The sequence below is a fragment of the Hemitrygon akajei genome, chromosome 30 (assembly GCF_048418815.1).
Source record: "Hemitrygon akajei chromosome 30, sHemAka1.3, whole genome shotgun sequence".
NCBI classification, from domain to species: domain Eukaryota; kingdom Metazoa; phylum Chordata; class Chondrichthyes; order Myliobatiformes; family Dasyatidae; genus Hemitrygon; species Hemitrygon akajei.
The window spans coordinates 35,948,885-36,093,063 of record NC_133153.1 but is presented as its reverse complement, the minus strand read 5'-3'; the positions used below and the strand labels follow the sequence as shown (position 1 = coordinate 36,093,063).

Below are 144,179 nucleotides of genomic sequence, written 5' to 3'. Positions count from 1 at the left end.
CTCCCAATTTATTTCTCATTTAACTTTTCTGATTATTTGTAAAGCAGAACTCAAATGCCTGAAGCTTCCCTGTGGCTTAACTGCTAATTGAACTGTCTAGAGTGGTGCTGAACGATATAATGTAGGAAGATCTCTCATTTGTGCTGTATTAGCTGAACTGATGGGATATGAAAAAAACAACTTTAAATTAAGCAGAACTGGGAAAAAAAAATATCTTTTTCTGCTGATGCATATGCAATTGGGTGTGTGCAGTGTGGACATGAAGTGTCAACATGGAGCAGAGAGTGTAAATTTGGCAGGAGCAAAGTATGTTGGCAATGGCGAGGGTGGAGTGCTGCTGGAGGGGTGTTGGACAGGTGGCGGAGAAGGAGGGGTGGTAGGGCAGGTGCAGGTGCAGAGACACTCAGCCCTGAGGCACCAGAAAGGGTTATTTGATTCCAAACAAATAGTTTATTGATCATTGTAGAATGTCCCTCTGGTGCTTCCCACTCCCTCCCCTCTCCCTTTCCCTTTTCCCAACCATGATTCCCCTCTCCCTGCCCCCTTCCACAATAGAGACCCATATCAGAATCAGGTTTATCATCACTCACATATGTCATGAAATTTGTTTTTTTTGGTGGCAGTAACACAGTGCAATACATAAAATTACTACAGCACTGTGCAAGAGACTTAAGTACCCTAGTTATATATGTGCTTAAGACTTTTGCACGGTACTGTATATGACAATACTTGACTAATGAGATTTAGATATCCTTGCTTATGGAGGATTACAAATCAGTTCTCATAGATTCTAAAGACTAGTTTCACTCCCATGAGTTCATTGGAGAAGATTAAAGATTAGCTTTATTTGTCCTATGTACATCAAAACATACAGTGAAATGTGTCGTTTGTGTCACGACCAACACTGTCCAAGGATGTGCCCTAGGCAGCCCTCAAATGTTGCCATGCTTCCAGTGCCAACAGAGCATGCCCACAACTAATTCTAACCCATACGTTATTGGAATGTGGGTGGAAGCTGAAGCACCCAAAGGGAACCCATATGGGGATTGGTATCAGACTGCTCTGCACCAGAAAATAAAGTCCTGGTTTATGCAATCTCTCCCTGAAACTCAGGCCCCCAAGTCCAGGCAATACCCATGTTTGGCAGTTTATGGAATCGATGACCAAAGGTCAAACCCATGATTGGACGTTCCAGGGGTTAAGCCCAAAGGTCAAACCCATGATTGGAGGGTCCTAAGGTCAATACCCAGAGGCTGGCAAAATTTGAAGGGCAAAGATGAAGGCTGAAGTCCAGAGGTAGAAAGCCTGAGAGATCGAAGATGGAAGCTGGCGGAGTCAATTAATTAGTTGCTTGGAGACCTTTGATGTGCTTTATTTCACTGCACTATCCCATCTGATAAAATAATTTATGTGATGATCAAATAATCTACCTACTTTATCAACAGTGAGATAGAGAAAAATTGTGTCACTTTGGAAAAGTCTGGAAGAACTCAACAGGTCAGGCAGCATCTATAGAGAGCAATAACCAGTCAACATTTCTGGCAGCGACCCTTCATCAGCTCAGATGAAGGGTTTTAGACCAAATTATCAACTGTTTATTCCTCTCCATATATGCTGCCTGATTTGCTGAATTCCTCCAGCAGTTTATGTGTGTTACTCTGGATTTCCAGCATCTGCAGAATCTCATGTGTACACGTGTAGCTTTTCAACTCCATATGGGGATGCCTTTGAAGTTGTCCTTGCAGACAAAGAGCAGTTTGAGACTTTTTTTATTGAGGGCTTTAAGCACCATAATGTTAGAAAACATCAATGCTGTGAAATTGATTAGTAAAAATATTAATCCACTTCGGACATTAATAATAACTTAGAAAATTTCTGCAGGCAGACTTATAGTCTAGGTGCAACAGTTAGCCAGAGAGCAACCTTGTTTATTGTTTCCAATATAAGACATCCTTGCGAATGTTCAATTTTTGTTAGTGGTTAGTTTGTGGTACGGTAATGTAGCAGTTAGAGTATCCCTGTTACTGAGTCAGCGACCCGGGTTCAATTCTGCCCTCTTTGTAAGTAGATTGTACAATCTCCCCGTGTTTCTTTTTTCTTTTTAAGATGGCTGGGGTCCTGTCGGAGTCCATGATCCACTGCTACAGTTCAAATTCTGGTTCTTCACGGGCGGTGGGTTTTCACTCTCGGACTTGCCGAACGGCCTGGCATTTTGATATCTCCAGGTGCAGCCTGGAAGACGTGCGCCTTTAGGGTGCGGCCCCATGGATGACCCAATTCCTCACAGATGTCTCCAACTGAGGTGTTGTGGGAGACTGAAACGTTAAGACAGCAAGCAGTGTACGCTGCTGTTGAAAGAAGGTCCGTGCACTCTCCCTCTCCTAGATGGGTTAGAGTTTGTAAAATGTGTTCAGGAAAGTTTTCTAAATCAATATATAGAGGTACCGACTAGAGAGGATGCAATATTAGATCTCCTAATAGGAAACGAGTTAGGACAGGTGACGGAAGTGTATGTAGGGAAACACTTTGGTTCCAGTGATCTTGACACCATTAGTTTCAACTTGATCCTGGATAAAGATAGATCTGGTCATCGGGTTGAGGTTCCCAAACTTGAAAAAGGCCAAATTTGAAGAAATGAGAAAGGATCTAAAAAGTGTGGATTGGGACAGGTTGCTCTCTGGCAAGGATGTCGTTGGTAAGTGGGAGGTCTTCAAAGGAGAAATTTTGAGAGTGCAGAGTTTGTATGTTCAGACAAGCGTCGTGGCAGATTGTAACATCGAAACAGCGAGCTGTTGGCCTTCCTTCTCACAGTTGCTGGAGTGATATCTCTGTCTACAGCCTGTCTGAGGTGATGAAGTGTTGGAATGGACAGTAGTTTTTGATGAACTCTAGATCATGGTCTCTGGGGTCTTTGCTGTTGCTTGCATGGTGGGTGGTGGGAGGCTGAGGTTTTTGCTGAGCAAGTGGGGGGAGAGGAAGGGGGGGAGAGTTGATGCTTTCACTGCTGCCTGTGTGTGGAAGGAGGGGGGCATTTGGGGTTCTAACATTCTTTATTGTTCATTCTTTGGGGTTTTTTCTGTTTCGTGGATGTCTGCAAAGAGTAAGAATTTCAGGTTGTATACTGTATACATTCTCTGATAGTAAATAGAACCATTTGAACCATTAAAGCATGGGCTCCCTCTGAGTACTCCAGTTTCCCCTCAAATTCTAAAGACGTGTGGGTTAGTAGGTTAATTGGTCACTTGGGTTTAATTGGGTGGTGCAGGGTTGCCGGGCTGGGAGGGCCTGTTTTTGTGCTGTATCTCTAAATAAATAGGTAGATAGATGGATTGATTGATAGATAAATAGATAAACAGACAGACATTCAAATGAATGCATAAATAAATAAATAAACAAAGAAGGAAAGAAAATTTAGATGTAAAATAAATTGTTTGCTAGTTCTGACCAGTAATAAAATTGTAAAAATATTCACACAGCAACTCATCAATCACAGTTTTATAAATTTCGTTTGATTTTCAGAGACTTTCTTGAAGCTTATTCCAGCTTGAAATGTTGTTACATGCCAGAACCCTGACTGGACCTTCCTTAAGCCATCTGCCTTTGCAACAACTCTCCAAGATCAGCTTCAGGATTCTATTGTTGATGTTGCCTTCCTGCAGATGTTGTTTTTCATCTCTGAGGTCCTGTTTCTAACCCAAGCTACACTGGGGAGATGCAATTCCTTTCTGGTTGTAGCAGAATATGTTTCGGATAAACTGACTGCAGTTCACTGTGGGACTTTCCCATATAGCCAACATAACACCTTTGATATGATAACCCGGCAATATCAATTGAAAAGATGATAGAGAGACACCAGAGACTGCAGATGTTGGAATCTGGAGCTACAAACAATCTGATGGTTAAGCAGCATCTGTAGGAGATAAGGAACTGTGATAATGAAAGATAAAAATGAAGATTAGCTGTATTTGTCACATGTACATCAAAACATTAAGATATACAGTGAAATGCGTTGTTTGCATCACTGACCAACACTGTAAGTGCTGCCATGCTTCTGACAGCAACATAGCATGCCCACAACTTACTGACTCTGACTTATATGTCATTGGAATATGGGAGGAAATTGGAACACCTGGAGGAAACCTTCACAATTATCCTTACAGATGGCGACAGAATTGAACACATGTTGCCAGTGCTGTAACTAATCGCTGCGTTATCATGTTCAAAGGATTCAAAGTACACTTATTATCGAAGTATGTATGCAGTATACAACCCTGAGATTCGTCTTCTTCAATGGCAGCCATGAAATAAAGAAAACCATGGACTTCATTCACAGAAAAACATCAGCTCCCCAAGCTCAAAATAAACAAATTGTCCAAATGACAGGAAAGAATGAGCAAAAAACACAATATAAAACACAAAATTGAAAGAGTTCAGCTCAGTGTTCACTCTCTGCAGCCCACCCTGATTCAAAATTGCCCAAAATAGCAACAGAGGAAGGAGAGACCAGAAACACATCCTAATGCGAACTGCAGTTCAATGGACAAACTGGATACCTAGAAACTCTGCACCATCCTCTAACAGCATCAAGGGAGAGAGAGAGACCTCCACACACAGACACCTTCTCCAGCAGCAGTGAGCGAGAGGCTACTAGACAGCGCTGAACCCTTGCTTGCCTTGATGCTTTCAATCTTTCTTGATGCTTTAATTGTCAAGATTGGCAAGAAATAGAGTCAATCATAGGCTTGCACCCCATCTCTAAACAGCTTGGCCTCGAGGACGTTCACCTCACGGAACCTTCTTGAAGACAGCAAGGCTCCAGATCACTCAATCAGCTGGAAAACACACCAACAAACTGTATATCACAGGCTCCAACAACACCAGAACCCATTTGAAAGAAAAAGTAGACACTTATGTTTAATAGAAATGTGGAAAACCTGCAGCACAATACAGGCCCTTCGGCCCACAATTCTGTGTCGAACATGTACTTACTTTAGAAATTACCTAGGGTTACCCATAGCCCTCTATTTTTCTGAGCTCCATGTATCTATCCAGGCGTCTCTTAAAAGACCCTATCGTATCTGCTTCCACCACCATTGCCGACAGGGCATTCCACGCACTCACCACTCTGCGTAAAAAACTTACCCCTAACATCTCTTCTCTACCTACTTCCAAGCACCTTAAAACTGTGCTCTCTCGTGTTAGCCATAACGCAAGTTTCATCTTCTCTTTTTACTGGCTGTCTTGCCTCTCTACTCTCAATCCTGATGCAGGGTTTGGCCCAAAACATCAGCAGTTCCTCTAATCCCACAGATTAGAGTAACACATGCCATCAGATTTACTGCTGCAAAAAATGTCAGATGAATAATATAAATAAAACCAAACATCATGCAAGTGCACTGGTCAGTATTCTAATTAATGCCTTGTTAATTAACCACAAATGCAAGTTGTTCGTGGATTAGAAGTTCCATCAGGGAAAAAGAAACCCGATCTGTAGGCATCTGAGGGCTGAGATCCAACAAAAACTTGTGACCTGAAGAGCAGATGGTAAGTGGAAAGAGCACAGGAATGCAAGGGAGCGGAGAGCTGATAATTACAACTGCTCATCTGCCCATTGCCCACCTACTGTCTCTCCTATCCCCATCCATCTGGCCATCATCCCTCCTTCATGTGGTCCCATTTGCAAGTCCTCCCTGGTTTACAAACACCTGTTCTATGTAATCATCTTACCTTATATGTTTTCGCTGCTGCCTGTGTGAAGGGGGGGGGGGGAAGTGTCTTCAGGCCTTCGATGTTTCTATTGTTCTATGGGGTTTCTTTGCTTCATGGATGTCAGTGAAGAGGATTAATTTCAGGTTGTATACTGTGTACATACTCTGATATTAAATGTACCTTGAAACCTTATTTAGTTACTTTTGTTCCAGGTTAGAGTATGGATTTAGATTCCTTTTCGAACCGAAGACTGAGACTTCAACACCTTGTTTGGATATTGTTTGGACATAACCAGGAGCCCCCTACCTGTTCGAGTGGCAGCCTATACCTACAAGGCATAATCAGTGAATTCTGATTGCACATGCAGGTCGTCATCAGCTTACGCATGCCTGAGTTATGGTGTCCGGGAGGCCAGCGGATGGATAGGCTGGTTGTTAAGGGGTTGCAGGGGTCATCTTCCTCACTTCCGACTTGTGAATTAGACTCGTTACGAACCAAACATCCTGCTGAAGGCAAAGAGTGGAAGCAAATTTATCAAGGACAGAGGCAGTCAGAGTAGAACCATGATTATGGATTTATGGATTATGGATTCACCACAAACCTAGCCCAACAAGACATGTTGGGTCATTTCCTATGTGCTATTATTGGTCCTGTGCAGCAGACAGTATCCTTGCAGAAGTTCTACAACCCGATGGAGGAGATCATGTTCAGACTCACCTAGGAAAAGGGGGCTTGTTAGGGAGGCTTCAGAGACTCCAATACAACCAAGAAAGCAGGCCAGTCCAAATGTGAGAAATACACATGATTGATTGGTTGTTTTCTGTCATATCTGATGATGGCAGGGAACTGCAGAGAGAAGCCTGTGCAGGAGAGCTTTTAAAGTGGAAAAGCCATTGCACGGGGGCAGTTCCACTCTCCTGACCTCAGAAGTCCAGGTCCAGTGGCACGAGTAGTTGTCCAACTGGGGTCTTCCTTAGATGAAGTGGATCATAATGACTTCTTGTCATGCCCTTCACCCTCCGCAAAGCATTGCAGAACAGCCTTCCTGGCCATTGTATCTCACTGTTTATCTTATCTACCCAGTCCACCGTAGCTGTCTCCAGTTTACTCCCTCATCATAAAGATAAGCAGCACTGTGCAAAAGTCTTAGGTATATATATCTAAAAAAAAAATCTGTAAAGCAAACACGCTTTCAAAAATAATGAAATGAAAAGTTTCTAAATGTCAGAAAAATTACGATAAAGAGCAGTAAACAGTAAAAAAACTAAATCAGATCAATATTTGGTGTGCTCACCCTTTGCCTTTAAAACTGCGTCAATTATTTTAGATACACTACCATGCAATTTTATAAGAAAATCAGCTGGTAGGTTGTTCTAAGCATCTTGGAGAACTTGCCACCATTCTTCCACATACTTTGGTTGTCTCGTTTGCTTCTGTCTCTCCAGGTAATCCCAAACAGACTCGATGATGTTGAGATCAGAGATCGGTGGAGGCCACACCATCTGAAACCATATAAAAAGTCTAGGGTGCCTAAGACTTCTGCAAGTACTATACAGGTTAGGAGGTCACGTGGGTGCGATTGGGCAATGGGGGCTCTTGGTCCAGAAGGGCCTGTTCCCATGGTGTATCTCTAAATAAAATAAAATTTAACAGGTCTATGTGATTAAGCTGCCCTTCAATGTTCCATGCCTCTTCCTATAGACTGTCTTTACTCAATCATGTTCTTGGCAACTACCCAACTTAATAGCAAATGAACTGTTGTACACCTTAAACCAACAATACCAGGAAATTAAATAAAATAATTAAATGCCATTTAATTTTTGAATCAGAACAGATGGTGTTACTGACTAACTCTCACAAATTGTTACTGGATATATGGAAATTCTACTCACTAATCAACAGCTGTAGAGCGCAAGTCTTTTGGCCAACATCATGAGAATCTGAAAAATAATTGATCAGCATTTAGGAGCACATTAAAAGGGACATTGCGCTGGTCAGAAATAGCAATGAAGGACCAGCAAAAATGGGAAACTGAACTTGTGGCTACTCAGATCAACTCCACAAAATGCCAGAGGAACTCAGCAGGTCAGTCAACATTTAAGGAAGGAAATAAGCAGACAATGTTTCGGGTCTCTCTGGGTCTCAGCCCAAAACGTTGACTGTTTATTCCTGCCCATACACCTCCTCCCTCACCTCCATTCAGGGCCCCAGGCAGTCCTTCCAAGTGAGGCAACACTTCACTTGTGAATCTGCTATGGTCGTCTATTGTGTCCAGTGGCCCCGATGCAGCCTCCTATACATTGGTGAGACCCGTTGTAAAGTGGGGAACTGCTTTGCTGAGTACTTCTGCACCATCCATCACAAGTGGGACTTCCCAGTGGCCAAACATTTTAATTCTGATTCCCATTCCCATTCTGATGTGTCAGGCCATGGCCTCCTCTTGTGCCGAGAGAAGGCCATCCTCACCTTATATTCCATCTTGGTAGCCTCGAACCTGATGGCATGAATATCGATATCTCCTTCCAATAAACAAACTTCCCCCTCCACTTCTCTTATTCCCCTCTCTGATCTTTTACCTCTTTTCATCTGACTAGTATTCCCCCCGGATCCCCTCCTCCTTCCCTTTCTCTATGGTCCACTCTCCTGTCCTATCAGATTTCTTCTTCTCCAGCCTTTGACCTTTCTCACCCACCTGACATCACCTGCCACCTTCCAGCTAGCTTCTTTCCCATCCTCCACCTTTTAATTCTGGCATCTTCCCCCTTCCTTCTCAGTCCTGAAGAAGGGTCTTGGCCTGAAATGTCAACTATCTATTAATTTGCTTAGATGCTGCCTGCTCTGCTGAGCTCCTCCAGCATTTTGTGTGTTGCTCTGGATCTCCAGCATCTGCAGAATCTCTTCTGTTTGTGGATACTCAGAATTGGGTCTATTTATTTTATTTTGTTCTACATTTTCTTTTACATGTTGTGGTTGGAATTAAGGCATTGGGGAAGTTAACAAAAACTCCTTGCAGCAGTGATGAAAATGAGGCATGACTGATTTGGAATCCTCAAGGTCAAGCAACACATGGAGAGTTGAACAACAGCCATTGCTTACTTCATATTTGCAGACAGTTCCTGCCAATTTTCTCCATCCACCATCTGTATCTTTCACAGAGTGTGTAAGCTTCCAACCTCCTGTAACATCTTAATTTTCTAAGGATATGGTTGAACGAGAGATCTTCAAATATAAGGTAGATGACTGTTAGGGCATATTCTGGACTTAGGGTATACAGCAAAATATTATCTTCACAAACCAATCTTTAGGCCTGAATGTGGATTGTAGATTCAATTTAAAATTCAGTCCTGGACAATAGTTTCCTGAAGCTGTGGACAGCAGCCAATTGAAAAACCAAACAATGCTGATTTGGGTGTCTGGAATGTGGGTGTGAAGAAGGAGCTGTGAAAGTTATATGTCATTCAAAGGAAGCATTGTAAGCACAGAGTTGTCCTTTGATTTTTAGCATGTAAGATGTCATGTCATATTGGGTCAAACAGGCCTCTTCCTCCAGAGAGTGTTTAATTTTGTTAAATAAAAGACTGCTATTATACCTACCAGCTGCATCTCTCCCGTGACTTTGTTCACATCACAACAATGACTCCCTGTGCAACACACTGGGTTATACACTCAGTGATCACTTTATTGGGTTCCTCCCATGTCTAATAAAGTGCTGAGTGTATGTTCGTGGCCTGTAGCTCATCCTCTTCAAAGTTCGACATGTTAGTCATTCGGAGAACCTCCTCTGCACACCACTGTTGCAATGCATGTTTATTTGGGTTAATGGTGATTTCCTGTCAGCTTGAACTAGTCTGCCCATTCTCCTCTGACCTCTCTCATTAACAAGGCATTTTCGCCCACAGCGCTGCCACTCACTGGATGTTCCTTGTTTTTTGCACTGTTCTCTGTAAACCTTAGAGAACGTTGTGCATGAAAATCCCACGAGATCAGCAGTTTTTGAGAAAGATAATCAAACCACCCCATCTGACACCAACAATCATTCCATGGTCAAAGTCATTTAGATCACATTTCTTCCCCATTCTGATGTTTGATAAAAACACCTGAACCTCTTGACCATGTCTGCATGCTTTTATGCATTGAGTTGTTGCCATATGATTGCTTGCTTAGATATTGACATTAACGAGCAGGTGTGCAGGTGTACCTTATAAAGTGGCCATTGAGTATATTTCCTGCTTATTTTTAAGGTGTAAATGGAGGGAAGAGCATTGCGCACTTTAACAACTAACGCAAACTCATTCCGCTCGGTAATGCGAGATGAACGTGTAAATAATGTGTGAACTTTGTGCTCTTGACGTGCAGGGAAAATGGGGCAGATCAGGCATTCACTACAGATGTCACAAGTCTTACGTCAGGTAACACAAAGTAATCTATTCCAGAAATACACCAAAGACAAAAATAAGATTTTCCACCTAATTTATCAGTTGGGAAACTGAACAGATGGGGTTGAACAACATGCACATGATACTGAAAGAACTATGAATTTAATGCAGTGAAGACGGAGGTGTTGCACTTTGGCAGAAAAACCATAGTAGGAATTACATAGCGAATGGAAGGGCACTGAGGTCAACGGTAGAACAAAGGGACCTAGAAATACACACTGATAATTCCTTGACAGATGCATCACAAACATATAGGGTTGTAAAGAGAGCGTTTGGCATATTGCCCTTTATAAATTAGGGCATTGAGTACTGGAGTTGGGATGTTATGCTGAAGTTGTATAAGACATTATATTCCTTGGAACGTAGAAAACAGACAGGAGATTTGATAAAGGTCAACAAAATTATGAGGGCTATAGGTAGGGTAAATGCAAGCAGGCTTTTTCCACTGAGGTTGGGTGAAACTACAACTAGAGGTCATGGGTTAAGGGTGAAAGGTGAAAAATTTAAGGGGTATCTTTATCACTCAGAATGTTGTGAGAGTATGGAACAAGCTGCCAGCGCAAATGATGCACGCAAGCTTGATTTCAATGTTTAAGAGAAGCTTGGATAGGTACATGGATGGGAGGGGTATGAAGGGCCATGGTCCAGGGGTAAATTGATGGGAGTAGGCAGTTTAAGTGGTTTGGCATGGACTAGGTGGACAAAAGGGTCTGGTTCTGTGCTGTACTTTTCTATAACTCTATGACTCTGTAACATCTATGAGGCCAAATTTGGAGTGTTTTGTGTAGTTCAGGTCAGCTACCTGCAAGAAAGATAACAATAACATTGAAAAAGTAGAGAGAAATTGAATAGAGCAGATCGGAACTAATTGCAGATGTCACCAGTTAACACAGAATAATCTATTTCAGAAATATTCATCATCATTATGTGCCAAATCGTTTGACGTTAGTGATCATGGTCTATTCATGGTCATGATTTTTCTTGGCAATTTTTTCTACACAAGTGGTTTGCCTTCTTCTGGGCAGTGTCTTTACAAGATGGGTGAACCCAGCTCTTATCAATACTCCAGAGATTGTCTGCCTGGCGTCAGTGGACACATAACCAGGACTTGTGTTATGCACCACCTGCTCCATGGCTTCGTGTGACCCTGATCGGGGAGGGGGAGCTAAGCAGGAGCTGCATCTTGCCCAAGGGTGACCTGCAGGCTAGCGTAGGGAAGGAGCGCCTTACACCTCCTTTGATAGAGATATATCCCCACCCCACCACCCATCAGAAATATTACAGGGACAATAAGAAACATTTTGACCTAATTCACCTGATAGGAAACTGAACAGATGCTGTGTACAACGCTGACAAATTGCTGGAGGAACTCAACTCAGTGTGACCTTGCTCACTACTGAACTCGATAGAGGCTAACTCGCACAAAATGCTTGAGGAACTCAAGTTCAAGTTCAAATTCAGGTTAATTATCATCTGACTGTACATATATACAACCAAACAAAACAATGTTCCCCCAGACCACGGAGCACCCACAATACATATATCACACACAGCACATAAAACAAAGTGTTACCACACATAAGTTAAGAAAATATAATTCAAAATGCATCTGAAGTGCATAGCACAAGCAAACAGTAAGCAGTTTGCTGTCCTGGTGATGTGACCTCAGTGGTGGCAGGGTATTTATTAGTCTCACGGCCTGGGAGAAGAAACTGTTACCCAGTCTGGCAGTTCTAGTCCTGATGCTCCTGTACCTTCTTCCTGCCAGTAGTGGGTCAAAGAGATTGTGGGATGGGTGGTAGGGATCTTCAATAATGCTTCAGGCTCCTGGTAAATGTCACAAATAGGGGATGAAAAAGTCAGGCAGCATCTATGGAGAGAAATAAACAGTCAACCTTATGGGCTAGAGGGAAACCTAGGGTGGAGCGATGGGTGGATCCAGATGGGGGTAGATAAAGGACGAGGGAGAGAAAGTGCGATGTTGTAAGCTGGAAGGTGATAAGATTAAATTAGCTTCATTTGTCACATGTATATTGAAACGTCAAAAGGCAGTGAACTGCGTCATTTGCGTCAGCGACCAACACAATCTAGAGGTGTGCTGGGGGCAGCCGCAAGTAACGCCATGCAACATAGCATGCCAACAACTTACTAATCTGTACACCTTTGGAATGGGGGAGGAAACTGGAACACCCAGAGGATGCCCACACAGTCATAGGGAGAATATACAAACTGACAGGGGGAATTGAACTCCGATCTCTGGTGCTGTAAAGCTAGTCATCTTGCTACTTCATTTTCTTTTGCCCATTATGCCACTGCCATTTAGGACACAATGAAGGTCCTCTATCTCTGATGGCATTCACAGCTTCCTCTTGATTTACAGTGAGTCATGCAAGTCTTGGGTGGAGACTTAGGAATAGCATTGCATACAGATGTAGAAGGATTCTTCATTGCTGTTCCTGTAACAATTTTGTTTGACCAGTCAGGGTTGTTAGCCCTGAGCTGAGCCCCTGAAACTGGAGGAATGGTGGACCACTCTTAGTCTGGCCTCTACCTTTTGACCCGTTTGGCATGGGTGACCCTACCAAGAGCCAAAGCATTAAGCCCTGACATCAGCCAACACAGCTCTCCAGGTCACTGAGGCACACAATTCTCCAAATCACAACAATGTTGTGGTCCTGTTAGAGACACCTTGCTACTGTTCTGCCCAAATAAAACCCCATAGATAAATAGTCTTATGGTTGGGTTGTGAGAGTAAGTGGGATCTGTATGATATTCAATTATCATTCCTAAAACATGTTTCATTTCCTGAAAGATGATGGGATTGAATTGAACTTCATGATGAAACCACAATTTCAATAACCTATTGTCACTCACTGCCTAAGCAAATATATAAGCCGCTTAAGCAAAGTATTACTTCATGAACTGTACCTCCGAAACAAATCAACATTATTAAAAGGGAAGAAGAAAAGAAAAATGTAGGTTAAAAAAAGAAAAAAAAGAAAATAGCATTAATAATGTCATGTAAGTTCTTTCAGTGGTTAGGGTGTTAGGGTGGTTAGTGGTTAGGGTGTTCAACTAGCGACCTGAAGGTCTTGAGTTCGAGCCCAGCTGAGGCAGTGTGTGCGTCCTTGAGCAAGGCACTTAACCACACCATACTCCAGTCTACCCAGCTGAAAAATGGGTACCGGCAAAATGCTAGGGGTCAACCTCGCGATAGACTGGCATCCTATCCAGGGGATCGTCTTGTACTTTCAGTCGCTTCACACCACAGAAACTATAAGCACCGGTGTGATGAGGAAAGGCTCGGGACAGGACTTTGAAGTTCTTTCAAGCTGGCTTCTGACTTTTCTGTTTAATGTAAATAATCTGTATAACTTCCACACAAAATACTTGGCTCTCAAGGATTAAGTAATAATAAGGATAAGATTGTGGTAACAACAGTAACAAATAGTTGTGACAAACTGTTTAATATTCTAAGACTGTATCACAAGAGATTCTGCAGATGCTGGAAATGCAGAAGAACAATATGAACTCATTAAAGAAAAAACATTAATAATATAATTTATAACATCAAAAAATCATTAAAATAAACATCACATTAAAGAGTTGTGATAATTTTCTCAGGCAGTTTATGAACAGCACCCAAAACAAGTTGTGCATTTGCCCTGAAAGATGTCTCTTGCCTGTGTTGATCTCAAATACAAATTAAAACTCACACAATTTTTGGACAGTTCTTTATTTCTCCTTTCCAATTTTTTTTTTGATTTTTGGAGGTGCTCACACATAAACCTAGAAATTAATTTGCATAACACTTTTCTTGCTGTGAAACATAAACTCTCCTCTCCTATCAGATTACTCCTTCTCCAGCCCTTGACCTTTCCCACCCACCTGGCTTCACCTATCACCTTCCAGCTAGCCTTCTTGCTCTCCCCCAACCTTTTTATTCTGGTGTCTTCCCCCTTCCTTCTCAGTCCTGAAGATCTCAGCTGAAAACATCGACTATTCATTTCCATAGATACTGCCTGACCTGCTGAGTTCCTCCAGCATTTTGTACGTTTTGCTTTGTATCCTTGAAATGTTTCCATATAAGGAAGATAGTTTGATATGAGCAGATAGTTTGTCATCATTCCCTTTTGGAACACTTTAAAGGAGAATAGACCATGACTTATCATCAATAGGTTTTAATAAATGTAAAGATACAGATTATTTGTTACACACACATTGAAACATACAGTGAAATGTATTATTTGAACCAATGACCAACACAATCCAAGGATGTGCTGGGGGCAGCCCACGATTCACCATGCTTCCTTCTCCCAACATAGCAGGCCAGCAACTTACTAACCCATATACCTTTGGAATGTGGGATGAAACTGGAACATCTGGATGAAACCACGAGGAGAATGTCCAAACTCCTTCCAAACAGTGGTGGGAACTCAACTTCGATCACTGCCGTTATAATGCATTATACTAACTGGGATGCTACCGTGCAGTGATGCACAGCGAATATAATGTTATCCGTACATTATTAGACTGGGAGGGTTAAGTTTTGTAACTTTAAATTAAAACAAATATGACACTAGAGTCCAAAAAATACAGGTGTAACTTTTCTTTACTTTAAGTGAGGCGCACACGTATTAGGTGGTAGCGTGATGACGTATGCAGTTAGTATATTTATGCATATAACCTGTAATAAAATACTTAAATAAACAAGAATGCTTAATCAAACAATACAAGGTTACTCGTATATTATTGAAATATTAAGACAAAACTCACTGAGTCCCAAAGAGAAGGCTGAGACTTCCATTCGCACCCTTACCACTTAGCGTAATCTCAGGACCATTCTTACCAAGTTCGTTCTCCTTCTACTCCAACATGAGAAACAGGTAGTTAATATCTACCATATCAATGCCTCAACACAGCCCCAATTTTTTCTACTCCCACTGCCATTCTGAAACCCACACATAGTGGCCTTGGTACTAGTTGGTTGGCAGTCCATTTGCAATTTGGATCTGAAAATCTCAGTTGCATCTGAAGTTTATAAAATGGCAGCTTCAATGGTGATGATTGCTGGAAGCCTGTTGCAATGTCCATCCAGGACTCCCCACTGGATGTTTTATTTATATATACACACCCAATCCATATTATCATCTCTTTCCTTAACTATGGCCAATGAGATTAGTTGGAACAATCACAGGCAGAAATTGGGTGCCACAGTACAGTAGTGGTCAGTGTAACAGTATTACAGCTCAGGGCATTTCAGAGTTCGGAATTCAGTTCTGAAAGTAAGGAGTTTGTACTTTCTCCCCTTGAGCGCAGTTGCTCCGGTTTCCTCCACAGTCCAAAAACGCACCAGTTAGTAGGTTAATTGGTCATTGTAAATTGTCCTGTGATTAGGCTCAAGTGGAATCAGAATCAGAGTCAGGTTTAATATCACTGGCATAAAAAGGTGAGCTGTTGGATGGTGTGGCTGGTTGGGCTAGAAAGACCAGTTCCGCACGGTATTGCTAAATAAATGAATATAATTCAGCCAGGCAGCTGTTGGCCTATGCAGTTTTGTGAGGTTACAAGTCAGCATAAGTGTTTTTATTTTACAGTTTTATATTATGTTGCTTTCTATCTCTCCATCACACGACACAGTTCAAGTAAAAATTCCATCATCTGTTGCAGTTCTTCTGTCAACATCTACTGCCATTGGGACATGTTTGAGTGCAGCGCACCCATACATTTTCAATTTTCACTCTCTTCTCTTTCATGGAGTCAAGGCCATGCCTTTCATCCCACTGAAGCTACACAGACCCCAAGCACTAATTTACACTAAACCTGCACTCGTTCCACCGCCTCACATTCTGCTCAAGTCTTTCTAGATTAGACCATAATAGCATAAGACATAGGAGCAGAATTATGCCATTCAGCCCATTGAGTCTGTGCCACCATTTCATCATGGCTGATTTATTGTCCCTCTCAACCCCTTTCTCCTGTCTTCTCCCCATAAACTTTCATGCACCAACTAATCAAGAACTTATCAACTGCCACCTTCAATACACCCAATGACCTGGCCTCCACAGCTGCCTATGGCAACAAATTCCATAAATTCACCACCTTCTGGCTGAAGAAATTCCTTCTCATCTCTGTTGTAAATGGACATCCCTTTATTATGAGGCTGTGCCCTCCGGTTCTAGACTTACTCACTATAGGAAACATCCTCTCCACATCCACTCTATCTAGGCCTTTCAACATTCGATAGGTTTCAATGAGATTTCAACCCCCCCCCCCCCAATTCTTCTAAATTCCAGCGAGTAAAGGCCTAGAGCCACCAGTCACACCTTATTAGGCCTTTCATTCCCAGAATCATTCTCATGAACCTCATTTGAACTCTCTCCAATGCCAGCATATCCTTTCTTAAATAATGGGCCAAAAACTGCTCACAATACTCCAAGTGAGGCCTCACCAGTGCCTTATAAAGGATCAGAGTTCCACCCTTCGTAGTGCATTCTAGTTCTCTTGAAATTAATGTTAACATTGCATTTGCCTTCCTCATCACAGACTCAAACTGCAGATTAACTTCTAGAAAATTCTGCACGAGGGATCCCAAGTCTCTTTGTACCTAAGATTTTTAAATTTTCTCCCCATTTATAAAATAGTCTATGCTTTTATTCCTTCTACCAAAGTTCATGACCATACACTTCCCGACACTGTATCCCAACTCCCACTTCTTTGCAAATTCTCTTAAACTGTCCAAACTCTTTTGCACCCTCCCTGCTTTCTCAACACTACCCGCCTCTCCACTTATGTATCATTCGCAAACTCGGCCACAAAGCCATCATTTCTGTCATCCAAATCATTGACGTACAATGTAAAAAGAAGCTGTCCCAACACCTGCCTCTGCAGAACAGTACTAGTCGCAGGTAGCCAATCAGAAAAGGCTCCTTTTTTCCCCACTCTTTGCTTCCTGCCAATTAACCAAACTATCCATGCTAGTATCATTCCTGGAATACCATGGGCTCTTGTTCAGCAGCCTCATGTGTGGAACCTCGTCGTAGGCCTTCTAAAAATACAAGTACAGAATACAACATTCACCAATTCTACTTCGTTGATGGTGCTTGTTATTTCCTCAAAGGATTCTAAGAGATTGGACAGGCAAGATTTTCCCTTGAGGAAACCATGCTGATTACAGCCTATTTTATTATGGGCCTCCAAGTAGCCCAAAACCACAACCATACCAATCAACTCCAACATCTTCCCAACCACTAACCTATAATTCCCTTTCAACACACACAATATGCTGGAGGAACTCAGCAAGCCAGACAGCATCTATGGAAAGGAGTATAGTCAACATTTCCAGGTGAAACCCTTCAACAAGACCTGTTGAAGGGTCTGGGCCCAAAATGTTGACTGTACTTTAGACCCTTTCCAGTTTACTTATCACTTCAATTGATCAATTGATGACGCCATAGCTTCCATATTCTACTCCATCCTGTCCCACCTGGAAAATGGTGCTGCATATGCTCGGATGCTATTTATTGACTTCAGCTCAGCATTCAATATGATCATCCCTCGGTAGTTGGTGCATAAACTGTTCTCATTGGGTCTCTACCCCTCTCCCCATAACTGGATCCTGGACTTGTTGACAGAAAGGCGTGTTGGCAGCACCATCTCTAGCTCTTTCACGCTGAGCACCGGTGCTCCCCAGGGCTGCATGCTCAGCCCACTGCTGACACATGACTGCACTGCTAGATCCAGTTCAAAGCAAATCATCAACTTCACTGATGATGTAACAGTGGTTGTTCTCCTCAACAACGATGAGGAAACGGTGTACAGAGAGGAGGTAGAGTGGCGGGTAGAATGGCACAAGCATTACAACTTGAGTCTCAATGTGGCCAAAACCAAAGAGATGATTGTGAACTTTATGAAGGTGCAGACTGACCCCTCCTCACTGCACATACACAGCTCCTCCGTGGAGTGATTTGCGAGCACCAAGTTTCAGGGAGTGTACATAACGGATGATCTCACCTTGGTCCCTCAGCAGCACCTCTCTGGTCAAGAATACACAGCAGTGTCTCAACTTCCTGAGGAGATCGAGGCAGGCGAGGCTCCTCCTCCACCATTCTAACCAATTTTTACAGGAGCACCATCGAGAGTGGCCTGACAAGCTCCAACACCATCTGATACAGGAATTGCAAGGCATCTGACCTCAAGTCCCTATAAAGGATTGCAAGCACTACTGAGAGGCTGTTTAGGGTCTCTCTTCCACGCGTGTGTACGCAGGGTCCTCAGCATTGTTAATGATCTCTCACATTCATCCATCAATTTCTTTGATCCCCTACAATCAGGTTGGTGATCCTGTAGCATTAGGACAAGAACTATTAGGATAGGAAAAAGCTTCTTCACCCAGGCTGTATGACTACTGAACTCCCTGCCACAATCCAGGTCTCATCAGTTATGAAGCACCAGTAGCATCACACTGTTTACTTTTTAACTTGTATCGTATATACATCTTAGTATTTGTTAGTTTATTTTGGTAATATTACTTAGCGTTAGATGGATGAGTTATACTGTATATACTCTGTCATGCACTTTGGACTGGAGAAATGTTGTTTCATTTGGCGGTATACATGTATATAGTTGAATGACAATAAACTGAACTTGAACTTGGACCGTGGAATGATTGTTGGTGCCAGTCAAGATTATTTGAATATCTCAGAAACTGCTATTCTCCTTAAGATTTTCACACGCACCAGTCTCTAGAGTTTACAGAGAATGATGAGGAAAAACAAGACATCCATTTTTGTGGGTGTGAATGCCTTATTAATGTCAGAGGTCAGAAGAGAATAGCCAGACTAGTTCAAACTGACTGGAACGTGACAGGAAGTCAGATAACTATGCATTAGCAGCTCACACAAAACACTGCAGGAACTCAGCAGGCCAGGCAGCATCTTCTTACTCTGACTTCTCCACTTCCTTTCCAGTCTTGAAGCAGGATCTCAGCCTGAAAAGTCAACTGTTTATTAATTTCCATAGTTGCCTGGCCTGCTAAGCTCCTCCAGCGTGTTGTGTGTGTTGCTTTGGATTTCCAGCATCTGCAGAATTTCTTGTGTTTGTACACAACAGCGGTGTGCAGAAGTGCATCTCTGAACTCACAGCACATCGAACGTTGAAGTGGATGGGCTACAGCCACAGAAGATCGCAAACATACAGAAGTACACTCAGTGGCCACTTTATTAGGTACAGGAGGCTCAGAGTGTAAATCTGATTAGGATTCTGAACTCCACACAGTGTGCACCACGAGTCAAGATTAAATCCAGGTCACTGGATCTGTGAGGCAGCAACTTTACAAGCTGCACCAGAGTTTCCTACCTCCTACCTCCTACACCAGCAGATCATGTTCTTGGAGGTTTTGTCATTTGATCCTCCCACCCTCAGCAAACATGCCCAGTCAAGCAAGCATTCATCTCATTACCAATATTTCTTGAACTAATAAAGCAAAGTGTTGAAAGAATACTGCTGTGAGCAACCGTGGGAAAAAAAATCATTGCAGCACTAATAAAGACTGAATATCATTATATTTTCTTTTAAGTTGAATACAGTCTTGCGAAAAAAAAATCAACTGAAAAAAGTGCCAGCTGATCAGACAAAGTAGTTTAAAATGGGAGATGCATTGATTCAATCATTTAAACAGGAAAATAATTTTTAATCCCTCTGTGATTAACTTTTTGGACTGTGTTTGGAAATGGAATTGATTGATTATTGTTACATGTACTGGTGGAGCATGGGGTGTCCAGGTAGGGTTAGTACCCTCTGTTGAAGGGGCTTGTCCTCTCTGCTCCGGGACAGCTCACTCATTTTTGGTTCCCATCAGACACTCAGCTCTCATCCGTGGCTCCAAGAAGCTGACTGCATGCGACAGCCGCCACACCCCAGTACACTGCATTGACAGGCAGTCTAAAGCTGAAGGGTAGCCGTCAAACCCATACCCTGGTGAGTTAGGGACCTGCCTGCCCCAGCATGTGAAGCTGGCTCCAGTAGACTGGGCGGATGAGATCTACAGTGAGATCTAACAGTCAGGAAGGTGGTACAGCAATGCTCTGTGGAAAGTGACAAGGCACAGAAAATGTCATGGTCATCCACTGCACCTGAGAAGGCCACGACTTGTGACATTTGTTCGTACCACTGGTCCTAGTCATCTGAGGTCGAGAGAGTGGAACTGCCCCAGTGCAACAGTTTTTCCACTTTAAAAACTCTCCTGCAGAGGTGTCCTGTCAACGTCGGACACAATGGACAACCACCACCAAGGTACATTGAAAAACTTAGTTTCGTACGTCATCCATACAGGTCAATTCCAAGCAGGAGTACATTGAGTTAGTAGAAGGGAAAATATAAAAGAATGCAGGATATATTGTAACAGAGGAAATGCAATGCAGTTATACGTTGGGGGCCATGGCGAGGTAAATTGTGAAGTGAAGAGTTCATTTTTAAAGCACAAGAACTGTGTGCACGAGTCTTATAGAAGTCTTATCGTGGCATTTAGTGGCATCTAGGAGTCAGATTGAATTTCTGGAGCCCATTCTTAAGCATTGAAACCCTTCCCAAGTCCTTATGCCGTCTTTTCTATTATACTGATTCAATGGAGAAAATAATTTCCCCTCCATTTCTGGCTACAAGCAACCGAGAGGTTGCCCTATCCCTCTATTCTGAGATTTTATAGAACGTACAACAATCTTCTCTTGCCCTGATCTTGAAAAATGTTACTACTTGTTTTAGAAGTACAAACATCAGGGGATGGGTAAAGGTGGCTGAAAGACAGGTTTATGAGAATGCTGGTTTCACACCAGGCAGATTTGCATCCTAAAACAGTCAATCATAAACTGATTTGAAATCTTTCCTAAGATAGAGATAGAGACAAGATGCAAAAAGCAAGCTTTCCTCTGAATACAGTGACCCTTCGTGTAGCCTCACAAGGTCCCAATCTGGGGTTCACAGACCCCTAGCTTAATGGTTTTGGTCCATGGCAAAAAAAAAAGGTTGGGAACCCCTCTATCAAATGTTTTATGATTTTTATATTCAAACATAGAACACAGAACATCACAGCACAGTACAGGCCCTTCACCACACAATGTTGTGCCAAAATTATAACCTGCTCTAATATCAGTCGAACCCTTCCCTCCCACATAGCCCTCCACTTCTCTATCATCCATGTGCCTATCTTAGAGCTTCTTGAATGTCCCTAATATATCTGTCTCTACCAGGACCTTTGACAATACGTTCCACACACCCACAACTCTCAGTGTAAAAAATAAATATTTCTCTGAGATCCCCTCTATACTTTCATCCAATCACCTTAAAATTATGCCCCTTTGTATTAGCCTTTGAAAATGTCTCTGGCATTCCAGCAGATCTACCGGTACTCCTTTTATTATCCTGTGCACCTCCATCATCCTCCTTCGCATCAAAAAGACCTAGCTTATTCAACTATTTTATTCATAATAAACTATCACAGCAGCTTTGAACTTCCACCTATCCAGTGGATCCTGATGAATCATACTTTTCCTTCTGATTTTTAACCACATCCTGTATTATCAATGCTGCCAAATCTGTAGTTTGCTTGCAAGCCTGGTGGTTTAATCATTTGCCATCTCCAAACACCCCACCCAATTAACCAACCCCCCTATTTCCCATCTCCAATGTTTTTTATGACTAAAACACTCAAAGAAAATAAAATTGCACTTCCTAATGCTTCACTGATATTTCTCACACATCCGTCAAAGCAGCATTCAGATTAATTTTAATTCCAGGTGACCGCAGGGCACTGGGGAAGCGCCAACTTTATCTATGTACTTTGGCCCTTGGCCCTGACTTAGCTTTGCTGCTGCTGTATGAAAACACTTTCATAGCTGTGTTCATAACTTTTTCCACCGAGATTGGGTGGGACTAGAACTGGAGGTCATGGGTTAAGGGTGAAAGGTGAAAAACTTAAGGGGAACATGAGGGAAACTTCTTCATTCAGAGGGTTGTGAGAGTGTGAAATGAGATGCATGCGAGCTTGATTTCAACATTTAAGAGAAGTTTGGAGAGGTACATGGATGGTAGGGATATGGAGGGCTATGGTCCCAGTGCATGTCAATGGGCATATGCAGCTTGAATGGTTTAGCATAGACTAGATGGGCCAAAGGGCCTGTTTTTGTGCTGTACTTTTCTATGGCTCTATGACTCTCTAAATACAAGAGGTTCTGCCGATGCTGGAAATCCACACAAAATGCTGGAGGATTTCAGCAGTTCAGGCAGCATCTATGGAATTGAATAAACAGTTGACCTTACAGGCAAGAGACCCTTCATCAGGACTGAATAGTCCGAATAGTTAATCAGAGCTGATAAAGGTTCGAAATGTCTACTGCTTAATTTCCTCACATGAACGTTGTCTGACCTGTTGAGTTCCTCCAGCATTTTGTCTGTGTTAATAGCTGCATTGACAGGGTTGACTGTTTGTCAATAGAACTAGGTTAGGAAATTCACTATGCAACTTGTAATTAATCAAAACTCACACTTAATTGTCTCTGCAGAAACAACAACATAACTATGTTGATCTCATGCCAATAACTTGAATTCTACTGTTCCTCTGTACCAATACTCACTCAGACCACTTGTCCAATTTGTAACACCAAAATAGGGGATCTCCATTGGCCAGAAGATTGATCCTTTCTTCACCCAGCGAATGGCATGGGAGTTCTTCCTTGCAGTGGTGGGTCTCTTGAGAGAGCTATTGCCAAAAGCATACTCGAAGTGTCCACTTTTATACTCATTCCTTACCAGTTCAAGTATTGTATTCCAGTGTCATTGGCTGTATGTCATCTGATTGACCTTTAACATCTTTTTACTGGCTCTGCTCTAGGCCAGCACCCATTTATTGCCCTTTTCCCAGCAAGTGACAGTTGGTAATTTATGGCTCTTTGTTCTTTTCAGTAACCAGCTCGAATCACACCGGGCAGGCACCAATCCCAACATTCACAAACCTGCATGTTATATTCTATCAAAGAATACCTCACAAATAACTTCCTCGGAAATTATCTCTAGTTCAGCAGATTACCTGAAGCAACACCGTTTTTGCTTTAAAAACCAAAACCGAAGCAACTACATCTCACAAATTGGAGGACACAGGACAGTTCAACAAAATGGCATCCTCCATCTCCAAGCACATGGCAGGAACAAAGACAATTGATCTGACTGCTTCCACTGTCCTTGACCCATTCGAGTTCGACATCTTCTTCCATATTTTAAATCCATCATAGCCAACAAACCAAGGGCAGCCTGGTACAGTTCTGTTGCTCCATCTCACCTATCTCAAAAATAAAGAGACTATGAGCTTCTTAAGATACTACATCTGGAAAGATGGTCATTTTGACCATGTATTTAGCATGCTCACTTCAATGGAACATTCTGCATAAGTAGTTAAACATCCATGTTAAAGTAAGAGAAATTTGCATCAAATTGCTTGGGTGATTTCATTGACAATAGTTTCTAAGTGTGGTAGACCAGAAGGATCTGAAAAACTTGATGAAGGCAAGGCAGTAGATGTCTTCATGGCAAGGTCCATTATGGGAGGTTGGTCAAGAGGGCTCAGTCGCTTGGCATTCAAGATGAATTAGAATGTTGATTAGACATTGGCTTTGCGGGAGAAGCCAGAGAGTGGTACTAGATGGTTGTGCCTCTGACTGGAGGGCTGTGACTAATGCTGCACTGCATGGATCTGTGCTGGGTCTGTTGTTGTTTGCCATCTATATCAATAATCTGGATGATAATTTGGTAAACTGGATCAGTAAATTTGTGGATAATATCAAGATTATGGGTTCAGTGGACAGCGAGGAAGACCATTAAAGCTTGCAGAGGGATCTGGACAAGCTGCAAAAATGGGCAGATGGAATTTAATGCAGACAAGTATGAATTGCACTTTGAGGGACAAACCAGGGTAGGACTTACACAGTGAGCGTTTGGGTACTTAGGAGTACGGTAGAACAGAGAAATCCGAGAATACAGATCCATAATCCCTTTAAAGTGGCATCACGGGTAAATAGGGTGGTAAGGAGAACTTTGACACACTGGCCTTCATAAATCAAAGTATTGAGTACAGGAGATATGATGTTAAGTTGAGGTTGTATAAAACATTAGTGAGGCCTAATTTGGAGTATTGTGTGCAGTTCCGGTCTCCTACCTACCAATAGAACTACAAAAAAAACTACAAGGATGTTGCTGAGACTGAGGACCCGAGTTATAGGAAAAGGCAGAGTAGGTTAGGAATTTATTCCCTGTAGTGTAGGAGAATAAGGGGAGATTTGATAGAGTTATACAAAATTATGAGGGGTATAGAGAGGGTAAATGCAAGTAGACTTTTTTCACTGAGGCTGGATGGCACAAGAACAAGAGGTCATGGGTTAATGGTGAAAGATGAAATGCTTAAGGAGAACAGGAGGGACTGAGAGTGTGGAATGAGCTGCCAGCGAAGTGGTAGTTGGGGGTTCGATTTCAGCATATACGAGAAATTTGGATAGGTATGTGTATGGGAGAGATACGGAGGGCTACGGTCCAGGTGGGGGTCAATGGGACTTGACAGGATAGTAGTTCAGCATGGACTAGATGGGCCAAAGAACCTGTTTTGTGCTGTAGAGCTCTATGATTCTAATTAATTTCATGATTCAATTAAACAGAACACATGTGGCCTTAAGAAGGGCTAATCAGAAATTACTCCTGGGTTGTTTTTTGTGTTGTTGTATTACAGAATTAAATTGAGAAAGATTAGCTTCATTTGTCATGTTGTTTTGTGATATCTGATCTTGTGATAATATGTACTATATTATCTTCGGTATCATTTCATGACTCAAATCTTTGGCAGGAATAAAAGTGGCAGTTTAGAATTCAGTGTCAATGTATAATAGATCTCATGTTTGTCAATTTCAGCTCCTGGGGTGCATGGATAAACAGTCAGATCCAAGCCTGCAGTTAACTGTTGGCCCATACCCACCAAAGGAGAGCAGCCAGATATGCTGTGCAAGAACGCGGTACAGAAAAATAACCCGGAATAACTCCCTTCCACAACGGGTAGTGAAAACTGCTCAATGCCTCACCAACACCAGCCTACCTGCCATCAGGGACATATGTACTGAAAGGTGTTGGAAAAAGTCCAGCAATATTGTGAAGGATCTCACGCAACCTGCTTCCACTCCCATCAGGGAGGAGGCTATGTAGCATCCACATCAGGGCAATCAAACTCAAAAACAATTACTTATCCCAAGCAGTAAGGATGATCTACATCTCCACCCAATAACCCCCCTTCCACACCCTCTCACCACCAATCATTTCCTGTCAGTCACTTTTGTAATAGACACTCTCGTGCCTAGCATTACTTTATAGACAATCTAAACAACATAATCAATCTATTTATATAAGCTTCTTATGTATTTATATTTACTGTGTTTTTAAAAAATATTTTGCTCTTTATCTTACTGTGTTTTTCTGCGGGTTTGCAGTAGATCCAGAGGAACAATTATTTTGTCCTCCTTTACACTTGTGTACTGGAAATAACATTAAATAATCATGAACCTTGAATTTTCTATGTAACTTTCTTGCATTGTTTGGACAGACTACTCAGCTGATATTAAGAAAATATCTTCTTAATGGAACAATCAGGAATGGAAGGAGAGGCAATATTCAAAATAGAATGTCAACACCTGGGTTAACCCAGAAGAAGGCACACCAGCTTTAGGAGTTAGAGGAAATTTCTATAGATGTAATGTGGAGAACATTCTATCTGATTGTATCACCAATGCATTGGATCATAAAAAGCTGCAGAGGTTTGTAAACTCAGCCAGCTGCCTCATGGGCACTAGCCTCCCCACCATCAAGGATCTCTTCAAAAAGCAATGCCACAAGAAGGCAGCTTCCATCATTAAGGACCCTCACCATCCAGGACATGCTCTATTCTCATTGTTACCATCATGAAGGAGGTACAGGAGCCGAAAGACACACACTCAACATTTTGGGAACAGCTTCATCTCCTCCGCCAGCAGATTCTGAACAGACCATGAACCCAACCTCTCGTTTGCTTTCGTTTTCTATTAACTTTTAAAAAATATGTCTTATTGCAACTTACATGTACTGCATAAAAGCCTTGGGCACATATATATAGCTAGAGTGCCTAAGACTTCTGCATAGTATGCTGTTTGTCAATGAATGTGGAGCAGACAGCGGGTTTGTCAATCTGATGGGAGCAAAGGTTGTTGGGACTGGCAAGGGTGGAGCGTTGCGGGAGGGATGTGGAACAAGTAGCAGAGAAGGAGTTCCAGGGGTTGGGGGGGCGGGGGGGGTGGGTGATGTGGATGCAGACACATCCAGCCCTCCAGCCCAGAGACAGTAGGCAAGGTCATTTGACTCCAAACAATTGGTTTACTGATCATTACCAAATGTTTCTATGGTACTTCCCACCCCCATCCCTCTTCCTTCCCGTTGAGACACCAGGCAAGGTCATTTGATTCTAAACAATTGCTTTATTGATCACTATACAATGTCTCTCTGGTGCTTCCCTCTTCCTTTCCCCCTTTCCTAACCATGATTTCCCTCTCTTTGTCCCCTTCCCACTCTCAGTCCACAATAGAGACCATATCATCACTCATGTATGTCACAAAATTTGTTTTTTTTGCGGCAGCAGTACAGTGCAGTACATTAAATTACTACAGTATGGTGCAAAAGTCTTAGGCACTCTAGCTACATATGCTGGAAATCCAAAGCAACACAGGCAAAATGCTGGAGGAACTCAGCAAGTCAGGCAGCATCTATAGAAAAGAATAAACAGTCAATGTTTCAGGCCGAGACCCTTCTTCAGGAATGGAAAGTAAGGGGGAAACATCAGAATAAAAAGATACATATATATGTGCCTCAGACATTTGCACCATACTGTAAGTAATTTTTTATGTATTGCATGGTATTGCTGCTGCAAAATAACAAATTTCATGTCATGTCCCTGATAATAAAAAGGTTCAATGGTTCAATTTAATATCAGAGAATGTATACAGTATACAACCTGAAATTCCTACTCTTCATAGAGATCCACAAAACAAGAAAGCCCAATGATTACAAAATGATAGTAACATCAGAACCTCAGAGTTCCCTCTCCTCCCATGCACAAGCAGCAGCAAAAGTATCGACCCTCCCCCCACCACTTGCACCAGCAAAAGCACTGACCCTCCTCATCCCCGCCCTGCCCCACCATGCCAACAATAACAAAAGCCTTCAAAGAGACCTTGACCTAGAGTCTATCAAAAACTACCTGGTTCTGATTTTGACTTTGGAAGCAGGCCAATTCAGCCATGAAGCACGTTGCATCAGAGGGCAGAAGAAATTTGAAAGGTTGTCCAGGATAACTAAATTCTTTATTGTTACAAGGGATGGATTTTTATTTGATGTGGATGTCAATGGGTATGAGACATGTGCTGAAAAGTGGAAGCAAGGTATGTAATTGTTTGGCAAAGCAAGCTCAATGGGTTGAAAGACGCCTTTCTGTTCTGTGGACAGGAATGAATAAACTTTTATTACTATTACACTTTAACCGACAAGAAGATTTAAAGCTGCTTTTATGTTGGACTTCAGCTGTCAGATTCCACTGCAATCACTTAATGAATCAATCTACAGGATTTTACTTTAGATTGGTGGTGGGAAGACCAATTCTTACAAGGTTTTCTTATCAGTTATCCATCTTCCTGCCTAGAAAACGCTTTTTTTCAATGGCTGTACTGCAGTTTGGTGCCGATATCTTGCCTTCATCACACGTGCATTGCTTTCATGGTTTGGTGTTTTTTCAAAATGTGCACATCAGTAAAGGTGTGCACAGAAGGTTAAGGGTATGAAGCTACCCGAAGGTTGCCAATGCATTAGAAATTGAGGCAGCCTGAACAGCAGTACGTTGTTATGAGATATTAAATTGAGTCTTTCAACCTTTTTGCCTGTATGTAAAGGAAATTAAATCACTGATTAAAGGACAATCTTGTTTTCCTATGAATCTGACAACATTTCTCCGGAAGAAGCTGATCATCTGCTGCCTGAGGAAACTTGCTCTGGCTTAACACCTACTCCAATTTGATGACCTAAAAATGGCTACCCTTTAATCCATTGGTTGTAAAGTACTTTGGAATGATCAAGCTCTGGTTGCAGATTTACAAATTGATTCCTTCTTCAACAATTATGTCAGATACTATAAACTGATAACTAATTGAGCAAGAGACAAGGAGTGTCTTTAGATCAGAGGTGAGGAGGAATTTCTTCAGCCAGAGGGTGGCGAATTTATAGGATTCTTTGTTACAGACGGCTTGTGAAGACCAAGTCAATGGATCCATCAATTGAAGGTTGATGAATTCTTGATTAGTAAGGGCATCAAACTTTATGGGGAAAAGGCAGGAAAGTGGTGATGAGAGGTATAATAAATCAGCCATGATGGAACAGCAGAGACTCGATGGGCTGAATGAGCTGGCTGTGCTCCTTTGTCTTATGGTCTTATATGTCCATTTAGAATGGATATGAAGCAGAATTTCTTTAGCTAGAGGATAGTGAATCTGAGGAAATCAGTTGCCACAGGTGGCTATGGAGACCATAGAGTGCATTTAAGGTGGAGGTTGATAGTTTTTTGATTAGTCAGGGCATCAAAAGTTACGTGGAGAAAGCAAGAAAATGGGTTGAGAGGGAAAATAAATCAGCCATGATTAAATGATGGAGCAGTCTCAATGAACTAAAGTCTCTTTTTCCTATGTCTTACGGTCCAGGTAATTTTCTGGCAGTGAACACTCTCAAACCAAGCAGCAACAGGACCTTGTGTGAAAACACTGGGACATCAAGGTGGGGTAGCCAAAACCCCATGCCCGAGCCTCCTCTGGAAACCTTTGCTAGGCTACAAGAGTCCAGCTCTTCCATGGACACCTGCCCAAACTCTAAAGGTTTTGCAATGCTTCTGTACTCCCTAATATTCAAAAACATTTAAAAACCATTAAACAAGAAATAAACAATTAAATCATGTTTAAATTATTTAAAAGTAATTAAAGATAAAATCAGCTAAAAATACTTCTAAATAATTAAAATGCTTAAATTATTAAAATGTTATTAAAAATAAATCAACTAAAACTCATTTAAATAATTAAAATCACTACAAACAATACAAATATTTGAAATAATGTAACTTTCCATTTCCTTTCATTTCTTTCTTGCAGTTATACTGTAAATCTTTTTTCGAATAGTTTTGTGGATCTGAAACTGGTTCTTGACATGTACTAGGAATTCCCAAGGATCCTGCTCTACAATTGCAAAGTGCAGCTGGAAGCTGGGAATGGTTTTAGGAAATAATGGCTTTGGTGGCAGCTCAACTGGGCATTTGTGTTTAAAAACATCAGCAAAGTGGGGGCTCATGTACAGATACAATACTGGCTGTCTAACTCACTGTTACGGGTCCCACTTATCAAAATCTGGTCTGATGAATTAATGTACGTTGATCTCTCTGAATCTCAGCACAATAAGGATGTGGTGTTTAGGAATAAGGTGAAGGATGGAAAAATAGGTAAATTGATTTATTATTGTCTCAGGTACAACAGTAATCTAAGGATATGCTGGAGCTGCCAGCGAGTATCGCCATGTATTCCAGCATGGCCACAATATTCAGCAGGACCACAGCAACAAAATAACAGCAGCAAAACAAGCCCCTATTTCCCCGTCCCATCAACCACCCACACACAGACAGTCCTCCAAACATACGACAGGATTCAAAATCCATTGGACTTGCAGGCTCGCAAACATTGGGTCTCCAATTTCCCAAGTGGACCCACAGACAGTGGCCATCAGGCCTTGACTTTCAGAGGGTGTGCAGTACTGTGCTAAAAGTCCTAGGCATATATATATAGCTAGAGTGTCTAAAATGTTTTGCACAATACTGTAGTAATTTTATGTATTGTACTGTTCTCCTGCCACAAAAAAAACAAACTCCATGACATATGTGAGCGATGATAAACCTGATTCGGATATGGGTCTCTATTGTGAACTGAGAGTGGGAAGGGGACAGGGAGAGGGGAATCATGGTTAGGAAAAGGGGAAGAGAGAGGGAATGAGGGGAGGGAAGCACCAGAGAAACATTGTGTAGTGATCAATACAGCAATTGTTTGGAATCAAATGACCTTGCCTGGTGTCTCAAGGCATCTGCACCCACACGACCCCCCGCCCCGGCACTCCTTCTCTGTCACCTGTCCCACTCCCTTCCTGTAGTGCTCCATCCTCACCATTCCCAACATCCTTTGTTCCAGCCATATTTACAAGCTTGCTCTCCGTTCCATGTTGAAAATCCAGGACTGTGCAAAGGACTTAAGGTGTGTGTGTGTGTGTGTGTGTGTGTGTGTGTGTGTGTGTGTGTGTGTGTGTGTGTGTGTGTGTGTGTGTGTGTGTGTGTGTGTGTGTGTGTGTGTGTGTGTGTGTGTGTGTGTGTGTGTGTGTGTGTGTGTGTGCGCCTAAGAATTTTGCACAGTACTGCAGGTGAGTGCTAAATCTGGGGGACAAGTGACAGGAACACAAGAGAGATTGCCAAGCTAGAAATCTGGAGTAGCACACACAAAATGCTAGAGGAACTCAACAGGTCAGGCAGTGTCTGTGGGAGGAGTTAATGGGAATGTGGGGAGAATCAAACAGAATTACTATCAATGGGTGTTTGATGACCAGCATAGAATTGGTGGGTCAAGGGGCCTGTTTCTATGTTTAGTGGCTTTAAGACCCAATTATTTCATCTAAAATATAGAAAGAGTCCAAATAAGATAAAATGGAAAGTAACAAGAGAACTTAAATGCAATCGAGATTCTTTTAATGGATTTTTCTTGAAAGGAAACTGCTTTTGCTCACAATATTTTAGCCTTTGGGCATGTTTGAAATGTGTTTGGGCATGCTATGTTGGCCCTGGAATGTGTGGCGATGCTTGCAGTTGGCCTTCAGCACATCCTTTGGTTGTGGCACATTTCACTGTATGCTTCGATGTACATGCATCCACTGTGTCATGTGATGTTCTTGGTTCTTCATGGCAATTTTTTCTACAGCAGAGGTTCGCTATTGCCTTCTTCTGGGCAGTGTCTTTACGGGGGGGGGGGGGGGGGGAGCAACCCCAGCCATGATCAATACTTTGACTAGTGTCGGTGATCGCATAACCAGAAGTTGAGATATGCACCAGCTGCTCCCATGGCTTCATGTGACCCTGATCAGGTGACTAAGCGATTTCAATGTGCGTATGAGACATAAAATGAAGCTGGGATCTGAGTCTGAATCTTTTCTGATGAGGATTTTTCCTTTGATATCTCAGCCAAGTGATGGAGGCTCAGATAATGATAAAAAAAATGCTTAATTAGATCATGGAAACAGTTCATATTAAGCCAGTGACACTCATAGCGTCAAGTGGGAATTGATAATAATAAAGTGCTAAATATCTGACCTCTTTAGGTAAAAGTTGATTGACTCACATTTGCAAAGATCAGTGCAAAGGAAGTTATTCTTTTGCTCAAACCAGCATGTAAGTGTAATGCTGTGTTAATGAAATGAACCCTCATTATTAGACACTTATTAGGCTAAAACCTACCATGTTGGTTAAGAATTTCAAATGATCAAGAAAATGTATATTTAATGAAATTGTCCTGTTAATATCAAGAGGTATCGAATATGAAGTCAATAGCACTATTTATTAATGAGCCTCTGGACATTAGACGTACATATTGACACAGATATTATTACTCTAGACACCCATACTAAATTCTGCAACATAGTTTGCTCTTCTAAGTTGCCAATCCCCCCCCCCCCCACTATCCCCAAACCCCTGCCACAACCACTACCATATTCTGATGCAAGATAACAAAAAACTGGGTGCATTGATACACACAAAAAGCTGTAGGAACTCAGCAGTCCAGGAAGCAACCATGGAAAAGAGTACAGTCGATGTTTTGACTGTCAATGTTTTGGGCCAAGATCCTTCTTCAAGGCTGGAAAAAAGAGATGAGCAGTCAGAGTAAGAAGGTGGGTGGAAGGGAGGAAGAAGTACAAGGTGGTAGGTGATAGGTGAAACCAGGAGAGGTGGAAGGGTGAAGTAAAGAGCCAGGAAGTTGATTAGTGAAAGAGATAAAGGACTGGAGAAGGGGGAATCTGACAGGAGAGGACAGAAGACCATGGAAGAAATGGAAGGGGGTGGAGCACCACAGGGAGGTGATGGGAAAATAAGAGGATATGTGAGAGGGAAATTGGGAATCAGGGAGAGGGGAGGAACAATTACTGGAAGTTTAAGAAATCGATGTTCATGCCATCAGGTTGGAGGCTGTTTGTGGCCTCATCGTGATTGGCATCTCTTTCACCAATCAACTTCCCAGCTCTTTACTTCATCCCACCCCTCTCCCAATTTCACCTAACACCTTGTACTTCTTCCTCCTCCCACTCCCCCCCACCTTCTTACTCTGAATTTTCATCTCTTTTCTCCAGTCCTGATGAAGGGCCTCAGCCTGAAACACTAACTGTTTACTCTTTTCCATAGGTGCTGCCTGGCCTACTGAGTTCCTCCAGCATTTGTGTGTGTTGCTTTGATTTCCATCATTTGCAGAACTTCTGTTGCTTGTGAAATGAGTGTCTTAGAATTGTGGCACAAGATAATCTTAAATATAAATTAAGTGCTGGACCTGAATATGGTTCTTAAAACGTTGTTAGCCTTCATGCACCATGTGATCAGCATATGCATTTCTTAACGGATTGTACATTTGTGGCAGAGGTTAGAAACAAGGTCTGATATGGTTTTTCACCAGCTGGCTATCAGAGACCAACTCCAGATTTATTTGATTAATTGAATTTAAATCCCCTAGCTGCCATGATGGTAATATTCAGGATAACAGTGCAATAACTAAACCTCTACAATACTGTACACCCATGAAGGGTTCTCATAGGGTGAAACACATGAAACAATTGAGTAATCTGGCTTAAATGTCAATTGTTTAATTTTGCAATGTAAATTTAATGGAATTGATGACAAAAATGCAAGTAAAATTCGGAAGGATTTATTACAAGGACATCAACCTTAAAATGCAATCGTGACTTCAGAGTATCCCAAAGTACAAGCAATGAACTACTTTCAATGTGTCATTACTGCTGTTGTGTAGGCATTATTATTATGGAAACTGTGTCACCACAAGGTGTGTTGTAGGAGTTCAAAGTTCAAAGTAAATTCATTATCAAAGTACATATATGAGACTATATACTACCCAGAGACACATTTTTTGCAGGCATTCACAATAGATACATAGAAACATAACCTCCACATGTTCCAGTTTCCTCCCACATACAAAGATATAGCTGTTAGTAGAATAATTGGCCATTGGAAATTGTCCCGCGATCAGGCTAGGGTTAAATAGGTGAGCTGCTGGGTAGTGCAACTCGTTGGGCTGAAAGGGCTCGTCCACACGGTAAATCCACTGAAAGGCCACTGAAGTTGGCCTTTCAGCCCACTATGTCTATGCTGAATGTCAAGAACAGATCCATAATAATCCCATTCATTAGTACTTGGTCCACAGACTTCTACGCCTTGATGAAATTCTAAAACATTGTATTAGTTGTTTTAGAAACAGCTTCTTCCATTCAGCCAGCAGATTTCTGAATGGTCTATGAACCTGTGAAAACCACATCACTATTTTTGCTCTCTCAGCACTACATATATATTTTATATATAGTACTCTGCAAAAAGACAAGCACGCGCGCGCACACACACACATACACAAACACACACAGAGCTAGGGTGCCTAAGACTTTTTGCACAGTACTGTAGTAAATTTATGTATTGTACTGTACTGCTGCCCCAAAAATACATCATGACATATGAGCAATGATAAACCTGATTCTGATGTGGGTCTCTGTTGTGGTCGGAGAGTGGGAAGGGGACTGGGAGAGGAGAATCATGGTTGGGAAAAGGGGAAGGGAGAGGGGAGGGAGTGGGAAGCACCAGAGAGGCATTCTGTAATGATCAATAAACCACTTGTTTGGAATCAAATGACCTTGCTTGGTGTCTCAGGGCTGTATGTCTGTACCCATGCCACTGCCCCCCCCCCCACCTCAGGCACTCCTTCTCTGCCACCTGTCTCACAACCCTCTCGAGGTGCTCCATCCTCACCATTCCCAACATCCTTTGATCTTGCCAGATTTACAGACTCAATCTCCACTTCACATTGACAAATACAGTACTGTGTAAAAGCCTTAAGCACCTTATATATATATATGCCTAAGACTTTTACATAGTACTGTATATATTTCTTATTGTAATATTTGCCCTGTAATGCCGCCACATAACTTTTCACGACATATGTCAGTGATAATAAACCCAATTCTGATTCTGATTCTGAAATTCTTCTGCTTTTCCTGACATAATGTCAGGAAGTGTTTTATGATCAAATGAAAAGTCAGTGGGAGTTTTCATTTGTTAATCCTTCTGAAAATGACATCGCTCACAGTAAAGCACTTCGTCAGTTGTCCTCTCTCTGAAGTATTGCCCTAGATTATTTGCTCATTTCTTTAGGCTGGGATCTGACTCAGAGGTGAGAGTGCTGACACTGAGCCACAGCAGATGTTTTCACTAAGATAGAAACAGAAATTCTGGAAAAAGGATTTTTCACACCCAAAGGAGTGTGGCAGGGATAGTGTTCAGCCCTGGGATTTATTCCAGGTGTTTCAAACAGTTCAAATTGTTCAACTTAATATCAGATAATATGTATGGTATACAGCCTGAAATACTTACTCTTCACAGTCATCCACAAAACAAAAAGCCCCATAGAATGAATGATAGAAACATCAGAACCCCGAAGCCCCTTGTCCTCCCTCCCATTGCACAAGCAGAAGCAGAGGCGTTTCCCTTCCTCTTCTCCCTCTCCCCACTTGCACCAGCAGAAACACCAACCCCCCCCCCACAAATCCCCCAGCATGCAAGCAATAGCAGAATCCCCCTCAAAGAGACCTTGATCCAGACTCCATCAAAAACTACAGTCCATAACCCAGCAGTCTGGTATCTCAGAGAGGCTCTCTCTCTCTATCGAGGGACAGGGAGGTCTCTCTTGCAACGAGACCAGAGACAACCAACTAGCTGTTCTGATCTTACAATCTTCTGCATTGCCTCTCCAAGCCTCCTATCTTGGGGACCAACAGGCTTTCACTCTCCATCAGAAGAGAGAGAGTGAAAGGATCGCTCGAGTACAAGAGGCCTTCTTCCGCCATGTTTAAGCATGATTCTGCCGTCATGGAATAGTCCCAGGCAGGATCTGGCCAATAGTTTAAATGAAGCTGGGGAAAATATTGAGGGATACATCTCCACACCTTTCCATGCTCATCTGAGATGACTGAAAATCATCTGACAAAATTGTAACATTCAGGACAGGGTATGCTTCCTCCCCACCTCCCCACCTTCATCGGCCTATTTGTACAGACCAGCAAAGTTCAATATCCTGTGGAATTATCTCCAATCATTGTGGTGCTTAATAGGATCAAGGAACTCTTGAGGTACCAAATAAAGCTGTGGAAAAATGCTGACAAGGATTTTGTATAATGCTAGATCAAGAGAATATAAGAGCGGAAATATGAGTTACTTTAGAGCATTGTAAATAGAATGTAATGGTTTGATTGCACAATTAATGTATTGATTTAATGATAAAATGAACGTAAAGAAAGCCATGTTGTATTGTATTGTATTTCCTGTCTATATTATTATGAATAAAGCTTATTTTTAAAAGCAGAACAAATATGAGTATACTGAATCTATTGAAGCAGGAAATTGGCAACCATTGAAAAGAGGTTTATAATCCAGCACTGTAGTCAGATAAACCTAGCCAAGGCTGACTTATCTAAAAGACAATAGTTTACTCAAAAGACCATAAGACCAGAAGGCACAGCAAGATTAGGCCATTTGGCCCACTGAGTCTGCTCCACGATTCAATTGTGGCTGATTTATTTCTTCTTCTTGGGCCCTTAGCTTCTAGTGGAGTAGAGGGTATCAATGACCTCCTGTCACCATCACCCAAAGCCAATGGTATGGTTGGAGTTAATCTGTACAGGGGATTGGCCTATACAGCTTCACCAGAGCCCTGCTGGCCGGCCTTACCCATTTCCACCTCTCATGGCAGGGACGTAGGGTTGGTCTTTGAGAGATGGCTGATTTATTATCTCTCTCAATTTATTATCCCTTTCAACCCCATTCTCCTGCCTTCTCCACATAACCTTTAACATCCTTACTAATCAAGAGAGTTTATCAACCTCTGCATTAAATATACTCAATGCCATAGCCCTGGGCTACGTGATAAGTTTACAATACAGAATCTCAGTGTTGATGACCAGCTCAGGGCACCAGTTAAGATGGTGGGACCATGAAGAGAAGCTGGGTCAACTTGGTTTATATTTACCAGAGTTTAGAAAAATAAGACTAGGCCTCAATGCAACACACAAAATGCTGACAGGAATTGACTGGATGGGTGCAGGGAAGATGTTTCCCTGGACTGTGTGGTCTAGAACCAGGATTCACAGTTTCAGGACATGGGGTAAAACATTAAGAATTTTCTTCATTCAAGGTATGACTATTCTCTAACATGGAAGGCTGTGGATCCTGATACTTACAAGTTGCAAGGATTTCTATGTATAAAAATCACGAGGGATATGGGGGTGGGGGTATGGTATAGGCCAGAATATGGTATAGTGATAGAGGAACGTCATGATCAACTAGAATGGCCGAGCAGGTTCAAGTGGCCAAATAGCCCACGCATGTTCCTGTTTTTCTGTGCTTCTGCCTGTGAAGCTATTCTGAAGTACAAAAGAAATAGTGGGAGATACAAACATCAGTTCTGCAGTCAGGAGTCAACCTGGGCAGACGGACTCATTAAAATATATTCACCTGGGACAATTTCAGAATCAGAATCAGGTTTATTATCACCGGCATGTGAAATTTGTTAACTTAGCAGTAGCAGTACATGATGTAGAAGAGAAAAATATAATAAATAAAATAATAATAATAATAATAATAATAATAATAATAATAATAAGTAAATCAATTACAGCATACATATATTGAATAGATTTTAAAAAACTTGCAAAATACTGTATATTAAAAAAGTGAGAGTGTCCAAGGGTTCAATGCCCATTTTAGCTGTACAATGCTGCATAAACACTAGCTGAACAATGTTTGTTTGATTTAGGTATCTTTAAAATTTATTTATGTAGGTATGTAGTATGTACCTTTCCATTTACTTACATCTATCTATTTACTTACTTGAGGCACTCTGTTCCGTCGGGGTTGATCATGAATGTTGTGTCCCAGTTGTCTATGTGATATGCAAGCCGGGGCAGTATTACAAGAGAGCAAGCTGTTGCCCATACAGCGAGTTCCCTCTCCCCATGCATCTGATGAACCCAAAGGAACAGCAGAAACCGATACAGTTTGTTACTAGCAGCGTCACGGGAGTTGCCAGTCAGCATTGAACTCAATGTAGGACTGCCTTAGGACTCCAGCTCAGGATTTTTCCTCAGGGTTTACTCCTGAAGCCATTCCCAAGAGTGGGTATAGCTGCAAGGCAGTGGAGGTTTGAGATCAGAGATGAGCCTCATCTGCTCAAAGTGACTGTTTTTAAGGTGCCAGTAACCCGTCTTTGGCCCTTCTCCTGTCAATAGAAATGGCTCCACTGGGCTTAGTAGATAAGCCACACGTGAAGGCCAGAAGCTAGACTTGGTTGTCAAAGGCTATTTAAAGCACAATATTTTAAAATTTGCACAATTTGTCTTCTTTTGCACATTGGCTGTTTGCCAGTCTTAGCTAATGTATAGTTCTTCATAAATTCTATTTATTTCTTTATATTCCTGTAAATGCTTGCAAGAAAATGAATCTTGAGGTAGTATATGGTGACATATGCACTTTGATAATAAGCTTAATTTGACTTTGACAATAACATCGATCAGTTAAACTAGGAATCAATAAGTAGATATAAGTGATCTGTAATGACAGTGATAGTATTTCTGGAAGGTGTAACTCATAGAGAATCAATTAGCTCAGTGGGAATGGACCGCAGTGTAGGGTTGTTCTGCTACTGGACTGGGACAGGTTGGGTTGGGTGAGGAAGCCCTGATCTGCTGAGTTCCTCCAGCATTTTGTGTGTATTGCTCAAGATGTTCAGCATCTGCAGAGTGTCTTGTTTTTATGCTTTATTAGAAAAGCATTGCTATCTCGGCAGTGATGGGTGGAATGTCCAGGGTGATGTGAAATGAACCAGAAACAGCTGTTGTCACGTTCTACTGCAGGTGAAATCAAATTTTGATCATGAGTTTTTTCCAAAAAAATCTTCTGCAATTGGATTTCTAGGCCCATGATGTAATGAGTCATCAGTAACGATAAGTAGTTCAATAGTTCAAGTTAATATCAGAGGATGTGTGTAGTATGCAGCCTGAAATTCTTACTCTTCACAGACATCCACAGAACAGGAAAAAAATCTGAAGAATGAAAGACAGAAAAAGTCACAATCCTAAAGCCCCCACTCCCACACACAATCAGCAGCAAAAGCATCACCACTCCCTCCTCCCCACACTTGTTCCAAAAGAAGCGTTAAGCCCCCACCACCCACCATGCAAGCAATAGCAAAGCCCCCAGTCCATCAAAAACTACTACCCATCCCAATGCTTTGTCTGCTCAGCCAATCCGTCTCTCACTAGTGAGGGAGAGAGAGACTGCTACTGCTACAAAGACAGGGGAGACCAACAGCTTGCTGCTTCGATATTACAATCTGCCACGGGAACAGGGAACAGAGAAAATGAAAACTGTGTCAGAATAATCTACTAAACACGCAGGATTTTAAAATGAAAACCACGCTGCTCAGTCAGAGATTCATTCAAAGCAAAAACAATAGAGTGGAGCAAGGTGTAAATCTGTGTGCTGTCCACACAGCTGTTGCTCTCAGCTGAATGTTTTAGTTGTAAAACCTCTGCTAAAATGATTCCATCGGATTCTTTTGTTTTCTTCATTCCAGCGGCTTCAAGCATGACAGAGAGGTTAATAACAGATACAGGACCTAATAAGTTAAAACCTGACACTGTAACACATCACGATGTGACAATTAGAAACTCGTCCTGAATACAAAGCACTAGCAACCTGATAGACTTCAAACCAATCCAATGGATTTTTCATTCTTCCTCTCCGAATCATTTATCATTTTCCTGACAGTCTACAAAGCTCACGTTGAGTATTAGGATCACTTCCCGACTCCACTGTGAATGATCTATGCAATAAGAAAATGGGATAAAAACAGTTCTTCGCCCCAATGAATATTTATTACTTGCTTTTTCTCTTGCTGCCTGGGGGCCTTTAAAAGGAGGAGGTTATAAGGGTTATGCCGTGGCTATCCGTCATGCAACTGTGTCTACTGATTGTGTTATTAAGAAGATCCATTTATTGTGAGTCATTTGGCAAATGCAGATAAAAGAACAATTTGCTATGCAGGCAACTGTATAAAATTCTCTTCGATATCAACAAAGTAACATTGCAGAAAAATAGTGAGTGTTGGGGAGATGGCTGGGAGGGGTGGTAAAGGATTGAAATATGTATGTTTTTAAAATAATCAATTTGAGTTTTGATGTGGGCCTCATCCATAATTCTCTGAGACTCCATTTTTCACATTGCTGCATGAAAGTTTATACATTCAGTGGCCACATTATTATGCACCTGTGTAGCTAATGAAGTGGCCACTGAGTGCATGTTCATGGTCTTCTGCTGCTGAAACCCATCCACTTCAAGGTTCGGCATGTTGTACATATAGAGATGTTCTTCTACACACCACTGTTGTAATTTGAGTTACTGCCACCTTCCTGTCAGCTTGAGTCAGTCTGGCCATTCTCCTGTGACCTCTCTCTTCAATAAGGCGTTTTCACCCACAGAACTGCTGTCCACTGGATGATTTTTTTTTGTGTTTTTTGCACCATTGCCTGTAAACTCTAGAGACTATTGTGCATGAAAATAGGGTGGCATGGTAGCATAGTGGTTAGCACAACGCTTTACGGTACCAGCGACCCGGGTTCAATTCCTGCACCTATCTGTAAGGAGTCTGTGCATTCACCTCGTGATCACATGGGTTTTCTTTGAGTGCTCTGGTTTCCTCCCACAATCCAAAGATACTGGTTGGTAGGTTAATTGGTCATCGTAAGTTGTTCTGTGATTATGATATGTTCCCACCATTGGCTGTAAGGAGTTTGTACATTCCTCTGGGTACTCGGGTTTCCTCCCAAGGTCCAATGACATATTAATTGGTAGGTTAATTGGTCATTGTAAATTCTCCTGTGATTAGGATAGGGTTAAATTGGGGTTGCTAGGCGGCACAACTCAAAGGCCTGGAAGGGCCTATTCCACGCCTTATCTCAATAAATAAATGCATAAGTAAATAAAATCCCAGGAGATCACCAATTTCTGAGATACTCAAACCACCCCATCAAACCACTAACAATCAATTCACAATGAAAGTCACTTAGATCACATTTCTTCCCCATTCTGATATTTGGTCTGAACAACAACTGGACCATTTGACCATGTCTGAATTACCCCTACATGACTGACTGATTAGTTGTTTGCATTAACAGTCAGGTATACAGGTCTCTGGATGTATAATGTCTCTTACTTAAACTGCCTATTTCAGGAAGGAACATGGAGTGAGATCTGCCTGAGAGATGATTATAGCACTATAAAAGACCTTGGAACCTCGCTGCCATAGTGAGGCAAGTGGGGCAAGGGTGGATGATGGGTTAAGTGATCTTTATCTAATGTCCATACTGGAAGGTACATATCTGGGTGAGGTCAGGATATGGGTCCGAAGTGATATCAGACTCCTTCCTTTGCAAAAAAGAGTGAAGTAACTTCTCCTACAGTACCCTTCAATGATCAGGCTCCTGCATCAGCATGGATAACTTCACTCACTTCAGCACTGAACTGATTCCACAACCTATGGACTCACTTTCAAGGATTCTACAAGAAGGCCTCAAGAAAGCAGTATCCATTATCAAGGACTCCCACCATCTATACCATGCTCTCTTCTCGCTGCTGCCATCAGGAAGGAGATACAGGAGCCTAAGATCCCATACCACCAGATTTAGGAACTATTATTACCCTTCAACCATCAGACTCCTGAACCAGTGTGGAACCTACATGGACCCCTGAACCTTCACTCACCTCAACACTGAACTGATTACACAATCTATGGACTTACTTTCAAGGACTCTACAACTCATGTTCTCAGTATCAATTTATTTATTGATTTATTTATTTATTATTTGCTTGTTTTTGTACTCATTTGCACAGTTTGTCTTCATTTACACTTTGTTTGCTTGCCAGTCTTCATGTGTGTGTTTTTTGTTGATTCTATTGTATTTCTTTGTTCCACTGCGAACACTTGTATGAAAATAATTCTCAGGATAGTACGTGGTGATATATACATACTTCGAACTTTAGACTTTACTCTCTTCCCAGATGACAATTTTCCATTCGTGTGATGGACCTGGGGCCGCCAGCACCTGAGGAAATATACAGTAAATCAGTATTAACAATGGCTCCTGGACAGCTGGGATATTAAATGGAAATAAAAGATACAAAATCATTGATGCTGTAGATCATTTTGGTTCCTACACCTGAGACTGGGACTCAAACAAATCCAAACCCCGTTAAAATTATCATCAACCTCAGCGCTTTTTTTGAGATTATTTTTGTGTGGATTTTTTGATTTGTGCTATTTTACATCAAAAGCATAATTCTGTTTAAATCATGACAAAGAGATGGTCTCAGTGGGGGGGGGAGAGATGTGAGGGAAAGGGGACCTCTTGAACCCAATAAGATGAGGGAACTGAATTACATTTGGTAGACATCGTCATTAAACAGGGATGCTTCAGCAATATTGGCATTTCACTGTGTGCGTGTTAATCCAAAGGCATAGGACATAATGCCTTAGGACATTATTGTCAGCCGGTTTCCAGGATGATAACAGTGCTGTCCATGATTTACATTTAAATGATTTTTTAAAATATTGCATTTAAGCAAAAAATATAATTTAAAAGAAAGCAAAGGATAGAAAATGTCATGAGATTGAAGTGAATAATTACTTTTGAATTTGACCTTTTCAATAAAATTTCCTCTGCTCTGCAGCAAAATGAGTTTCAATCATCATCTTGGAATAAAGCCCTGTTGTTATTTCGTAATTTCTCAGACTTTGTGGTGTCAAATGAGGGATTGTTGCATGCATTAAATCAGAGGCCACTAAGGATTGGATTAAAGGTCAAAAGGGATGATGTAGTGAAGCAAATTGGTGAGCTGATGGGATGAGAATGAACAAAGATGGGTCTAAAGGAGACCTAAATGGCAATGACACAATCGCTGTACACAGTAATTATGTTATGAAAGTGTGATTCAATTATGCATCCATAAAGCTGTAAAGAAGACTCAACCATCTCTTCACCTGAACCCGAACCTCTCCCATCCAGTTCTTCCTCTCACTCCTGATCTTCATCCACACCCAAGCCTTTCTCCAATTCCTATCCCAAATCCTCTCTCTAACTCTGCTCCAATTCTTTCTCTAATCCCCCACCAATTCTCTACCTCACAATCTTCAACCTACTTCCTTCCCCATTTCCCTCTCATAATTTTGTATCCCTCTGTCAGGTCACACCTCCGCCTTCACTTCAGAGAAAAGCAGACCAACCTATCTAATCTCTCATAAAAGAAGTCCTCCAATCCGGGCATCATCCTGGTGAATCTCCTCTGTGCTCTCTCCAATGCAACCACATTCTTCCTACAGTGCAGGAACCAGAACTCCATACAATACTCCAAGTGCAGTCTAAATGGTGCTTTGTATTGTAGGAACATAACATCCCAGTTTTTCATATACCCTGCTCTGACCTTTGAAGGCAAGATTCTTTGTCATTGTATCTACCTATGTTGCCAATTTCAGGAAATTATGAAACTAAACTCCAAGGTCTCTCTGTTCATTAACATTCCTTAATGCCTTACCATTAACTATGTATGTGCTACCTCTATTTGAATTCTCAAAATGCATAACCTTACACATATCAGAATTAAATTCCACCTGCCCAACATCCCATCTGATCTACATTCTGGTCTGGCCTTAAAGAACCTTTCTTGCTATCCATAACACCATCAAGCTTCCTGACACCCACAAATTTATTAATCAATCTCCTCCACTTACGTGCAAGTGTTAATACACTGTATGTTCCAACAAGAAAGATCCCAGCACTGATCCCTATGGTACATCACTGTTCCTAGATTTTCAATCAGAAAAAAAAACATCATTTCAGCATCATCCTCTGCATCTCATCACCAAAACAATGTTGGATTTGATTAACAACTCTTCTTGTATCCCACACCTTAACCTATAATGTTCAGCCTATGATGTGTGACTGTGTCAAATGCCCTTCTATAGTCCATACAGACAAAATCCACCATCCTGCCTTCATCAATCAATTTAGCTAGCTACTCAAAAATCTTAATCTAATTTTCTTTTACAACTATGTATAATTGGAAGGTTAATCTGACTACTGATGCCAAGCAGACTATCTCTGAAGGGCATTGATAATGGATGGGGTGGCTCGTCTTGTAAAGACACTGGCCAGAAGAAGGCAATGGCAAACCACTTCTGTAGAAAAATTTGCCAAGAACAATCATGGTCAAATGACACGGCACATAATGATTAAGGACCACTAGCTTGTAGTTACCTATTGTCATACTAAATTTTATATGGAATAGTATATCACAGCTGTGGAACAGGAAGAATTTTTTTTTCAGAACCAGGCTTATTGAAACTGACATGTTGTTTTGCAGCAGCAGTATAGTGCAAGACATTAAAAATTACTCTAAGTTATAATAAGAAATATATAAAACATAAATAAATAGTGCAAAAAGAGCAAAGTAGTGAGGTAGCGTTCATGGGTGCATGGACCTCAGAAAACTGCTGGGGGAGAGGAAGAAGCTGTTCCTAAAACACTGAGTGTGTGTCTTCAGACTCCTATATCTCCCCTCTGATGGCATCATGTCCTGGATGGTGGTGGCCCTTAATGATAGATGCTGCTTTTCTGAGGTATCACCTTTGGAAGATGTCCTTGATGGTGGAGAGACTGGTGCCCATGATGAAGCTGACTGAGTTTACAACCTTCTGCAGCTTTTTCTGATCTTGTGCAGTAGCCCTTCCATATCAGACGGTGATGCAACCAGTTAGAATGTTCTCCTAATTAATTTCTGATTAATTTGTATTATAAATCACTTAATTCAGAAGCTGCTCCCACACTTTCACTGAAATCCATCACCCTTGCTTCTTCAAAATACATTTGAGCATCCATTTAGCATTTCGATTGTGTGAATCAATTAATTTATGAGAATCATGATAGATGCTGGAAACACATAGTGAAGTCAGCATTAATTAAAGGACAAGGATAAGAAAATAATTGTAAGTTTGAATTTCACAGTATCTTATTACAAAATTATTCAAATAACTTCAGTTAAAATGTGCATTATGCTCCATCTTCATGAACATTTTGAATAATCAGGGCGGCATAGTAGCAGTTAGCACAATGTTTTACAGCACCTGCTGTAAGATTGAGGTCCGATTCTCACCACTGTCTGTAAGAAGTTTCTGCAGTCTACCCATGACCATGTGGATTTCCTCCAGGTGCTCCAGTTTCCCCCCCATTCCACCTATGTACATTTAGGGTTAGTGAGCTGTGGGCATGCTATGTGGGAGCCAGAAGTGCGTTGACACTTGTGGGCTGCTCCCACCAGACCTTCGCTGATTTGATTTGACGCAAGTGATGCATTTCACTGTATGCTTCGAATTTCATGTAACAAATGAAGCTAATCCTTAATTTCATATTGCACTTCAGTGCTGTACAACTCAGTTACTTTAGCAATCTTTTTGGCTTTCTTGTTCAAACTCTTAGGTAGTATTATTTATAGATATGCCCTGAATAGTATGCAAAGAAGCTACATAGACACTTGCCAAGACAACCTTTTCCATGGTTGGAAGGTCATTACAACTTCAACTAGAGAGAAGAAAAGCCACTAGTGTTTCATCTCACAGCACATATCGAATGCTCACTGGCTCATTATACATTATCGTCATATGTAGCATATGTAGCAGTAGCAAATGGACTCACTACAGTAGGTCTACAGCGGAGACAATCTCATTGGCTCTCTGTTTGGTCTTGGATCACCTGGATGATAGCAAAACATATGTTAGACTGCTGTTAGCTATTACAGCCCAGCATTCAACAAAATTATACCCTCAGTTCAAATCAATAAGCTCCAAAACCTGGGCCACTCCCTCTGCAACTGGATCCTTGACTTCCTCACCGGGACACCACAGTCAGTGCAGATCAGAAATAACATCTCTTCCTCGCCAACAATCAATACTGACACACCTCAAGGATGAGTGCTTAGGCCACTGCTCCACTCGCTACACCCACAATGTGTGGCTAGAAACAGCTCAATTGCCATCTATAAATTTGCCGATGACACAAATATTGTTGGCAGAATTTCAGATGGTGACAAGGAGGCATACAGGAGCAAGATAGGTCAGCTGATTGAGTGGTGTTGCAACAACAACCTTGCACTCAATATCAGTAAGGTCAAGGAATTGACCATGGACTTCTGGAATGGGAAGTCAAGGGAAGCCACACCAGTCCTCATTGAGGAAATGGAAGGGGAAAGGGTCAGCAGTTTCAAGATCCTGGGTGTCAACATCTCTGAAGATCTATCCAGCGTCCAACAAATTGATGCATTTACAAAGAAGGCATGGCAGCGGCTATATTTCATTAGGAGTTTGAGGAGACTTGGTATGTCACCAAAGACTCCTGCAAGTTTCTACTAATGTGCCGTGAACAGCATACTCACTGGTTGCGTCACCATCTGCTATAGAAGGACCACCACACAGGGTCGGAAAAAGCTGCAGAAAATTGTAAACTCAACCAGCTCCACTATGGGCACTGACCTTCTCAACGTCAAGGATACCTTCAAAATATGAAGCCTCAAGGAGACAGCATCTATCGTTACCCCAGGAGGTGCCCTCTTTTCATTGCTACCATTAAGGAGGAGATGCAGGAGCCTAAAGACACACACTCAACATTTCAGGAACAGCTTGTTCGCTTCCACCATTAGATTTCTGAATGGACAATGAACCATGAAATACTACATGACTATTTTTTTTGCTTTCTTTTTGCACTAATTAATTTATATTTTTGATATATAGTGTATATTTCTTATTGTAATTTTAAGTGTTATTCCTATTATATATTGCAATGTACTACTGCCACAAAATAGCAAATTTCACAACATATGCCAATGATATTAAACTGGATTTTAATTCTGATCTTCCATGTGCCCTGCTGCTACTCATCAAGATTACCTTGACAACACCTCTCAATCTTTTGTCCTATACCATCAAGAAGGATTAGAATCAGAACCAGGTTTAATATTATCGGCATATGTCATGAAATTTGTTAACTTTACAGCAGCAGTACAATACATAGAGAAAAAAATGAATTACAGTATATATAAATAGTTAAATTAAGATAAGTAGTGTAAGAACAGAAATAAAAAAGTAGTGAGGTAGTGTTCATGGGTTCAATGTCCATTTAGAGATTGGATGGCCAAGAGGAAGAAACATAGAAAATAGGTGCAGGAGTAGGCCATTCGGCCCTTTGAGCCTGCATTGCCATTCAGTATGATCGTGGCTGATCATTCAACTCAGAACCCTGTACCTGCTTTCTCTCCATACCCACTGATCCCTTTAGCCACAAGGGCCATATCTAATTTAGAAGCTGTTGCTGAATTGCTGAGTGTGTGCCTTCTGGCTTCTGTACCTCCTTCCTGATGGTGACATTGAGAATAGGGCATGTCCTGGGTGATGGAGGTCCTTAACGATGGATGCCACCTTTCTGAGGTAGCACTCCTCGAAGATGGCTTGGATTCTCTGGAGTCTAGTACCCTTGATGGAGCTGACAAATTTTACAACTCTCTGCAGCTTACTTCAATCCTGTGCAGTAGAACCCCCCTCCCCCCACTCCACCCCATATCAGTTGGTGATGCAGCCCAGCAGAATACTCTCCACTGTGCATATATAGAAGTGTTTGAGTGTTTTAGGTGACAAACCAAATCTCCTCAAACTCCTAATGACAGATAGCCACCGCCTTGCCTTCTTTATAGCTGCATCGTATATTGGAACCAGGATAGGTCCTCAGAAATATTGACACCCATGAACTTGAAATTGCTCACTCCCTCCACTTCTGAACTCTCTATGAGGATTGGTTTGTGTTTCCTTGTCCTACCAGTTGTGAAGTCCACAATCAGTTCTTTGGTCTTATTGACATTGAGTGCAAGGTTGTTGCTGCGACATCACTCAGTTAGCTGGTATACCTCACTCCTGTATGCCCTCTGGTCTTTGGGTTCATCAGATGTGTGGTGAGGGGAAACTTGCTACATGGGCAACAGCTTGCTCTCCATATCGTAGTGCCCAGGCTTCCGTATCTAGGCAGCTAGGATGCAACATCCATGGTTGAACCTTACCGACGGAGGTCTCATGTGAGCAGGATTTAATTCAGCTGTTCCTCCACCATGTCTAATGGTCACCCCGGCTCACACAATCTAAGCCCACACTTGAAGAATGACTGAGGTGAGGAGTTTGAAGACTGCTGGGGTGGGTTCTAGACCATTATTCAGATTAGGACATGGAAAATAAATGGGAAAATATGCATAGCTTTACATAAATATATTTCTGCTGAATATATTGTGATGCAGAATTATATTAAAATTCACTGGTATAATCTCATTTACTTTTCAAAGATGCATCATTTTTTATGATAATTATGAGAGGAAGATTTATAGACAACATCAAATGCTTTCTGTGGTGTAAGTAGATGAGGTACATAATAGGAATCTTATGAAACTCATAAAACAGAAGATTTTGTGAAATCATGGTTCTATTATTTTAATTTGCAAATCAAATAATTAAAAAACAATTAAGACTGATTTAAACTGATCTAGAAATGAAATTCTATCTTAAGCATTTTCTCATATTTCCTTGTAATTGTAAATTGGTTTATTATTGTCATATGTGCCAGGATATGGTGAACTGCTTTGCTTGACATGCCATTCATACAAATTATTTCATTACAATATTGCATTGAGGCATTATGTGGGGAAACAATAACAGAATGGAAAATAAAATGCTGCCATTGTAGAGAAAGTGCAGTGCAGGCAGACAACAAGATGGAAGGCCATTTCAAGGTATATTGTGAGATCAAGATTCCATCTTATTGTACTAAGAGATCGTTCAATAGTCCTGTGAGAGTGAGATAGAAGTTGTCCTTGAGTCTGGTGGTACATGCCTTCAAGCTTTTATATATTCTGCCTGATGGGAGGGGGAAGAAAAGAGACCATCTTGGGTAGGTGGGATCATTAGGTTGGCTGCTTTACCAGGGTACAGAGAAGTGTGGACAGAGTCCATGGAGGGCTGGCAAATTTCTGTGATGTGCTGAGTTATGTCCTGCAAAAACAAAATTGTTATAGGAACAGCATTGAACAATCCTTCTTCATCTGAGTGCAATGATATTCCTTAGTCTGCACCCAGGACTTGCATGACTGACAGTAGTGAAAACAAAAGAGAGGAAGCTACTAACACGATGAAGGAAGCCCTGAACACTGCCAGAAATGGAGGAACTTCATCGCTGCCCTAAACAGCAGCAACATAATGGGCAGTAAGTAAGTAATTTCATTCTATTATAGGTATCTGACTGATACTCAACAATAAACTCATAGACTGATTCCCAAGCTAATTTTGCATTAATGCCGTGGGGAGGCTTGGCAGTGTCATCATGGAATTAAATATAAATAATTATTTTTGATGGCTCTGGGCTTGTACTCACTGAAGTTTAGAAAAATAGGGGGAGGAATCTCATTGAAACTGTTGAATATTGAAAGGCCTAGACAGAGCGGATGTGGAGAGTATGTTTTCAATAGTGGGGGAGTCCAAGGCCAGAGGGCACCAGACTCAGAAGGACATCCCTTTAGAACAGAGTCAAGGAGGAATTTCTTTAGCCAGAGTGTGATTAATCTTTGAAATTCATTGCCACAGATGACTATGGAGGCCAAGTCATTGGGTATACTTAAAGTGGAAGTTGATAGATTCTTGATTAGTCTGGCCATCAAAAGGGCCAGTGAGAAGACAAGAAAGTGGTAATGAGGGGGATTATAAATCGGCCATGATGGAATAGCACTGCGGACTCGCTGGGCTGAACAGATTAATTCTGCCTAAGATTCATGATCTAAGACAATGGTAAAATTAGGCATCTTCAAGGCAGTGATGAATGGTGTACTTGGAGGTCGGATATGTGACTCACTGAGTGGAGAGGCAAGTGGAGGTAGGGAGATCAGCCTCACACAGCAACGCATCATTGCTAGAATTACCTTGCGCCTAAATGAAGGCATGCACATTAACTATTGGAGCTAAGATCCAAATACTGCACCTCCTACGCATTTACAGTATTCTCTTTAAGGGCCATATTTAGGCTAGGATTAAATTGGGTATTGCTGGGCAGTACATTTGAAGGGCCAGAAGGGCCTATTCATAAGTAAAAGTTTCTGATGTGATATGAACTGCACCAGCACACCAATGATTACGTATGCAAAAAGCAGGGTGTAAGGATGTCTATGCAACATAAACAACATTATCCAAATAACTTTGAGCATAATCTTCAATACAACCCATGTGATTAATAATTTGATTAATCACATACTGCGCCACAAAGTTGCAAAATCAATACAAAAACAAAGTTCACCCACATTGAAATCCAAAGTTATGCACTTAGAAGAATATCGTTCTGGACTATAATCTTTGATGGCAAGATCTACTTATTGCCCATCCCTAATTCTCTTATGTAAATTGTGAAAGTAGTCAGGATTTCAGGAAATTGTTCTCAGAGCAGTGAGAATGGCACCACTCTGTCCTGATATAGCATGGACTGAATCATAGGTTGATACTGTAGTATCCAAAGTCTTGTCGAGAATGATGGTGGCCAGGGGTTTCCCAACCTTTTTTTATTGCCATGGACCCATACCATTAACTGAGGGGTCCATGGACCCCAGGTTGGGAACCCATGATGGTGGCAATATAACCAGGTAAGAGGGATTCTGTTGGTCTGTCTTCTTGAATCTTGTATTCCTTCTGGTGAAAGTATGTTCACACTACCAGGATTTTAGACTCAGTGTCAACAAGGCATCTCTAACGTAATGTCAAGGTTGTATGTGACTTGAAGGGGGAATTTTACATGCTGGTAATCCTATGCACCTGGTACATTTTAGTGCTGGAGATCACACATAGGGAAGGTGCTGTGAATATAGCCAGGATGAACAATTACAGTAAATGTCAATAGACGTTATAGCCTGGTGCACCAGTGATCATCTGGTAGAGCACATGAGCTGAAATATTAATTTCACTAGATGGAGTGACACTGGATAACAACACTGTGGTAGTGACTTCATCAGATTACTCACAATTGATGGCTTTTTGTTATACATTCACTTATGTGTTCTACTATAGCTTGGTCAGCGATGGGAAAGCAAAATTCTATGAACACTCTCCCAGAGCTTTCTTAGTGCAGCCAATGGCATTGAGTAACATAATGTTGTGCCATTTTCAAGAATATTGCAAATATTTATACTCCTATAGTTGAAGTGTATTGTTTTTTATATTCATTTTGGTGAAGATGTAATGCTACGGCAAGAGTCTCAGGAAGCTTGGAGCATACTCTAGAATTTTAGAGCCAGTCAAAGGCAGGACCCTCAGTAAACAAATTTGCAAGTCTTCCATGTAAGACTATAAGACATTGGAGCAGAATTAGGCTATTTGGCCCATGGAATCTGTCTACCAATCCATCATGGCTGATTTATTATCCCTCTCAACCCCCTTCTCCCAGTAACCTTTGATGCTCTTATCTATCAAAAACTTATCAACCTCTGCTGTAAGTATACTCACTGACTTGGCCTCCACAGCTGTCTGTGATAATGAGTTCTACAGATTCACCACCCTCTGGCTAAAGAAATTCATCCTCATCTCTGTTCTAAATGTACGTCCTTATATTCTTAGGCTGTGCCCTCTGGTCTTAAAATCTCCCATTATATGAAAAATCCTCACCACATTCATTCTATCTAAGCCTTTCGATATTTCAAAGGTTTCATAAAGATCCTCCCAAGTTCTTCTAAACTCCAGCGAGTTTAGACCCAGAGCCATCAAATGTTCCTCATGAACCTCCTCTAAACCCTCTCCAATGCCAGCACACCTGTTAGTAATTGTGGCTGTACCATTCTCATGTCTTGAGAGCAAATGCCACCAATACCTTTTAAAGTCAACATGAAAGCATCTGATGAGAAATTTTAAAGCTGATTGCTGCAAAGACTTCTGCCTTCACAGGGTCCTGTTTGAGTGCAACCAACAATATTAGTGTTGACTTGAGATCTCTGTGTTGCAATTCACTGTTGATTTTTAACATTTTTATCATTTTTCCTACAATTATTTAGAATGCAAATACTTACATTATTCAGATACAAGGTGGGTTTGATTTCTGTCTCCCCACCTAACACTCCCCCACCGAACACTCCCCAGTCCCTTTTATTTCTTTGAAGATTGTGAATTTTACAACTGCCTTAATTGTATTAAGGTCTCCGGTGCCAACAGTATGAAATTAAGTAGGAAATGACAAGCACTAAAACGACAGATTCAATTTTCACTGTAATAGTGGGCCTTGTTGATTCATAACTCTTCAAATTAATCAATCAATTTTTCATGCTGCATTTTAACTTTTAAATGGTCCAGTCAGCTGTCCTAAATCTCACTGATCTGACAGTTGGATCAGAAGAGCAAGTCGACGATTAAACAGATAAATCTGAAGACGCATCAATAGGTTATGCATATAACTTTTTAATTCTCCAAGATAGACTAAATTAATGTAAGTGAAACAAAGTAGAATTAACACTCATGCTATTAAGCACAGGGTTATTTTTTGTTTGCTTCATTTTCCTGTTAGTATTTTATTTTCTATAAACTTATTTTCTGCCTGTTTGTAAGGGTAGGATATCATTCTGTGGGTCTCAACAAAAAGCGAACATGAATGGATACAGAAATTGACCAATTGGCCTTTTAAGATTAAAAGGACTAGAGTGGCAGCCATTTCATAACTGTCTTCAAAAAATGACTAGCTCAATTGTAACAACATTCATTAGAAAGACGAGCATTCATGGAATATGATTCAACATTTCCCTTTTCTTTGTCTAGTCCCATTTGTTTTAACTATTTTTTTAAATCTTCGGTGACCAACTCACTTTTAAAAGTATAGGATAGATTGGGTATTAAATGCTTCCAGGATTTGTTTGTTGGAGGAAGTCTTCTTTCGTTTGAGCAAATGTCAGCTAAAAATAGTTTACCCAAAACTCATTTTTTTTCATTATTTACAAATTAGAGACTTTCTGCGTTCTCAACTATATACATTTCCTGTAAGTTCCGATAAGGACTTATTAGATGTAATTTTTAATTTGAAACCTTCTTATAATGGTTCAATATCCAATATTTATGGTATGTTGTGAGGAATGAGAAACGTTCCTATAGACAAAATTAAAAATCTTTGGGAACAAGACTTACAGACTTCAATTTCTAAGGAAACTTGGAATGAAATTTTTAAATTGGTTAACACTTCATCATTATCTGCCCGTCATTCCCTTTTACAATTTAAAGTGGTTCATAGGGCTCACATGTCTAAAGGTAAGCTGTCTCGTTTTTATTTGGATTTCTGTGATGGATGTAATAATGGAGTAGCCTCATTAATTCACATGTTTTGGACATGTCCAAGCCTTGAAAGATACTGGAAGGAAGTATTCAAAACTTTCTCGGTACTTTTCAAGGTAAATTTTAAGCCTAACCCTTTGACCGCATTATTTGGTATTGTTGGAGGAAAGGACTTTATTTAGGAAACACCTTATTTGCATATGTTGGCTTTTACTTCTCTTATAGCTAGGAGTGCGCTCTTGCTTAAATGGAAGGATGCTGTTCCACCTATTCATGCTCAATGATTATGGGATGTTATGTTCTCTAAATTTAGAGAAGATCCGATGTTCGGTTTTTGAATCTAGTCAAAACTTTTATACATTGTGGGGACCATTTTTGAGTTATTTTCAAAACCTTTGATTTGTTGTAAAAGTACAGATGGTGGCTAATAATATATTTTATCATATGATAAGGGTTTTTTTCCCTTTTTTCTTGCTTTTCCTAATGGCTCTGACTTTGGTAGTTGGTTTAGATTTTTTTTCTGTATAACAAAATTATTATATTCCAATATTACGATTTTATTTAATTTTTATGAACACAGGGTTTTGTGATTGTAACTGTATTTTTAATACAATGTATTTGGTACTATTTTATTTTTTTGACTTATACTATATATCTTCTTGTACTCTGTATTCCTTTATGCAGAAACTAATAAAAATATTGAAAGAGAACATTTGCTATTTCCCTAACTTTGACACAGTTTTACTGAGAACTTATTAAAAGGTTAAAAATTGTTTAATATTAGTAAGTCTTATATCCACCATTTGTATGTATAAAGATGGGCCTGAATCAAGCTGAATGCACATCTGACATAGAATTAAAGATCTTATTAGGAAAGACAATAATTAGACTCCTTGATCAAGCAAGGACAGAAACAATTGGTGTGATAACTCTCAGTCTGTCTTCTGATCTTAAAAGTCATTTTGGCATAAACTGAATGAAGAGGTAAAACCATGAGAAATATTACTTGAGCTCTTCAGTTCTGACAACCTGATCTGCAAAGTGAAGGTAACACAGTCTGATTTAAGCTTGTTAGGATAATTTAGCCCCCTGTGGTCAGGCAACATGGGACAGAGATGGCACTGAAGCATTGTAGCTTTAATTCTCCGATTCCAACATACTGCATGTGGGGTTTCTTAATGGGAGAATAGATATAGGGCGCCATGATAGCGTGGCGGTTAGAGCAATGCTATTACAGAGTGGGCAGTCGGAGTTCAGAGTTCAATCCTGGCATCCTCTGTAAGGAGTCTCTGAACACCCTCCTCATGGAATGTATGGATTTTCTCCAGATCCTCCAGTTTCCTCCCACAGTCCGAAGATGTACTAGGTACAATTGGCCATTGTAAATTGTCCTGTGATTAGCTTAGCATTAAATCAGGGATGTTGGGGGTTGCTGGGAGATGTGACTCGAATGGCTAGAAAGGGCTATATGTCCAAATTTTTAAAATCTAGTATTTCTTTATGTTTTTACAGTTGAAAGTAATTGGTTTGGGGTTTTGAAATTGAGATTTCTGAATATTATTGCCTCAGTTGGTAGAATAAGCCCATTTAGAATGTTAGAACCCATTACTATCAATTAATGGAGATATTGATTCAAACCTAATTCACAGCCGTTGAATGTTTATTTAATCCACCTAATGAACTAGATCACAAAGTCAAAAAGCAGGATTGAGTGTAACCATTATTACTTCTGTTACTTTGAAGGATCAAGATTAGTCATATGTGACATGAAAAACATAGTGCAATCAAATTCATTAGAACATTAGGATTAAAAAAATGAGAATAGCATTAAGCCAGATAAATCTGTCCCTTACTGATGAATCAAAATAATATTCCACTGATTGATTAGGCGGGCCAAGCTTTCCATTAATCCTAAGGGCCTTGGAAGTACACTCTGCAATATACAATGCCTCTATATGAAAGCCCAGGCTCCAATCTAATGCATGAAGATATTCAAATTTAACAGATTATTTCCTCTATAAAAATAACAAAGGGAACCACAAATGTATTATATTTATGCACTATTATACGATTTCAGAATCATAACAAATTATTAATCTAAGTGAAGCAGTTGGGAGCATGTGCAGTGAAGGTACAATGCTTTGATCAAAATAAGGGAAATATCAGAATAGACGCCTGTTTATTTACTAAAGTATAGATCTAAACAGTGGCTGAAATGGTGAGAGGGAGCTGTTTGGCAAATTCTTGTCTTATAAATTGTACACTTGTTGAAGTCTAAAAGATGAAAGAAATCAAAGTTTAAAGTAAATTTATTATCAAAGGACATATATGTCTCCATACTACCCCGAGATCCACTTATTTGCAGGCATTCACAATAGAACAATATAGTAGAATCAATGAAAAATATTTTCAATTCAAATAAAAGCATAACTTGTTCTAACTTTAGTTTGAACACACTGTTGTGTAGTCATATTGTGGAAGACAGTACACCCCATCTCTATGAAAAATGCGGTATTTACCAACCAAAAGTCTCCTCTGTCCTTATTATAAGTATGAGAACGGGTCTTTCATTACCACCACTAATTTACAATAATCCAGAACCAATGTTATAAATTTCCTCTGAGACATTTGCTTCATATACCTTAATGCTGACTCATACAGTGTTGGTATCTTGGATTCAGTGCTAATATCAGCATTGCAACACCGGAAATACTCAAAATTTAGCACAGATTCAAATTGAAGTACAAAGTATAAATATCTCAGATCTAGGTGCAACTTTGTTCCTGTTTGTGCATGATGCTTAAAGTTCACAGGTTTGTAGCCTCGTGTTTAAGGAAACATTTTTTAAATCTTTTGCCATAATGGTTCAGCTGATGAAGATATTTGACAGTAAAGATGCAGCAGCAGAAAGTTGATAGGCTCAATTCTTAGCTTGTGGTGAATTATATTATCCTGTTGTGCAGTGGTTACTTTATAACAAACCAAAACTGCTGAGAGATTAAGCCAGGTGATAGCTACTGGATGTCGTGCTTTGAAATAAAGAAGTTCCAAATTCGAAAAAGGTACCTTCAATCCCTTATATGAAACCAGCAAAGACGAACGATCTTACAATGATGAAAACCTCACAAAATTAAATTAGCGATATAACGTTCAAATTAGAGAAGTAACAAAGTTCGCGGTCAAACTAGCGTATTGAAGCAAGGTTCGCGATCTAGTTAGCATTCCAATAACATCCCAATTACCATAACTAAGTGGTTAAACTAAATTAGCGTACTTATAGCAGTCAACAAAAAATGACATTCTCTGTGGCTTATGCCTCTTAACTAGACCAACTAAACAACTAACGGAACAAGAATACGTAACTATGCTCATTTGCTTCTACCACACCCCAACCCATCTGACAGAAAATAAATACATGCCTCCTATATGTTGGGTAACATTTGGGAGACCTCTCACTTCGGGGGTAACAACCAGCCAAACTTGTTTTTACTTACTGTTCAGCTGGAAACATGTGAGACCAGGTAGACTCATTATCTTCCAAAAAAAAAGAATTGTGTAAATATCCGTACCTTTACAAACACTGACCTTATTTAAAATATATCAGTGCACTGACCTTGAAAGGAGAGTAACTGAATCGCCAGTGCTAGAATCTAATCTCCAGTGCTAGAAATTATGGTGCAGAAAGTGGTGTGTGTTTTCCCAGTGGGCAGTTTCAGAGATCTGAGAGCTAGGACCAAGATGTGGAGGTAGCTTTATCCACGGATTGTACATATATTCAATAGAGGAAAGTAGAGCGATACAAGGCTTGTCTGAAAAAAACTTGATTCGGAACCTTAGTTACCGGTAATTTTTCTGGTCTCTTGGAGAGATTTGCCTACAATCCATCACAGGAAAAGCCTTCCCCACTGTGGAGCACATCTAGAAGGAGCACTGCCAACAAAACAGCAACCATCGTCAAGGACTCCCACCATTCAGGCCTTGCTCTCTTCTCGCTGCTGCCATTGGGAAGGAGGCACAGGAGCCTCAGGTCCCACACCACCAGTATTTGCAGTTTTTCTTCTTGTGCACACTGGTTGCTTGACAGTTTTTGTTTGTGTGTAGTTTTTCATTTATTCTATTGTATTTTTTTTGTTCTACATTTAATGCCTGCAAGAAAATGAATCTCAGGGTAGTATATGGTGACATATAGGTACCTTGCTTAACCAAGGACTCTATCGTCTTTCCTAAAAAGATCTTTAGTTCAATGTCAGATGTGGAACCAGCTTGATTCAGTCCCATCTTTATACATACAAATGATGACATAAAGGTGTTGACTATGACCCTCTTAACTCATCAGATATCTAGAGATTGAATCTCTGATCTTCACAATTTGCTTGGCTCCATCTGAATCAAATGAGCTTTTTAAGACAAATGTTGGCAGAACCTCACATTAAAATAATAATGAAAGTTTGCAACAATGAAATTGCTAAGTAATTGAAAATATCAAGCACAAACAATAATAAAATTACACTTTGCATTCGTGCAGTTTTATATATTTTTATTGAAGTAACAGAGTTTAGATTACCCAAGCTTAAACAATGAGCCTATTGGTCCCTTTTAAGGAAATTCCCATTCTTTTGGAGTTAATATTAAAATCACGTAGAACATTATTCAGTGACCATGCAGTTGAGAAAATTATTACTAAGTGAGAATTATAGAGAGTTCAGTTTCATAAGTGCGTCCTAGATACCTGAAATATTGGATTGTTCAGCCATAGTCGGTGGCGCAGAAATAATTTGCTGGATTTATAATGAGCACCTTAAGTGACAGGAAGGAATTGCATGTCCCTTTCAGCATCTCCCAAAATGTTTTAGTGTTAATTAAGTGCTCCTTTTGAAGTGCATTCACCATAGTGGTATAGAGAAGATGAACTGTTGAATTCATATAGCAGGCAAATTCAAATGACTCCTACATGCCTGCTGTAAGTGCTGGGGATTGTATATAAATGCTTAATATTGTGCAAGTGAAGAGTATAGACTCTGCAATCTACTCAGGATTAGAAAAATGTTAATAAATATGAAACCACAATTGAATCCTGCACTTTAAATGTCAAAAGATTACTTACCTGAATTCAGTAATTTTAATTATTGACATAATTTGTTGCTTTGGTTGTCATTTCTTGACTACCTTAGTTAAAACATTAATTTCATGAAGAATAAATTCTGCCTTGTCAAAAATATCACACTTTGGACAAAGTAGTACACCAAGGCCATATTGGACAGTCAATTGGTCAGATTTGAAGACTATAAGACAATACTTGCCAAAGTAAGTTTATTATATAAATGCATATATTTCAGTATATAGTACCTTGAGATTTATTTTCTTGCAGGCCTTTACAGTAAAATTAAATACAATAGAATCTATGAAAAACTTTACATAAAGACTGATAAGCAAGCAATATGAAAAATAAGACAAATTGTGCAAATTAAAAAAATATAAATAATAGTAAAAACACAAGTTGTTGAGTCCTGGAAAGTGAGTCTATAGGTTGTGCAATCAGTTCAGAGTTGAGGTGAGTGAAATTATCCATGCTGGTTTAGGAAACTAATGGCTGTAGGGTAATAATTGTTCTTGAACCTGGTGGTGTGGGACCCAAGATTACTGTACATCCTGCATTATGGTAGGATGAGAAGAGGGCATGGCTTGGATGTTGGGGGTCCTTGATGATGGATACTCCTTTCTTGTGGCTGTGCTCCTTGTAAACATGCTCAATGGTGGGGAGGGTTTTGCCTGTGATGGGCTGAGCTGTATCCACCACTTTCTGTAGACTTTCCATTCTTGGGCACTGATGTTTCAATACCAGGCCATGATGCAACCACTTAGGATACTCTCCACTGTGCATCTTCCATATATTAGCTCCTCAAAGTTTTAGGTGACATGCTGAATCTACGCAAGATTTTAAGAAAGTTTCTTGTGGAATAAGGTTTCCCACACGGTTAATACTTGTCATTCATTACCACCAAGCTGGCTTGTATTTATTCGAACTTGCACAAATGTAATTTAGTACATCTTATAACATTAAAAGAATGATATAAATAAAAATTGTTGGAAAATACAATTCTAAAAGAAGCATTCGTATTTTTATGGGAGAGGATTGTTACATCTTTAACAAAGGAGGTGTAAGGTGCTCCTTCCCTCTGCTAGCTTGCAGAGAGAAGGAACAAGGATCATGGGCAGGGTCACGTGAAGCTATGGGGACAGGTGGTGGATGGTCATATGAGCAACTGGTGCATTTCTCGAGTCCCGGTTATGCAACCACTGATGCCAGGCAGACAATCTCTGAAGAGTTTTGATAATGGCTGGGATCACCTGTCTTGTAAAGACGTTACCCAGAAGAAGGCAATGGCAAAAGACTTCTTTAGAAAAAATTGCCAAGAATAATCCTGGTCATGGAAAAACCATGATCACCCATGTCATATGACACGGAACATAAGTGGTTGCCCCACTATAGGAAGGATGTTGAGGCTTTAGAGAGGGTGCAGAAGAGGTTCACCAGGATGCTGCCTGGTTTAGAGGGCATGTGCTATCATGAGAGGCTGGACAAACTTGGGCTGTTTTCTCTGGAGTGGCAATCTGATAGAGGTTTATAAGATTATGAGGCCGTAGATAGAGTAGATCAGGAGTATCTTTTCCCCAGGGTAGAAATGTCAAATACCAGATGGCATGCATTGAAGCTGAGAGGTGTTAGGTTCAAAGAGAATGTGAGGGTAAGTTTTTTACTCAGAGTAGTGGATGCCTGGAATGCGCTGCCTAGCATGGTGGTAGAGGCAAGTACGTACATTAGAGGCTTTTAGGGGACGTTTAAATCGGCACATTAATATGGAGGGATATGGACAGTGTAAGTAGGATTAGTTTTTAAGGGTATTTTGATTTACATTTTAGCTGGTTTGGCACAACATTGTGGCCAAAGGGCCTGTTCCTGTGCCGTACTGTTCCATGTTCTATGTACTTTTTAACGTAGTTAAAAAAGCTCAAAGTATTTCATGGGGGTGTTATTAAGCAAATTTGAAATCAATTCATGCTATGACAATTTGGGTAAAAAGTCAGGTGTTAAGAGCATTAATTTGGAGGGTACAAAAGATGGGCAGGCCTTTGAGAGAAATTTCTGAGTGTAGGATCAAGCCATCTGCAGGCATGGCTGTTAGGAGTGAGGAAGCATGCTGAAGGACAGGTAACTGATTTGACCTTTGGTTTCCATTCAACAAATTGCAATTGTGGCAACAGACTGCAGATATATAAATGCAAAAGGGCAATAAATTTTCATGCTTTTTTTTGTTTGCTAGTTTTTAAGAGAAATTCTCTTGGTAAATGATGGTTCTTCTACTAGCATATATCTCAAAAACACAGGAGATTCTGCAGATGCAGTAAGATGTACAGTAGATGAAGGGTCTCAGCCCAACATGTCAACTATTTATTTATGCTTCATTGATGTTGCTTGTCCTGTTGAGTTCCTCCACCGTTTTGTGTGTGTCACTTTATTCCTCAAAATGTGAAGATTTCCAGTTCTATTCAATTGTATTGTTTTTCTGGCAATTATTAATTCTCAGATTTCATTGCACCAGAATATAGTGCAATTCAAGTAACGAAAATACAAAAGACTGTATGTGTATGTTCAAAACAGAGCATTATGTCTACATTAATTGAAATGATATCAGAGATGGGAAATGGAATAAGTTTCAATTTAAGTACCCAGCGTTAGCATGAAGTACTTGAAGTTCAAGTACATCTTCAGTTCCATAGCTCTGCTAAGCACATGCTGTTATAGTAAATGATGCTTTCCATTTTCCCATATATTCTGTCTTGGAAAATGAGAAAGCCAATTAGCTGGGAACCAGCAAATGGTGCATTTACCTATGTTAAGAATTGGGCTGAAGCTTGCTACAAAAAGTCTTGGTGCACATAAAATTAAGTAGAGGTAATATATATGCATGACAAAATGATTTCCAATTTTTTGCTTTCACAATCTTGCCCTTTGCAATGGTAGAAATACTAAAGTAAATTTTGCAATAATACTTCATCTGTTAGCTGTTGCATTCTGATGCAAAAGAGGGAACAACTGGTAAGAGGCAGGTATGTCCAGAGTGACTGCTTTGATCTGGATCGTTTCAAATTATTTGTATAGGTGCCCATACAAAATGCTAGAAGAACTCAGCAAGTCAGAAAGAAACTATAGAGAGGAATAAGCAGTTGACCTTTTGAGCCGATTCTTCTAGCCCAGAACACTGACTGCTTATTCCTCTCCATAGATGTTGCCTCACTTGCCCAGTTCCTCCAGCATTTTGTGAATGTTGCTCAAGATTTCCAGAATCTGTAGAAACTCTTGTGTTTATAAGTATAATGATCCTGTCAATTGTTCTGTTCCTGTTAGACTTGAACCGTGAAGACCATGTTTGAGAATTAGAAGGTAAATCACTCATCACATTGCTCTGGTCCTACAGGAATAATAAAGATATGGGTAATCAGTGGTGGACTATTTAGAATCTGCTTGCTTCAAGCAATGTTTGATCCATTATACCCCTTCCATTTGATTTATAAGTTTCTATGAGAATAGTTTGAAAACATTCAACATTTCAAAGAAGTTTGTAAATCATCTTTTCACTTGATCCTTTGCTGTTCCATTGCTCATTGAGGTATCATCAGACGAGTTCAGAGTATATATTTCCACTTCAAACAACCATCAATGATTTGATAAATTTCACTTTCCTAATCTGCAAACCACAGTATCATACGTATACTGTTTGCATGTCTGAAAATAATGCTGATGTTTTGTCTTCAAAGTTCTTCTGAATGATCTGTACTCATCACTGAAGATGTCTCAGAAGTAACAAGATCAAAAAGTAACTCATATATTATGGAAAATATACATATTTCCTTCTCAAGGCATTTCCCGCTGCTCAGTGATATTTAGTGACAAACAGCAGAATCTGGTAGAAGAAAATGTAAAGAAATAGGTGTGCAATCCTGAATTTAACCACAAAACTTAATTCAGTTTTGAATGCATTTCCTGCCTGTAATTAGCTAGATTGAGAGGTTGGATGGCTGTTGGACAGAAATGCATGCAATGCCAGTGTGTAGCTAGGAAGACATTAGATCATAAGATGTAGGAGCAGATTTAGGCTATTTGTCTGCTCTGCTGTTTCATCATGGCTGATCCATTTCCCTCTCAGCCCCAATGTCCTGCCTTCTCCCTGTATCCCTTCATGCGCTGACTAATCAAGAATCTATCAACCTCTGCCTTAAGAACAGCCGATGACTCGGCCTCCACAGCCACTGGTGGTAACGAATTCCACAGATCTTAAGATATAGACTGGGGTGGAAGAGGCAAGAGGCACATAGATATGGGCAGCAGTAGGGTGCCAATTGCTCATACTGAGAAGCAGATTCACTTGGATCATCAGACTACTGTATTCTCATCTCTCTTTAGCTGTTGGGTCTCCATTGTTGCCAGAGACCTTTACAGTACCTTGAAAAAGTATTCACCCCCAACAACTATTTTCACATTTCATTGTCTTATTTTCTAAATTTAAAATATTTTGAAGTAGGATATTTTCACAGCTTGAGCAATTTTGCAAGGAGGAATGGGAAAATCTTGCTCCATCACATTGTGCAAATTTAATAGACTACTGGCTGTAATAGCTGCGAGAGGTGGTTCAACTAAGTACTGAGCAAAGGGGAATGAATACTGTTGAACTGCTGACATTTCAGTTTTTGAATTTTTAGCTTTTCATGCTTTACAGTTTTCCGTTTTTTGTGCTCTACTGTGATTGACAAATAAAAATTCTCAGCTAATTTGATCAAAATCCCTGGTGTGATTCTCATTTATGAGAATAAAGGGTTGGGGGCTGAATACTTTTACAAGGCACTGTATATTTAAGACACGTCTAAAATTTGAGCCACTTAACCCAAATAATTAAATTACTCGTTTCCAAAGAGTAAGTTAGTCTTCTCACAAAGCCTCTGTTGTAAATAAGACAATTAAAATTGTCTCCAGGCAATCCTTTCCATACACAAAATGCAGCTCTTATTTTCATGCTTGTAATTTAGATAACTGACACATACTCTGTCCCAAATGGCCAATGTCTCTTGCTGGGGGCTTCCTTTCACCTCACCAAAAATTAATTAGATAAAAAGGTAAAGCTGACAGTATTAAATACTTTATTTTCCTGTAATGAGAAGCCAGGGAGAAGATTGTCTGGTGTATAGAGAGCATAAGGGGCATGAAAAAGAGTATTTGAAGAAACAACTACTATTGCAGCATTAATAAATTGGAAGGATACATGAAAAATTGGAGGTTGCAGCCATCTATGTGCCTATTGGATGTGCTCTTTATTCCCAAGTGAAAGCCACTGCCTAGGTGAATATATAGAGGAAGCTCAGAATGTTTATGAATAACTATGCTTATTTTTTGACATTGAACAATTGCAATTATTCCAAAAGGGTATGATGATTTCTTCCATTGATTAAAATTAAAATGACACTACATTGTGAGCATCAGAGTAAGCATCAACACCTGTCACAGGTGATCAGGGCACACACTTCTAGTTACTGTTTATTTTCCATTTACGTCTTGATAGCACGAGCTGGCTGGAAATATACAAAGTAGTTATTTTAATGCTGATAATGATTTCACTTGAACCTTTTCCTTGCCAATGCTCTATTGTGGTGATTGTTAACTTATATGCTTATGTGAATTTTGTGGACTGTATGACGAGGAGAAAACTGCATTTGTCAAAACTGATTAAGAGTTCATAAAGTTTCTTACCAAGTTTTTAAATATCTATTCTACTATTTCAGGCATCAGTGTAAATTTATTTGAAGCTTGTGGCTTCTAGCTTGCACCATGAGGTTCAGGAAGAGTTATTACCCTTCAACTATCAGGCTCCTAAACTAGCATGGGTATCTTCACTCACCTTAACTCTGAACTGATCACTGAACTAAAGACTCACTTTCAAGGACTTTACAACTCATGTTCTCAGTATTATTTAATTACTTAATTTATTTTTCTTAATTTTTTGCAGTTTGTCTTCTTTTGCACATTGGTTGTTTGTCAGTCTTTGTGTATAGTTCTTCATTGACTTGTGTTATATTTCTTTGTTCTACTGTAAATGCCTTCCAAGAAAGTAAATTTCAAAGTAGTAGATGGTACTTTGATAATAGATTTACTTTGAACTATACATGAGCTCTTTTTGAGAATGGTCACATAAACAGCCAGTGGTAAATGTATGATTCTATCACACAGAAATCAATTGCCTGAGGTACAGCAGTATATTTTTTATTTAATAACTATACGTAAAACCGAAGTAACTAACTTTGGGGGTTTAATTTCCAGAGGATATTTCACTTTTGTACATTAGTAGTATTCTTGTCACCAAGTCAGTGGGTTGTTATTTCATGTCAAACACCAGAAGCTTTAACACATACTCAAGGCTAACACTTCACTGAAATACAGAGAAATCACACTGTGAAATATTGGACGGAGATCCTTCTCTCCTTCAGGTCTAAAAGATTACAAAACATTATCCAAAAGCATAAGTTTTCAAATATCATTAAAAATATACATCCAATAGCTGTTTGTGGGATTTTGCTGGCGTTCTACCTACTTGCAGGGGTGGCATGGTAGGACAGTGGTTAGTACAACACTTTACAGTACCAGTGATCCGGGTTCAGTTCCCGATGCTGCCTGTAAGGAGTTTGTCCATTCTCCCTGTGACTGCGTGGGTTTCCTCTGGGTGCTCCGGTTTCCTACCACAACCTAAAGACAACTGGCTAGTTGATTAATTGGTTATTGTAGATTGTCCTGTGATTAGGCTGGGGTTAAATCGGGGGATGCTGGGCAGTGCGACTCGAATGGCCCCGATGTATCTCAATAAATAAATAAATAAACAGTGACTGCATTTCAGAAGTTATGTATTGTGAGATGAGATAATCTTGAGGCTATGGAATGTGCTAAGCAAATCTTTTTAAGTACTTTATAAAAGTCATCGATCTGAAACATACATGGCACAAAACCAAAACGCTTCTATCTTCCATTCACATTGCCTGTTAATATTTTCATCAAAATATTGGAAAAATGTTTTTTACAGCCTCAGTGTGCGACAAAGCATATTGGAAACAATGAAGTACTTTTTGAAGAGTAAATCGCTGTTGTTACTCAAATGAACACAACTATCAATTTGCACATAAGGTTCACAAAGGGAAAATTAGATGAGGGAATCAATTAATCGCTTTTCTGTTACAGGAGAAATATTAGGTAGGATAATTATCTGTTCTTTGAACAGTGCTGATGAAATCTTCCACTCAAATGATCAGGTTAATGCTTTGTCTTAAGCATAGCATCTCTGTGCCTTTACAATGTTCCTTAATATTGCAAAGGATCTATAAGTTATAAACAAAGTAAAATAATGTTGGAATAAAAAGCAAAATATCATAAAATGCTCAAAATTAGAGTGACATGGTAGCATAGTGGTTAGCTTAACACTGTACCGCATCAGCAATCAGGGTTCAATTCTCCCTGTTGTCTCATGTTCTCCTCATGATTACGTGGGTATGCTCTGGGTGCTCCCATTTCTTCCCGCATTCCAAGGGCGCATGCCTTAGGGTTAGTATGTTGGTGCCGGAAGCATGGCAACACCTAGAGGCTCCAACCAGCAAAATTCTTGGATTGTACTGGTCATTGGCATGAACAACGCACTTCACTGTACATGCAGCAAATAAAGCCAATCTTCATCTTTATTTTAAATAAAAACAGAATGTCAGAATGCACAGAATTCAGAAGTCCTAGTGCAGATTCCTCCACTCACCTTAAACAGATATCCTCTGGTATTGGCCATATACACCCTGGGAATAAGGACATTAATATGTTGGATTTCAGTGGCCTGCCTATGCATATTTGAGCATTTCTTAACTGTTAGCTTTTGCTAATCTCTGCTAAAGCTCTTTGGATTAGAGAGACTTGTCTGTGCAAGGAGAAAGTATGCACTCACTCTAGTTAAGAACACTAAGTACCAACAGAACTTGGCCTGCAGGTTCTTCGGAAAGGAGATGCATATCAAAGAGAGCTGTACACAGGAAAGTTATTGTAAAAAGGGTCTTGGCAGAATTCTCTAAATATTAACTTGCGGGTTGAGTCGCTAGTAAGGAAGGCAAATGCAAGGTCAGCATTCATCTCCAGAGGACTAGAATGGATGTAATGCTGAGATTTAAGTCATTGATCAGAATACATTTGGAATACTCTGAGGAGTTTTGGGCCCCATATCTAAGAGAGGATGTGCTGGCATTGGACACAGTCTAGAGAAGGTTTATAAAAATGATCCCAGGAAAGAAAGGGGTAATGTACCCTGCCCTGTACTCACTGGAGTTTAGAATGAGGGTGGGAGGAAGTCTCACTGACACCTTCCAAATTCTGAAAGGCCTAGGTAGGGTGGACATGGAGAGGACGTTTCTAATAGTTGGAGATTCTAGGATGAGCAGGCATAGCCTCAGAATAGAGATGATGAGGAATTTCTTTAGCCAGAGGGTGGTGAAATTGTGGAATTTATTGTCACAGATAGCTTTGGAGGCCAAGTCATTGGGTATATTTGAAGCTGAAGTTGATAGATTAGATTCAACTTTATTGTCATTGTGCCGAGTACAGATACAAAGCCAATGAAATGCAGTTAGCATCTAACCAGAAATGCAAAGTATAGTGTTATTTACAAAATAACTGTGAATAAAAAGTAAGTGCTACAGCACACAAATATAAAAGTACTGAGGCAGTACAATATGGGTGCAATACTGCTCAGCGCTGTGATGTGAGATTCAGCAGGGTCACAGCCTCAGGAAAGAAGCTCTTCCTGTGCCTGCTGGTGTGGGAGCGGAGGCTCCTGTAGCGCCTACCGGATGGGAGGAGAGTAAAAAGTCCATGGTTAGGGTGAGATGCATCCTTAATAATGCTTTTCGCCCTGCCCAAGCAGCGTTTATGGTAGAATGTTTTCAATGGTGGGCAATTGGGTGCCGATAATCCACCGGCCAGTTTTCACCACACACTGGAGTGCTTTGTGGTCTGATACTGGACAATTGCCATACCACACTGAGATGCAGTTGGTGAGTATGGCTCAATGGTACAGAGGTAAAACTCCGTCAGTATCCTGGGACAGAGGTGAGCTTTCTTGATACTCCGCAGGAAATAAAAGCGCTGTTGCACCATTTTGATCAGGATGGAGGAGTTCAGGGACTGGGTGAGATCCTCAAAAATGTGGACACCAAGGAATTTGAAGCCAGATACACGTTCCATTACAGCTCCGTTGATGGAGATGTGGATGTGAGTGTGGCTCCTAGCATGCCTGAAGTCCACAATGATCTCCTTGGTCTTCTGGGTGTTAAGGGCCAGGTTGTTGTCGGCACACCACGCGGCCAGGTGCTGAACCTCGACCTTGTAGGCCATCTCGTCATCCCCTCTGATCCACCGTGGTGTCGTCTGCGAACTTGATTATGGAGCTGGAACCATGTACAGGAACACAGTCATAGATGAAAAGGGAGTACAGAAGAGGGCTCAGCACACAGCCTTGAGGCACGCCGGTGTTCAGGGTGAGAGTGGAGGAAGAGAGGTTGTCTAACTTAACAGATTGGGGTCTGTTAGTCAGAAAGGATTCTTGATTAGTAAGGGAGAAGGCAAGGTAATGGAAGTGAGAAGAAAAATAATTCGGTTGTGACAGAATGGCAGAAAAGGCTCGATGGATTGAATGGCCTAATTCTCCTCCTTTTGTCTTATGGTATCTGTGGATAAAGTAATTGAGTTAATTTTGATACAAAAGAATTTCATTTCTTAATGATCTATTATTATAACCTAGTTAATACACTGCTGTTCAAGATTGCCTATTCTCATTTCCTGTACAAGTGTAAAGGATCCGGATCCAACTGTTTCATTGTTAAAGTCCATGATGGTAAACGGCCATTTACCAGAAAGAGAAATTGATATTCATGCCAGTAGGTTGGAGGGTACCCAGACCGAATATAGGATGTTGCTCCTCCACCCTGAGGGTGGCCTCATCTTGGCACCTTATTATTAAGCATTAAATATCACTTCTACAATCTTCTAGCTTGGAAACATAATGAAGGGAGTATGGTTACACTAGTTGTGGGTGTCAGTAGACTCATTGTAGATATTGTCCGCCAGGCTAGATCTTGAAATGTAGATAGGTAGTTGGAAGATGGAGCACATGAAGCAAACAGCAGGGTGGAAATTGGCAGCAAAGACAATATGAAAGCAAGAAGCTGTATGTACAGGAGATAGGGGAACAAAGTGAGACGAAAACAGAATGTTCTACATGTACCAAAGCAGGGTTTATAGTTTTACTACCTTTTATTTGGAACTGAACCCAGCCATGCTTGGACCTACGATTGTGAAATGTTTTCTGTACTTCAAATTTCGAAGGAATGTAATGTTTTTTTTTCCATTTCGACATCCAGCAATCATTATTTCCCTTTCTAACTGCTGGCATCTTCTGCACATACTGCAATGGGCAACGTGAAAACGCCACCTGCCTGTCTTCTGGTGCTCCGTGCTGTTACCAGATGCCGCTGTGCCAAGAAACGGTGCGGCTTCCCATTGGCCAACCCGGTTGTCCACTCAGCGACGCCCGTCTTCACCCAATTCCCGGCCCTCAGCCGCGCTGATTGACAGGCTCCGCTTCAGCTCCACCTCCTTTGATGGCTAGCACCGCCCACCTCAGGCAATCCAGCGCGCTTGATTGGCTGGCCTCCCACCTCTCTGCCCCACCTACTTCCCCGCCGTTCCTGTCACTCACACCTGCGCCGCATGACGTCGGCCGTTAGTCAAGTTAGGTTGAATAGCGGCTTGTAGATTAAAAACTAAGAGAAAGCCAGCCGTTGTGTGACTACACCTCGATTTAAGTTGCGGCTTCTCTTCTATATACACCCTTAGAAACTGTGAGCAAGAATAGCTGCTACTATATAAACAGGACTGTTTTATTTTAAATATCTTTCTTTTAAAATACGTCGAGATATATATAAAGGACTCCCCCATCGGATTACCTCCAGTCCAGGTGGGTATGCACGAAGTCCGGTGACTTTTATTACCCTTACCTACTCTTCGTTTGGTTTATCGGTGCCAGGACCGGCCCCACGAACCCCGCGCCGCAACCGTTGGCTTCGCTGCGTCCCCGCCTCTTTCGCCGCCCCCCATTGGCCAACTGTTGTGCATGGCGCAAGCCGGGTCCTTACCTGCCGATTGGCTGGTTCAGATGTCAGTCTGCCGGCCGGGGTGGGAGAGACTGCGCATGTGTGCTACCCGTGCCTCCGCTGGGCTATCTGTGGGTGCAGTTGGCAAGCGAGCTTGCTCTTGCCCGGTTCGGTAATACATAGAGAGTTCGCTGTCTCGGTATCCTTCTGTTCCTTGTGTGAGAATACCTCCTTTCATACTCCTACGAATTCTACCGGTTTGATAGAGAAAATACTTGCGTGCCGGGAAGTAAAACAAGCCATTTGGTGTCAAAAATCATTGCTACTGTTGTGATGGTCGAACACGTCCTGTGGGACTGCAATGTAAGATGTTTTGCTTTTTAAAATTGAAAGTATATGTAAAACCAGTTTCTCTGAAAATTGGCAATTCAGCATTCGCCCACTTGTAATGTTTTTTTGTAATTTCTCTCTCTCTCGCGTGCATGCATCTGTGCTTTGAACTGCTGCGCCTGGTTTATCTAGTTCTAGTGCAATAGAATTTAATTTTAGGATGGTGTATGTTGAATACCAAAATCCCAAGTTCGTAATTGTGTCGGATGGCATGGAAGTAACAGGTATGCACTTCAATGCCTTGGCATAGAGCAAGCTTTTTATGTTTTATTTCGAGTGGGGTGGAGAAGCCCCCTAAAACATTATTGTCCTGCTAAATAATAACTTCAAATTCTTCTGTTTGTCCCCTCGGTCGATGGGTTATTGCGTGCTTTTGGAAATTTGTGAGTTTTAAATAGGTAGTAGATAGAACTTATGAGCGACCAAATATGACTTGAAATGTCGGCTTCCTGACACATTTCAGAGATGCATAATGAGCACGGATTAATTTAAACTGTATTTGACTTTAAGTTGAAGTCCCCCATTCTCGTAAAATGAATATGAAACCGCCAGCTGCCAGAATTCCGAATCTTGAGGAATTTTGCTTTGAGTTTATAACAAAAACCAAGTTTAGTGCAAATCGTGGCATTTGTTGACATTAAGTTCTGAATAATGTCTTTAGGACTTCAGTAAGGCTTATCTGTGTTTTTAGTTACTTTACAATTTTAATTTTGACGAATATTTATTCCTACAAATCTGCTATTTCAATCATTTGTGCTTGAACACCTTAACATGCTTATTAACGAGCGGGGTAAGTGGTCTGTGATAGTTGAAAGCTCCTGGTCGGTTAAGCAATATCAGGTAAATGAATGTTGGCCAAAATGTTTATTGGTAAAATATATAGGTATTTATTCTATACAGAATTTATAAAAGTATATTGTTGATGTCTTTGGAAATATTATTCACACAGTGATAATGGACAATTGTAATGCAGTATTTGGAATACATTCTAATTGGAAATCATTCATTTATATCAAAAACACAAAGAGATTCTGCAGATGCTGGAATCCCAGAGCAACCCATAGAAAATGCTGGAGGAACTCAGCAGGTCAGGCTGCATCTATGGACAGGAATAAACAGAAACCCTGCCTGAAACATTGACTGTTTATTCTTCTCAGTATGTATGTTGCTTGATCTGCTAAGTTCCTTCAGCATTTTTTTATCAAATCTGTTTCTGGCATCTACCTGACAAGAGACTAGACCAGAGGATTCCCAACCTTTTATATGCCATGGGCCAGTACCATTAAGCAATACCATGGACCCCAGCTAGACCAAAGTGGGTGTTTTGAACTTATTCCTGGGAAAGAAATGATTAACTTTGAAGGCATATTGTTTCATGGTGGGTTTGGAACTGAGAATGGAACAAATGTTTTGATTTGCTTTGGTGAGGCTTGAGCGCAAAAGGAAGAAATTCTTCTTTAGGCTGGGAAATGGGTAATTGGGTATTGCTAGTCTTAATGTAAAATTGATCACCACATTATCCATGCAACAGTGAAGTTGTTAATTTAATATGAATACTACTGATGCTCTGCGGAGTGCAGGATCTGGAATACTGCTCAAAGGAACAGTGAGAGTTTGTTTTGCACATAAAGTTTGAACAGTTTCATATCTACAGGCTTTGAAATTTGGGACTGTGTGACAGATAATTGCTCCTAATTAATAACTCAACTGTAATCCCTTAGTCAAGTGTTAAGCTTTGAATTTTCATATATTAGCCATTAGAAATATCAGTCTTGGCACCCCTGATCCTTCATAACTTTTAAATGAAGAACTGTGAAGAACTGCTTTTAGTTGAAGTATTGCTGATTGTGGATAATTTCATCAGAATTATGTACATTTGAAGTTAATGTGCTTTACAATACAGATTTTGAGTTTACGTTTGATTCGGGTGAAGATATTAGATTGAGGATTTGACATGATACATATGAGCTGAGCAGGAATTTTATCTAACTATGCACAGTGGCAAATCTGATTTTATATTTGCATGGGTAGATTTCAATGCTCAGTGTTTTGTTTTAAAGTTCTAGAATAATGCCTTTTGTTCTTCTAATAGTGTTGCCCATATTTTGTGTCTCACGTTGATACAAGTACTCAACTTGGGGTTGTGTGTTTGTTTTATTTATATATTAAGATGCATCATAGGGTAGGCACTTCAGGGCCTTCGAGCCATGCCATTCAGCAATCTCCCTGTTTAATCCTAGGCTAATCATGGGACAGCTTACAATGATAAATTAACCTACCAACTGGTACGTCTTTAGACTGGGAGGAAATCGGAACACCGGGAGGAAACCCACGCGGTCGAAGGGAAATTGTGCAAACTCCTTACAGGCAGTAGCAGGAATAATATTATTTTGCATGCCAAATGTAACGTGGAATGGTTTATACTTTTTTTTAAAAAAGGGAATGTGGGAGGAACAGATTGAATTCATTGTCTTTTAAGTACTTGTTGAGGGCAGAATTTTTGTTGAAGAGAAATTGTTAGGATTAAAAGAATAGTTTTTAGTGCAGCTGTAGGGAAGTTGGGAATGAACATGATGACTGCCTGAGTGTATTCAGTTAGGTGATCAGTGATAATTACTGCAGTATGCGGGTGGGAGAAAAGAATAGTTAACATCTGGAGACATCTGCTGTCATAGAAATGTTGGCATTTGAGATTTTAACAGATTCAGTAAGCCTCTGGAATGAATTATTTAATTCTCATGTCAGGTTGTGAATGTTTTATTTTGTGTAATTAATTTGCAGTTTATCATAACTCATCACTAATCATTTCTTTTGTATACTTTTGATATTTACTTTTAAACTATTTATGGTTTTGCTTTCAAAATCTTTTTCCTATTGCGGGAATAGTGAAAGCAGATTCAAGCAGGAAGAACGATTTTGCAGTTATTGTATATTCTTGCATTAAGTGGAGTTATTGGTACTGTTGAAATGCTCTAATAAAGTTATAAAATAGTGATAACAAGTAACAACAGCCAGAGACTTTTTCCCCCTGAGCAGAAACAGCTAATACGAGGGGGCTTAATTTTAAGGTGATGGAGATAAGTATAGGGGAGATATTGGAGGTAAGTTGTTTTTTTAAGAGTGGTACATACATGGAAGTTGCTGCTGAGAGTAGTGGCAGGAACAGATAAATTATGAACCTATAATAAGCTCTTAGATAGAAAAATGGAGGGCTATGCGGGTGGGAAGGGTTAGAATAATCTTAAAGTAGGTTTAAAAAACTGAAAGGGCTGTACTGTTTTATACTGTTCTAAGATTCAAAGTGCATTTATTATCTAAGATACAACTCGTCATTTTTATATACACATGCACACACACTGTTGACAAAGTACATTAGCAGAAAACACAAAAATATATTTTTTAAAAGTAGCAATAATAACTGAATTTCTTTGAGGTGAATGAGTGAAGTTACAATGGGAGAGTAAAGAAATGGCACAGACATTAAGCATTCCATCTGCCTCTGCTCTGGAGGATATTTTAACTAGTGAGATAAAGGGACATTTGGCGTTTAATGAAGATGAGGGACTTGAAGTAATTAATAGCAAATAAAAGTATTGTATAAATTTAGAGAATTAAAATCTGTCGGATGCCCTGGAGCTGATGGCCTGCATCCCATAGTTTTGAAAAAGCTGGCTACAGAATAAGTGGATGCATTAGCGATCATCTTCCAAGATTCCTGAGATCCTGGAACAGTGCCAGCTGATTGGAATGTAGCAAATGTAATTTTGCTATATAAGCAAGGAGGGAGAGACGTGATAGGGAGCTGAAGCAGGAAAAAATTCAGTTGCTGGAAATCTAAAACACAAAGCTGGAAGCACTTGTAACTTGACCATTTATGAGATGTTGGAAAACTAACCTGCTTTAAATTGCAGAGAGAAGCAGAAGAGTTGCCTCTGATATGGCGCAGACCAAAGTTGACCAATAAAACCAGCCATTGAAAATAACAAAAAGAATCAGTTTGAAGCTGCATTCACGTTTGTGCAGAAGAGTTCGAGCTGTGGTGGGAATCAGAATCGGGTTTAATATCACTGGCATATGTCATGAAATTTGTTAACTTTATAGCAGCAGTACAATGTGATAGAAAATAATAGAGAAAAAACTGAATTGCAGTAAGTGTATATATTAAATAAGTAGTGCAAAATCGGCATGTTATCAAAAACTTTGGCAAACTTATATAAGTATGTGATGGAAAGCATGTTGACTGAATGCATAACAGCCTGGTATGGGAACACCAATGCCTTTGATTGGAAATCCTACGGAAAATAGTGGATTCAGCCTAGTATATCATGGGTAAAAACCCTCTCAACCATTGAGCACTGCTGCATGAAATGTTACCTTGGGAAAGCAGCATCCATTATCAAAGAACCTTACCATGCTCTCTTCTCATTGCTGCCATCAAGTAGAAGGTACAAGTGTCTCAGGACTCACCACCAGGTTCAAGAACAGTTACTACCCTTCAACCATCAGGCTCTTGAACAAAAGGGGTTAACTACACTCATTTAAGGACTCTTTTATCTTGTTATTTTGTGCTCGTTATTTATTGTCATTTACTTGTATTTGCATCTGCACAGTTTGTTGTCCATTGATCCTGTTTACAGATACTGTTCTATAGATTTAAGTATGCCCAATCTTAAGATTTAAGAATCTCGGTTGTATGTGGTAACATGTATGTACTCTGATAATTTTTACTTTGACTTTGAAAATAAATAGGGTGGTTGTCTGAAGTTTAGAATAGGCTGGGCTGTAGTGTAAGTAGAGTTCAGAGGAGAGGGAAGGTTAGCTATTGTTTCTGAAATCTGCATTTTGCATTTTTCATGGGTGGAATAAGGCAAGGTCAAAATGGACCTTGGAGGATGAAAGTTCTAGGCAACTCAGAGTTAAAGTAAAATTTGTTCTTCAAAGTACATGCATGTTACCATATTGTGTACTACTTTGAGATTTATTTTCTTGCAGGGATTTACAGGAAAATAAATAATTGCAATCAAATTTATGAAAAATTATACATAAACAAAACTGACAAACAACTAATGTGCAAAAGAAGGCAAATTGTCCAAATAAAAAATAGTAATGAGCACGAGTTGTAAAGACCTTGAAAGTGAGTCCATAGGTTGTGGAATCATTTCAGAGTGGAGGCGAGTAAAATCATCCATGCCGGTTAGGATTCTGATGGTTGGAGGATAATAACTGTTCGTGAACTTGGTGATGTAAACTGAGAGTGGAAGATCAAGGCTTTCATTCTGGCCTGAATATTGGCGTTCTGCATAAATGAAGCCTTAATCTGCACTTACTATAATGTGCTGGATACGATATCGTGACATTTTTCTTTGTTTACGGTTTTTCAGTAAGTTTGGAAAATCAAGCTTTTACTTTGCGAATGTAACTTGCTGGGTAAATAGACAAAAAGCCAGTATGTGTGGCTTATTTAATCGACATTTAGTTACACAAAATAAGGGTGCGTGGTGGATTTGTTGAAGGACCAAACAAAGAAGTATTAAGTTGTTTTTAGCTTAACAGTTTACCACAGTGACTTCACCTGCATTAATAACTTCTGAGATCCTCCATTGGTCAGGGTCAACCATGGATGCTATGTCTCAGCTGTCTACATGATATGCAAGCCAGTACACAAACCAGGGCAGTACAATATGGAAAGCAAGCTGTTGCCCGTGTAGCAGACTCTCCCTCTTTTATGCAGCTGATGAATCCAATGGAAAGGCTGAGACCGATACAGTTTGGCACTAGTGGCATTACAGGAGTTGCCAGTCAGTGTTGAACTCAATTGTAGGGGTGCCTTAGGGACCCTAGCTCTGGATTTTTCCTCAGGGTTTGCTTCTGGAGCCTTCCCATGAGTGAGTATAGCTGCAAGGCAGTGGAGGTTTGAAATCAGTTTTCTTTCTCCTAAGTGAGTTGCAGCCACTGCTGACGAGCCCCATCTGCCCGAAGTGATTGGTTTCAAGGTGCCAGTAACCCGCCTTTTTCCCCTTCTCTAGTTCTGCCAGGCTTAGTAGCTATGCCACACATGAAGGCCAGGAGTTAGACTTGGTTATCAGATGCTATTTGAAATGCACACCATTAGGAGCATTTAATAGGTAGTGGAGCTTATCCGCGCTACCTCCCCCAGCTATAACAACCTTAAGAACAAACTGACTTCTAATGTACTTCAAATAGATGTGGACAGGTTAGGTGAATGGCAACGATGTAGCTTGAGTACTGTGTGGTGAAAGTGTAATTATTATTATGGGTAGGAAGAATAAATCATGTTATTAACTGGTGAGAAGTTGGCAGAATGTTTGTACAAAGGGATTTTAATGTGTTGGTTTGGGAGTTATGGAAAGCCAACATGCTGGTACTGCAAGCTGCTGGGAAGGTTTTATTGCAGGGGTGTTGGAACAAGGAAATCTTGCCGAGATCATGCAGGGGTTTGGCAACTATAGTGAGTAATTGTGCTGTCTACGCCTGATGAAAGATACTCTGGCATAGGGGTTGGTGTGTTCAAGATTCTTTCTTGAGACAATGAGAATTCTACTGTGAATACTGGTTGTAGATTTTAGAAGAATGAGAAGTAAGCTCATTAAATTGTTCAAGATTCTGAGAAGGATTGGAGGAATTTCCAAGGAACTGTTTTTTAGAATGAGAATCTGGTTTATTATCACCAACTTATAATGTGAAATTTGTCATTTGATGACAGCAGTGCAGTGCAAGTCATAAAATTATAATAAATTGTAACTATAATGCAAAGAAAGGAATAATAAGGTAGTGTTCCTGAACTGTTCAGAAATATGATGACAGGAGGAGAGTGGGGGGGGGGGGCACTCTATCTCCTTCCCATTAGTAGTAATGAAAAATGCATGTCCTGGATGATATGTGGGTTCTTAATGTTTTTGAGGCAGCGCCTCTTGAAAATGCTCTCTGTTGCAGAGGGTTTTGCCCATGATGGACCTTGCTGAGTGTGCAATCTCTTGTGATCCTGTGTATTAGAGCCTCCACACGAGACGGTGATGCAGCCACACAGAATGCCTTCCACCTTGCATCTATAGAAATTTGCAAGAGTTTCTGCTGACATTCCAAATCTCTTATCTCCTAACAAAGTAGAGCCACTGGTGTCCTTCTTCAGGGATGTGTTGGGGCCCAGAACAGATCCTCTGAGATGTTCACACCCAGGAACTTGAAGCTGCTCACCCTTTCCACTGCTGATTCCTCAATGAGGGCTGGTGTGTGTTTGTGTGTTCTCCTGGTTTCCTCTTACTGAAGTCCACAGTCAATTCCTTGCTCTTAGTGACATTAAGTGCAGGGTTATTGTTGTGTCACCATTCTATCAGCCAAACTATGTTACTCCTGTATGACTCCTTGTCGCCATCTGAGATTTTACCTACAGTAACAATATCATCAGTAGAGAATTTGGAACTAGTCTTTGGCTACATGGAGTAATCAGGAGGTGCTGGCAAAATTGTGACCTAGACCAAAGATTGGTTCATTCTGGTATTAAGCGGAGTGACATTTATTCTGGGATTTAAGAAAATTCAGTTTTATCACATTTCCCATAAACTAGACCTGACAGGTTGTCCCAAGATCAACTTGATTGATTATGGGTTTCTTCTTGAATTACAAAGAGTATATACAACTGGTCTGTGATCAGTAGTCTGTTAATGTAGGTCAGTAGCTTCTCCTTTTTTGCTGGTACCTACTTTTTTGAAAACTACTGCTGTGCGCTTTATTATAACAATAGTTTGTGCTTTGCAAGAGCAAAGTAATTCAGGACCATCAGCAAAAATTGGCGTAATGAAATGACCTTTGCTAATCAGAGGAGCATAGGAAGTGTGGAGGGAAAGAGCTGATGTTAAGACTTAAGTACGATGACACAAGGATAGATGGAAGCGAAGGGTATTTTCTGCTTTGGTTTTAGCAAATTCATTAATTTATTTCTGCACCAGGTTCTGGAAATGCAGGGATTAGCTGACTGCGTGAACTCCCATCATTGGTATTGATTTATTTAATGGGGCCCTTCATTAATACAAGGGAAAGAAGAGCTTTTGTTGTGCTCATCATTTGTTCTATGAGCATTATTTCAACTACATCTTTCACTTAGATCCAAATGACGGCTTGCTTCCTCGTAAGTGATTTTCTATAACACAAAAGTCAAATTGTTTTGTACATGCTATAAGAAATGTGATCATAAAAGATCCAAAGATCAAATTTTATACTGTCAACTTTTTTGGTATTGTTTTTCTGAACCCTATAATGCTGATTTTCCTTTATCCAAACGGCTACAACATGGGGATCAACTGTATTTACAATTGAGAAATGAGCGCCTCTAAATTTCACACCTACTTAATCAACAAGCTATCTTTAAATTTAGTCTGTTATTTTCACTGTAAATAGGACTAAAACAAAGAACTGGATTGCTGGAACTGGTAATAACCTGTTAATTTAAAGCTATATAGGAAGCTAATCCCATCCATTTGTCAGATTGCATGAGCAATAGTGTTTTTTTTTCTGTTGGCTGCAGCTTTCAAGGTGATGAACAATGTCTTATCTAGCTAGTGTTTTTTTTCCCCTGCCATTTTAGGGTTAACGGCTCTCCACTGAGGGATTTGCAATTTGGAAACTATTGCTGAAAGTTTCAGCTGCATAACGTTGCTTTTATTTTCAGCATTTTCCATTTATTTTGTCAGTGAAAGCAATTGGAAGTCATTCTGAGTAGATCTGTTTCTTTCCAGAAATTCAACCAGTTACTTGAATTTTTGAGCAATGCTCCACGCAGTGCGTATTTTGCAATATCATGAGAGAACCAACTACATTTGTCTCCTACCAACACCAATAGATTTGGATTAATTGAATGTGTCCCATTCGTCACTTATTAATAGTACATTGACCTTCTCCATCCCCCTCCCCATTTCCCTATGTCATTACCAACTCAAGAATTTCCAGATGGTGTCTCAATCTGAAACATCAACTGCCAATTTCCATCTGTAGTGCCTTCTGATCTGCAAGTTCCAGCTGTATTTTGTATGTTGCTCCAGATTCCAGCATCTGCACTCTCTTGTGTCTCCCCAGTGGAAGACTTCATCCACTTCTTCTTCCTCCCATTTCACCTTAATCATGATTAATTGTGATTGTGGGCCTGATCTCGTAAATAAACAATTCAATTTGGTTATATCTCCTTTGTCCACATTTGCCCCAGTTCAGCTGAGATGGGGAACTCCATGGACTGACACAAAGGATGATTTAATGTATATAACCTTTGTTAAGGCAGGAGCAGCTAGGACATATGTGGATTTCTGAGACTGCACTTGTTACTTGGAAGAAGATTGTGGAGTTAAGAGAACGATTTCACTCAGGTGGACTTTGTTAACTTTTGAATTTAGCCAGAGAAAATGTAACTCCATTGAAATGATAAGTTGTGGTGCTGATTTTTGCCTTTTCTTGCTATTTTAAATGCAAGTTCCAGATTAAAACACAGAAACTGGCTTTATCTGAACACCTTTTACTGAAACAAATTATTGTTCAAACTGATGGACAGGCACTTGTCAGTATGTTTAAAACAATCACTTTGTATTGTACATAAATAGAAGTCAGTAATTTCTGTACATTTAGATGAAATATTTAAACTTAGTTTTAAATATTTGCTCCTATGAACAGAATGATCAATTAATTGAGGCAATTAAACATTGAAACATAATTAACCGTGAGGTTGTATTTTTTAGTTTGACTTATCTTGTTGTTCAACAAACTTTTCGTAAGATTTGCGGAAGTCCTGCATCACTTAAATTGACTAGTTACCAGCACTACTTTCAGCACTGGGTCTTTTAAGTTCCTCGGTTCCTCATTGGGTATATCCTTGCTGACAAAATGGTAATTTTTGATGTGTTTTTGGAAGATGATCAGTATTTTCAATTTAATATTGAGTGAAAGTGTTTTTCCAGTATGTATCTGAAATTTTTGATAAGTAAATTAGATTTAATGTAAATCTTTTAGACTTGATTGATCTTCCAATATGATATATTGTATATTTAGTTATTGCACTATTACTACAGTCTGTGGGAGAACCAAATATTGTCAAAATTTGTTCAAACTTTAAGCCTTGAAGAGCCTGGATCTATAGATGTGTATAATTTCTTGTAGAAGTATTTTAGAAGTACTTAAAGTTCAAAGTAAAATTATTGTCCTGAGATTCATTTTCTTGCAAGCATTCACAGTAACAAAGAAATACAATAGAATCAATGCACTCCATGTTCCATGTGTTCTTGTTTACTTTTTTAAAAAAAAACTATTTGCACAACTTGATCAAGGCTGAGGGCAAAAGACGAATTAGAGTTCAGCTCGCTACACCACAAGGTTTTCTTGCTTCAGCACAAAGCTGACTCTACAGTTGATGCAAACAATGGCTTTTGCCTCAGCACTGAATTGGCTCTGTGGCTACGGCCTGCAGCTATCGAGTTCCTGGATCAACTTCACTCGCCTTATTGCTGAACTGGCTTAGTGGCTGTGGACTCACTTTTGGGGACTCTGCAGTTAATAAGGATCTAGGGCCTTCCCAGTGTATATGAAGAATGAATTCTTCTTGGTCTTCAAGCTGGGTGCAGTATCAATTATAGCTGACATTTCAATGGAAGAGTTTTTCATCGCAAGGTCAGATATTATTGATATCTGTACCGAGCTTAAAGCCAGAGAAAAGTTTATTCATCTGCAATTATGTTCTGTGTGTTATTTGCTTACTTTTTTACAATAGCTTTTTCTGTAGAATGGGTGTTTAACAGTCTTTGTTGTGTGGGTTTTTAATGGGTACTGTTGTTTCTTTGTTTTGTCGCTGCCTGCAAGAAGACAGTTGTATACTTTGATAATGTGCTTTGGTTGTTTGTCAGTCTTTTGTGTGTTCAGTGTTTAAAAGAAGACAAACCATATAAATAAGTAAATAGATGCATAGAATGTGAATGTTGAAGCCTTGAAAGTGAGTCCACAGGTTGTGGAGTAAATTGTACATCCTCCTTTATCTGAATATGGTCCTCCATACGTATTTATAATTTTTGATTCACTGTTCCATTGTGCATTGTGTTCCATTCACAAGTCAATGACTGATCCCAGACTTTACCTTTATCCCAAAGAAAGACCAAGTTAGTGGGTAGGTGGAATGTCATCTGAGTGACTACTAAATGGCATGTTTTGCCATTCCTTCATATTCCAAGGGTCAAGTAGAGACCCCCTTGGTTTATGTTAATTTGACACTGAAGTAAATGTGAGCTTACTTTTGCTTGGTTTGAAAAGGTTTTTATTTGTCAAGCCAGATGCTAGGGAAGAGAAAAGGGTCAGAAAAATGGTGTATTTATTTAAGGTGTAGCAGCCTGGTTCAAGAACGTAATCTGTTTTTAAAATAGATTAACTTCCCAATATTTACTGGAACAGCATTACAGAACTGAGAGTTCAGTTAAAGTGAGGATTGTTAGTTGGGTTGCTAGTTTTCGGTCTGTTAAACCCGTATTTATAGGAATGTTCTATTATCTTTTAATGGGCATTTTTATACTAGTAAGAAAAATGAAAATGTGCCAGATGTTTTGTTGGGCCAACCTCCCTATCCATATTTTCTCTGAATATCAATGCAGTTGACATGTTCAAATTCAAATCTGGTACTGTTGGTGCCTTAATTAGAATCAGTAGTATATTGCTAGCAAAATGTTATTTTTTTGAAATCATCTGAAGCATGTTGCTGTGAATTGAATCTTATATACACAGCAAAAAAATCTCAACTTTGTTTCTAACAATACTTAAGTAAGTTAGTGAATGCAGCTGACAAGAGTTACTTTCATTAATTTACATAAGTATTGTTTACATAACTAATTTACATAAGTGGATGTTTCTTCCAGTAAGATTCTTTTTTCTTCAAGTCAAGCTGCAGATGCTGGAAATCTAAAATTAAAAATGTACTGCTGAGTGTTTGCAAATCAGGCAACTCAGCAAGCCTGACCTGCCAAAGGTTGACAACACCCAAATCAGGAAACTGAAATTTGCCTTTGGGGAATTCACAATAACAAAAAATGCGGCATGTAGGATTAATAAAATTGCTCTTATAAAATTGAAATGGAGAGGAGAAAGTAAATACAAAATTTATTGTTTCCCTTTTCCCAATTTTTGACAAGTGCAGATGACATAGTTTCTCATATTACAGGAAATCACAGACAAACCGTATTTCTAGAAAAGCAACCCTGCTGTAATAAGAGTATGCATTTCCAGCATCTCCATCTTAAATCCACTCAATCACCGCATTCAGAAAGCACAGCAGTGCCTTCACTAACTGAGGTGAGTGAGACTTCCCTCCCACATTCTACCAGAGTACTGTTGAGTGTCCTGACCAGCTATATCGTCATCTGGTATGGGAATTGTAAGGCATCTGACCACAAGACCCTGCAAAGGATTGTGAGGGCTGTGAGACAATTACTGGGGTCTGGTGGGGGGGGGGGTTCCCACCACCCCCCCAATCCAGGATATGCACTAGAAACAGTGTCCACAGAGACTCAGCATTGTCACGAACCCTTCCCATCTGTCCCACAATCTCTTTGATCTCCTGCCATCAGGTACTGCAGTATAAGAACAAGGACTTGGTAGGCTTGGTAACAACTTCTTCCCCAGGTTGAGACTATTCCCCTGCTACTATCCAATGCTCATCATTTATGACAGTGCCACTAGCAGTAATACAGTTGTATATTTGACATGTCAAATTGTACATGTACAGAATACTTTAATCTGTTAATATTATTGTATGTGCTATATTTGATATGTACTATGTTTTGTACTTTGGACCCTGAGGAGCATTGTTTTGTTTAGCTGTTTACATGTGTATGGAGGAAACATGAGGGGCATTAATACATTGTCAGAATGTAGTGAATTGATGATACGATAAGCATGTCCTGTTCACTGTATACATTGAATAAAATATTTACCACCAAATGTTAACACACAATACATGACTTAAAAAAAATCTGATCACAAACTAGAAAATCTGCAGGAGCCTGAATTGAATTTATTTTGAAGTTGCTCTTGGGAGTTCTACCTTTTTCATTTCCATTTACTCCCCACAACCTCTTTCTTAACTCAGTTGTTTAACTCATTTGTTGAGAGAAATAGCTCCACTGTGAACAGTCCCTAGCCTTCCTGTGAAAGGAGAAGGGTGGGCACGGAGCTAGCTACAAAAATGTCAACAGAACCTCCGACTTCAGCCCTGGGAAAGCAGAAGCCACAGGGCTGATCAACCTTTGGCCCAGGATAGAGGATTCTGGCATTATCGGCACCCTATGCCCCAGTAGAGGTGATGGGCTTAAGAAGAAGATTGAGAGAAATATTACTGAACTCATTTTGGGGGTGGAGGGAGAAAAGGCATCATCAGCAGTTCCCTTTAGGAGGACATGAAGATTTAACACTTTTTTCTTCTCCTTTATCATCCACCCTACTTTCCCATTACACTGTACTTTCCTTCTACTTTAAACTATGCCATTCTGGGCAATGCCCCACCTGCAGGCAGTTTGTGGGGTACTTTTAGAAACTTCCCAGGAATTGGGCTTGTGCATTGTTTTTCAATAAAAGTGCTTTTGAAATGTGTTTTGTTTTGAAAGTTAATCCAATATATTATTTTTCATTTAAAATTCCAGAAACAAATTAATAGTTTTCTTCTCACATGAAGAATGAATCTTTGGGATTTTAAAGTGCTTTATTAAACACCTCAATGCAACTTGCATACATTTTCCACTGTGAAGCAATAACATAATTTCCTTCCTAATATTCAACAGTAGTTCTTGGGAGCGCACATGAATATCACGTGCTTAGCATTTTTGGGTGGAGGTGTTAAACAATTTTTGGACAAGTAGAAAAATGAATGAAATTCTGAGCTTTAGAATAAAATTTAATATATCACCAAGTTCCCTGTATGTTAGGGAAATAAAGACTGAATTATTATAATTTATCTTTGCTTTTTTTCTGGAGGAATGAAATATTGTGTATATATAGGCAATGTCTTTTATTTTTATTGAAGGTAGATTGTAATGATTTGAACAAGGCTTGTATCAACATTCACAAAAATATTTAGTATGATTGCATAGGGATTTGTAAGTAGTTATTCCTGTTTGGTCATATGAACTAGAAAATTTTTATTCTGGGATTTACTATTATGCTCTGTTGTAAATGTCTGAATGGATTATAGAATCTGTGTTTTATCTAATCCTGTTGATGGGCTAAGTTTTGTCAATAGAGTAAAAAAGTAATCTGTGAAGAAGAGTACTGTATGTTCAAGACCATACTGTTGAACACAGCATGATTCTGACTTCATATTTTTACTTAAATAAGTTTTTAAAATAAGTTCTAGCAGCTAAGTATATATGTGTGAAGGTAGTTATGAATGTTTAAATCTATTTTAAAAATTTTTAAATTTAGTTGTTTTAACATCATGTTCATGCAATTTATATACATAGTTTTACGTATTTTCAATCAGTAGAATGAGAGAAGCCATTAGGATGTATGGCTCATTTGTAAGATTCACTTCATTACCCTCCACTGTTTCATTAGATACAAATAGCAAAAAGTATATTTTAGCAAGATTCCTTGCAGTTGTTGATAAATAATTTATTCGTTTAATGTAAACCTTGTTTTCTATTAGAAGATAGATTGAAACAGCCATTTATACAAATGACAAAATGAAGAACGTGTCTACTCTTCACACATTTACACTCTAATGAAAGCTTAATTCTGCATATTGCCATGTAAATTTAAAACAAAAGGCCATTGCAGTAGTTATTTTTCACTCGCTCTGATCAGTGGATCTGTGACAGCATGCATTAATAAATGAGATCTGTGATAGAATGCATTAGTAAGTTGTTACTGCATGGGTTCTCTCTCTAGTGTTGAGGGTGAATGATTTGTGGTTTTTGTGTAGCAGTTTTCCTGTCAGCCTTGTGCAACATTTTCTTCCGCCCGTAATGATACTTGCATATAAACACAACTTACCATAACTGGAAATGTAGCAGTTCAGTAGCAAAAATTGCATCTGTGCAAGATGCCTCTTTAATTTGCATTCAACATGGCGTACTTCCACTCTGGCTCTTTTTGGTTGTGAGGTAGCGAAGGTCGGTGTGAAAGCTGCAGGTTGCCCAACCTGTCTGTATGACACCTCATCATCTGCACTCAGTGGCCACTTCATTTGGTACCACCTAATAAAATGGCCACAGAGTGCATGTTTGTGGTCTGCTGCTGTAGCCCATCCACTTCAAAGTTCCATGTGTTGTGTATTCAGAAATGCTCTTCTGCACACCACTGTTGTAACATGTGGTTAATTGAGTTACTGTTGCCATTCTGTCAGCTTGTACCAGTCTGGCCGTTCTCCTCTGACCTCTCTCATTAAAAGGTGTTTTTCCCCACAGAACTGTCACTCGCTGGGTTTTCTTGTTTGTTTTGTTTTTGGACTGTGGTCTGTAAACACTCGAGACTGTTGTGCTTGGGAAGCCAGGAGATCAGATTCTGAGGTACTCAAACCACCCTGTCTAGCAGCAACAATCAATCCACGATCAAATTCACTTGCACTTGTTCCAACATTCGGTCTGAACAACTGAATCTCTTGACCACCTCTGCATGCTTTTGTGCATTAAGTTGCTGCCACGTGATTGGCTGATAATTGCAATAATGAGCAAGTTTATCCAATAAAGTGGTCGCTGAGTGTAGTTTGGTTTGTGAGGTGATGTGTTCATTCCTAGACTTGACTTGAGCTTCATGATGCTTTTCAGAATCAGAATTCTGAAAGATCCTACATTACTTTGGGAAACCATAGGCCAGGGTTCCCAGGGATGTTTTTCTCACACCCCTCCTCGCACTAGAGCTTATTGAGCGTAATTAGGACATTGATGCTGGTGATGTCAGGTTGGGCAAGTTTCCTGGCACTTATTCACTTATTAGAGTTGTGTTTTTTGTTTGCAGAAACTGCATTTATGGAAGATCTCCAGTGCCTTGAAGTCTCAGCTGTAGCCTCCATGTCTCAAGAAAAATAAAGCGAAACAGGGATCATTGCTGTCAGTTAGATCATAAGTTTTCTGCTAGACATATTGTCTGCCTTTGCTAAGTGGTAACTGCTGTGATGTGGGAAATAGTCCGGGTTCTCCTATGAACCTTTATTGCTGAAAGGGACAGATTTGTGGAGGCACTTTTGATGGATGTTGACTGTTTGGCCCTTCATATACTGCAGTGAACAAATGAATGATGGAGCTCTGTCTCTGAATTGTTTAAAAATGCAAGTGTTATCGATGCACTGCAGCTCAATTACTTGGATGGGGGTGACCTTGATTCTGAAAAGGAGGTTGAAGGTTGAAATTAGTATTATAGATCAGTTCCTCCTAAGTCTACCTTAAGATATATGAAAAGACTGTTGGCTTCCCTACCATGAAGAAAAGAGATTGGTTTGAGAATGGTCAAGAGATCCAGGAGCTAGTTAGCTGCAATGACAAGGAGATACAAGAGACTGCAGTTGCTGGAATCTGGAGCAAAGAGCAAATTACTGGAGGAACCCAGCAATCCCAGAGCATCTGTCGAGGGGGTTGGGGTTAGGAGAGAGGTTCGGTGTTCGTTGTGCTTTGGATCAAGACCGTGCAGAAGTCTTGGTGCAGAATCTCCAATGCATAGGAAATTCCACCTTGTCTTAATGGAGAAGTAACTGCACCTGAAGGGCAAGGTCCAGCAGGAAAAAGTCAAGTCGCTTTTTATTGTCATTTCAACCATAACTGCTGGTACAGTACACAGTAAAAACAAGATGTTTTTCAGGACCATGGTGCTACATGTGCAATATAAAGGACAAACAGCATTGGCAAACTAGTAATTTACTGACAGCTATGACATGTTCCTTCACACTTTCAAGGCTTGTGGCTAAACATCCACGGCACCCATCCCGGAGAGCTAAAACGGAGATGAACTTATCAAGGAAAGAAAGGCAATCATTCAGCTGGAAGGAACACCTTTTGAAGTCGTCAGTAATTTGCATTCTAACTACTAATGGTAGCTGTACTGTAATGAAAGTTGAGTATTGTTGCAGTACATTGAAATGTTCCTGAATTTAAATCATCTTGTAGGGCTTATTCAAATAAAATGTTTACTTGTAAGTAATTGTGTAAGTCTTTCTCTGAACAATGAGCTGTCAATGAGGGTCAGTACTGAAAGGTTCTTCAGGGGTTGGTTCAGGCATAACTGTTTGCATGCTCAAATACTGTTCTGTAAAGAACCTTTTTACCTGTGCTTCAACTATATACAGCTTAGTACGTTGATTTTTTTAAAGACCGTTATATTAGAGGCATTATGGGAGAGGGCGGTGTTCACTTTGAATTACCTGTTTAAGTCATATGAATTCTATGTTGATGTTTTTAAATGCATTATATTACAGGCTTTATTGTAGGGGAGAGGTTCACTTGAATTAATTGCCTATATATCTAAGCCATATCAATTCTACTATGTAACTAATCCACTTTACCAATTTCATTGAGTCTTGGTTAGTCAGGGCATGAAGGAATAGGGAAGAAGGTGGGAGATTAGGACTGAGAGGGAAAATGGATCAGCCATGATGAAATGGTGAGGCATACTTGATGGGCCAAATAGCCTAATTCTGCTCATATCTTATGTTCTTTTGTCAGTGCAGAAACTGGACAAATAGCATGCTTTCCATTTGACATTGCTGATGTTTAAAATCTTTTTTTTTTAAACAGTGTAAAGTTCTTTAATTTGGTGTGGACAATTATTATTCACACACATTGACTCAATCCATTTTGGACATTAGTCTTGTGACAGTTACTTGTGATATTTTATTTCTTGTTAAGGTTCTGCATCTTGTGTAATGCCAGGAGAAAGTCCATTCTAGCTGAAGTAAGTGTATCCCACTCCAGGTTCCAGTTTCCTTTTGGACTTGTTGGTAGTTTTTTTTAGATACACCAATATGAGTGAGCTTTTGGAAGCATGAGGAAATTGTGACAGAAGAATGCATAAGCAAAAAAGCAAGATGAAAAATGTACAGAAGGCTTTCAGAAATGATTGACAAAGAGCATCTGGAAAATATAGGGACTTGCAGTGAAGTTAGGTTCCAACTCTGCACTCCAATCATTCTGTCTTGGCAATAGAAAACTACCTTATTTTTTAAAAAAAATCTTGTTTTAACCTGTTACATTCAGTGGCAGGAGCCATGCAGTCTGCAGCTGCAGGTTCAGTCTTACACCACACTTAATGCCCACAAGGCTGCTTGAACAATATATGTCAAATGTTGCAGAGTTCCATGATTTTAAAAACAAAATGCATGCATAAGCAGAACAATTCATTTATTGAGATAAATTGCAGAATAGTCCCTTCTGGCCCTTTGAGCCACACTGCCTAGCAACCCCTGATTTAACCCTGTCCTAATCACAGGACAATTTATCATCGATTAACCTACCAACTGGTACGTGTTTGGACTGTGGGAGAAAACTGGAGCTTCCAGAGGAAACCCACGTGGTCAGCGGGAGAACGTACAACTCTTTACAGACAGTGGTGAGCCTGATCCATAAGGAAATTCTAAAGATTATTATCAAATAGAAAAGTGGATATTAATTTCATAGCATCAGCTCATTGGGAAGTAATATCTAAGACAGACTTTTTTTTTTCCAAATAACTTGTGCTCCTTTCAGGTCCAGATGAATTTCAAGCACACTCATAATCGGCTTTTTTACCCCCTGCATTCCAGAAGTGCAATTTGGAGAGGAATTATTTGCCAATGTCACTATCTCATTTAATTTCTTGCAGGCCCCACTACTCAAACCCCCTACATTATGGGTTCAAACCATGCTCTAAATATAGATTTTATCTTTGTGCACTGTTTGACAAATAATACATCTGTTCCCAAGATGGGCAGCATCATTTAACATTCTAGTACTCAGTTACTGTCGTGTTTTCCTTAGAATCGGTCAATTTTTAAGTTCGACTATTGACAGATTGTGTTCTTTCCAGCTTAAGCAAACTATCTTTCTGTGAATGTGGCAATCTTCTATTGCAGTATGGCAATAAATTAATTTTTCTCGCCTTCCTTTCATTTGTGACTTACTCTTTTTAAAAAAAATGAAGCATTTCTATGAAAGATGGTGTGAATTCCAGGGTTATATTTTTGGGGAAATGAGTTAATCTTCCTTTATCATGGTCTTCCTTCCTGGTGTTTCTACACTGAGTTTAATTCTGTAAGATTACATGATGTGTCTCTTTTACTCTGCTTCGGCAAGTTACTTAATCTGGTGATAAGTACCCATTTTTCTTTTATAATTTATTGATATGCCTTTTATACATTCCTTGTGTTGTTCATTTCAAGTTCTAGGACATGTTGATTGCTCAACTCAGAATTAACTAGGTGAAATTAACGTTCTTATTGTATGGTGTTGTAATTTAGCATGTTCCAATTTAATTCTATATCTAATGTACATTTTTAAAATTCCTGTAATGGTTTTCTGACACAGATGTGCTGTTTAAGTTAATTGACTGCTGTAAATTACCCTTTTTAGTATAAGTTAATGGTTGAAAGGAATTGATAGGTATAGAACATTGGGCACTGAAAGAGATTGTCCAGGCCTATATAAACCTGCTTGATAATCAGTTAAACTCTTTTGCACAGCTTGTGTGAGAATAAGTTGCAGATGTACTGGGAAGCAAATAGTTGGGGGAATGGGACTAGAGAATTGCTCTCTGGAAGCTGGTTGCTCTGTTGTTCTCATAAGTATGTTCTGGTCACTACATGATAAGGGTGTGAGTACTTTGGACAGATTCAGAAATTTATTTCCCTGAGCATTTCAGTTGTAAGGAAAGATTGAATAGGTGGGTTTGTTCTCTCTGAAATGATGGGCTGAGGAGTAACCTAAAAGACATACACAATATAATATAATAGTAAGAGTCTTTATCTCTTGTTGGGAGTGCCTAAAGTGAGAGACCATGAGTGTGACATGAGAGGTTGAAGCTAGATCTGAGAGGAAATAGCTCTACATGTGATTTGCAGTCTAGACTGAACTGCCCAAAGAGGCAGGTACTCTCAATACTTAGGAAGCAACTAGACAAGTATTTGAATTGACAATGCGTGGAAGGCTATGTACCTAATGTAAGTAAATCAGACTAGTACAGATAAGTCCAGTGGTCGTCATGGTCATAGTGGATCGAAGGGTCTGTTTCAGTGTTGTGTGATTCCTATAAGGTATCCATTTCAGTAAAAGGTGCTCACATGGAAGATGATTTTCCAGGATACAATACAGTAAGAACAGTTGCGGTTAGAGGGGTTGTATAAAAGGATAGAAAAGTACTATAAGCAACATGTTGGAATTGATGAGTGCTGGGTTGCGATTTTGTGTTGATGCTTGTGACCTGGAGATAAGGCAGTTAAATAGGGTTGTGGAGCAAATCCAGACATGATGTATTTGATTTGCAGTACAATTTTAAGGGCTGAATTTCTAGTAGGTGGCAGATGAGAAGCAGTGGTGCTCGTGGCTTTTAGCATTGCTGAGATGATCTAAAAGGGAATTTCTGACATGTTCAGCAATTTTTTTTAAACCATATTCTTAATGTAGCAATGGCTAGAGGTTGTTTTTAAATATGAAGTGTTTTCAGAAATGTGTTTTTGAATATTTCCTGTAGTAGCATACATTTGTGTCCATAAAACCCTAACTTGATTCCTTTAACTCTTTCCAAGAAATATTTTAAAGTAAAAATCTATATTGAATGCAGTAACTTTTTTTTTCTAATGGGCCGGTATGTGAAATAATTATGACCGAATCATATATGTAATATTGATCTTCATGTGTAGACAAATGAAAAAAGCAGCATACTAATAGGATGAAATTTGACATATTTTGTATATTCCTGTACAGAACTCCTATTGCCTGGTTCCAAAAAAAAACCTTAGAATTTTACTACATATGGAATCTATAGAATTTCAAAGCTTTTCTAAATTAAAACTTTCAAAATCACAATGCCATTTTTTTAAAAAAAAGTCATTAAACCATAAGTGACTTGTACATTGTTTATGGAAAGCTCTCATCAACAGAATCATTTTCCATTCATGAAATCAAGGATTGCAGCTAGCAGCTCCATCTCATGGAAGGATGAGGAATAAGTCATTTAAATGTACAGCAGACCCAACCAACTGAAAATAATGTGCTCCATTTTAGACAGTGAAATTTACAAAAGCTGAAGTTGAATGTTTTCAGGATTTGTACTTTCTTAGTGTTAAGGGCCCTTCAGCATATGCCAGAGATACTGCAGTTAGATGAAAGTTTTTACAATGAACAGCTTGAAAGACAGAATTGCTAAATCATTAGTACAATTTGACCCTTTGGGGCTCTTTGTCTTTTGTTAGCTATATCTTGTTTCATCAGCAGAGATTTGCTTATAGAAGGGGGAAAATACAAATGGAGGATGCAGTGATTGCTTGTGGTTAATCATTTCAGCCCTAGAGCATCTCTAGGGCCAATCATGTATTCAGCTATTTCATCATCTACTTTCCATTGCAAGGTCAAAAGTTGAATGTTTGTTGATCGTACAAACCTCAATTCCATTTGCAGCTCCTTGATATGGGCTGGTAAATGGCCAATAATGTTCAAGCCACAGCAATTAAAGATAATGACCATCTCTAAGAGGTGAGTTTAACTACTACTGACATTCAGTAGCATTACTGCTGCCAAGTCTCTCACCAGCAATATGGTGGGGAAGACATTGACAAAGATAAGATCAGGTGGTGCAAATAATATGACAAGTGATTTCTCCCCCGACACAACAAAGCTTTTCTGCTATCCATAGAGAACATGTTATGAGTGTGATGGAACACAATCCACTTGAGTTGTTGAGTGCAGCTCCTACAACACTTCAAGCTCAACACGTACAGAGAAATGCAGCCCACCTGAAGGGTACTACATCTGCTACAAAAACATGCATTCCTTCTGTGAATGCTGCACATTACCTGGAGTATGTATCATCAACAAGGTACATTGCAGTTACTCAGCTTGTCCACTCTAAAACTACAATTTATACCATCAAGGAAAGGGAATAATGTCATGTGTTTAACCTTTCTATTTAACATGCTATTCTGACAAGTATATTGCCTCCCTTCATTGTTTCTGGATCTAAATCCTGGAACTTTCTGTCAACAGCATTTTGAGGTTACAGTGGCATGCAAAAGTTTGGGCATCCCTGGTCAAAATTTCTGTTACTGTGAATAGCTAGGTAAGTAAAAGATGACCTGATTTCCAAAAGGCATTAAGTTAAAAATGGCACATTTCTTTAATATTTTAAGCAAGATTACTTTTTTATTTCCATCTTTTACAGTTTCAAAATAACAAAAAAGGAAAAAGGCCCGAAGCAAAAGTTTGGGCACCCTGCATGGTCAGTACTAAGTAACACCCTTTTGGCAAGTATCATAGCTTGTAAACACTTTCTGTAGCCAGCTAAGAGTCTTTCAATTCTTGTTTGGGGGATTTTTGCCCATTCTTCCTTGCAAAAGGCTTCTAGTTCTGTGAGATTCTTGGGCCGTCTTGCATGCACTGCTCTTTTGAGGTCTATCCACAGATTTTTGTTGATGTTTGGGCTGGGGGACTGTGAGGACCATGGCAAAACCTTCAGCTTGCACCTCTTGAGGTAGTCCATTTTGGATTTTGAGGTGTGTTTAGGATCTTTATCCTGTCGTAGAAGCCATCCTCTTCATCTTCAGCTTTTTTTTTTACAGACAGTGTGATGTTTGCTTCCAGAATTTGCTGGTATTTAATTGAATTCATTTTTCCCTCTACCAGTGAAATGTTCCCTGTGCCACTGGCTGCAACACAAGCCCAAAGCATGATCGATCCACCCCCATGCTTCACAGTTGGAGAGGTGTTCTTTTCATGAAATTCTGCACCCGTTTTTCTCCAAACATACCTTTGCTCATTGCGGCCAAAAAGTTCTATTTTAACTTCATCAGTCCACAGGACTTGTTTACAAAATGCATCAGTCTTGTTTAGATGTTCCTTTGCAGACTTCTGACGCTAAATTTTGTGGTGAGGATGCAGGGAAAGTTTTCTTCTGATGACTCTTCCGTGAAGGTCATATTTGTGCAGGTGTCGCTGCACAGTAGAACAGTGCACCACCACTCCAGAGTCTGCTAAATCTTCCTAAAGGTCTTTTGCAGTTAAATGGGGGTTTAGATTCGCCTTTCTAGCAGTCCTACAAGCAGTTTTCTTGGCCTTCCAGACCTCAACTTGACATCCACTGTTCCTGTTAACTGCCATTTCTTAATTACATTACGAACTGAGGAAGTGGCTACCTGAAAGTGCTTTGCCAATGGCATCATTTAATTTAGTTTTCAGAGTGCTAGGCAGCTGCTTAGAGGAGCCCATGGCTGCTGATTGTTGGGTCAAGGTTTGAGGAGTCAGGGTATTTATAAAGCTTTGAAATTTGCATCACCTGGCCTTTCCTAACGATGACTGTGAACAAGCCATAGCCCTAACAAGCTAATTAAGGTCTGAGACCTTGGTAAAAGTTATCTGAGAGCTCAAATCTTTTGGGATGCCCAAACTATTGCATGGTGTTCCTTTCCTTTTTTTCTCACTCTAAAATTGTACAAAACAAAAATAATACACTAATTTTCCTGATCAACCTTCATGTTAAAATCTCCCATGACTATCATAACATTGTCCTTTTGGTAATGGATCTCAAGAGTGAGTTTGAATGCCTACGAGATGGCTTTTTAGAGCAGTTTGGCATTTAGCATACCAGGGGATCAGCTATACTGGATTGGGTGTTATGTAATGAACTGGAGGTGCTTAGGGAGCTTAAGGTAAAAGAACCTTTAGCAGGCAGTGATCACAATATGATTGGGTTCAACTTGAAATTTTATAGGGAGAAAGTAAAGTCATGCATAGCACCATTTTAGTGGAGTAAAGGAAATTGCATTGGTATGAGAGAGGGATTGGCTGAAGTAAATTGGAAGATGATGGCAGAGCCACAATGGTATGAGTTTCTGGGAAAGAATGAGGAAGGTTCAGGATGAATGTATTCCAGAAATGAAGAAATACGCAAATGGCAAACTGTGGCTGACAAGACAAGTCAGAGCTAATGTAAAAGCAAAAGAGGGCATATAACAAAGCAAAAATTAGTGGAAAGATGGAGGATTGAAACTCTTTTTAAAAACCTACAGAGAACAACTAAAAGAATCATTAGCAGGGAAAAAATGAAATACAAAAGCAGGCGAGCAAAAAATATCGAAGTGGATAGCAAAAGCTTTTTCAAGTATGTAGTAAATAAATAAGATGAGAATGAATATAGGACCAGTATAAAATGCAGCCGGAGAAATAATGGGGGACAAGGAGATGGCAAATGAACTAAATGAGTATTTTACATCAGTCTGCACTGTGGAAGATACTAGCAGTGTGCCAGATGTTGAAGAATGTGAGGGAAGAGAAGCTAGTGCAGTTACTATTACAAGGGAGAAGGTGCTCAAAAAGCTGAAAGACCTAAGGATACGCAAGTCACTCAAACCAGATGAACTGGACCCTAGAGTTCTGAAAGAGGTTGCGATAGAGATTGTGGAGGTATTAGTAATCTTTTAAAAATCATTGGACTCTGGCATGGTGCCTGAGAGCTAGAAAATTGCAATTGTCACTCCATTCTTTTAAAAATGGATGAAGGCAGCAGAAAGTACATTATAGACTAGTTAGCCTGACCTCAGTGGTTGAAAAGATGTTGGAATCAATGGTTAAGGATGAAGTTATGAAGTAATTGGTGACACAGGACAAGATGGGACAAAGTCAGCATGGTTTTATTAAGAGAAAATTTTGCCCGACAAACCTGTTAGAATTTTTTGAGGAGATTATAAGTAGGATAAATGAAGGATATGCAGTGAATGTTGTATTGTATATTTGAACTTTCAGAAGGCCTTTGACAAGATGCCACACATGGGGCTGCTTACCAAGTTACAAGCCCATGGTATTACAGGAAAGTTACTAACATGGTTAGAGCATTGGCTGATAGATAGGAGGCAGCGAGTGGGTACAGTCAGTCCTTCTTTTCCACAAGGGATTGGTTCCGGGACCCCTCGCGGATACCAAAAAATGCAGATGCTCAAGTCCCTTATGAAACCTGTCTCAGTGCAGCGGACATTAGGACCCGGCAGCGGAGCTCTGAATCCACAGTGTTTCTGTTCATGAAAATAATCACGATCGCGATTGAAAATAAAGTGGAAATAATAAAGCGATTGGAAAGAGATGAAACGCCTTCGATCATTGGAAAAGCGTTAGGCTACGTAAGTCAACAATTGGAACAATTTTAAAGGATAAAGTGAGAAAGACCCTGCCCCGGTGAAAGCTACAATTACTACTAAGTAATGCAGTGGTTTAATTTTTGGGTTTTTGATCCTCCACATTAACCTGGCATGGTGGAGAGCGCACTCGGGAGCAGTCTGTCATTGGATTGAACTCGGGAACTTCTGTTCCCGAGCCTGGCGCTGAAACATATGTTCTTAAGCATTTTATATGCATAGAAAGGTTAAAATATGTACTATATGCTAAGACAAACATTTGACGAACTGATACTAAATAATACCAGATGTACCTGTTCTTACTTACTTAGTAAGAGAACTTATAAGAGATTTTTTCGATGCTGATCCACGATAACCTACACACATCCTCCCGTATACCTTTAATCATCTCTAGATTACTTATAATACCTAATACAATGTAAATGCTATGTAAAATAGTTGTTATACTGCATTGTTTAAAGAATAATGACAAGAAAAATGTCTGTACATGCTCGAACAACAAGTGCTGGAAGTGCAGTTCCGGGTTTTCTCGATTCGCGGTTGGTTGAATTCGCGCATGCGGAATTCGCGGATAAAGAGGGCCAACTGTATATCAGTGATTTAGATGATGAAATAGAGGGCTTTGTTGCCAAGTTTGCAGATGAATCAAAGATTGGTGGAGGGGCAGGTAGTGTTGAGGAAACAGGTAGGCTGCAGAAGGACTTGGACAGATTCATAGAATGGGCAAGGAAGTGGCAAATGAAATACAATGATGGAAAATGCATGGTCATGCACTTTTGTGGTAGTAATAAATGTGCAGACTATTTTCTAAATGGGGAGAAAATCCTAAAAATCTGAGATGCAAAGGGACCAGGAGTCCTTGTGCAGAACACCGTAAAGGTTAACTTGCAGGTTGAGCCGGTGGTGAGGAAGGCAAATGCAATGTTGGTACTCATTTCAAGAGGTCTAGCGTACAAGAGCAAAGATGTGATGCTGAAGGTTTATAAGGCACTGGTGAGGCCTCACCTTGAGGATTGTGAACAGTTTTGGGCTCCTCATCTAAGAAAAGATGTTCTGACATTGGAGAGGGTTCAGAGGAGGTTCACAAGGATGATTCTGGAAATGAAAGGGTTTGGATTCTGGAATATGAAGAATGTTTGATGGTTCTGAGTCTATACTCGCTGAAATTTAGAAGGACGGTGGGGAGGGGAGGGATCTCTTTGAAACCTTCAAATGGTTGAAAGGCCTAGACAGAGTAGATGTGGAAAGGATGTTTACCATGTTATGGCAGACTAGGATAAGAGGGCACAGCTTCAGGATAGAGGGGCGTCCATTTAAAACAGATGCAAAGAAATTTCTTCAGCCAGAGGGTGGTGAATTTGTCAAATTTGTTACCACAGGCATCTGGGAGACCAGGTCATTGGATGCATAGGCTATTGATTGGCCAAGGCATCAAAGTTTACAGGGAGAAGATTGAGGAGTGGAACTGAGGAGGGGAAAAAGGATCAGCCATGATTGAATGGGAAAGAAAACTCGATGGGCCAAATAGCTAATTCTGCTCCTATCTCTTATGGTCTAACACATGTTGACATAGACTCAATGGGCCAAATGATTACTTACTAAGTCCTATTGGAAATGTAGTATAAGAACCATACTGGAATCACTTTGGAGGTTAGGCAGTTTTGTGGAAGTAGAAATGGTCAACTCTTAAGGCCAAAGAACCTTCATCAGAATTGGAAAAGAGGAAAGAAATATGACTGTTTGATAAAAGCTGTAGGAGGAATGAATAGGACAAGAAGCATCTGTATAATGAGACCAGGGTTATCATGACAGTAATCCACAGATGGAAAATTTTAGTTAATGAGAGAAGGGATGAAGAAGCATGAATTAACATCAAAGCAGTGAATTAAGGGCAGGTTGGAGAGTGAGAATGAGTGTAGAAACTGTGAAATGCAGAACTGTATGAAATGCCAGCAAGATGGGCAGTGCTGTTGGAAAGAGACAAATTGGACTATCATTATAGATGGATGACTTGCACTGTCTATTTCTGATACAAATGGACAAAGCCAGATATCCAAACTGTAGAATTTGATGGTGAGCCTTTTACTCAACTGTATGTGTTAAATGTGACCGCTTTATGGAACGTCTCCTTTTGGTGTGCAGGGATGGTCTTGACCTCCCTACTGCTTACCATTTCACTTCCCACTTCCTGCCACTCTGACCTATTTGCCTGTAGCCTCCAATTTTGTTATAAGTGTTAGGTACCCCATAACTGAGTGTCAGACCAGCAAAGAGAAGTATCCGTTGGAGTCTGGTGGTACCAAAACTAAAGATGTTTATTAGTAAACTACACAGTACCGTATCAAAAATGCAAATATACATATACAACAAGTTAGCGGTAATAAACCTATAAAGTGTAGGAATAATAATAAGCAATAATAAACTAGCTTTATCGATGTCTAGGGGTAAATGAATTGTCATAGAAAAGTATAAAGTGTAGTTCATACATGTGTGCTGAGGTAGTTATGGTTGTTGTGTTGTAATTGTTGGGGGGAGAGAGAGTGAGCGAGATGTAACGGCTGCAACAGGCAAACCTTCTGTAGCTTTCTAATTCTGTCATATCGTTGGGGTCATTCAGCTATGACCCATCTGTTCTTCAGCTAGACCATTCTTCTGTGGTGGACTCGTCACTCTGGCATGAGTGGAGACACACACACACACACACACACACCACCCCCCCCCCCCCCCCCCCCCCCCACCGGCCCTGCTGTAACACTGTGAGCTTTATTGACCGATCTCCTGGTTCGGTCTCTGAAACCCCCACCTTTCTGTGGGTTCACAACACTCAGTCAGTGTCCACTGATGTGTCTTCAGACCTGTCTTTTATTCCTACTAATGGGGTCTCAGCTATCCATCACCACTGAATGACAGTGTCCATCAAATCAGGCCACTCCTGCTGTCTCCTGAGGAATGTTAACGAGCAAAGTTAAGTCCTTGTAGTGAAGGGTAAATAATCCAGGAAGAGTCAAAATACAATAAATCAACAGTCTCTCTCTCAGTAGCAGCATAGCAACAGCAATAGTTCATAGTTCTTGGGGGGGGAGGGAATGGTTAACTCTGCACCCTATTTTCCATCAGGACTGTCTATCACTCATAACATAAGAAAGCAAACATTACATTGAGAATCATGCACCTCATCTTTCATCTGGGCATGTTGTAGCCTTTGTCTCCATGTCGCTTACAACAATTCCAGAAACCTGCTCTTTCCTGTTTAAACAATTGGTTTTCTTTAATACACTTTTCCAGAAAGCAGGTTGAGGTTGGTGTCCACTGGTTGAAAATTGTAACGGGGATAAACAACAATGGAAACACAAGACTGTTGATGCTAAAAGCTAGAGCAAAACTAAAACAGCTGGAGGATCTTTCTTTGTCTTTCCTCTACTTTCAGTCCAGATGAATGGTCTTGACTCAAAAAACATTGCCTAGCCATTTTCCTCCATGGATACTGTCTGATTCACTGAGCCTACTTTTTGATCCAGAATGATGGCTCAGTTTTACAGTGTTTAGTACTAGGTTATGGACAACTATCTTGATTGATTTTGGTGGAGTCAAAAGAATTGGCATGAGGTAAAGTTGGATGTCTTGTTAAAATTATGCTATATTTTTGAATGGTGTTACTGAAGCTCCATATGAGTTAAGAAATGATGGGGCTTAGAATGTTTCCTTGGCACATCAGAGGTGACATTGTTAATGTTGTAAGATGCTCTTGATAATCATTATTGCTGATAACTCTATGGTTAGGGCACTAAGGCTCAGTTGTATGTTTTAAATGAAACTGGGTTTCCCATTTCAGTATCTTTCAGATGAGTAGTTGCAATCAGCGTGAGGCATTTGAATGGTATCCAGTTTAAAAATTCTGTGTAAGAAGGTATGTTAAGAATTATAGAAAAGGAAAAGCCTAAGAATTAATGCAATTCTTTGAGAACAACTAATTTTATTTGAAAACTGCTACATTATGAAAATAATTAGATTACAATTACAGTTTTTTAGTTTAAATGGATTCCTTTTTTTTTTACAATGGATTAGTCGATTTCTCATTCCCCCACCACCTGCCCTTCCTGCTTTTCTGTCTGCATATAATTACTCGTTTTGAGAATAATGAGCGGAGGGAAATGAAAGATGTGATTGCAGATGAGAAGCTAAGCAAATCAAAAGGTCCCAGTCTTATTTTGTGTTCATTGATGGTAGAGCAAAAGGCATGTTGGAAGCAATGCAGTTAAACAGACTGTTTTTCTTCTGGAATACATGTAGCTTCTTGTGAATAGTTGGAACTATACTTATCCAAGTACTGTATATCCACTTTTCATCTTTTGTGAGTGAGCTTTGCATTTGAGATTGTTTTTCATAACATATCATCTCTCTGCACTACTAGTTACAAAATGTATTGGCAGCTGTAATTAACTTTCTGGCCAGTGGTCACCATTTTCTGAGTAACATATAATATTTCAGATTAGTGATCTTTCTTTGGTCATCAACCAGAAATGTTGATTCTTGTATCTTTCTCCACAGATGCTTCCTGATCTGAATATTTCCAGTCTATTTCAGATTTTATTTTTCATGTGGAATGCTTCTAATATTTTAATCCTTGCCTTTCCAGGTGGATTGGCACAGTTAGGATTTAAGTTCCCATCTTCTGGGTGTCAGTGAATTTTGAACTCTGATTTCAGCAAAAGAAATACCAGGAATGGGAAATGTGCTTTTCCTTATACAACCAAACTCTTGAAATGGACATCAAAAGAAAACTGTAGATGCTGGAAATTGGAAACAAAGAGAATCCAGGAAAGGCTGCAGCTATAGAAAATTAAGCAGTTAATGTTTCAGATCAAAGACACTACATCAGAGCTGAGAAAGAAAAGTTGCTGTGCTTGGCAGAATTTCTCTGGTGGAGTGAAATAATGTAGCCATTGAAGAGCTGTTAAGATCTTTTCTCTGTGTAAAGAGTTGCTAATGTTTAAGTATGGGTGACTTTGTACAATCTGACCTACTGGGGCATGCCAAACAGATGAATATCCGGATGAAAGAAAAAAGAAGAGAAGTGTGGCAGCCAAAAACAAACTTGGTTTAAAAAAAAATGTAAGCTTAACTCTGAACATTTAAGATTTTGTTAAACATCTTAAACGTTCAAAGTTTGTGTATTTTTTAAGCTGAAATTTTTTACACGCAAAATATATTAACCTGGGATCTTTTTCAATATATTTGAAATGTATTGTGTAAGTACGCAGAAGCAAATTGTTTGATATTTATTGGATTTGTATTCAGATGAAGATTAGTTTTTATGATATATTTAACAAAGATTTTATTTTACAATTAATGAATATTGCCTTGAATGCCTTCCAAAAATATTAATGCAGAATTTTAACATTAGTTTTTCCCTTGGATTAGGTTAAAGCATTTGCCAGATTTTAAGATTTTATCAAGTGGACACAGATTTATTTCTTAATGTTATCCAAGGTACCAAATCTGGTCTTGCAGTTGTTCTTTGAACAATGAGGCAGTGATATTGACCAAATTTTGTGAGTTATGTCTTTTATGAGGATAAAATATTGCTCTTTAAACATGTTTGTTAGGCTATTTTACCATTGAAGAATAGGTTTTGGCAAATTTTTCCCCCTTCAATTAAAACAACTGCCCTTTGACAATTTTTTCTTTCTGTATTTTGTTTTGCAACATCCCCAGAGATTCACAAGAATCTTTTGTGATTAGTCACCTTCTGCAATATATTCAGAGAAGTGCTAACAACCTTTTAAATGGAATCAAATGTCAGCAATATCTAGGCTACAAACTAGCATGAATTGTTATTTTGCCATTTAAATGTCAAATTCAGGAGATGTCTATTAATAATTTCAATATTCACCTTGTGCTGCTAATTGTTTGCCACATCTTAGATGAACTAAAATGTCTAGCTGCAGTCTTTACTATTTGTTTGGTAATAAATTGTTCATCCTCGAAGCAAGCTAAGAGCAGACTGGTTGCAATTAATACTTACAAGGATAATTTCTACCCAATTGATGGACTTGGGCTGAAGTTTCGCCTAGCCCCGCAGGTAACTATGCACAATATCTTGGTGATATTTGCAGAAGAGGAATTTTTTCCAGCGTAATCCTAGTTTTAATCAAAGGACAAGTTATGAATCTCATGGTGTTTGTGAGACAGCTATTGCAAGACTTGCTATTTGTTTGTTTTTTGCACAGTAGTGAATACAGTACAAAATACCTCATTGGCTGCAGTGTTCTGGAGTATTTTGAAATTGATAAAGGTGCTACATAAAAAGCAAGGATTTTTGTTTTCTTGCCATCATCTTTAATATGTTTGAGGATCCTTGCACATCCACAGAACGCTTGCAGTAGGCACATTTCTTTTAAAGATGTAACACTTCAGATTGTGTTGATTAAAAATGGTCACTGGAGTTCCATTTTTATTTGAGTTAATGTTATTTTTACGACCTAGTATCTTTATACTAAATTGCTAGATCAACTTTAGTATAAAGGTAACTTCAAAGGTTGGAGTCACTGGCAATGATTTTCTTTAGTTTCCTACCTATTTGGAACGTAGTATTGTTGGATTAGTGCAATTTGGCTTTCATGAAAATAAATTAAGTATTTGTTGTCACTGCCCATTATTTATAGTATTAGTGTAAATCTATAATATCAGAAAGTCAATTCCAATAACCATTTTCATAATTTAACTTGTGAACCCAATTCTGGCAGGTTGAACCTTTGACTGTATTTATAAAATGATTATTTTGCAGATCCAATCTGTGATTAGTATCCATTGTTTAACGTAATCTAACCACTTGTTTTTAGAGTTCATCAAGTTAAATTTAATTATACAGCTTGTATCAGAAAACATTTTCTGTTTTACTACTTGTCCCATCAAATTCCAAAACTGAAAACAGAACATTGACCAGCAGAGGCTCTTTGGCCCAGCATGTCTTTGTCAAGATGTCTAGTTTAACTAATCCCTTTTGCCTGCACATAATCCATATTTCTCCTTTTCTTGCATATTCATGCCACAATGGTATCTGAAAGTATCTTGTACACCACTATCATAGCTTCTTTCATTACCACTCCTGGCAGTGGCTTATAGACACACAACAGTTTTATTTTTTTAAAATCTTGTTCCACTCATCCCTTCTTAACCTTTAAAGCTGTGCTCGTTAGCATTTGGAAACAATATTCTGATTGTGTACCTTATCAGTACCTCTCATGATTTTATTTAGTCTCTCAGCCTCTCAACTCTCCAGAGAAAACAAACCAAGTATGCCCAACCTTTCCTTATTACACACACTCCCTAATCCAGGCAGCATCCTAGTAAACCTCTTCTGAACCCTTTCCAAAGCCTCCACATTCTTCCTATAATAGGATGACCAGAACTGTGCACAGAAATCCAACTGCAGTCTAACCAAAGTTTTATACTCTTTATTTAGAGAAGCAGCAGGAATAGGCTCTTTTAGCTGCATTGCCCAGTAACCACTGACAACCCTGATTTAATTCTAACCTAACTACAGGACAATTTATGATGACCATTTAACTTGCCTGGTATGTCTTTGGACTGTGGAAGGAAACCAGGGGACCCAGAGAAAACCTTTGCATTCTATGAGGAGCACATACAGAGATTCCTTATAGTGGATGCCAGGATTGAACTCTGAGCTCTGACACCCCAAGTCGTGCTAGCCACTGCAATGTAACTTCCTCACTGCTAAGCTCTATGCCCATAGTGATAAAAGCAAGCATGACAAACATCTTCACCACTCTAAGCTTTTCTACTTGTGATGTCGCTTTTGGGGAGGAAAAGACTTAGAGCCCATGATCCCTGTGTAACTTAGTGCTATTAAAGGACCTGTCATAAACTGTATAGTTCAACTCTTGCATAGTGTGACTTCCTAACATGCCACTTTGCGTTTACCTAGATTAAACTCTGGGCAAAAGAATACCCAGAAATTTCTTTAAACTATGAATTAATTTGTCTTTATTATGGCCATTTCCTTACTGTAAGTGCTTACTAACCTACACTGTGCTTTGTTTATGCTGAAACTTTAGTTTTAAAGTTTGCAACCGTATTGAACCTGTAACCCCTACATTCCTCATTTTTCTGTCCCTCTGGGGTGATGAACCTATGGCATATGTGCCCAACGTAGCAATGCAAAACATGTTGTTGGCACATTGCATGCAATGTCACCTTTGATTCTTTAAACTCCATCTGTTTCATTTAATTAATTAACAGGAAAACAATGAATGCACGTAAATAAGCACCAGAACTTAACCTTTTTCCTCAAAGTCCATAATTATTCCTATTAATTAATTCATTAATCAATGATAACCTCTGCTCAAAATTACTATATTTGTGAGAGATTTTTTTGAAGAAGAAGATTATTGCCAATTTGGGCACATGCTCTCAAAAAGATGTTTCCACCCATGCTCTAATGTGTGCCAGTCTTTGGTGTTTTCATAAACCTTGCTTTGTAACCAAGCCTTGGGTTACTGGTCATTATAATTCCCTTTCATATTTCAAATTATTAATGCAGACATTATTGCAGCATCTAATGCCCAAGGAATTTGAGGGAAGAAATATCTTGCACTTAACTAATACATTCTTCCATTCAAAATTTCATCACTGTGAAATATTCATCTGAAACATTAATTGAAATTTATGCTATAAATTGAAAAATAAAGATGAAGAAAAATCACCTTGCCAACTCTAGCACCAGATTTTTGTTTATTTGGTGATACAGTGCGGAGTTGGCTCTTTCAGCCCTTTGAGCCACACCACCCTGGCAAACCTGATTAACCCTAATCTAATCCTAGGACAATTTATAATGATCAATTAACCTATCCAATGATGTAGAATTGTTATTAAATGTTTACTGTTTTTTATTCCAGTGTTCACTTATTGGAGATCAGAATACAAAAAACAAGTTTAGATATACTGTACTTTTTCTACAAAAAAGGATGACATTTGCCTGTACTGCTTAATTATTCATGGAGCTAACCTACTGATAAAGTGAAAAAGGTGAGTTCATGTATTATTTCTTTCTTGGCATAGAGATGATGCAGATATTGGATTTAAAATGTATATCTTTACAAATCCCCCTCTTAATTTGAATACACATAAATAGCAGGTGGAATTTGAACACCATGCAGTATGAAGGAAAGAGATGTTACTGAATCATGCAATATAGTACAATTCTGTACTTGAAAGATGTGCATTAGAGATTTAAACAATCATTTTTACAGGAATTGAGTAGGCATAAAAGAATATTGATTGCTGAAGGGAAGGAATTTGAAGTGTGAAGGAAAATATTGAGTGTTTCATATGAAGATGGGAAAGAAGGAATATGGTAATTATTCTGAACTAGTCAACAATCTTCAACAGTAGAAGTTTCAACTTTATCACAATGGGGTTTGCAGGTGTGGCTATTGATTTCATTTTGATTGAAACAGAATTTGAACATGACGTGTTCTTTTAGTCATCAGTAGTCAGAAGAACTGAAAGAATGGATTTGGTGTAAAACACATGTTATAATGTCTTGAGGTTCAATTCAAAGATGGGAGAGTTCTTATAAATTTCAGAAAACTGAAACCAAGGACTAAAACCAAATTTACAAGTTATGGTAATCATATTAGTAGTAGTTCAATCGCTCAAGTAGAGTATGATGTTCTGCTAAGCAGTTATTCCCTTAATGGGGAATGCCTTTGTGTGCCTTTGTTGAACGTAGGGAGGCTGATGCATGGGCAGCCACCACACAGTCCTTGACAGGTCAGGGTCAAGGTTCAGTGGCGTGGCATGCAAGATGATTTGGGACTCTTCACTGCTGTAGTCTTCCCTCTCCATACTCTGACTTTGTTTTGGATTTCCTGTAATCTTCACTTCCAATATTTGTTTTTAATCTGATTTTTTAAAAAATTTGAGCAATGATTTTACCAAGGACTGTTCTACTTTTAATCACTGCCATTTCTATATTCCCCATTTTATTTCCCAATCCAATCCTCCTAAAGATCACTGTTTCTTAAGCTGCTACTTCTATTGAAGTTCTTTATTGCAAACAAGAGAGAATTTGCAGATGCTGGAAATCCAAGTAACACACACAAAATGCTAGAGGAACTCAGCAGGCGACGCAGCATCTATGGAAAAAAAAGTACAGTCGAGGGTTCGGGTCAGGTCCCTTCGGCAGGACAGGAGTCCTCATCTTTTTCTCCAGTCCTGCGGAAGGGTCTTGGCCCAAAACGTTGACTTTACTTTTCTCCATAGATGCTGTGTGGTCTGCTGAGTTCCTCCAGCATTTTATGTATGTGTTGCTTGAAGTTCTTTATTGTCTGATTTTATTTGTGTACACTAATACACTATCTTCTCCTTCATTAATTTTTATTTTGTCATCTTTTGCTGGTTTTTAAAAATGGTCCAAGCCTCTTGCCTCACAATAGTTTGTGTGACATATGTCTCATCTTTCAGTTCTGTACCATTCTTGACTGTAGTTACTAGCCACTTGGTGTATTCTTGTATATCCCTTCTTTTTCACCAGAACATGCGATTTTGAGACTTAAGAAATGTCTCTGTAAAAGTCTGTGACTGTTATGTCAATTATTTCTGTTTCAGCCATTATAATTGGCTCATTATAATTGTTCGAATTGAAGTTTTGACGCTAGTTTCTCATCTTCATACTGAATCTGAAATTCTGCCATGATATGATTTCTTTCGTAGGGGCGGTTTAATATGAGAGTTTTAATTATTTTCTTCCCAATACACTATACCTGATCTAAAAAGCATACTTCCTGGTTGATTCCTCAATATATTCTCCAATAAGTTGTCCCACATGGACTGATACTTTTAATATTATCCTTGCCAGCTTGATTTGGCCAATTCTGTATGATGGCTAACATTATCCAATATATTGGGGGAAAATATTTACATTTTGGAATGATCACGAATATTTTTTTTGATTGATATTGGTGTAAAACTTGAGAGAACACATTTCACATGTATCACTTTCTCCCAAGAGAGCCAACTACTTTAGTTCCTTCTCTACATGAATCTTGATGGTTTGATTAGTTTCCTTGGACCTTCATTTGTTTACAAATGTTTTGGGATGCTCAAAGACAAATGCCGTGTATGAACTGATTCTTGATGTGCAGCTTGAGCTTGGTCCAGCATTCCTTCAAAAGTCCTATCTGAACCATCACCATATGAATGATTTCTCTACTGCATTTGTAACATTATCACTGCAGATGAAACTTGGATATGATCTGCTGTAACACTCTTGTTTGTTCTTAGAAAAAATTATGTGTGTGCATTTATACAGCTGTTTGCAGTCCATTCCTTTCACCATCTGCTTTAGTTTCTGTTTCTTCAGTTAAACTGTTGCCTCTGGTGAAGCATTTAGGTCGGATCAATCACTTAAAAGTTCAATATGAATGAGTAAATTGTTACCAAACTAAATTGATATGCAGAGATCTGTGATGACATACGATAATACACTTAGTTTTCCACACTTTAAAGGGAGCAAAATCACCTGTTTCAGGGTAGTTATTTCCTCTGACTTTCTGCAATTTAATCTGCTCTGTGTGCTTCTCATAATGAAAAAGGTGGCTTGTTGGCTTCAATTCCTCCCGCAGTTGTTTGTCTTGTAAAGTATTAATATGATTGAATTCTGCAGGTGATATCATAAAACATATGAACCAACCTCTTGTAATTTATAAATGTCACCTGGATCTACATGAGATTGCTATCATAAAATTACTGCCTTTTGAATTTCTAATGTAGGTTTTGGCATTGCTTATCTTGAGGTTTTCAGCTTGCATCTTCAGGTAATTTGCAAGCATGAAGATTATCTTAGACCATAAGAACATAAGATATGGGAGCAGAATTGGGTCATTTGGTCCATCAAGTCTGCTCCTTCTTTAGCCAATCACCCCTACTGGGCATAGACCCTGGCAGCAACTTGTCAGACTCGTGTCCTGGGCTTCTGCTTTCACCATGTGACTTCATCAGTCTTCACAGCCTGGAGGCTTAGTCACCAAGGTTATTCGGGAGAGATTGATAGATTTTTAAATGTTAGAGAGATCATAAGAGAAGATCGCAGTAAAGCAACAAGCTAAAAGATCAGCAATTGTGTTAATGAATTGCAGGTCTGGTTCGAGGGATCAAATAGACTATTCCCATTTTCATTCTTTGCATTCAAATGCTCATTTGGTCCTCTCATCCCAACACTGCTATGGATTGTAAACAGCTATGGCCTCAACAGTGCCTGTGGCAGCTTACTAATCACAGCCTCCAACTTGAAACTGACCCAATCCTTATCTGCTTCCAAACCCATGTTCTGTGTGTGTTGTTTAGTAATCATTTTGCATGTACCTTATTAAGGGTCATTTGCAAGTCCAAATACACTACATCCTCTGGTTCCTTATCTATACTCCCAGTTGTAAGCTCATGAAAAGATTTGTCTGACATGATTACCCTATCATAAAATGTGCTTTCTCTGCCCTGCCATGTTCTCTCTTCATAAATGTTGGCTGAATTGCTCTCTAACTCCAGCATTTTATGTTTAGCTGTAGATTTAGGGTGTCTGCTGTGTTTTGGTTGTGGGGAAGAAATGTTACTGGATATAATCCTGCTTAATTAGCATCCATATGAATTGTCCTTGGAAGATAATCTTGGCCCCTCCAGGTGGAAAGCTAGCTGTTTTTCAGTGTAGCAGTTGGGCTGGGAATACACAATTCTGTTTGCACAAATCTGTTTTTGAAATTAAATTTAAAACTTTACATATTACATTCTTGTGGATTTAATTTTAACTGAAATTTCTATCAATTTTATGACTAATTTGAAATTGGGTCTTTTAAAATACTGAAGTGCAGTTCCTGTATTTTTGGTATGAAGTATTTCATTAAATCCCTGACTTATTCCATGCTCAGTAAAAATAAATGCATAAGCCCCAGTGCATAATTTGGCTCAATGGGATATCTAATTGTTTCCTTGCATTAATGGAAAAAATTAGAGTAATACCACTATCTTGACATAGTGCTAAATAATTATTTGATATTCCAATGTATGTGTGCGAACCATATATAGTGCAGAAAGAATTTTTTCATCATTTCATTTTCATTTTATAGCAGGGAATGTAAAATGCTTCTGTATCTAATTTTTTCACTTTTCAAAAATGTTCCAAGGTATTAGAAGCTGCACTGTACATTATTTTTTTAAGGCTCAGTCATACGCAGAATAAGCCCAACGAGATTCTCAGGGCTGAAAACCCTTGGAAAAATGATCTCATTTTCACAGCCAGAAAAAAAATCAAAGTGTGCACTTGTGGCAGTGAGTTTACTGTCAAACTGGCACTAATTTTTTTTGCCTGTCTATAAAAATTCCCAATAAGCAATGCATTCAACTGTTAGTTAGGCACTTTGTATGTTTCAAGCAATATGATGCATCATGATTTCTAACCTCAAAACCAATAAAAGCGATTAAATATTTCATATTAACATTTGAGTTTTTAATCATTTGTCGTCCTCTTGCGAGAGGACAAATCTCTGAATTGTATTCTGTACCCATTGATAATAAGTGTACTTTGAATCTTTAAATGAATTGGAAATTGGATGTAGTCAAGGCAAAGTAAAATTATGGTGGGGGGGGATGGTTACAAAGAAAGGGCAAAATAAGTTGTTTTGGCTGTTTCATTTTTGGTTGCTATGCCAATTGGCACACATCAGAGATGTGTGTCCCAGTTTAAGAATGGGGCATGCTTGCAAAGAACTGGTAATGAAGTTTGGTTTGATTATTTAAAAGACTAAAATTATGATCCTGATGTGCTTAGGGCCTGACTTTCTTGGTTGGACTCTTGGGGACATGGTGGAAAGACGTCCTTAAAATCCTTAATTCCTGGTCTCTCTTTTTTGAATGGTAATGTGACATTGCTGACTTATTTATGCATTTAACAATGTGCTCGAATACTTGGAATTATTTAAAAAGCTATATTTGATTATAATTTGCAGTATTTTGGAACAAAGCTGCAAGGATAAACTTACTGAAAAATTATTTGTATTAAAACATAATTTCAGACTGTACTGCAAGCTTCCGGAATAATAATCAATCAACTCTGCAGCACTGTTTGAGAAAATGTTATTGCACACTTGTCAGCAGCTGCCACAGTTTGAAATTATTATTTGTGCCATTAGCAAAGATTTTAATAGCAGTACCCATCTGGTTATTAGTTGAATTTATTGGTCCAACCCTTAAAAGGACTTGTAATTATGACAGCAATTTTCAGAGCCTGCTCACCATTTCAATGATGTGTCAGGTAACTTGCTATGGGAAACAAACTGAATCCCATGAAATTTGTTTGCTGTTGGAGCTCATCATTGTTATTAAAAAGCCATATGGTGGCAGGCCACTGGATTTTGATTCAACACTTTATGAATAATTGCTGTTCAGGTTTGTAATATTGAGCTGGTTCATGAACTAGTGTGGCAAGTAGAATCAGAGCATGAGTGTGTGTGTGTGTGTGTGTGTGTGTATATATACAGACACTAGGTGGATTGACTAACACTGATTTTAGATGACCAAGACTGATATCGACTCATTGTGTGATATATTAGTCCTAAGTGAAATCTAATTATTCTTGGCGTCAACATAATCCTGTATCATGTAATTTGGCAAGTGGTGCTTTTTTTTTTAATACTAGTTCATCAATGCAGCAGTATAGTTTCAGGTATTTCAGGCAAAATCTCAAAAACTGAAGCCTGAGCTTCCGTTTGCCTTTCTAAACACGGGGTCACAGGCATTCAATGACATATTTATGAAATACTGAGGTTTTTTTTATTGCTGAATGTTTCTCAGGTAAAATATTGTCATATTTATATTGTGGTTTTATCTCGTGGGATGAACCAATATTCTACTTTGGAATATTCCAGTTTTGAAATTGTTTGGATCACAATCTTAAATTGGTTAGTGCTTTTGTGTTTCTTTTTCAGGTGGTTCATAATGGTTTAAACTGTTATCTTGATGGCTTTGGCCTGTTTACTCTACCCCTTCTCCAATTTACAATGGATTTGTTTCTAGTTTTTATGAATCTGAAGATTCCTTGACCTGAAAGGTTGACTCTGCTTCATTCTCTGTGTAACCTATTGAGTGATTCCAGCATTTTTTAAATTTTCTTCTTTCCAGTGTCTTCAGTTTGTTTCTCCAAATCAAATTTTAAGTGGTTTTGATAAATTTTTCAAAGGCTGAACTGTTATGTGTGGAGAGATGCAGGCAAAATCTCAAATTATTAAACAGTTAGCTGAAATGATCATTATCCTTTGTTAGGGGAACTGCCAAACCTGAGTGGAGACCCCATACCTATAACCATTCATCTTGTTTGCTGCTGCATCCTATGTTTTGCACTCTTTCATGTTTTGGGGATCTATAAAGTACTCCTACCTTAGTCATTTTAGCCTTGGTGTTCATAGTTCAACCCCAACTGGTTCTACATTACTATCCACTGCCTCTGTATTATGTCTCAGTACCACTGACACCATACTTGAATAACAATACTGTTAATTAGATCCTTCCCTGTTTTTCTCCAAGTTCCTCTCCAGTCCAGATAGCCATCAAGCCTGACATCAGGAAGGCTACATGGCCTTTAGGACTCTATGCAGCAGAGCCTGATTCCCTCAATGTGCTAGCCACTATAACTACTACAGTTCTCCTTACTACCCACTCTTGAAAGGCTCCCTCAGTCATGGTGCTATGGACAGTATGTATATCCCTGTTGTCCCCACTCTCATCTACATGGGGAGTAAGGATCTCATACCTGTTGGGTAAAAGCAAGGGCTGAGCCTCCTTTGGAGCTATCTTCTGGATCCCTCTACCTATCCGTTATGCAGTCACAGCATCTTATTTTGGACCATTTGCCAGTTTAGAGGTAGTTAATCTAAGGAGTGTCAGTCTTTTTTCCCCCTGCCTGATTTGTCAGTGTTTGGAGCTTGGACCAGATTGTGAACCTTAAACCAAAGTTCCTTTGCAACCATTGTTTCCTGCAAATGTGGTATTTGTTTATTAAAAGGGTGTCCATTAGTTCCCACATCATCTGTCCAGCTGCCTGTTCTAGTTGGTTGAATTATTAGTTACATTGTTTGTATCAGATGTGCCACATTAAACTTCAAGAACTTGCTCACATTAACGATTTCTGATTTGAATACAGGTTGAACAGCCCTTATCTGAAATACATGGGACCCGAGTGTTTCGGTTTTCAGATTTTTGAATATTTGCATCTAAATATTGTGATACCTTGGGGATGAGACCCAAGTCTAAACACAAAATCTACTTACATTACACGTAGAGCTTATATATACTCCCTAAAGGTAGTTTTATGTAATAGTATTAATAATTTTCTAAATGAAACAATGTGTACATTGAGCCAGCTATCACTGCCTTGGGCGTCCAGGTGGACATAAATGGCCATCATTTTATATGCTATTGGTAAGCAAGTCTTTGTCTTACACTTGTTCATCACACATATGTACTAATGCAGCCATTCAACATGCTAGATTTTCATCTGTGACCTTCTTGGCAAACTCTCCAATGAATTTTTCAGCTTTGTGATCAGCAGATGCTTTATCACCACAAATCTTAAAAAATTTAATGCTGTGCTTCAATTTCTGCAACCAGCCTGCCAAATATTCACAATTGCCTTTAATTTTTAGTTTGTTGTGATAGATCTTTGCTTGTTTCATCATCAGCATTCTATTAAGTGGCATCTTGCACATTGCCTGGGAACCTTCCCAGTACCTTGTGGAATTTTCCATTTGTGATGTTATGTCAGTACTCTTATTTCTTTTTTTAAATCATCAGATTTTGGGTAAAAGGTGCTTAAACTCTACTTGTCCAATCGGAATAGATTGATTAAATTGAAAGAAAAATACTCACCAGTTGCCTTCTGCTGTTCTGTGAGCTCATGCATGAGCGCTCACAGTTGGGCTATGAAAAGTGTTTCCTCTGTAGGTTGAAATTCTCCAGGCAGCTTAGTGCTAGTTATCTTTTCAATTACTTTTATGTCTTTAGGTCTAAGTCTATATGACCTTTCTGTGATTTTTGTTTTACTGTGTTCCTCACTACACTCAGTTTCTCCCTTCTCAGAGGGGGATCAATCTCTGGTATTCTCCATTCCAGGTGGTTGTAGAAGCTAGATCACTGAACCTGTTGGAAGAGGAAGTAGATATTTTTGTTAAGGGTAATGAGGACTATGGGAACTAGAATGAGGCCAGGGGTGGATCTGTCATGATTGTTTTGAATGGCAAGGCATTCTTAAGGAGCTGAATGGCCTCCTCCTCCTGTATCATTAATATGAAGCATACTTTGTGAATCCTCCTTTTCTTCACTGTTGCAAGAGTGAAGTTTCATGGGGACTGTCTGTGAATATCTTTTGCAAATCTGTTGGATTGCATGATGCTTTGCTGCCTGTTTGATCTTTCCTGTTCACCTTACTAATGTCATTGACACAAACTTCTACAGTACTGAAACAGGCCTTTTGATCCAACTCGTCCATTCCAACTAAGATGCCTTACTAAGCTCACTGCATTTGCCTCCATTGGGGCCCATATCCCACTAAACCTTATTTACATATGAGCCAGTCTTTTAAATGTCAGAATTCCCGCCACTGACTGTAAGGAGGTTGTACATTCTCCCTGTGACTGGGGTTCCTCTATGTGCTCCAGCTCCCCCCACTGTCCAAAGGTGTATGGGTTTGTAGGTTAATTGATCTCATGGATATAATTGGGTGGTATGGGCTCAGTGGCTGGAAGGGTCTGTGTACCGCACTGTATCTCTAAAAGAAAAATTGTACTTGACTCTACCACTTCCTCAGGTAGCCTTTTACCCTATACTCATACTCTTTCTGGAAAACCCTGCCCCTCAGGTCCCCTTTATATCTTCCCCTCTCATACTAACTCCTTTCGTTCCTGTTTGAGATTTCCCCCTACAGAAGGACATGCAGCATTTCCTTTTATAGCTATAATAAATATTTCTTATTGAAGGTAGAAATAGCATTTGTGATGAATTGCACACTGAGATTAACTCAGCAGAGGTTGCTGACCAAAATTAGTACTCCCCTGTTTACTTCTGCTTGTTTAAAAAAAATCTGATACCTAATATATTGAAGTTCCATTTCACAATTCTTCACAATGAAGTTCTTAATCAATTCTGTGTTGCTATCAATTTTAAAATGGATCATTGATCCATTTCTCCTGAAGCAAGAATGTTGTCTACTGATAAAAATTCAATGTTCAAAATAAATTTATTATCAAAGTATGTATATGTCACTATATACTACCTTGAGCTTCATTTTCTTGCAAGTATTTACAGGAGAATGGAGAATGATGCCTTTATCAAGAATTCAGTTTTCATCTAGGGGATTTGTGTGTGATTAAATTCAGTGTCTTATGGAAGTAACTAAGCTTTAATCATAGTTAATAGAAACAGTTCAATTTTTTGCTTTAGTAATTCAAATTGTCATTCAGATACATGAGGAAATAGCATCAAGGTTTTCTAATTTGCGTGGCTTGTGTCTTATGAGGAAGAAACTTGCAGTTCTAGAAAGAATAATTGATCAGCACTCGAGTTCTTCCAGCATTTTGTGTGTGTGTTACTTTGGATTTCCAGGATCTGCAAATTTTTTTATTTGTGATTTACTTCCCCTCCCCACCCCCTCCACTTTCTGCTGAGATCACTCTCTCCAATCTGATCCAATTATACCTCTCCATACATCCCCTCCCTCCCCAGACACACTCCCTTGTGCAAGAGGTGTAACACCTGTCCCTACACCACCATCTAGGGCCCTAAACAGTCCTTCCAGGTGAGGCAATCTTACACATCCATATCCTCCAGCATTATTTACTGGCTCTGGTGTTTCTATCATGGTCTCCTTTACATTAATGTAACCAGACACAGTTTGGGCAACTGCTTCTCCGAGCACCTCTACACCATCCGTTGTAGGCTTCTAGATTTCCTGGTTGCCAGCCATTTTAATTCTCCTCATTCCCACACTGGTATGCCTGTCCTTGGTCTCCTGTACTGCCAGGATGAGGTTGAATGCAAATTAAATGAGCAGCACCTCCTATACTGAATGGGTTGCCTACAGCCCGATGTCATTATATTGAATTCTCCAGCTTCCGTTAACTCTGAGTGCTCTTGGATTCCTCTCACGGTCCAAAGACACAATGTTAAGTTAATTGTCCTGTGATTAGGCCAAGGTTAAATTGGTGGATTGCTGGGTGGCGCGGCTTGGTGGGCTGGAGGGCCTGTTCAACGATGCATCTCTAAAATAAAATAAACTGCTCTCCCTTTGTCATTTTTCTCACTTCTCCCAATCAACCTGTCTCTTTACCCCTCCTCCACCCTTTCCTTCTGCCCATTACCCACACAATTCCACCTGATCATCCTCCCTCACTTTCTTTATTGCATACTACACTTCCCTCCTTAAGCCTGCTACTCTTCAGTGCTAAATCCAAGTATTGTGGCGACAATCTGCAGGTTTTGAATATAATCCTATTTGTGCTTGCATGCAGTGGACTTGTTTGTATATTTGTCTGCAGTGTGTATTATTTATATATATAGACTTTTTTTTAAAACTTGGCATCAGCGGGAAGCCAACGTTAAAAGTGTGACTCAACAAAAGTTTGTGAAATTGGTAGAATGCAAATTTCCCACAAGGCTCCAGTTTGTTATTTTGGTTTTGACAGCCTTTAAGGATGGCTGTGGAGAGAAAGAAGCAGTGTCCTGTATGATGTGTTCTTCAAGGGAAAGATAGCAAAATTCTCAAGGTTGTTTATATTCAGTCTTTTTCAATGGCGACTGACTGAAATGGGAAAGAATATTCCAGTTCCCAACAGTCACAACTGCACCATCAAGCACAAATGGCGGCCTTTCCCCCAGCCTGCAGTTTAGAACATATGAACATAGAAGCAATTTATGAGGCTTGTCGCAAATCTCTTTGCTACATCTTGATTTATATTGTGGCCAGTGCGTTGATGTTGAGCACAAAACTTGGACACCTATAAATACTGTGCACAGTAGCCTATGTAGAAATAATATTGTAATCATTATTCATATTATTGTAGGTAGATTTTAAGATAATGCGGTTTCAGTTTCTGTAATGTTTATAAGTATATCTTGCAAACTGAAATTCTTGTTTATCAAAGTTTTAACTTTGTTGGAATGTTTGAGTGCTGAAACCTAGACAATAGTTATTTTTAAATTGATGTTTTGAATGTTTTTCATATACAGGTATGATGTGAATATGCGTTGCTTGGCAGCTCGAGTTAACTACAAGACCTTGATTATCATCTGCGCTCTGTTTACACTGGTCACTGTTCTTCTGTGGAACAAATGCTCGAGTGATAAAGCAATCCAGTTTCCGAGGCACCTCGGCCACTTGGAAAACTTGGTTGGCAAAGGAGCTTTAGAAAAAAGAGAAATAGACTCTGATGATGACAACTATCTGGCTATCCTTTTAAGAGGAGGAAAGCCTCCAGTAAAGCAGCCATCTGCAGATGTGTCCCACCAGGAGCAGCAGAGAGCACCTCCTGTAGCCAATATTCTAAACAACAATGTCAATAAACTATTGGGTATTAAATACGAAGAGATGGATTGCTTAATAAATGATGACTATACAATAAAAGGCAGGAAAGAAGGCAATGAAGTTTATCTTCCCTTCAGCTGGATTGAGAAATATTTTGAAGTTTATGGAAAGATTGCCCAATATGATGGTTATGATCGGTTTGAGTTTTCCCACAGTTATTCAAAAGTGTACACTCCAAGGGGTACTTATCGGCCAGATGGGGTATTCATGTCATTTGAAGGCTACAATGTGGAAGTCCGAGACCGTGTGAAGTGCATCAGTGGTGTTGAAGGTAGGTCCTGCTTTAGAAGGTGTGTCTATTCTGATTTTTCTCCATCCCAATTAATAATTCAAACTATTTTGGCAGCAACAGTATTCCTCTTCAGAATGCTTACAAATAGAGGGATTTTTAGACTACCCACCCTAATAAGGAAATATGAAATTTCTGTGCTGCAAGTCACAAATCTGGCATGCTTTGATAATTCTTCTGTAAATGCCTTTCGAAGTTGCAGCATGTTCTAATGATCAATTCAGCTCCAGAGTTTTAATTTTATACATTTCATATGACACCAGAATATAAAACAAATTATCTACTTGTATTTGAATAACTGATACCTTTTTTAAACCACACATGATCACCTGAGATTAGAAAATTAATTTCTGTTTGAATAGCGATGGTTGAAATGATTTGAACATTCTGATAGGTCCTGTCAAAGACTTTGTGTTTGCACAATTCATGTTATGACCTCAGGATATCCTAAGATGATTTGCAACTTGCCTCATCCTAAATGTGGTAGTGCCCAGTTTCTTTAATAATACTACATTATTTCTAAGAATAGAGTACAACATCTTCTGATATTTGACATTTTGGTAAAAATTTGGAATCTAACTAACATGTCTTGTTGTATTAGATAAAGTTCTTTGAGCATGAAATCCTCCAACGAGATATTTACACTCGAATTATTCAAATATTATGATGGACTCATCCAACATGAATTTTTCATACTAGGTGAATTTAGTGGAGGCTATTTTTGTTTTTAATGTCAAATCATCTGGCTCATTTTCTCCACCATTTCTGCTTTTATTTTCCCTCCATTTTGTAATCTTGTCCTTGTATCTTAAATTTTAATCACATCCTTTCTTACAAATTGCAGCATTTTCCCTTAATAAAGATATCAGACTAACAGATTAATAGTACTTTATTTTCAGTCTTTTCTTAAATAATAGGGTTACATTTGCTACCCATCAATCTGTAAGAACCATTCCAGATTCTATAGAATCTGGATTATAATTAGAGCTTCTTCCTAGACACCTCTTTTAAAGAATGAGATATTGATCATTAGATCCTTGGAATTTATTCATTTTCTTGTTTACTAATTTATCTAGTAATATTTCTTAATAGTTAATTCATTAATTTCATTATTTTGACTGAGCTTTTTGGTCCTCAAGTATGTTTGGGAGATTTGTATAACAACTTCTCTGACAGAAGTTTGATCAATGTAATGTAAGATCTTGATCCAAAACATTGACAATTCCTTTCCTCCATGGATACTATTTGACCTGCTGAGTTCCTCCATCAGTTTGTTTTTTGCTTAATTTTGTTTAATTTCCCTGCCATTTCCTTCTTACTGCACATCACTAAATTTGGTTCACTGTTCTTTTCCTTCTTAGCTATTGATGACTTTGGATTTATTTTTAGGTTTCTTGTTAGTTTACTCATGTATTCCATTCTTTTTTTTAATCCTTTGAATTTTATAATGCCTGCAATCCAAGTTTACAGAATTTTCTGGCATTTTTATAAGACTTTCAAGTTCTCCTGTTATTCATGGTTGGACTATTTCTCCTGTTGTACCATGAAGAAATGAATCTTTGTAGCAAACCATGTATTATTTAATTCTATTAATTTTTTTAATTAACTGCCCTATTATTGCAACCACTTAATTATTTAAATATGGGTTCCCGATGTAACTCATACCTTAATTTGATTCTGGAATCAAGGTCTTCAGTTTAACTATGTCACTTTCAAACTCAGTATAGAATTCTGTCATAATATGATCACTGTCTTAGAGGTACCTTTTAATATTACAAATAAAACTTTTTTGTTATACATTCCTGGATCTAAGTATCCTTTTCAAGTGTGAATTCCTCATCATACTGATCTAGGTATCCTTCATTATATTATGGGAATTCACCTTCTACATAATTAGTCTATTTGTCCAGACTATATGTAAATAGATTGAAGTACCCCATGATGACTTTATATCGCATCACATACTTTCAAATTTCCTTGTACCATGTCTGACATCACAGATACTATTTAGAGGCCTATAAACAACTTTCACCAACTGCTGTCTTCTTGCTCCATCAAACAGCTCCATTTTTATACCATGATCTGTCAAATCAAAACCTCCTCTAACTAGGATGTATCAATTCAAGTACATAACGAGGAATCAATATCATAGGTTGGGATTTTCAGAGAGCTTTGGATAAGGTCTCCTATAGAAGGTAGAAAGTGGAATGGGGGTAGAATAGTAGTGGGTTGAGAGTTGGTAAGCAGATAGAAAACAAAAGATAAATGGATGCTTCTTAAGTGCCAGGCGGAGGCTAGTAGATACAAAAGACTTATTGCTTGAGTCCAACTAATTATCTCCATCAATGATTGGCTGGGGGAATCAAACGTCAAATTTCCATGCTTGATCATGTCATGAAACTATGTTTGAGGAGGATGCCAAGCCTCTTCTAAGAAATATAGACTATCCAAATAAATGATATTATTCATCATTAGCAAAAAATCATTGCTGGAGATTTTTTAAATAGAAATAGGAAAATGTTGATGGAGTAGGGACCTGAATATCCATGCACATGAGTTGCTGAAAGCTGTCATGCAGCTGTGGAAAGCAGGTGGTGTTTATTGGAAGAAACTTTTGAGATCAAAGTGACCATAAGCCAGAGGAGCAGAATTAGGCCATTTGTCCCATTGTGGTGCTCCATCCTTCCATCATGACTGATTTTATTGTCAGTCTTAATCCATTCTCCTGCCTTTTCTCTGTAACCTTTGATACAGTTATAAATCATGAACCCATCAACCTCCTCTTTAAATATACTCAATGATTTGGCCTCTACAGCTGTCTGTAGCAATAAATTCTTCAGATTCACCACCATCTGGCTAAGGGAGTCCCTTAGCTGTTCTAAAGGGACATTCTTGTATTCTGAGGATGTGGCCTCTGGTCCTACACTCCCCCACTATAGGAAATAGTCTCTCCATTTCCACTGTATTCAGGCCTTTCAAAATTCAATAGATTTCATTGAGATCACTACTCCCCACCCCAGCGCATTCTTATAAACTCTGGTGAGTACAGGCTTAGAGTCATCAAACGCTCCTCATACCTGGGATCATTCTCATGAACCACCTCTGAAACCTCCAGTGCCAGCACATCCTTGGATAAGGGGGTCAAAACTGTCCACAATGCTCCACGTGCGGTCCAACCAATGCCTCAAAGCCTCAGCACTAAATTCTAGCTTTTATTTTCCAGTCCTCTCAAAGGAATGTTAATATTCATTGTGGTTACAGTCATCAGGATCTTTGGTGAGACCCTAAAGCATTGTATTCCATTTTGCTCTCTTTACTAATCATAGGGCAGTGCACCAAAGATTCACAGAACTATTTCCTGTGATGACAGGTCTGATATGAGAGATTGAAGAGCTAGAACTCTGCTCTTCAGAATTGAAAGTCTTGACAGGTGACCTATTGAAATGTGTAAAATTCATAATGTTTGACTGGGTAGGTAGATGCTGGCAATGAGTTTCCATTGGACGAAGAGTTTAGAATTAGGTTTCATAGTCTCAAAGAAAGGAGCAGAAAATTTAGAATGGAAAGAAACATTCTTACTCAGAAGTGGTGAATCTTTGGGATTTTCATCAGTTATAAAGGTTCTATCATCAATTAAAGGCAGATCACTAGATTTATGTATCAGGATAAGGCAAGAAAATCATCAATGATTTTGAATGACAGAGCAGACTCGAGACTAAATGGCCTTCACCTTTTCATTGTTCTTCATAGTCATGTATCACATCTGTCCCTGATTTCTGTGTTTAGAACTGGGATTGAATTTTATACATAATGAAGAATTGTTTTGAACTTATTTCAATAATTCAAGCAGAGTTTGGGGAGTAGAATGAGTGAGTTAACTCACATGTCCACAAGTGAGCAGTTGCAGTTTTCTTTCATATATTGAACTAGTTTCAAACGAGCTGTGAAATGTTTCATTTAATTTGTTGATCTTTCTACGGTAAAATATGTAGACATTATGCGTGTATGGTTTGAGAAAGTCTTCCCAGTTCATATTGATTATGTAATTATAGAATGAGTTGAAGTGAAAGGACTGTGGGGCCCTTCTGTAAATCTTTGTTGCTATCTTTTGATTGCTTTGTTGCATAAAAATCCTCTTGTTTTCTCACTAGGCAGATTTAAGTGGGTAGAATATTACTCAGCATTGTTTAATATCCGTATGTTTTTCAATTTTCAGTGATATGGAATGCAGTGAGTAGGTTGTGGAATAGTGGGAAGAGTGAATGAATTGAATTGTGCATGCTCACTGAATTATAATGAACAGATGACAACTGGAGTGAAGTACTTGCTTTTAAAATGGAAATGAGATTTTCTTTACCCAGTCAATACTGAATGTAAACATGAATGTTAAGTAGTGGAAAAGCTAGTAAATGGCATTTTTAATTTGTAATTTTGTTGGCCAGAGTTCAAAACTATTCAATGCAGTTAACCTGTATTTTACTGTGTTCTCTGGGAGGCTCCTGAGGTACCCGTTTTGATGAATTACTATGATTGGGTCTGCCATTTCAGATTTACGCAGTGTCTAATCACTTGGGTTAAAAATGGTTACTCCCTTTGTTGCACTGTTGAGAAAATGCATCTGCCTTTATTACAAAATGAACATTCTGTTTTAAAGAATTTAGCATCTTGGGCTCTATGGGAAAAATACTTTGAACCTTCATAAACTAATCTTTGTTAAACATTTAATTTTTAATAGCTGTACAGCATAGAAGTAGGCTTTTGGGGGTCACCCCATTCATCCCCACAAAGTACTCATCTACTTGGTCTTTAGCCTTCTAAGCCTTGGTGATTCAAGTGGATACTTTAATAGATTCAGAGAGTATCTCCAGGGAGTCATCATTTTTTAAAAAAAAAAGCAATTTCTTAATTGTCCAATTAAGAAATTTAAAAGTGGATAAATCTCCGAGTCCTGACAGGATATTCCCCAGGACCTTGAGGGAAGTTCGTGTAGAGATAGCAGGAGCTCTGACGGAGATCTTTCAGATGTCATTAGAAATGGGGATTGTGCCGGAGGATTGGCGTATTGCTCATTTGGTTCCATTGTTTAAAAAGGGTTCTAGAAGTAAGCCTAGCAATTATAGACCTGTCAGTTTGACATCAGTGGTGGGTAAATTAATGGAAAATATTCTTAGAGATAGTATTTATAATTATCTGGATAGACAGGATCTGATTAGGAGTCGCCAGCATGGATTTGTGCGTGGAAGGTCATGTTTGACAAACCTTATTGAATTTTTTGAAGAAGTTACGAGGAATGTTGACGAGGGTAAGGCAGTGGATGTAGTCTATATGGACTTCAGCAAGGCCTTTGACAAAGTTCCACATGGAAGGTTAGTTAAGAAGGTTCAGTCGTTAGGTATTAATGCTGGAGTAATAAAATGGATTCAACAGTGGCTAGGTGGGAGATGCCAGAGAGTAGTGGTGGATAATTGTTTATCGGGATGGAGGCCGGTGACTAGCGGGGTGCCTCAGGGATCTGTTTTGGGCCCAATGTTGTTTGTAATATACATAAATGATCTGGATGATGGGGTGGTAAATTGGATTAGTAAGTATGCCGATGATACTAAGGTAGGAGGTGTTGTGGATAATGAGGTGGGTTTTCAAAGCTTGCAGGGAGATTTATGCCGGTTAGAAGAATGAGCTGAACGTTGGCAGATGGAGTTTAATGCTGAGAAGTGTGAGGTTCTACATTTTGGCAGGAATAATCCAAATAGAACATACAGGGTAAATGGTAGGGCATTGAGGAATGCAGTGGAACAGAGAGATCTAGGAATAACAGTGCATAGTTCCCTGAAGGTGGAGTCTCATGTACATAGGGTGGTGAAGAAGGCTTTTGGAACGCTGGCCTTTATAAATCAGAGCATTGAGTACAGAAGTTGCGATGTAGTGTTAAAATTGTACAAGGCATTGGTAAGGCCAAATTTGGAATATTGTGTACAGTTCTGGTCACCGAATTATAGGAAAGATATCAATAAATTAGAGAGAGTGCAGAGACGATTTACTAGGATGTTACCTGGGTTTCAGCACTTAAGTTACAGAGAAAGGTTGAACAAGTTAGGTCTCTATTCATTGGAGCGTAGAAGGTTGAGGGGGGATTTGATCGAGGTATTTAAAATTTTGAGAGGGATAGATAGAGTTGACGTGAATAGGCTGTTTCCATTGAGAGTAGGGGAGATTCAAATGAGAGGACATGATTTGAGAGTTAGGGGGCAAAAGTTTAAGGGAAACACGAGGGGGTATTTCTTTACTCAGAGAGTGATAGCTGTGTGGAATGAGCTTCCTGTAGAAGTAGTAGAGGCCAGTTCAGTTGTGTCATTTAAGGTAAAATTGGATAGGTATATGGACAGGAAAGGAGTGGAGGGTTATGGGCTGAGTGAGGGTAGGTGGGACTAGGTGAGATTAAGAGTTCGGCACGGACTAGGAGGGCCGAGATGGCCTGTTTCCGTGCTGTGATTGTTATATATGTTATATTAAGCAGATGCTGAGAAGGTGTGCGTAAAATGGTTACTTTTGAAGAAATGGCCATGTTTTGAATTATTTTGTAAGTGTAAAATCTAAGGATGGAATTTCCTTTTTGTTGACCCATCATGCTCAAATTCATCAATTGAAGTTTTATTGGGAACTGGGGAGTTTGTCTATCCTATTGTGCTCAGATCTTAATCTTGACAAAGTGCCATGCCAACTGCTTTACAGTGATACTTTTGTTGTTAAGTACATTTCTTCCATAGCATGTTGTCTAATCTTAATGTTTGAAATGTATTTTCTGTTTCTTTTCCCCCCAAAGGAATTTATGAAAGAACTTGAAAAATAAAATGCATGAGTTCAGAGTCTGTATATAGCTAGATATGTGTGTAAAGTATATTGGGCAGCAAGCAATTTCTGTACTGGTAGAGGGTCTTGACCTGGAACATTTACAATTCCTTTTAAAATTTGTTGTAAAAGGAGTAATTATCTGCCTTTTACAAACCCACTAACTTCAGTTACCTTGACTGCACCTCTTCCAGCCCTCTCACTTGCAGAATGCCTTTCCCTTATCGTAGTTCTGCTGTCTTGCCACATATGTTCTCTTGATAAGGCTTTCCATTTCGGAACATCTGAGATGTCCTTATTTTCAGTAAAAGGGGGTTTTTCAGTCCACTGCTATCAATGCAGCTCCCAACCACATCTCATTTCCCCCGTCCCCCGACAAAGCACAGACACAGTTCCCCTTGTCCTTAACTACCGTCCCACTAGCTTCCATATTCAACACATCATTCTCTGCAACTTCTGCCATCTCCAACAGAATCCACGCTACCTGGCACATCTTCGCTGGCCCTCTCTGCTTTCCGCAGGAATCACTTTCTCTGCAACTCACTTCTCCCTTCCCAGTGCTCAGCCTCCAGGCACTTATTCCTGCAACAGTGTTAAGTGATACACCTGTCCCTACACCTCCTCCCTCACTACCATTCAAGTACCTAAACAGTCCTCTCAAGTGAGGCAGCACTTCACATGTGAATCCATCAGTGTCATTTTTTTTGTATCTGGTGCTCCCAGTGTGGCCTCCTCTATGTTGATGAGACCCAACACAGATTGGAGATCAATTTATTGAGCACCAGTGTTCCATCCACGTAAAGCCTGGATTTCTCAGTGACCACCCATTTCATTCCATTTCCTATTGCCACCCTGTCCAAGGACTTTTGCAGTGCCATATTGAAGCTGAATGCATTTTGAAGAATAACACCTCTTGGTAGTCCATCTCAGTAGTATCCAGTCTGACAGTGTGAATGGCAGTAATATCAACTAACAACACCCTCTGTTTTTTCTTCTCCCCCCCCCCAACCATTTTTCCGTATTCCTATGACCCCTTCTTCCCCCATGCCCATTGGTATCTTCATCTTTCTCCCTCTGGTTCCCATCTACTTCCCTTTATTCAATCGTTTTCTGTTCTCTGTCAAATCCCTTCTCTAGCCCTTTGTCTTCTCCACCTATTACCTCCAAATCCCTCACATCATTAATTTCCCCCCCCCCCACCACCTTACCTGACACCTGCCAGCCTGTGATTCACCCCTGCTTGCCCTTTTCAACCCTGATGAGTATTGGCTTGAAACATTGATCTTTTTCCTCAAATGCTGCCTGACCCCAAGTTCCTCCAGCAGTTTTTTGTGTGTTCATGATTCCAGGCAGCCTTTCTCTTTGTTTCAAAAACTCTTTTTTTAATGACCTTATTAACAACTTGTCAGTCTGTAAAATAGAGTAAAAATATGTCACAGGTGGCATTGCTGAAGATACAAAAATGAGTTATTTTATAACTCTCAGATAAGTCAAATAAACTGCTCAAAATTGAGAATTAATGCTTGGATCTTTGGCATCTGAGCAATTTAGGTGCTTCCCCAGTCTACAAAGAAATTCTATTCTTCAACAGAATCTTTCAGGGGAACTAAAATGAGTAGAAGGTGCAGTAGAAATTGTTATCTTAAGCAAAGCTTCTGCTGTGGAATCCCCATATTTACACATCAGTTCATGATTTCAAATTAACACAATTAAGACTTATTAAATGCTGATTGTTTCTTTATGGTTGCATATGACTAGAGTAGTTAAAAAAAAATCTGAACATGCACAATACTCTGTACATGTTACAGGATTTTTTAAAAGTGACAGTGTTATAATTTTTTTCTTCAAAATTCACCTGTATTTATGTATTGGATGAGGTTGCTTTTATTTGCAAACTGCTGATATCGAGCCATCCTCTAATATAACCAGAAAACAGATTGATTTGGCTTACCTACTTATTCAAATTGTGATTTTTATGTGGATTTATTTTGTACTCTAAAGGCTAACACTGGTTATATACAGAAGTGATGCATTTTTACACGTGCTAAGAAAAAAAAATTGCTTTTTCAAAAAGAATTTGTTGCTCTATATTACTACCTCTAACTCCAGAAAGCAACAGACAGAAATATAATAGTATTCTGTAAAATGTAGTGCATTAAAAGGGGAGGGCACATTTTCAACGAGCCCTCTTAAGATGTTCTTTCTTTCTCCAGTGCTGCAGTTAACCAAGCCAGTACCTGGTGTCTGGAAGCCTCTAAAAGTGCTCCTTACTGCCAAACTGAATGATGTACAGTCTCATTTGTGCAGTTGTCCATTTACAATAGTACTCTGTGCTTATCCCATTTGAAGATAAATGACTGCATTGATCATGAAGTGTTTCATTTATTCTTTTCGCTGCTCCAAGTCCTTACCTTGAGGTCTCTTGTAGATAAATAGAGGTGGAATCTTATAATTTTGGAAGTTGAAGCATTTTACAATACAATTCCTTGCCGAAAGGCAAACTTCAGCAATTGAATAAGATGCTTGAATAAGGTTATTTGGTGAAACAACAAGCTCACTACTTCTGAATGTTGCAAAATGTCTTGAATTCTCTAAATTCATGGCGGAACTTGCCCTGAATCCTAAAGTAATCAGGTTAAATCTTGACAGTTGCTGCTTTTGGAAATTTTCCAATACACAATTAAAACAAAAGAAAACATGAGGAAATCTGCAGATGCTGGAAATTCAAACAACACACAAAATGCTGGTGGAACACAGCAGGCCAGGCAGCATCTACAAGGAGAAGCATTGTCGACATTTCGGGCCGAGACCCTTCGTCAGGACTAACTGAAAGGAGAGATACTAAGAGATTTGAAAGAAGTGGGGGGAGGGGGAAAATGTGAAATGATAGAAGACCGGAGGGGGTGGCATGAAGCTAAGAGCTGGAAAGGTGATTGGCAAAAGTGATATAGAGCTGGAGAAGGGAAAGGATCATGGGATGGGAGGCCTCGGGAGAAAGAAAAGGGGAGGGGGGAGCACCAGAGGGAGATGGAGAACAGGCAGGGTGATGGGCAGAGAGAGAGAAAAAGAACAACTAAGTATGTGAGGAATGGGGTAAGAAGTTATGCCTGCCGTTTTGTTGGCTTTGTGGAACAGTCCATGTTCCAACTCTATACGGGTATCCATCCCCCTCTTTTCCTTCGCTACAGCGACGACTACATTGGCGCTGCCTCCTTCCTCCTGCATGCATGCTGAGCTCATTGACTTCATTAACTTTGCCTCCAACTTTCACCCTGCACTCAAATTTACCTGGTCCATTTCCGACACCTCCCTCCCCTTTCTTGATCTTTCTGTCTCCACCTCTGGAGACAGCTTATCTACTGATATCTACTATAAGCCTACAGACTCTCACAGCTACCTGGACTATTCCTCTTCCCACCCTGTCTCTTGCAAAAATGCTATCCCCTTCTCACAATTCCTCCATCTCCGCCGCATCTGCTCTCAGGATGAGGCTTTTCATTCCAGGACGAAGGAGATGCCTTCCTTTTTTAAATAAAGGGGCTTCCCTTCTTCCACCATCAACTCTGCTCTCAAACGCATCTCTCCCATTTCCTGCACATCTGCCCTCACCCCATCCGCCTGCCACCCCACTCGGGTTAGGGTTCCCCTTGTCCTCACCTACCACCCCACTAGCCTCCAGGTCCAACGTATAATTCTCCGTAACTTCCGCCACCTCCAACAGGATCCCACTACCAAGCACATCTTTCCCTCTCTCCCCCCCCCCCCTCGCTTTCCGCAGGGATTGCTCCCTACGTGACTCCCTCGTCCACTCGTCCCCCCCATCCCTTCCCACCGATCTCCCTCCTGGCACTTATCCTTGTAAGCGGAACAAGTGCTACACCTACCCTTACACTTCCTCCCTCACCACCATTCAGGGCCCCAGACAGTCCTTCCAGGTGAGGTGACACTTCACCTGTGAGTCGACTGGTGTGGTATATTGTGTACGGTGCTCCTGGTCTGGCCTTTTATATATTGGTGAGACGCAACATAGACTGGGAGACCGTTTCGCTGAACACCTACACTCAGTCCGCCAGAGAAAGCAGGATCTCCCAGTGGCCACACATTTTAATTCCACGTCCCATTCCCATTCTGATATGTCTATCCATGGCCTCCTCTACTGTCAAAATGAAACAAACTCAGGTTGGAGGAACAACACCTTGTATACCGGCTGGGTAGCCTCCAACCTGATGACTTGAACATTGACTTCTCTAGCTTCTGTTAATGCCCCTCCTCCCCTTCTTACCCCATCCCATATTTAGTTGTTTTTCTCTCTCTCTCTCTCCCTCTCTCCCTCTCTCTGCCCATCACCCTGCCTGTTCTCCATCTCCCTCTGGTGCTGCCCCCTCGCCCTTTCTTTCTCCCGAGGCCTCCCGTCCCATGATCCTTTCCCTTCTCCAGCTCTATATCACTTTTGCCAATCACCTTTCCAGCTCTTAGCTTCATCCCACCCCCTCTAGTCTTCTATCATTTTGCATTTCCCCCTCCCCCCACTACTTTCAAATCTCTTAGTATCTCTCCTTTCAGTTAGTCCTGACGAAGGGTCTCGGCCCGAAATGTCGACAATGCTTCTCCTTGTAGATGCTGCCTGGCCTGCTGTGTTCCACCAGAATTTTGTGTGTGTTGTTTAAAACAAAAGAAAGCCTGCTTGCATTGATCTTTGTGATTTATTTATTTTTTTTAGTAAGCACCACATATTTTGTGTTCCAGCACATTTTAAAGACAGCATTGTTATTCACAAGTCTTAATATAGCCCAGTTGATCATGATGAATTGGAGCAGATCTGGTTTTATAACTAGGTTATTCCTTGTGAATACTTTGAAACATTATGAAGGTCACTGATTTTATAGCGAATAAATCAAGTATATTTTTCCCCATTCCTTAACACATTGGTGTTTTGGGATTTGATCTGAGTTCTTGATATCTTATTGTTGTGAATTATGTGTTATTTTTAAAGTACTCTGGATTTTATATCTTGTCAATCTCAGCAATTGAAGTCCATAATATATAAATAATATTGAAACTGGGGATTTGAATGTAACAAAAATAATCTAGATGCGTCTGTTTTTAATTTTGTGGTCAGAATCTCTTAAGTTCTATTTCCACCTGAAGTATACTTCAGGATGCTCTTCATTTACTACAGCTCAGCACTCAATTATATCATCCCCTCAAGACTGATCTCCTCTATTTCTTCATGTGTCGACTCCGGTCACTTCAGAGTGGCAACAGCAGTAGGGTGCCCCAGTAGCCTAGCGTTTTGCACAACACTATTAGCTATGGACATTGGAGTTCGAAGTTCAGTCCGAGTCTCTGTAAGGAGTTTGTACATCCTCCCTATGAAATGCGTAGGTTTACTCCAGTTTCCTTCCACAGTCCAAAGACGTACTGGTTAGTAGGTCATTGTAAATTGTCTAATGATTAGACTAGGGTTAAATTGGGGGTTGCTAGCAGTATGACTTGAAGGGCCAGACATGTCTATTCCCCTCTGTATTTATAAATACAGCATTGTGGGCTGTATCAAAAAAAGTGGCAGTTCTGTGGTCAAAAATGCCTTGTTAATGAGAGGTCAGAGGAGACTGGTTCAAGCTGACAGGAAGGTGAAGGTAATTCAGATAACCATGCATTACAACAGTGATGTGCAGAAGAGCAACTCTGTACAACACGATGAGCCTTGAAGTGGATGGGTGACAGCAGCAGAAGACAACAAACATTCACTCAGTAGCCACTTTATTAAGTACAGCAGGTACCTAATAAAATGGCCACTGAGTGTATATCTTGCTCTTTTATGGTCACAGAGCCTTAATTCTGGAAACCAAAAAAAGTACCTCCAGCTGAAAGGTTGCAGCTCAGGAAGGTGTTTCACCAACACCAACTGAAAGGCAATTAAGAATAGGAAGCCAGTGTTGCACCATTAATGCCTTCAATAGAAAAAATATTTTGACTCTTGTTTCCACAAACAAAGCGGGTTTAGCTACTTCCACTTTAGTATTAAGAGGACTACAACCCAGATAGAAACTAACTTCAAATTGTTTTCACTAACCATTTCTACCCCTTTCTCTTATCACCACTCCAGTAACCAACTCCACTATGCCAACAGTGTTTGTTAGCTGAAATTATTGAATTGAATTTATTTCTTATATCCTTCACATACATGAGGACTAAGAATCTTTACGTATGTCTCTGTTTAAATGTGCAATCTGCAATCATAGTAATTTATAATAAATAGAACAGTCAATCTAAAATAGAGTACACTCAAATCAGCATGACTTAATCAGCTGGATGGCCTGGTGGAAGAAGCTGTTCTGGAACCTGTTGGTCCTGGCTTTTGTGCTGTGGTGCTGTTGTGACTTGGGTCCCCAATGATCCTACGGGCCCTTTTTACACACCCGTCCTTGTAAATGTCCTGAATCATGGGAAGTTCACAACTACAGATGCGCTGGGCTGTCCACACCACTCTCTGCAGAGTCCTGTGATTAATAGAAGTACAGTTCCCATACCAGGCAGTGATGCAGCCAGTCAGGATGTTCTCAATTGTGCCCCTGTAGAAAGTTCTTAGGATTTGGGGGCCCATGCCAAACTTCCTCAACCATCTGAGGTGAAAGAGGTGCTGTTGTGCCATACAGGGGATGGCCATGTGCTAATCTCCCACTGAGATTTTTAAATTAAAAAAGCAACCACTATCAACTAATATTAAACTCTTAGTAATAACAGCTTGATTTATGTTAACACATTCAGTGTGTTAAGCAAAATATTTCTGAGCATTGGACTAAACTACCCAAGCAAAGAGTAAATCATTAAAAAAGAGATTCAGATTCAAAATTGGTAAAGGAGACACAAGGATAATATTTTTCATGCTGGAAGTTGTTAAAATATGGAATACAATTGCCTGAGTATTCAGTAAATGAACACAAGTCACAGCTTTGAAAAATGAATTATGTAGGTACAAGAAAGGGGGGGGGGAGAAATGCAGAGTTATGGTAAATGAGCTAGGGAATGGGACTATAATTGATTTCCTTATGGAAAGTTGGCACTGATTCAACAGGCCAAGTCGCTGTCTAGAATACTTAGTGATTCTGTGATACTAGTTTGTGGGCCAAGAGAGTACTTCCCATCTTAAGGAGATATCTTTCTGGTAAGGAAACAATACTATTGAATGAGCATTGATGTGACTTCAGCAAAAATTCTATCCACATCAGCTTGTATTACAGTGAAGTAGCAATATATCCTACAGTATATCCAGAATCCATCAATCTCTCTAGTGTGTAATTAGGGTTATGACACTTTTGATTCTTCTAATAGGTCCGTTAAACATTGTAGGTAATAACTGATAGAGGTTTTGAGACATCCAAATCCAATTTAACTGAATTATCTATATTTGGCTTGTCACATGCAACTTGAATGAATTTGTTTACAAAATTTTTTTAACAAAATATTGAAAATGGCTTCACAGTATGATTAAATTTAACCTGTTTTCCATCATTAAATAGCTTTAAATTAGTTTTCTCTGTTTTGCAGTGTTCAGGAAAAAAATAATTGCTGCTTTCAATACATTCTTGCTGTTAAACTGAAGCCTGTAAAGAAGCTTCCAACACCATATAAATTTTGTGCAAGTAGTTACTATGGAAATGCTTTGTATTATGTTTTGTCTGTTGCTGATATAGAACACATTTTATAGATTCTACTAATTAAAAATTATCGCATTTGTCAGAAAGTAATTGGTACTTTCAGACAAGAACCTTGCACTTTTCATTTTAGTTAATCTGTCTCATTATGTTAATTGCCTTTTTTAAATGGTGTTCAAAGGAAGAAGTGTCAAGATTGGGTAATTCTGGACCAGTTGCTGTTGTATTCTCAAAGGAATAGATTGCTTAGTGCCAAATTGGGGAAAACAAAACGACAAAGCAGCCCATGCCACAGCTATTGTTTTGAAATATTAGGTTTTAGAATTTGAAGTTCTTTGCCAGAGCATTTTTTTCTTTTCAAATTATGAATCAACTTGAGACAACTTCAAAAGAAGCACCTCAGTTTAGTTTGGGTCACCAACCAAATGATGTGTTTGGAATTAAGCTGTAAATTTGATTGGTGTGAACCCTCTGTCATCATCTTTCTGCCATCTTGTCCATTCCAACCTACCTCTCTATGGATATGCAGCATTCCATTCTGTTGATGCCAATCCTGATGCTGTCATGAAATTTGCTTGCAAAGGTATCCTAATCATTAGAGCTACTTTTAATATTACTTTTAAATGTATTATTAGCCTATATCTGTAGTTGTGACTTTTTAAATGTGTTGCTGTGCATTCAAAGATTTAATCTTTGTGCTGTTACAAACTTTATCTAATTAACCTAATAAGATATTATAAAACAATGGGATATCTTCAATAACAAAGCACATGTAGAAGTTCAGAATCAGTATCAGGTTTAATATCACCAGCATATGTCATGAAATTTGTTAACTTAGAGGAGGCAGTACAATGTAATATATGATCATTTAAAAATAAATCAATCAATTACAATAATTATATATGCATATTAAATAATTAAGTTAAACATAGCACCAAAACAGAAATAACAATTTTTAAAAAGTGAGGTTGTGTTCATGGGTTCAGTGCCCATTTAGAAATCTGATGGCAGAGAGGAAGAAGCTGTTTCTGAGTCACTGTGTGTGTGCCTTTAAGCTTCTGTACCTTCTTCCTGACTATAATAATAACAGGCATGTCCTGAGTGTTGGTTCTTTAATAATGGACACCTCCTTTCTGAGGCACTGCTCTTTGAAGATGTCCTGGATACTACGGAGGCTAGTACACTAGATGGCGCTGACTGATTTTACAACTTTCTGTAGCTGCTTTTGATCCTGTGCAGTAGCCCCCTCCCCATACCAGCCAGTGATGCAGCCTGTCAGAATGCTCTCCATGGTACATCTGTAGTAGTTTCTGAGTGTTTTAGGTGACAAACCAAATCTTCTCAAGCTCCTAATGAAATATAGCCACAGCCTTGTCTTTATATCTGCATCAATATATTGGGACCAGGTTAGTTCCTCATAGATATTGAAGTTCATTAACATTCTCATTAAAATACCCCAAACATAATTTTGATGATATTGTCAAATTTAAAATTCTTATAATGAATTACTAAGATAGATATTAAGCAATCACTGCTGTCATATTATATTTCAACTGCAAGTTTTGAGGACGATCTACAGTATTGTCTAATCTATGTAGTATTGTCTGCCTGATCAATGGCTTAGCCAAATATTTTTTGAGGGTGCTAAGTAGGGGAATCAAAAGAAATGTTATCCCTACAACAGCCATAGCCACAATACAGTCCAATGTATTTCTTTTTATTTCCTGTTGGTGACATTTTTGCTTTTGTATATTGTCCTACAGCCAAAGCCTTCTTTCTTCTTAATACATGTAGCTTATAGTCAGTATTAATTAATCATAGTGATCATGAAATGCTATTAAAAATAATCTCCAAAATGTAAAAATCACCAACTGCACTCCCATTGTTCATTCCAACAAGAAATTCTACCCTGTACCCAGTATCAAGATTTAGTAGGCAGTTTTCTGTTTTGTGTGTGATGTTGACAGACTCATTGGCCACTTTATTAGAAACCTTCAGTACCTAATAAAGTGGCCACTGAGTGTATGTCATGGTTTTTATTATTTACAGAGTGGAACCCCTTGTCTTCTGGTGTAACCCATCAGCTTCAAGGTTCAACATGTGCATTCAGAGATGCTCTTCTGCACACCACTGTGGTTATTTGAGTTACTCTTGCCTTCCTGTCAGTTTGAACCAGTCTAGCCATTCTCCTCTGACCCCTTTCAGTAATAAACCATTTTTGCCCACAATACTGTCACTTGATGTTTTTTTCTCCCCACACCATTTCTGAGATACTCAAGCTACCCTATTTAGCACCAACGATCATGTCACAGTCAAAGTCACTTAAATCACATTTCTGCCCCATTCTGATGTTTGGTCTAAACAACAACTGAATCTCTTGACCATGTCTGCATACTTTTATGCATTAAGTTGCTGCCACATGATTGGCCAACTAGATATTTGCATTAACAAGCAGGTGTACCTAATAAAGTAGCCACTGAGTGCAAGTCTTTTCCCTTCCCTTTCACAATTCTAATTCTATATGTACAGGCGAAGTTCATCAATCTGCTTCATAGACCTACATTATTAAGATTTTGTAAACCCCAGAAATGGAAATATTTTTGTAACTTACACTTTAAGAATATTTGGCAACAGTGATTCTTTTTTTTTAACCTTCCAGTCTTTAGGATTGGGTATTGAGAAAAGGTACAAACAATATGATCAACTATTCCATATGGGAACAATTTGAGATAATGGTTAAGAGTTTGGGCTATTCCATGGTGCTCAATTCAGAATATTTTGTATTGACATTTATATCAGTCATTGACTTAAATGTTTTGGGATATCTTGTTTTGAAAACACAAATCCAATCTTTATTTAATGTATACTAAACTTTTGCCCCTCCTGTTTTGTAAACTAAATGTGCAATTTAAAATATTTTTGAATGTACAGCAACTATATGAAATCTTAATTCTTGAAGGAAATTGCAAATTGGCATTTCATTTAATCATTTAAGTAGTAGTAATAACATTCTTTGTGATCATATTAGTCAAATATTGATTAAACTCTTCATTACAATGCAATATAATGCATGGTTACAGAACACCATATGCATCTGATATCCCATACTTATTTTAAAGCATTACTAATGTTTAACATCACAGAATTTTTTCCTGAAGTACAATTTGAGTGAAAACTTTTTTTTTTGCAATGGTGATGGAAAGATTGAATGGGCAGTCTAGAGTTTTCAGCTTTAGGAAAAGGTCAAATTAAAGATCCTGCTCATTATCAAGGACCAGGGGTCATTATTGTTTATGTTTTCAAAGAAAAACAATCCTAAGTTGGTCACAAAACCACCATGTTTAATTTGCCTAGCATCTAATTTGTACCAATAATGGGAACTAATTGCACTTATTTTGCATTTTATTAGACTCTTAATGTTGACTTTGTATTAAATAATTTTATTTTTATTATAAAAGCATATAGAATAAGCTGCATTATTTCAAATGCTAATTGTTTAAAATAGTTCAAATATTAAACCTAATCATTCATTCTTCTCTTCCAGGTGTTCCTTTGTCCACTCAGTGGGGACCACAAGGATATTTCTATCCTATTCAGATAGCACAATATGGGCTAAGTCACTACAGTAAAAACCTCACTGAGAAGCCTCCACATACAGAAGTCTATGAAGCCACAGACAAAAGAGATAAAAGCACAAAGCAAAATGACTGGATGGTGCCAAAAGGTTGTACTGTTTCTACAGTGTTTGACAAAGCAAGATCCAGCAATGTAAATCAGTTCTCTGCCCCAGGTATTTGACCTCAATGGACAATATTTGTTAGAATTAATATGTCATCTTAGGAAAAATGTTGAAGTAATTGCCTGTGCTAAAGCTTAAAATTTTTGCAGAAAAACTAAGGGTCCCAAAGTTTGACATTTTAGAGATAGAGGACATGTAAAATGTATTCTGGATTATTATTATATTAATGGCGATTTCCTGACACGGGGTGCCTCAGCAAAGTCAACAAATGTAAATCCATTAATTAGAGTATTGTAAGTGTTGAATGTTTTTACAAAAATGAAGTCAAGACAATTCCCTTGATAGCCACCATCAATTGTTTGTACAGCGAAGGTTGAGATAAAACCTGTTGTATCAAATGTTATTTCCAGAGGACTAAATCATAAAAGCTGAATTAGTACTGGTAAGGTAGGAAGTCATTTAAAAATTGGTGGAGTACTTGAAGATTCAATGTTCACAATGAAATATTTAGATATTTGGTATTAAATTTAAATGTAAGTCGTCTGCAGATTTGTACAGCTAATGAAAGTCTCGTAAACATAGATTGGGGATTAAAATTAAGCCTGCCACACATTTCCAATTTCCGTATTGTGCTGTATTTCATCTATTTAAAGTGATGTAGAATGTAGCCTAGTTATTGCATCTACTGCGTTTGTTCTGTGGATTAAGGATCACTTGAATTGAGCTGGTGGTATTATATGCTTTACAAATCTAATTTTGCTTACTAGTTTGTAAAATTGAAGTATTATACAAATATTTCAGTTTAAAACTTTATTTTGTTTTCTTTTCAGAATCTTCAGAAGGAGTTTCTCTGACGCTTGGAAATACAAAAGATTTCATTATTTCATTTGACATTAAATTCTTAACAAATGGGAGTGTTTCAGTGGTACTGGAGACAACTGAAAAGAACCAACTATTTACAATTCACTATGTCACAAATACACAACTTATAGCCTTCAAAGACAGAGATATTTACTACGGCATAGGTCCACGGACTAGCTGGAGTACTGTTACTAGAGATCTGGTAACTGACCTGAAGAAAGGGGTTGGCTTGTCCAATACCAAGGCTGTAAAGCAGACTAAAATAATGCCCAAGAAAGTCATCAAGCTGGTTGCCAAGGGAAAAGGCTTCATTGATAACATCACAATAGCAACTACAGCACACATGCCAGCCTTCTTTGCTGCCAGTGACTGGCTGGTAAGAAATCAGGATGAGCAAGGTGGCTGGCCAATTATGGTGACACGTAAACTAGGTGAGGGTTTTAAGTCTTTGGAGCCTGGCTGGTATTCGGCCATGGCACAAGGTCAAGCCATGTCTACGCTGGTAAGGGCCTATTTGCTTACAAAGGAACAGGTGTATCTCAATTCAGCCTTACGGGCAGTCATGCCCTTTACTCTCAAATCAGAGAATCACGGGGTTAAAGCTGTGTTTATGAATAAATACGACTGGTATGAAGAATACCCAACTTCTCCCAATTCTTTTGTTCTGAATGGCTTCATATACTCTCTACTAGGTCTGTATGATCTGAAAGAAACTGCAGGTGAGAAACTAGGACAAGAAGCTAAGAAACTCTACGATCGAGGCATGGAATCGTTGAAAGCCATGCTTCCATTGTTCGACACTGGCTCAGGTACAATCTATGATCTCCGCCATTTTATGCTTGGTACAGCTCCAAACTTGGCGCGCTGGGACTATCACACCACCCACATCAACCAGCTGCAACTGCTGAGCACAGTCGACGATGCACCTATCTTTAAGGAATTTGTTAAAAGATGGAAGTCCTATTTAAAAGGAGGGAGGGCTAAGCACAACTAGAGCTGAAAGCCAAATTATAATCTTGTCAATCATTATAATATGAGGTTCTTTAATTGATACATTTTTCTAATCATACAAATAGTACGTTTTGAGTCCCTGCTGCCCTCTATAATGACACACTTGTAAGAGTGTAACACTCTAATTATTTAAGAAATCAAATGGTTGTGAAGCAATATGTCTGAGTAAGCATTGTTTTGGTTGTCCTTGCTTTTCTCTTTGGGGAATACTTGTCATTTATCTGAATTTTCAATTCCACATGCTGATTCATTTCACGGCCACTTTCAAGCTGTTTCTGACAATACAATCATGTGAATGGCACTTTTTTTTTTGGCTATGCTTGTTCATTTCTCTCCATTGTTATTTTTTTTTCTACTGACATGATTTTGTTTTTGCAACCACTTGATTATATTAAATGATGTTCCTTTTCAATAGGAGAATAAATGATTTTATTCTTTCTTTAAAAGGAATGTCAGCACCTATTTGGTGTTCCTAGTGTGGCAGCAGTCCCAACATCTGCACTCAGCAATCCTGTATCCTTATCCATCTCCAGTCTCCAATCTCCCGACTCATTTCCTGATTTCTCTGCATAATGAAATGTTGAAAGTGGTGATTAACCCCTAAGGTGGTTTTATAGGCATGTTGTTTTATCTTCTGTTTGGGGATGAGGCTGTTCTTTCATAAATTAGGAAGTAGCATGGATTTTAAAATCCATTCATGTGTTCACCTGTAACTAGCATAGAATATTTTTCCACTATGTTTTTTTAAAAGTTGTTTGAAGCTTATTGCTCATTTAGCTTTTGATGCACATGGCGAAGCACAACAGAATAAAAATTGATTAAAGTGTAACTGCACAAATAGAGTAATATATGTATAGTGGATTCTGTAAAACAGTGCAAGGGATGGGTTTGGTTTCCAATGGAATCGGACTGTTCCACATGGTGCCAATTTCACCATTTTGCCTTGTCACAATCTTTATCGCACCCCTTTCATTCATGATTTAATTCATTTTCCATTTGTGGCTGATTTTGTGTGTGGCACATAGTATCCTAGGATGAGGATACAGCATAGTAATAATGACCTAATTTTGCTTGTATTTGGCTTTTTAAAAAATTTTTATTTGATGGCAATTGTTCTTGTAATTCAAGCATTGCTTCCTTTCCACCTTTCTATGTCAGTTGTAAATATGGGAATCTTGTTTATCAGTGTGTTGATTTAAGGAGTAGAAACTAGTTTGCTTGTGTAATTCACTTGGTTTATGACAAAAAATGCACCTGAGTTATCAGCCTAAGGAGGCTTGATATTGACACTACATATGTCCCTTTCATTTGTTTTGTGAATGATTATGGGGCTATAGTGCAATTTTCATAGGTGCTGACTGATCTGTCTTTTGTATATCTAATTTATTATGGTTGTATTTCAGATTTGCATAATTGTTCTATTTTGATTTTCATTTCAAATCCTGAACTGATTGACTATCACACAATTTGGGATGGAAGGGGTGATTTAAGCTATATTGTTACTGTATTTTTAAAGTGTACACATTAAACAATAAAATCACCAGCCCAGAAATGGATTTGAATGCTGAAATCATTTGAACAATATTTTCGGAATGACTTTGGTTGCCAGAGTGTATCCTCAGTCCAAAACTTTGAACCATATTAACCATATTTTGATGTTTGTCATCCTTCTCAAATTGGTTCAAAATAGTTACTGGTGAGGGAGAAGATTCATCTAAGATATTTACAACACTGATTGTAAATATGTTGTTTGATAACCTTTTAAATCTAATTTTTCAATATTGGTTTTCCTTATATGGGACCAAATTGAAGTTTAATATTGAGCATTGGTGTATAGAATAATTGCTAAAGTGTTGACAAGGCCACTTAATCCATCATTGTGGTGATTCACATGCTTAAGCTCTCCTAAAATTTCATTCATTCTATTTTTCCTTAACTACAAGGGAACAAACATTGTAAATTCTGATATTTCTATTCCTAAGTAATTATATTCTTAGTGGCCACTTTATTAGTTACAGAGCAGAGTAGAACCCAGTGTGGACTTCTGCTGTTGTAGCCCATCCACTTCAAGGTTTGATGTGATGTGCCTTTAGGGATGCTCCTCTGCACACCACTGTTGTAAAGCATAGTTATTTGAGTTGCTGTCACTTTCTTGTGAGCTTGAACCAGTCTAGCTATTCTCTTCTTAACCTCTCTCATTTTCACCACACAGACCTGCAACTCACTGGATGTTTTTTTTTTGTTTTTCGCACCATTCTCTGTAAATGAATGTGCATGGATATCCCAAGGGATACTCAAACCATCCCATCTGGCACTGACAATCATTCCACAGTCAAAGTCACTTAGATTACCTTCTTCCTCATTCTGATGTTTGGTTTGAACCACAGCTGAACCTCTTAACCATGGTTGCATGCTTTCATACATTAAGTTGCTGCCACATGATTAGCTAATGAAATATTTTCATGAACATACAAGTGTACATTCGTACCTAATAAAGTAGCCACTGAGTATAGTTCATCCAACTTTGTGAATCAGCGTTCAAAAGTCTGCTTGGTTAATGATGAAGCTATGAGAAAATTAAACTATTTTTCCACCCCCTTCCCTCTTTTTTTTGTCTATGTCTGCTTTTCTAACTTAGTGCTAAGTATGGAGTGGTCAAAAAGACTAGAACTGTTGCTAGTAAGGTCTGTCTGTAATATTCACTGCTTGCTTCCAATTAGTTAGAAGGGAAAACATACTAAAGATTATTTATTTACAGATTATAGTTGATAGCACATTGTCCAATGGTGTGTTTGATTTTTTTTAAATCTCAGATACTGATACCTACTTGATCTGATACATGGCATATAGAGGAAAGGTGTTCATTTTGGGAAGAAATGGGGAGGTATTTACAATGTCTTCATTATCCAGCGTTTTCTGTTGCTGGAAGGTTTTTTATATGCAATTTTATTTTATATTTCCCTCTACTTCTGCAACTGCCCCACCCAAAAAATATGGTTATTTTCTTTGCAAAACATTTGCTAGTGGTTTAATGATTTTATATCAATGTATTACTCTGTTTTCTTCATAATTGTGGGATTTTGTATTAGAGCTTAAAATCATCTTCTCTTCAGATTTTGTGTTGTGAATACCAAAGCATTTAAAAAAAAATCCTTACACACTTGAGCAGGTTTTCTTTTAACTGGTGATATTACACATTTAGTCTGGTCATTGGATGCATTAGAATGTAAATTGCAGGTGGGTATATGCAAATTGATGTCACATGAGTGAGTAATAACTTTGTGCGATGTACCCTGTCTGGACTATGCGCAAGACTTTCACTGAAAGCTGCTATTTTCATTCACACTGTGTATTTTTGATCATTTTAACTTGTATTTTTACATGTGGATCTGAACCATATGTTGGATATGCAATAACTTGTTTACGAAACACTGTTGCCTGTTGACAGGGTGAGGACAGTGTAGAGCTGTACCAATTTGCATTTGTTAAGCACAATGTGCACACTGTAGTACAGCATTGCTATTTTGTACACGGCAAAAATTCATAATTTTTCAAATAAAGTGACTATATACTACATTTATATAAAAATATTGATTGGATCAATCTTTGCTGTGCTGAGTATCTTTGCTTATTGGAATTGTACAATAAAGCATTTTCTAAAAAGGGATTTCATAGTTCTGTTTGTTAATCCTCTGTTGCCTACTGCTGTTAACTTGGAGGTTAAAGATCTGTTCTTAGAAGTCCTCTGGTATATAAATTTACACTAATCCCATTTGCCTGCATTAAGTTTATATCCTTAATATTGATTTCATATTTCAGTAATTTCCCCATAGTAGAATAGGTTTTAAATACTTCAAACTGCCAAATATCTTTCACTTGTTGCAAGAATAGAGTCATAGAACACTGCCATACAGAAACAAGGTCTTCGGCACATCTAGCCCATGCCAAACCTAGTCTCGTTGGCCTGTACCCATACCATAGCCCTCCATTCTCCTTTGATCCACGTATCTATCATGAGTTTGTGAACCCCTCAGAACTCTGATGGCAAAGAGGAAGAAGCTGTTTGTGAATTGCTGAGTATGGGTCTTCAAGGTCCTGTCATCTAGTAAATTAATCATTGATCCAATCCTAACCTCATCATCACATTCCTGCTGTCACCCCATACTCCTCGACTCTCCTAGTAATTTAAATTCCTGCCAAACCCTGCATGAAGTATATTGATGCCTCCATTATTGGAAGAGTTTTGGTATCTTAGGCATGCTGATGCAAAATTATTTTTTCATATTAGAGAATTCTAAAGGTTCACAGACTTTCAGAGAGGTTCCTCGTGGTCTCCCTTGAAAATAGGTAAAGCGCTAAGATTTGGATATCCCCAGTTAGTGAAAGCAACACCCTCATGAAGTACCCCATCAACCTCTCCCTCCACAATTTTGTTTTTCAATAGGATTGCCTCTCACTTTTCTAATCATTGAGTATAGACCCAGCTTGCTCAACTGTCAATATACATACCTCAACTAGTTCATCTCTCAACTCAATTTAGAAAGCCTGCTCCGTACTGCCTCCAATGCATGTATCAAAGCTGTTCAGTACCCCAAAAGCAGTCACAAACAATACCTTGCAAAGTTGCACCAAAATTGCCCTCCTTTTTGGTACTATTCTGTTAGCCTTCCTGATTTGCTGAACTTACATATTAGCCCGTTGCTTCATGTATTAGGCCCCTAGATCTCTCTGCACCACAAAGTTTTGTGTTCTCACTTCCCATACATAATTGCAGTTTCAATCTTGCTTCCAAAGTGAAGAACCTTACATTTTCCCATATTATTCTCCAACAGTCCACGTCTCGTCCATTCACTTGGTATATCTGCATCCCCTTCAGCCCCATCCCTAATGACACACAACTTGTCTGGCTTATAAAAGTCCCACTTCCCTCCCAAAACCTGATCTCAATTCCTCAGAAGACTAAAAATCCTCCCTTTTAACACCATCTCTCCTGACTCATTCTTGCTCCTCTGCTTCCCACTTCTGCACAGCTGAATTCATGCAAACAAAAGCTTTTCATTGTATCTTAATACACGTAGCAATAATAAAATCAATCTGTACTCAGACAAAAGGCACTGATAATATTCTGGATACAGTTTAACTGATAACTTTGGGATTTTCGTGAGAAGCTATCAGATTTTCCATGCTATTAGAAGTTACTCTTAATCTCTCTTTACATGTTTTACAATAGTAAATGTAGCACAATACAGGATCTTTGGCCCATGATATTGTACCAACCTTTCAGCTTACTCCAAGATCAATCTAACCTTCTCCCCCCCCCACATAATGGTCCATTTTCCTATCAGCCATGTGCCTATCTTAAATATCCCTGGCAGGGCATTCCACACTCTCCATGTCTTTAAAAAGTACCTCTGCTGCCCCCCTTGCGTGCATTTAACAACAGTGTAAATAGAACCCTGCTTTTCAGCTTGTCAGGCTACAAACCTTCCCACATTCAAATTCAGGTTTGTTTATCACATACATGAAATGTGTTGTTAACAAACACAACCAAAAGACATGTTGGGGGCAGCCCACAGTATCGCCACACATTCTGGTGCCAACTATGTTCAGCAGAACAATGCAAGCAGTGACAGCATCCCTGAAGCAAAACAAGAACAACAATTATTCTGGCACCTTCATCCTTTCTTTGCAGTCCAGAAGAAGGGTCTCGGTCTGAAATGTTGACTCTTTAGTTATTTACATAGACGCTGCCTGACCTGCTGAGTTCTTCCAGCATTTTGAGTGTGTTGCTTTGGATTTCCAGCATTTGCAGAAATTCTGATAATTATTAACAGCAAAACAAGCCCCCTTCTCATCCACCTACCAACTCACACACACACACACCACTCTGACCACCTGCTCCTGCCCCATACTTTTTATTAACTGCCCCTAACGTAAGAAGTCAGAATCAGGTTTATTATCTCTGACATATGTGAAATTTGTTGTTTTGTGGAAGCATTTCAGTGCAATACATAAAATGCACTCTATGATAAATAGGAAATTTATATATAAACTATATGCATATATCAGAATCGGGTTTATTATCACCGGAATGTGACATGAAATTTGTTAACTTAGCAGCAGCAGTTTAATGCAATACATAATCTAGCAGAGAGAGAGAAAAAAAAACATAATAAATAAACAAGTAGCTAAATAAACATGACTACATGAATATTTTGGGAGCAGGTTAGATCCTCAGATCTTGACACCCAGGAACTTGAAGCTGCTCGCTCTCTCCACTTCTGATCCCTCTATGAGGATTGATATATGTTCCTTCATCTTACCCTTCCTGAAGGCCACAATCAACTCTTCCGTCTTACTGACGTTGAATGCCAGGTTGTTGCTGTGGCACTACTCCACTAATTGGCATATCTCACTCCTGTACGCCCTCTCGTCGCCACCTGAGATTCTACCAACAATGGTTGTATCGTCAGTAAATTTGCAGATGGTATTTGAGCTATGCCTAGCCACACTGTCGTGTGTACAGAGAGTAGAGCAGTGTGGGCTAAGCACACACCCCTGAGGTATGCCAGTATTGATTGTCAGCGAGGAGGATATGTTATCACTAATCCATACATACTGTGGTCTTCCGGTTAGGAAGTCGAGGATCCAACTGCAGAGGGAGGTACAGAGGCCCAGGTTCTGCAACTTCTCAATCAGGATTGCGGGAATGATGGTATTAAATGCTGAGCTATAGTCAATGAACAGCATCCTGATATAGGTAGTCTAAAGCCCAGTGGAGAGCCATTGAGATTGCATCTGCCATTGACCTATTGTGGCAATAAGCAAATTGCAATGGGTCTAAGTCTTTGCTAAGGCAGGAGTTCAGTCTAGTCATAACCAACCTCTCAAAGCATTTCATCATTGTCAATGTGAGTGCTACCGGGCGATAGTCATTAAGGCAACCCACATTATTCTTCTTTGGCACTGGTATAATTGTTGCCTTTTTGAAGCAAATGGGAACTTCTGCTCATAGCAGTGAAAGGGTGAAAATGTCCTTGAATACACCCGCTAGTTGGTTGGTACAGGTTTTCAGAGCCTTACCAGGTGCTCCATCGGGACCTTCTGCCTTGCGAGGGTTCGCTCTCTTTAAAGACTGTCTAACGTCGGCCTCTGAGACAGAGATCACAGGGTCATCAGGTGCAGCAGGGATCTTCACAGCTGTAGTTGTGTTCTCCCTTTCAAAGTTCTCCCTTAAATAGTGCAAAAAGAGCAAAAATAGTGAGGTAGTGTTCATCGGTTCATTGTCTGCTCAGAAATCAGATGGAGGAGGAGAAGAAGCTATTCCTAAAACACTGAGCATGTGTCTTCAGGCTCTCATACATTAATTCTGTTGGTAGCAATGAGAGGAAAGCATGTCCTGGCTGGTGAGGCTCCTCAATGACGGATGCTGCCTTTTTGAGGCATTGCATTTTGAAGATGTCCTGGAAGGTGGGGAGGCTGGTTCCCATGATGGAGCTGACTGAGTTTACAACCCTTTGCAGCTTTTTCTGATCCCTCTGCAGTGGCCCCTCCATACCAGATGGTGATGCAACCAGTCAGAATGCTCTTTACAGTAAAACTTGCCTGAGTTTTTGGTAACATACCAAATTTCCTCAAATTCTGAATAAAATCTAGGCATGGTGTACCCTCTTTCTAATTGCAACAATATGTTGGGTCCAGGATAGATCTTCAGAGATATTGATACCCAGGAGGACCTGTAAATGTCCTGACAGTGTAAGAAGAGCCATTGTGCTAGGAGACTCGTGATACAGAATAAGGAGACGAAGAGGAAACTGCACCAGACATTGTTTGGACCACAGATACAATGCCACGCCAAGTTTACAGTTCTAGAAGCCTGGCTCCCATCACACCCTCTGTTCTCACTCTGGACCCAAGCTCAGTCAGCAACTAATGAATCAGTCAGGTGTCAAAATTCTACATAACTTGATGCCAGTTGATCAGACCTCTTCTGTTGGTGTTTTTTTTTAACCTGGTTCCTTAAACTCTGCCAGGAAAACCTCATCCTTTTATGTTTTTGGTACTGAAATGGTATTGGAATTGGCTTATTATGGTCACATGTACCAAGATACAATGAAAAGCTTGTTTTGCACACTGATCATGC

The 144,179-nt window shown here is 39.3% G+C and overlaps 1 protein-coding gene and 1 long non-coding RNA gene across 8 annotated transcripts; one reads left to right on the top strand and one right to left on the bottom strand.

Moving 5' to 3' along the window:
- Positions 1–41,476: 41,476 nt before the first annotated feature.
- LOC140718621 (uncharacterized) lies at positions 41,477–69,255 on the bottom strand. Of its 3 annotated transcripts, XR_012096750.1 has the most exons (3): positions 69,176–69,251; positions 43,418–43,490; positions 41,477–41,735 (listed from the first exon to the last, which is right to left on the bottom strand). It is a non-coding gene; the product is annotated as an uncharacterized lncRNA (long non-coding RNA). The 3 variants fall into 3 exon arrangements; XR_012096748.1 differs by lacking the exons at positions 41,477–41,735; positions 43,418–43,490 and adding an exon at positions 64,349–67,846 and having other exon boundaries at positions 69,176–69,255; XR_012096749.1 differs by lacking the exons at positions 41,477–41,735; positions 43,418–43,490 and adding an exon at positions 64,349–67,846 and having other exon boundaries at positions 69,125–69,212.
- glceb (glucuronic acid epimerase b) lies at positions 68,878–139,703 on the top strand. 5 transcript variants are annotated; one of them, XM_073032608.1, is made up of 5 exons: positions 68,879–69,135; positions 103,907–104,036; positions 115,278–115,903; positions 133,970–134,215; positions 134,995–139,703. In XM_073032608.1, the coding sequence occupies exons 3-5, from the start codon at positions 115,291–115,293 to the stop codon at positions 136,017–136,019; spliced, it is 1,884 nt and encodes a 627-aa protein (XP_072888709.1). In that variant the 5' UTR covers positions 68,879–69,135; positions 103,907–104,036; positions 115,278–115,290; the 3' UTR covers positions 136,020–139,703. The 5 variants fall into 5 exon arrangements, with proteins under 5 accessions (XP_072888711.1, XP_072888709.1, XP_072888708.1 ...); XM_073032607.1 differs by lacking the exon at positions 68,879–69,135 and adding an exon at positions 69,374–69,634; XM_073032609.1 differs by lacking the exon at positions 68,879–69,135 and adding an exon at positions 101,052–101,070.
- Positions 139,704–144,179: the final 4,476 nt, after the last annotated feature.

Bases quoted from the DNA above. Each gene is read 5' to 3' on its own strand.
- glceb (XM_073032605.1), top strand. The intron at 115,904-133,969 runs GTAGGTCCTGCT...CTTCTCTTCCAG, and splicing joins GTGCATCAGTGGTGTTGAAG to GTGTTCCTTTGTCCACTCAG. The intron at 134,216-134,994 runs GTATTTGACCTC...TTTTCTTTTCAG, and splicing joins AAATCAGTTCTCTGCCCCAG to AATCTTCAGAAGGAGTTTCT.